This window comes from Mustelus asterias, chromosome 16 (assembly GCF_964213995.1).
Source record: "Mustelus asterias chromosome 16, sMusAst1.hap1.1, whole genome shotgun sequence".
Lineage (NCBI taxonomy): Eukaryota > Metazoa > Chordata > Chondrichthyes > Carcharhiniformes > Triakidae > Mustelus > Mustelus asterias.
In genome coordinates, this window is record NC_135816.1 from 38,969,997 (window position 1) to 39,114,175 (window position 144,179).

At 42.3% G+C, this 144,179-nt stretch overlaps 3 protein-coding genes across 4 annotated transcripts; 1 reads left to right on the forward strand and 2 right to left on the reverse strand.

Moving 5' to 3' along the window:
* Positions 1-23,170: 23,170 nt before the first annotated feature.
* LOC144505114 (CCR4-NOT transcription complex subunit 6) lies at positions 23,171-98,380 on the forward strand. 2 transcript variants are annotated; one of them, XM_078230976.1, is made up of 13 exons: positions 23,184-23,295; positions 35,230-35,435; positions 39,767-39,888; positions 43,306-43,492; positions 51,531-51,616; positions 66,306-66,410; positions 66,496-66,564; positions 75,140-75,297; positions 75,601-75,755; positions 81,776-81,930; positions 86,216-86,449; positions 95,702-95,904; positions 97,368-98,380. In XM_078230976.1, the coding sequence occupies exons 3-13, from the start codon at positions 39,777-39,779 to the stop codon at positions 97,578-97,580; spliced, it is 1,677 nt and encodes a 558-aa protein (XP_078087102.1). In that variant the 5' UTR covers positions 23,184-23,295; positions 35,230-35,435; positions 39,767-39,776; the 3' UTR covers positions 97,581-98,380. The 2 variants fall into 2 exon arrangements, with proteins under 2 accessions (XP_078087101.1, XP_078087102.1); XM_078230975.1 differs by lacking the exon at positions 35,230-35,435 and having other exon boundaries at positions 23,171-23,295.
* Positions 98,381-106,598: 8,218 nt separating this feature from the next.
* On the reverse strand, positions 106,599-108,408 carry LOC144505481 (permeability factor 2-like). Its single transcript, XM_078231599.1, has 4 exons — positions 108,279-108,408; positions 107,970-108,099; positions 107,802-107,882; positions 106,599-107,279 (listed from the first exon to the last, which is right to left on the reverse strand). Exons 1-4 carry the CDS (start codon positions 108,340-108,342, stop codon positions 107,252-107,254), a joined length of 303 nt encoding a protein of 100 aa, XP_078087725.1. The 5' UTR covers positions 108,343-108,408; the 3' UTR covers positions 106,599-107,251.
* A 12,561-nt stretch (positions 108,409-120,969) lies between these two features.
* LOC144505482 (interleukin-8-like) lies at positions 120,970-123,473 on the reverse strand. The gene is made up of 4 exons (XM_078231600.1): positions 123,356-123,473; positions 123,078-123,207; positions 122,860-122,940; positions 120,970-121,635 (listed from the first exon to the last, which is right to left on the reverse strand). The coding sequence occupies exons 1-4, from the start codon at positions 123,417-123,419 to the stop codon at positions 121,620-121,622; spliced, it is 291 nt and encodes a 96-aa protein (XP_078087726.1). The 5' UTR covers positions 123,420-123,473; the 3' UTR covers positions 120,970-121,619.
* Positions 123,474-144,179: the final 20,706 nt, after the last annotated feature.

The window sequence follows — 144,179 nt, forward strand, 5'->3', positions numbered from 1 at the left end:
ACCCCATAGGACACCAGGGTAGCAGGACTGAGCTCCAGAACCTCCAGCATCACTTGGCTCTGCCAGAGCTGGAGGCCCAGATGCATCTGCGATCCCTCAGCCCTGGCCCTCTGAGACTGGGCCAGCTCTGGAATCCCGCCACTACATCATTCTGTGAGCGATCCAATCTCTGGAGCCCCTCAGCATTAGTCCTCCGAGACTGGGCTAAGTTGTCGAGGCCCATAGCCATGGCCTGCTGTGTCTCCAGAATCCCAGCGAGAGTCCCAGCCATGGCCAGCATCATCCAACATGCCCCAGACACCCACGGCGATGGACCGATGCACCTCCAGGATGCCAGTGACATTCTCGGTCGTGGCCTGCTGTGTCTCTGCCATGACCCACTGTGTCTCCAGGATGGCCTGGATCCTGTCATCCATGAGTCCAAATTCCTGTGCCAGACTTTCCACTGCGGATGCCACCCTTGCAGCGATGGCCTGGTTAACATGCTGTGCCGGAACTCTGTTTGACTCCTCTAAACAGCATGGTTGCTGACAGCCCATCTGCAACTCCCCGGGTTTGCTGATGCATCTCCACCAGCTTTGGATGAACGAACCCTGAAGCCCGGCATCTGGCTTAGGGCTATCTGAATCCTCGCCTCCGGCAGACTTACGTGTGCTTGAGCCCTGGGATGTGCCTGCCTCCACCCGATGTGCATCAGCGGCTGTGATGTGCTCACCTGTAACTGACCCAGAAGCCTCAGCACTAACATGACCCACCGTGGCGATAGTCTCTTCAGGGCCTCCCTTCGAGATGTCCATGGGAGTTGGTTCAGGTGCAGCAGGAAGGGCCTCGTGCATGAGGGTTCAGCACTGTGACAAAGAACACACCTTAGGGGAAGGGAGGAAAAACAGCCCGCACAGCATGGCACTTACTTCAAAGAAGACTCATGAATAGGGTTCAGCTGATGCTCCCTTGCATGCCAGACGCTTACCTAGCTGTCGGTTGCCATTCTAGGTGTATCCCTCTGCCAGCACCAGAGCATAATGCTCACAGACGGTTAACAGCCGTAGCTTTGGAACACTTCCAGCAGTCTTTTCCCTCTCATGGCGGCTGTGCGCATTTTTCTCCTATGGGGTCAGAAGGGGGTTTGAAAGTATGATGCATGGAAGGACATGGGGTGCAATGTGTTGGGGAGTTCATGTTGGCCATTTTGGGTAGTTCATGTTTTGGGGAAATGGATCCCCACGGGGGGCTGCCGATTGGGGGGCAGTTGGTGGCTGCCCTCGAGGTGTCTGGGGTTGATTTGACATTGTAAGCACAGCACATGTGCAGGTTTCAGAATGGGATGCCAACTCACCCTTGTTGCCCGAAGAAGGTCGTACATTTTCTTGCAGTACTGTTCTCCAGACCGAGATATCAAATTCCTGGCATTCAGAGCAGATGCCACTGCCATCCATAATGCGCTTGCTGTGCGACCTCTTGGGTGACAGCCCTGGGCGGGATACAGTAGCTGCTGCCTCTCTTCCACTGTGACTAGCAGGGGGGCCTGCTCACTTTCAGCAAATCTGGGACCACATTTCTTTGGGGCCATGTGTGTCCTTAATTGTAGCTCTGGCTTGTTTTGGGAGTCATGATGTGGAGATGGCTGCGTTGGACTGGGGTAAACACAGTAAGTCTAACAACACCAGGTTAAAGTCCAACAGGTTTATTTGGTAGCAAAAGCCACTAGCTTTCGGAACTGGCTGTTCCTTCGTCAGGTGGGTGGGAGTTCTGATCACAAACAGGGCACAAGACACAAACTCAATTTACATGAATAATGATTGGAATGTGAATCTTTACAGGTAATCAAGTCTTAAAGGTACAGACAATGTGAGTGGAGAGAGCATTAAGCACAGGTTAAAGAGATGCGTATTGGCTCCAGACAGGAAAGTTAGTGAGACTTTGCACATCCAGGCAAGTTGTGGGGGTTACAGATAGTGTGACATGAACCCAATATCCCGCTTGAGGCCGTCCTCAAGTGTGCAGAACCTGGCTATCAGTCTCTGCTCAGCGACTCTGCGCTGTGTCGTGAAGGCCACCTTGGAGAACGCTTACCCGGAGATCAGAGGCTGAATGCCCGTGACCGCTGAAGTGCTCCCCCACAGGAAGAGAACAGTCTTGCCTGGTGATTGTCGAGCGGTGTTCATTCATCCGTTGTCATAGCGTCTGCATGGTTTCCCCAATGTACCGTGCCTCGGGACATCCTTTCCTGCAGCGTAACAGGTAGACAACGTTGACCGAGTTGCAAGAGTATGTACCGTGTACCTGGTGGATGGTGTTCTCGCGTGAGATGATCCGGCACGTCTTGCAGAGGTTGCTGTGGCAGGGTTGTGTGGTGTCGTGGTCACTGTTCTCCTGAAGGCTGGGTAGTTTGCTGCGGACAATGGTCTGTTTGAGGGTGTGCGGTTGTTTGAAGGCAAGAAGTGGGGGTGTGGGGATGGCCTTGGCGAGATGTTCGTCTTCATCAATGACATGTTGAAGGCTCTGGAGGAGATGTCGTAGCTTCTCCGCTCCGGGAAAGTACTGGACAACGAAGGGTACTCTGTCCACCGTGTCCCGTGTTTGTCTTCTGAGGAGGTCGGTGCGGTTTTTCGCTGTGGCGCGTCGGAACTGTCGATCGGTGAGTCGAGCGCCATATCCTGTTCTTAGGAGGGCATATTTCAGCGTCTGGAGGTGTCTGTTGCGATCCTCCTCATCCGAGCAGATCATGTGTATACGGAGGGCTTGTCCGTAGGGGATGGCTTCTTTAACATGTTTAGGGTGGAAGCTGAAGAAGTGGAGCATCGTGAGGTTATCCGTGGGCTTGCGGTACAGTGAGGTGCGGGTAACTGTCTGTAGTGTTCCTCGTTGTTCAGTTGTTGGTACATTTCTTTGCAGTAATCCGTTCTGTTACAGTTACCCGCAGATCCGACCAAAGAACACACCCGTCAACTCAACAGTCTGATCAAGACTTTTGATCCGAACCTTCAGAACACCCTCCGTGCTCTCATCCCACGTACTCCCCGCGTTGGAGATCTCTACTGCCTCCCGAAGATACATAAGGCAAACACACCCGGCCATCCCATCGTATCGGGCAATGGACCCTGTGCGAGAACCTCTCCGGCTATGTCAAGGGCATCCTGAAACCCATTGTACAAAGAACCCCCAGCTTTTGTCGCAACACTACGGACTTCCTACAGAAACTCAGCACACATGGAGCAGTTGAACCAGGAGCACTCCTCGTCACAATGGATGTCTCGACACTCTACACCAGCATCCCCCACAATGATGGCATTGCTGCAACTGCCTCAGTACTCAACGCCGACAACTACCAGTTTCCAGATGCAATTTTACAACTCATCCGCTTCATCCTGGACCAAAATGTCTTCACAGCCAGTTCTTCATCCAGACACACGGAACAGCCATGGGGACCAAATGTGTACCTCAATATGCCAACATCTTCATGCACAGGTTCGAACAAGACTTCTTCACCGCACAGGACCTTCAACCGATGCTATACACTAGATACATCGATGACATTTTCTTTCTTTGGACTCATGGTGAACAATCACCGAAACAACTATATGATGACATCAACAAGTTCCATCCTACCATCAGAGTCACCATGGACTATTCTCCGGAATCGGTTGCATTCTTGGACACATGCATCTCCATTAAGGACCGTCACCTCAGCACCTCACTATACTGCAAGCCCACGGATAACCTCACGATGCTCCACTTCTCCAGCTTCCACCCTAATTACGTTAAAGAAGCCATCCCCTACGGACAAGCCCTCCATATACACAGGATCTGCTCAGATGAGGAGGATCGCAACAGACACCTCCAGACGCTGAAATATGCCCTCCTGAGAACAGGATATAGCGCTTGACTCAACGATTGACAGTTCCGACGCGTCACAGCGAAAAACCGCACCAACCTCCTCAGAAGACAAACACGGGACACGGTGGACAGAGTACCCTTCGTCATCCAGTACTTCCCCGGAGCGGAGAAGCTACGCCATCTCCTCCGGAGCCTTCAACATGTCATTGATGAAGACGAACATCTCGCCAAGGCCATCCCCACACCCTCACTTCTTGCCTTCAAACAACTGCACAACCTCAAACAGACCATTGTCCGCAGCAAACTACCCAGCCTTCAGGAGAACAGTGACCACGACACCACACAACCCTGCCACAGCAACCTCTGCAAGACGTGCCAGATCATCGACACGGATGCCATCATCTCACGCGAGAACACCATCCACCAGGTACACAGTACATACGCTTGCAACTCGGCCAACGTTGTCTACCTGTTACGCTGCAGGAAAGGATGTCCCGAGGCACGGTACATTGGGGAAACCATGCAGACGCTACGACAACAGATGAATGAACACCGCTCGACAATCACCAGGCAAGACTGTTCTCTTCCTGTTGGGGAGCACTTCAGCGGTCACGGGCATTCAGCCTCTGATCTCCGGGTAAGCGTTCTCCAAGGCGACCTTCATGACACACGACAGCACAGAGTCGCTGAGCAGAGACTGATAGCCAGGTTCTGCACACGAGGACGGCCTCAAGCGGGATATTGGGTTCATGTCACACTATCTGTAACCCCCACAACTTGCCTGGATGTGCAAAATCGCACTAGCGGTCCTGTCTGGAGACAATACACATCTCTTTAACCTGTGCTTAATGCTCCCTCCACTCACATTGTCTGTACCTTTAAGACTTGATTACCTGTAAAAACTCACATTCCAATCATTATTCATGTAAATTGAGTTTGTGTCTTTGTGCCCTGTTTGTGATCGGAACTCCCATCCACCTGACGAAGGAACAGCCTGTTCCGAAAGCTAGTGGCTTTTGCTACCAAATAAACTTGTTTTGGGAGTCCAGGTGCAGTTAGTTTGGGCCAGTCAGTTAAATTTCATGGTGTAAAACGCACAGGCAGTCTCGTTTCAATCGAAGGTGAGCCATCTCCAAAGACACTGATTGGGTTAACTCAACAGAGTACTCTGTCTGGTGGGTTGGGGGTTTGCAATGTTTAAGGTTCTCACTCGACAAGGTCGTGTGTCCAGGGGGTGCAATGCTCAAGGCTCTCACTCAACAGGGGGTGTGTACGGCAGCACAGCGGTGTGTATGTGAAGGGGGTGGGGATGGATGGGAAGGGCAGGAGGCCAGCGATGTCCGGGCCAGCAGGGGATGGGGAGACCAGCGATGTCCGGGTCAGTGGGGGATGGGGAGGCCAGCGATGTCCGTGTCAGTGGGGGATGGTCCCTACATCACATAAGCTGCAATGGTTCAGGAAATCAGCTCACCACTACATTCAAGGGCAATTAGGGATTGGCAATAAATGCCAAGTTCCCTGTTTTTGTTTCTATTGTTAATGTAACAATTACGACACCTCAAAAGTATGTAGCAAAAATTGCTTCCATTTGCAAATCTTGGTTTAAATTGAAGTGAGAGCAGGAAAATTGCAACCGATTTTGTTTTGTTTATATCCAATTCAATCAAAGTCCAATTCAAAGTTGGCCAGACAATGACATCCACATCCCATAAATGAATAAAAAACTTTAATGAAGGTCCTAGGTGCGTTTCCTTCTACATCTTTGAAATAATAAATTTGCTTATTGGGGGAGTGTGGCGGGAAGACAGTGTAAGCACTGCCTTATGAATAATATTGCAAAGGGTGAATAAAATAACCAATTTTTAGTTTTCCCTCCCAGGCTTCTAATTTTCTCTAGATGTGAACCCACAGAGCCATCTGCTGGTACACTTCAAATTTGAAATTGTGCACAGTTGGATGTCAAATCACAAGACTGCTTCTGCAAATCTTTCATCATTAATGAATGAAGAACAACAATCATTTTTCTAATGGATTTACTGAATGCATAATACCCATTTGAAGTCCCTTTGATTCTTTAATATTATTCATCTCCGAGAAAGGTGGAAAATAATTAGAAAATTGAGCTGAAAAATATGCACTCCACAATGAAAGCAAATTGTTGCTGATCCTGGAACACCCAAATTGCTCTCCCTCTTCCCCCGCACCCCACCATCCCTCAAGGGAAAATTACTTAGACTAACAATGGAGTATTTCATACATGCTGCAAGTCAGCCAACATTAGTGCACTAATGCTCAGTCATCAAATTGACTGTGTGTAAACTTCCATGTAACAAAATGGAGTATAAAAGTTAGTGAAGAAAGTTAGTCCTGTTCAGATGTGCAATTTTTCTGGTAAGAAACAAATGATCACCAGAATGCAGAACAATCTGTAACTTCATGGCGCAGCATATCCCTCACTCTACCATTACCATCAAACCAGGGGAGAAACTCTGGGTTTTGTGAGGAGTATGGGGGAGCATGCCAGGCATTCCTAAAAATGAGGTTCCAACCTGATGAAGCTACATTGCAGGACATGCATGCCAAACAGCAAAAGCAATATTCAATCGACAGAGCAAAGTGATTTTATATCGCTTCTCGGCCTTTTGGCTGGGATCGGGTGTGGTGTGGGTTGGATGCTGTGCTTGGTCAAGGTCATTGGGTTGCATTTGAGCTTCATGTTCATATGAAGCAATTTTTGGGGGCGGCGTCTCGGCCTTTTGGCTGGGATGCAGGTGGGATCGAGCCTTGGAGGAGGAAGCCTCCCCCTCCTCCAATCAGCTTGGCTCATGTAGATCAGGCCCAAGACAGGTGTGAAGGCCCTGTCTTGTCAGCTTGGATCGGAAATGTCTCAACTTGTTGAGACTCTGAATTGGACTTGATTTGATTGAATTGGAAAAGTATTTTTAAAAAGTGATTTTATACCAATGGTTAAAGCACTGCAGAACTGCCACATCCAGCCATGAAGAATGATGGACAGTTAAACAACTAACTGAGGAGGAGGCTGAAACATTTGGAACAATCTTCAGCCAGAATTGGATTATCATGGCCTCCTCCAGATATCCCTAGCATCACAGTTGTCAGTCTTCAGCAAATTTGACTTACTTCATGATCGCTTCTTGGCCTTTTGGCTAAGATCAAGTGTAATTTTGTTGTCCTGCACTTGGTTGAAGTCATAAGGTTACACTGAGGCTTCTTTTGAAGCAATTTTTAAAAGCGGCATTGAGGCCTTTTGGCTAAGATGCAAATGAGATCAAGCCTTGGAGGAGGTGTAATGTCTGCTCCAATCAGCTTGGATCATTTAGATCAAGCCCAAGTCAGGAAGCGGCCAGCCTGTCTTGTCAGCTTGGATCTGGAATGTCTCACTTGCTGAGACTTTGAATTGGACTTTGATTGGATTGAATTGGATATAAACAAACAAAAAAATCAGTTGCAATTTTACTGCTCTCACTTCAATTTAAACCAAGATTTGCAAATGGAAGCAATTTTTGCTACATACTTTTGAGGTGTCGTAATTGTTACATTAAGAATAGAAATGTAAAAACAGAAAACTTGGAGTTATTTGGTGCCATTTATAATCTTAGGGGAGGTGTTGTGGCATTGTGAGAAGAATCCTACCTCTGGGCAAGAAGATTTGGGTTCAAGTCCCACCCCAGGATTTGATTTTGATTTGATTTATTATTGTCACATGTATTACCATACAGTGAAAAGTATTGTTTCTTGCGTGCTATACAGACCAGGCATACCATTCATAGCGAAGGAAACGAGAGAGTGCAGAATGTAGTGTTACAGTCATAGCTAGGGTGTAGAGAAAGATCAACTTAATGCAAGGTAAGATGGCCAAGCAAGGTGCATTCCTAAAACAGTCAGCAGGTTGAGTACCAACCTGCGAAATCTTTTCAACGCGTGCCAATGGCAAACAGTACGAGTTGACGGGAGAAAATCCTGGTCAGCCATGCATGATGTGGAGTGGCACTCCTCAAGCTACAAGTCTCTAGCGACAGGCTAGTGACCTGTTCCAGGAAAAACGAGCTATGGAAAACTCTGCCTTATGCACCACTTGGTGCGGAAAGAGAAACAATAATAACCACCACCATCTCAGGACACTGCATAAAACCAATTCAGAGCACAGTAAAAGTCACATGAATATCAATAATATTGAATCAAAGCAAATACAACCATTTAGTATCAGCACATAACAGAAGTAATTATAATAGATGTAGTTTCTCCACATAATGAAGGACATGAAGTAGATATGTCCAATTTGTGGTCCTATGGCTACATGTAGCCGAAACAACTCATTTTTATTTAAATATATATTTCTTATATGTTGGTTGGTCTGATTTGAAAGTGGTGATATTTTGAAAGAGATTGTTTTTCATGTATGTACATCAAAGTTGGACATATGCCTGGTCAGAGCACTAAAATCTTTTATCTGCACATTGCGATTTAGGCTAATTAATGGAAATATAGATTTAAACCATCTACATAGCAACTGATTTTTTATATTAAGTACCAACATGACTTGTAATGATAAAAGCTTGGAAAGCCATGCTGTGTACAAACCTAAGCAATGGGTGACATGCATGGCCTTTTTTTCGTTCTTCAAGGACATGTACTTACAGAAATCTGTCAAATTTTTGTTCCAGCACTTATTGAAACAGAAAGGTGCCCTAAAATGGAGTTGGACAAAGGGATCTTCCTGATGATCAATCCATTGAAAAATGGTGACAGCTTTGAAGGTGATAATTTGATGTTCACCATTCTAATTATTGTCATGAATCTCAGAACAACTGCTTGAAAAAAAACTGTAAATTACTGCTAATTTATCACATCAAAATATGTGAAAGTCTAAAATAATTTATTTTTGCAACTTCAAAATGTATTGCAACATAAGAAAAATGGAGGACTTGTAAATATTATCTGGTTCATTCAGCCTGTTCCACACAATTATGAAACCCTGTGCATTGCAATATGTACACTCTCCACCCCACCTAGACCCATATAATCTCCTGAGAAAGGAAAAAAAGATAAAACCCCAGTCAACTTAGTGGGTAAACAATCAGGGAAATTCCTTTTTGACCCAGTGAGGTGACTGAAACTAGGCCAGGAAATCTCACTGACCCTGAATTTCTTATCTTTGTAAGAGGTGATCAAAAATGAGTCTAGCTCTTGCTTAATCATTTCAATAAGAGAATGTACCAAATAATAAGCAGACAATGGCGACTTTATGAATAGAATTAAGAAATAGAAAAGCATTTAAAACTAATGGGAGTTATGTATAAGCTGCCCAGTGGCAGTTGGGAGTGAGTAAATTGTATAAATATTTAGACAAGCATGTGGTAAAGATCAACTGATTTTTGTGGATATTTTAATTTGCATATAGATCACAGATGCCAGCCTTCAACCAATTCGACACTTGATGAAGAAACAGCTGATTTCACTGGTTACATCAAGTTTTATGGGCCCCAACAACATTCTGACTATGGCGCTGAAGACTTGTACTCCAGAAATCAGCTGTGCCCTCAGAAAAGCTCTTCTAATACAGCTTCCATACTGGCTGCTACCTGACTATGTGGAAAACTGCCCAGGTGCATCTGATCCATAAAGAGCAGGACAATCCGAATTTTGCCAATTCCTGTCCCATGTCGGGGAGGTGATGGCCTCGTGGTATTATCGCTAGACCATTAATCCAGAAACTCAGTAATGTTCTGGGGACCCGGGTTCGAATCCCACCATGACAGGTGGTGGAATTTGAATTCAATTTTAAAAATCTGGAATTAAGAATCTACTGATGACCATTAAACCATTGTCAATTGTCAAACAAAATTCATCTGGTTCACTCATGCCCTTTAGGGAAGGAAATCTTCCATCCTTACTTGGTCTGGCCTACATGTGACTCCAGATGCAGAGCAATATGGTTGACTCTCAACTGCCCTCGGGCAACTAGGAATCAGAAATAAATGCTGGCCAGCAAGCTAATGCCACGCCCCATGAATGAATAAAAAAGAAATAAGCTGCTGACAAACACCTGCAAAATGCTGAGAGTGTTATCAAATGGCGCTCATTCACCAATCAAACTTCCCCATCAATGCTTAGACACTCAGCTCCAGACCTCATTGCAGCCTTTGGCCAAACACAAAGAGGTGAATTCTGAGGTGAGGAAAGAAGTCTTTGACATCAGGCGGTATTTGACCAAGTGTCAAGAAGTCCCAATAAAATAGAGGTCAATAGAAACTCTTTACTAACTGGAGTTATACCTAGCATTAAGGGAAATAGATTGTTGGAGGTCAATCATCTCAGGCCCAGAACATTGCTGCATGAGTTTGGCAGGGCAGTGTTCTAGGTCCAACCATCTTCACCTGTGTCAATGAACTTTCCAACATCATCATGTCAAAAGTGGGGATATTGACTAATGATTGCAGTCTTCAGCTCCACTCAGAACTCTTCATTTCATGAAGCAGTCCATGCCGTCAAAGAGCAAATCTAGACAATATTCTGGCTGGGCTGATAAGAGGCAAATAACATCTGTGGCACACAAGTGCCAGGAAATAACTATCTTCAACAAGAAATAGATTAAACACCTCTCTTTGGCAGTCAATGGTATTACCAATTCTGAATCACTCCAACATGCTGAACTAATCACTGACCTGAAATTTTAACTGAAATGAAACCAAACAGATCATCCAACATCGACCTAGGCACTGGAGAATACAATGACAAAGTCAGCCATGTTGATCTTGCAAAGTCCTCCTTACTAACATTGGGGGACAGCTAACTTCAACTGGTCCCACAGACCAGTTAAGCAACAGTCTGAAATAGTGATACTCAAGGAATCATACATCATCCCAGACATCACCATTACCGGGTCTGACCTGTTCCAAATGCAGGACAATTTAATCAGAGGTGGAGGCACAGAGGTTTACAGAGGGGACTAGAGTTGCCCTAGAAGTCCTCAGCAATGGCTCCGGACTCCATGAAGTCTCATGGCATCAAGTCAAACATGGGCAAGGAAACCTACTACTGATTCACATGTATCGTTCCCACCCTAACCCTGCTCTCCCTCAGCTGGTGAATCAAAACTCCTTGATGTTGAACATCACCTGGAGGAAGCATTGAGGGTGGCAGAACGTAAAATGTACTCTGGATGGGGGAACTTCAATGTGCTCGGGAGCACCACTGCTGACTGAGTTGGTCAAGTCCTAAAGGACATAGCTGCCAGGCTGGGTCTGCAGCAGGTGGTGAGGGAACAACAAGAGGGAAAAACATACTTGATCTCATCATCACCAATCTGCCTGCTGCAGATGCATCTGTCCATGGTTGTATCAATAGGAGTGACCAGTCCTTGTGGAGGTGAAGTCCCATCTTCACATTGAGGATACCATCAGTTATGTTTTGTGGCACGAGCACCATACTAAATGGGATAGATTTGAATAGATCTAGAGGTTTAAACTAAATAATGGGGGAGGTGGGTTCAATTACATGGAACAATTATGAAAAATGTTAAAGGGAAGGAGGACTCAGGAGAGGTTATTAAAGTCTCCAGAACAAAAATAGGACAGAGTTTGGAAAGGTTTAGAAATCTAACTTACTACAGCAGTTAAGGGGACGACTATGAGAAGGGGGGGTGGTCAATGCAGGACTGAGGGTGTTGTAAATATGATGTGGAGATGCCGGCGTTGGACTGGGGTAAACACAGTAAGAAGTTTAACAACACCAGGTTAAAGTCCAACAGGTTTATTTGGTAGCAAAAGCCACACAAGCTTTCGAGGCTCTGAGCCCCTTCTTCAGGTGAGTGGGAATTCTGTTCACAAACAGAACTTATAAAGACACAGACTCAATTTACATGAATAATGGTTGGAATGCGAATACTTACAACTTAGTTGTAAGTATTCGCATTCCAACCATTATTCATGTAAATTGAGTCTGTGTCTTTATAAGTTCTGTTTGTGAACAGAATTCCCACTCACCTGAAGAAGGGGCTTAGAGCCTCGAAAGCTTGTGCGGCTTTTGCTACCAAATAAACCTGTTGGACTTTAACCTGGTGTTGTTAAACTTCTTACGTTGTAAATATGCGCAGTATACAAAATAAGGTAAATGAGCTTATAACGCAGATTGAAATTGGTGGGTACAACGTTGCAGGTATCACAGAGACGTGGCTGCAAGGGGATCAGGGCTGGGAGCTAAATATCCAAGGATACGCATTCTATCAAAAAGACAGGCAGGTGTGGGGGGGGGAAGGGGGGGGGGGAGAGAGAGAGAGAGAGAGAAGGGGGGGCGACGGTTGCATTGCTTGCAAGAAATGAAATTAAATCGATAGCAAGAAGCGATATAGGGTCAGAAAATGTAGAACCTGTGTGGTTAGAATTGAGGAACTGCAAAGATAAAAAGACCCTAATGGGAGTTATATTTAGGCTGCCCAGTGGCAGTTGGGAGGTAGTAAATTATATAAATATTCAGACAAGCATGAAGTAAAGATCAACTGATTTTTGTGGGATGTCTTAACTTACATATAGATCACAGATGCCAGCTTTCAATCAACTGGATTCACTACACGTGATGAAGAAACAGGTGATTTCATTAGTTACAGTAAGCCTCCGAACAGTAGCCAGGATGTGGGGCACAAAATATATTAGGAGATAGAAAAGGCATGTAAGAAAGGCAATGTTACAGTTTTCATGGGGGATTTCAATGTGCAGATGCACTGGAAAAGTCAGGTTGGTAGTGGATCCCAAGAAAAGTAATTTGTAGAATGTCTACGAGATGGTTTTTTGGAGCAGCTTGTGGTGGAGCCCACTAAGAAACAAGCAATTCTGGATTTGATGATGTGTAATGAGGCAGATTTGATCCTCATTTCAAAAGGCAGAGCTTAAAGTGAAGGAATCCTTAGGAGGCAACGACCCATAATATTATAGAATTCACCCTGCAGTTAGAGAGGAAGAAGCTGGAATCAGATGTAACAGTATTATAGTTGAGTAAAGATAACTACAGAGGCATGAGGGAGGAGCTGGCCAGAGTTGATTGGAAGATGAGCCTAGCAGGAAAGATGGTGGAGCAACAATGGCAGAAATTACTGGGAATAATTCAGGAGACACAGCAGAATTTCATCCCAAGGAAGAAGAAACATACGAAAGGAAGGATAAGGCAGCCAGAGGCAGGATAAAAGCAAACAAACAAGCATACAATGTGCAAAGATTAGTGGGAAGCCAGGGGATTGGGAAGCCTTTAAAAACCAACAATGAAAAAAGCAATAAGGGGAGAGAAGATGAAACATGAGGGTAAGCTAGCTAGTAATAAAAGAAGATTGCAAGAGTTTTTTTAAAGCTATATAAAGGGTAAGAGAGAGGCAAGAGTGGACATTGAACTGCTGGAAAATGACACTGGAGAAGTCGTAATGGGGAACAAAGAAATGGCGGAGGAACTGAATAGGTACTTTGCGTCAGTCTTCATGGTGAAGGACAGCAGTAATATACCAAAAATTCAAGAGAGTCAGGGGCAGAGGTCAGTGTGGTGGTAAAGGTGCTAGGGAAGCGGAAAGATCTGAAGGTGGATAAATCACCTGGACCAAATGGACTACATCCCAGAGTTCTGAAGGAGATAGCTGAAGAGATTGTGGAGGCATTGGTGATCTTTCAGGAATGATTGGAGTCAGGGAGGGTCTCAGAGAACTGGAAAATCACTAATGTAACACCCCTGCTTAAAAAGGGAGAGAGGCAAAAGCTGGGAAATTATAGGCCAATTAGCCTGACCTAGGCCATTGGTAAGATGGCCAAGGTTAGGATGAGAAGTTATATTAAGGATGAGATTTTGGAGTATTGAAAGTGCATGGTAAAGTAGGGTGAAGTCAGCATAATTTCATCAAGGGGAGGCCATGCCCGACAAATCTTTTGGAATCTTTGAGAAGGATAGACAAAGGAGAGTCAGTGAATTTTATCTGCTTATATTTCTAGGCCTTTGACAAGGTGTTGCTCAGGAGACTGCTGAATAAGATAAGAGTCCATGGTGTTAGAGGCAAGGTACCAGCATGGATAGAAGATTGGCTGACTGGCAGAAGCCAAAGAGTGGGCTCCTTTTAGAGGGTTCCTTTTCACGATGGCAGCCAGTGACCAGTGGAGGACTATTGTAGTTCCGCAGGGGTCAATGTTGGACTACAACTTTTCACTTCATACATCAATGATGTAGGTGAAGGAATATAGGGCATTGTGGCTAAGTTTGCAGATGATACAAAAAATAGGTGGAGGGACAGGTAGTGTTGAGGAGGCGGGGAGGCTGCAGAAGGACTTGGACAGGTTAGGAGAGGAGGCAAAGAAGTGGCAGATGGAATACAACGTGGGAAAGTGTGAGGTTATGCACTTTGCTAAGAAGAACAGAGACATAGACCATTTCCTAAATGGGGAGAGAATTCAGAAATTGGAAGCGCAAAGGGACTTGGGAATCCTAGTTCGGGATTCTCTTAAGGCTAACTTGCAAGTTGAGTTGGTAGTTAGGAAGGCAAATGCAATGTTAGCATTCATTTCGAGAGGACTAGAATACAAAAGCAGGGATGTACTGCTGAGGCTTTATAAGATTCTGGTCAGCCCACATTTGGAATATTGCGAGCAGTTTTGGGCTCGTATCTATGGAAGGATGTGTTGGCCTTGGACAGAGTTCAGAGAAGGTTCACGAGAATGAAAGGCTTGACATATGAGGAGCATTTGAAGAATGTGGGTCTGTACGCGATGGAGTTTAAAAGAATGAGGGGGGATTTCATTCAAACTTACAGAATACTGAAAGGCCTGGATAGAGTGGACATGGGGAAGATGTTTCCATTAGTAGGAGAGACTAGGATCCAAAGACGCAGCCTCGGAGTAAAGAGACAACTCTTTAGAACCGAGATGAGGAGGAATTTCATCAGCCAGATGAATCTGTGGAATTCATTGCCACAGAAAGCTGTGCAGGCCAGGTGATTGTGTGTTTTTAAGACAAGAGATAGATAGGTTCTTGATTGGTAAGGGGATTATGGGGAAAAGGTGGGAATATTAGGTTGAGAAATAAATCAGCATGATCGAATGGTGGAGCAGATTTGATGGGCCGAATGGCCTAATTCTGCTCCTATATCTATGGTCTAACTCAAGACTGAGCAACCATGAGGCACTGAGAGCCTAGAATGGTGCTCAACAACAACCCATAACCTCATGGCCGGGCACATTCCTCATTTTACAGTTACCATCAAGCCAGTGGGTCCACCCTGGTTCAATGAAGAATGCAGGAGGGCATGCCAGGAACACCAGGCATAACTAAAAATTAGTTGTCAACCTGGTCAAACTACAACACTGGACTACCCGTGTTTCAAACAGCATAAGCAACAAGAGAGAGAGTTAATCAATTCCACAAACAACAGATCAGATGTAAGCTCTGCAGCCTTGCCACACCCAGCTGTGAATGGTGGTGGAGAATTAAACAACTCACTGGAGAAGGCGGCTCCACAAGTATACCCATTTTCAGTTATAGGGGAGCCCAGCACATCAGTGCAAAAGATATAACATTCGCAATAATCGTCAACCAGAAGTGCCGCGTGGTAACTCAGTCTCCTCTCGCGGTCCCAGCATCACAGATGCCATCTTTAGCCATTTGATTCATTCCACATGGCATCAAGGAATAGCTCAAGGCATTGAATACTGCAAAGACTATGAGTCCTGACAACATTCTGGAAACAGTCTTGAAGACTTGTGTTCCAAAACTTGCCGCGCCCCTAGCCAAGCTGTTCCAATACAGCTACAATAATAGCACATACCTGGCGATGTGGGAAATTGCTTAGGTACACTAGAAACAGGACAAATCCAACTCAGCCAATTACCAACCCAACAGTCTGCTCTCGTTCATCAGTGAAGTGATGGAAGGGGTCATCAATAGCTGCACTTGCTAAGCAATAGCTTGCTCGTTGGTGCTCAGTTTGGGTTCCACCAGGATCACTCAGCTCCTGACCTCATTACAGCCTTGGCTCAAGGACAAAACAGCTGAACTCCAGAGGTGAAGTGAGGGTGACTGCCCTTGACATCAAGGCCACATTTGACCAATTATGGCATCAAGGAACCCCAGCAAAACTGGAGTCAAAGAGAATGGGGGAAAACCCACTGTTGGTTGGAGTCATACCTAGCACAAAGAAGGATGGCTGTGAATGTTGGAGGTCAATCATCTCAGCTCCAAAACATCACTGCAGGCGCTCCTCAAGATAGTGTCCTCAGCCCAACCATCTAAGCTGCTTCATCAATGACCTTCCTTCCATCATAAGGTCAGAACTGGGGATGTTCACTGATGATTGCATAATGTTCAGCACCATTCACAATTCCCCAGATACTAAAGCAGTCCATGTCCAAATGCAGCAAGACCTGGAAAATACCCAGGCTTGAGCTGACAAGTGGCACATAACATTTGTGACACACAAGTGCCATGCAATGACCACCTCCAACAAGAGAGAACCTAATTATTGGCCCTTGACATTCAATGGCATTACTATTGCTGAACCCCCGCTATCAAGTGGAACTGGACGAACCATATAAATACTGTGGCTGCAAGAGTAGGTCAGAGGCTAGGAATCCTGCGGCAAGTAATTCATCACCCAACTCCCCAAAGCCGTAATGGAATACTCTCCACTTGCATGGATAAGTGCAGCTCCAAAAAACCTAAGAAGCTTGACATCATTCAAGACAAAGCAGTACGCTCGATTGGCATCTCATCCACAAACATACACTCCCTCCATCCCCAAATTATAACAGCATCGTTGCGTATCATCTACAAGGTGCACTATAGAAACTCGCCAAGGCTCCTTAGGCAGCATCTTCCAGAAGAACAAGGGCTGTGGACATATAGGAACCCACCACCTGAAAGATCCCTCTTAGCCACTCACAATCCTGACTTGGAAATATGTCACATTTCTTCAGGTGCTGGGTCAAAATTCTGGAACACTGTCCTAACAGCACTGTTGATCTACCTACACCAAATAGACTGCAGCGAATCAAGAACATAGCTCACCACCACTTGCTCAAGGGCAATTAGGGATCGGCAAAAAATGCTTACCTAGCCAGGAATGCTCAAATTCCTTGAATGAATTTTTAAAAATCAGTTGAAATTGAATCATGAACCAAAAAATGTGATATTAGGAGAGGTAGCCAAAAACCTGGATAAAAAGTGGGTATTACAAAAAGTCCTGATGGAGAGGTTTCAGTAGGGAATTCCAGTTCATGGGGCCTAAATGACTGAAGAAAGGGCCACTTATTGTGAAGCAAAGGAAAAGAGGAAGAAGTTAACTCATATTGAGTCAGAAGAATGGAGTGTTCTGGGGCACACAGGATTGGAGGAGGTTACAGGGATAGGGAGGCGTAAGTCAATTAATGGATAGAAATACAACAAAATAATTGGATTTAATAGCACCCTTAAAATAGTGAAATGTCACAAGGTGCTTCACAGGACTATTACAAAACAAAACACTGAGCCACACAAGGAGATATTACGGCAGATGATCAAAAACTTCAACAAGGCAGGATTTGAGGAGCATCTTAGAAAAGATGAAGGGAGACAGTGTTTTCGGGAGGGAATTCCAGAACTTAGGGTCCTGGCCACCAATGTGAAACGAGTGATTTGTTCAACGGGTCTGAACAGAGATCTCAGAGGGCTACAGTATTGGAAGAGATTACAAAGATAGGAAATGGTGAAGCAGTGGTGGGATTTGAAAACAACAATGAGAATTTTAAAATTGAGGTATTGCTTAACCAAGATCTTATGCAGGTAAAAAGCACAGGGGCGATGGGTCAATGGAACTTTTGCAAGTTAGGATCCCTAAAGCAGAGTTTTGATGTACTGAAGTTCAGAGGATGTGTGGGCAGCCAGAAGAACACTTGAATCGTTGATTTTGAAAGTGGCAGGAATGGTTAAGAAACTGAGCACCAAATGGACAGGCAATATTACTGAAATAATTGGTGTGATGGAGTTATGGGTCAGAAGCTCAGCTTTGGTGAGAGAATAAGATGAGTTTACAAATGTTTGGTTCAACTTGAAGCCTTGGGTAGGGACAGGATGGAATTAAAGCAAGAGTTTGGAATCTTGCGGCCTAGCCTCTGCTCTTCTGTCACCAAGCCTTATAACCCTGATTCAATGACTGTTGAAGGGTAGACACCAGGTAGACCTGAAAGTGATGCAAAAACCTGGTGAAACGGGATATGTGCATTTCAACATTGGAAACTAAAACTATAATGGGCCTACCTTATATTAAACTGATTTTTCTCTACACCTTAGCTATGACTGTAACATCCATTCTGCACCATCTCCTTTCCTTCTCTACGAATGGTATGCTTTGTCTGTATAGTGTGTAGGAAACAATACTTTTCACTGTATACTAATACATGTGATAATAATAAATCAAATCAAAAATATAGGCAGAGCTAAGTGATCCAACAACCAAAGTAGAGATTGGACAGAAGGGCAATTAAATGAGAAAGACAATGGAGGAAAGAAGTGGGTGATAAATAAGGAGGTTATTAAAAGGGAGATGAGAGCCAGAGTAGAGGGTACTGCTTCAATTAAGAGGACTCAAAGGAATTGGGGCATGGGGCTGAAAGAGGATCTCAGAGCATCATACCACTATCTGAATAGTCTAGGCCAGGGGTATGACTGTGATGTAAAGTAGGGCCAAGTGGCCTGAGTGTGCATGAGTGACTTGGAGTAAGGTACAAGTCAGAAATATGGAAATAATATTGCAGCACAAGGTTGTGGACAAGAAAGGCCTAATTTGCAAACACAAAAAACGTTTTGCTGGAAAATGACCACAATTATTGACTTTGATAGGGAGTTTTGCTCAAAACAGATTATAGTAGTTAAAATTCAGTAAAGTCATTGATCTCGAACATTCTGATTCTCTCTCCAAAGATATTGGCTGACCTGTTGAGTATTTCCAGCATTTCTCTTAAAGTGATGGGGATAATAAAGATGGTTGGGGTGGCAATAGCAAAGGGCAAATGATACAGATAAGAGACCAGTGAGTATCTCAATTAGAAACTTGAGGAACATAGACATAACATAGAACATAGAACAGTACAGCACAGAACAGGCCCTTCGGCCCACGATGTTGTGCCGAGCTTTATCTGAAACCAAGATCAAGCTATCCCACTCCCTATCATCCTGGTGTGCTCCATGTGCCTATCCAATAACCGCTTAAATGTTCCTAAAGTGTCTGACTCCACTATCACTGCAGGCAGTCCATTCCACACCCCAACCACTCTCTGCGTAAAGAACCTACCTCTTATATCCGTCCTGTATCTCCCACCACGAACCCTATAGTTATGCCCCTTTGTAATAGCTCCATCCACCCGAGGAAATAGTCTTTGAACGTTCACTCTATCTATCCCCTTCATCATTTTATACACCTCTATTAAGTCTCCCCTCAGCCTCCTCCGCTCCAGAGAGAACAGCCCTAGCTCCCTCAACCTTTCCTCATCAGACCTACCCTCCAAACCAGGCAGCATCCTGGTAAATCTCCTCTGCACTCTTTCCAGCGCTTCCACATCCTTCTTATAGTGAGGTGACCAGAACTGCACACAATATTCCAAATGTGGTCTCACCAAGGTCCTGTACAGTTGCAGCATAACCCCACGGCTCTTAAACTCAAACCCCGTTAATAAAAGCTAACACACTATAGGCCTTCTTCACAGCTCTATCCACTTGACTGGCAACCTTTAGAGATCTGTGGATATGGACCCCAAGATCTCGCTGTTCCTCCACAGTCTTCAGAACCCTACCTTTGACCCTGTAATCCACATTTAAATTAGTCCTACCAAAATGAATCACCTCACATTTATCAGGGTTAAACTCCATTTGCCATTTTTCAGCCCAGCTTTGCATCCTATCTATGTCTCTTTGCAGCCTACAACAGCCCTCCACCTCATCCACTACTCCACCAATCTTGGTGTCATCAGCAAATTTACTGATCCACCCTTCAGCCCCCTCCTCTAAGTCATTAATAAAAATCACAAAGAGCAGAGGATCAAGCACTGATCCCTGTGGCACTCCGCTAGCAACCTGCCTCGTCAGAAAATTTTCCATCCACCACCACCCTCTGTCTTCGATCAGACAGCCAGTTACCTATCCAATCGGCCAACTTTCCCTCTATCCCACACCTCCTCACTTTCATCATAAGCCGACCATAGGGGACCTTATCAAACGCCTTACTAAAATCCATGTATATGACATCAACTGCCCTACCTTCATCAACACACTTAGTTACCTCCTCAAAAAATTCAATCAAATTTGTGAGGCACGACTTGCCCTTCACGAATCCGTGCTGACTATCCCGGATTAATCCGCATCTTTCTAAATGGTCGTAAATCCCATCCTTTTCCATCAATTTACCAACCACCGAAGTAAGACTAACCGGTCTATAATTACCAGGGTCATTTCTATTCCCTTTCTTAAACAGAGGAACAACATTTGCCATTCTCCAGTCCTCTGGCACCATCCCCGTGGACAGCGAGGACCCAAAGATCAAAGCCAAAGGCTCTGCAATCTCATCCCTTGCCTCCCAAAGAATCCTAGGATATATTTCATCAGGCCCAGGGGACTTATCGACCTTCAGTTTATTCAAAACTGCCAGGACATCCTCCCTCCGAACATCTATTTCCTCCAGCCTGTTAGCCTGTAACACCTTATCTTCTCAAAAACATGGCCCCTCTCCTTGGTGAACACTGAAGAAAAGTATTCATTCATCACCTCGCCTATCTCTACTGACTCCATACACAAGTTCCCACTACTGTCCTTGACCGACCCTAACCTCACCCTGGTCATCCTTTTATTCCTCAGATAAGAGTAAAAAGCCTTGGGGTTTTCCTTGATCCGACCCTCCAAGGACTTCTCATGTCCCCTCCTCGCTCTCCTAAGCCCCTTTTTCAGCTAATTCCTTGCTAACTTGTAACCCTCAATCGAGCCATCTGAACCTTGTTTCCTCATCCCTACATAAGCTTCCCTCTTCCTTTTCACAAGACATTCCACCTCTTTCGTGAACCATGGTTCCCTCACTCGACCATTTCCTCCCTGCCTGACAGGGACATACCTATCAAGGACACCCAGTATTTGTTCCTTGAAAAAGTTCCACTTTTCATTAGTGCCTTTCCCTGACAGTTTCTGTTCCCAACTTATGCCCCCTAATTCTTGCCTAATCGCATCATAACTACCTCTCCCCCAATTGTAAACCTTGCCCTGCCGTACGGCCCTATCCCTCTCCATTGCAATAACAAAAGACACCGAATTATGGTCACTATCTCCAAAGTGCTCTCTCACAACCAAATCTAACACTTGGCCCGGTTCATTTCCCAGTACCAAATCCAATGTGGCCTCACCTCTTGTCGGCCTATCCACATATTGTGTCAGGAAACCCTCCTGCACACACTGCACAAAAACTGCCCCATCCGAACTATTTGACCTACAAAGGTTCCAATCAATATTTGGAAAGTTAAAGTCCCCCATGACAACTACCCTGTGACCTCCACACATATCCATAATCTGCTTAGCAATTTCTTCCTTCACATCTCTATTACTATTTGGGGGCCTATAGTAAACTCCTAACGTGACCGCTCCTTACCTATTTCTAACCTCAGCCCACAGTGTGCAGATCCCCCTCGAAGTGCCTTTCCGCAGCCGTTAAACTATCCTTGATTAACAATGCCACTCCTCCACCTCTTTTACCAGCTTCCCTACACTTACTGAAACATCTATACCCCGGAACGTCCAACAACCATTCCTGTCCTTGTTCTACCCACGTCTCCGTAATGGCCACAACATCGTAGTCCCAAGTACCAATCCACACCCCAAGTTCATCTACCTTGTTCCGGATGCTCCTTGCATCGAAGTAGACACACTTCAACCCACCTTCCTGTCTACCGATACCCACCCTTGACCCTGATACCTTCCCCAATACCTCACCACCCTCAACAGAGGCAGCAAATACTCTAAGGGGGCAAATGCCCTACCATGGGTTGACAGGAAAGATCTGAAATGAGGTGGCACGTAATAGAAAGAAAACTATGGCAGCTATTCTGCAAGAGTTGGAGTTTATTGGAAGCAAAGAAAGCAGCGTAAGAAGGCAAAAGAGGTAGCGGCTAGGAAAATGAGTGATGTTTTGCCAAAGTTCAGGTGTTGGAAGAATATTTAAAGGTTATATCATTGTGAATGGCATTCCACACCAAGCTAGAGTTGGGATTCTGGGTGCGACCAGGTCCTGACTGGAGTACGTTATGGGATTGAAAAAGTAAAGTTTATTTATTAGTCACAAGTAGGCTTACATTAATCCCCTTGTCGCCACAGTCTGGTGGCTGTTCGGGTACACCGAGGGAGAATTTAGCATGGCTAATGCACCTAACCAGCACATCTTTTGGAGAGAGGGGAAACCGGAGCAGCCAGAGGAAACCCACACAGACACGTGGAGAATGTGCAGACACCGCGCAGACTGTGACCCAAGCCAGGAATCGAACCCGGGTCCCTGAGGCAGCAGTGCTAGCCACTGTGCCACCCAATTAACTTCAATAAATTTCAAGTTTAAAAAAAATCAGATATAGTGAATAAATATTTCTTTTTTAAAAAAAAGCTCCAATAAAGTTTTGAGAAAGAAAACATAATATTTTAACCCTCATCTTCCAGTAAACTTCTATTCCACAATAGGATCTGTACACGTACTGAACTAGTACTTGGACATCGAGCTTCCAAATATTTCCTTTGACATTAGACGGCACTTTTGACGAAACAAAACAAAAGTTTTCAAGGGACATCAAAGTAACGGCAGCTTGCGCCCAATATGATTAAATCAGTTGGGGTACAATTATATCCACCCCTCACCAAAAAGAAAAGACACCGCTTTAAATATAAACACAAAATTCGATAGTTTCTAACCCAGTACCGGTTTGTAAGATTTTTTTATAAAAAAAACGTTTGCATAACCTTCCAAATCTATGCCGTCGGATATAAACATCTCCTGGGGAAATAAATATGTGTGAATGCGGGGAGGCAAAACAAAAAAAATAATAAAAACAGGGTGTCGTCCACCTCCTGAGTGTAAAGGGTAGGTGAGCGGCCGCAGCCGTTAGTCCCTCGAGAGGCTCGCGCCGCTCTCGAGATGCCGCGCGAAGGGGGGGGGGGGGGGGGGGTGGGTGGAAAGACCACCCCCCTCCCCGGGCGCGAGCCACTGCTGCCGCCAGCCTCCAGTTTCTTCTGGGTTGTTCTTCACGTGAGGCCGAATGGTACGGTCCGCGCCGCAGCCAATCAGCGAGCCGCAAAGGAGGGGAAAACTCTCCGGGAAATAATGGAAAGTGGGCGCCATGATGATTGTTTGCTGTTAGAACCGGGCTCGCTGGCTTCACAGGCGGAGGGAAGAAAGATCTAGAACTTTTTGTTATGTGTTCGCAGGTAGGGAAAATATGCCTTTTCTTACTTCCAACCCCTCCCCCCTCTTCCCCCCCCATGGTGTGAGGTCCTCCCCGCTGATACCCCCCCCTTCCCAACCTCACGCCCCCCCCCTTTGCTCGGGCCCCCCAAAATAAAATAAAAGGTATAACGTGTAAACATTGCCAAGCTTCTGAACCGAGCCGAGGTGTTTGAATTTAGAACTTTCGGCTCAAAGTTTTTTTTTTATTTTTTTTTCAAAAAAAAACGACTCTGCTCTTCTCTCGACCCCGGTCCGTTTTATTGGGAGCCGCGTATTTCCCGTCAAAAAGTCACTGGGTCGGACGGAAAACTCAAGTCGCGCTTTCTTTTATGTAGTCAACGCGCGGCCTACACGTTGTTGGTAGTAAAGGGGGAGGGGGGGGGGGGAAGGGTGAGAAGCTTTTTATTTGAACGATGGGGGGCGACCAAGCTTGGTGGCGGAAGTCTGGCCGTCTGTTATGATTGACGGGGCGGGCCCGCCACTCAAACACAAGCTGTTCGCCAATGTGCGGGCCCGGCGGGGTTTTCCCAGGCAATGGCTGCAGTGGTGGGGCGGGACATCCGCGATGAAGGTAGGTTGATCCAGAACGTAGTTCTTTGCGTCCCAGTTTGATCATGGTAAATACTAGTAATAGGTGATATATATATGGGGGGTGGGGGGGACTCAATCAGTCTGCGAATTACAACAGGGGGGTGTATTTACTTTCTTGTGTGCGGAGAACATAGTATTTTACCAGTTCAGTTGGTAAGCGGACGCAGGCACAGCATCTGGAAAACGAAAGGCAATTCGAACTGCTAGAAAAGTAATAGTTTCACGTTTGTAATTCTCCACTATCTCAACAGCCACATTTGCAGCCTTCTAATTTCTTTTTTTGTACGACCTGACTAACCGGTTAAGTTTTCAAAACTACCCCTTCAGTCTGTAGACGTGAACTTCGAATGAAATGACCCATTAAAGTAGATAACGTGGACAAAACATCCCATGCTGTGATATTACATTTTTAATGGTAATTCAAAATATACCGATGGCGATTTTTAAAAAAAAGGCCCACCGACCAGTATTTACCACGTGTAGCTACTACGATTGACTGTCCTTTGAGCCACCCTGTAGAGTATGAAAAACAGGTGAAAATACAATTTCAGCATTTAAGGGTTGTAGTGTACAGGAAGTGTTTTCCCTGATGAAATATAAAGCGCAGGGACTTCTCTTCGTTTTGTATGTTTATTCTGTGATTCAACTTTATTGACTAAGCATTTGGGTGAAATGATTTTCAACTTTGTATAGTTGGGTTCATAAAACACTACTAAGTTACAGTTGGAATCATAAGATTTAACAGCACAGCAGGTTCTGCAGCCCAATGTTCATGTGCCAGGTCTCATTCTCAATTCTTTGTCCTTTTCCTGTAATCTTGGGCGTTTCTTCCAATGTTTTCTACTACCTTCTTTGAGGTTAATGATTAGGAATTTTGCTTCCATCAATATTTCGGGTCAAGTTCTTCAGATCCTTAATTGAAAAAGTCTTTCTTTTGTTTGTCCTTTGTTAAATTTATCAGGATCTCTCACCAATTTTAATGTCTAATTCAGCTCTCCTGTTCAACTGTATGAGCAGCTGAAAATATAAAATGAAAACAATGCTGAAAGCACTTGGATCAGACAATATCTGTGAAGGGAATAGACTAGTTAGCTTTGACTGTATATGTTGATAAAGGTTGCACATCCAAAAAGTTAATTCCTCGTATGTTGTTTGACTTGGCTTCCAGTATATTCTATTTTCTTTTTCCAGGACATGTGGCTGTTACCAGCAAGGCCAGCATTTGCCTATCCCTTATTGCCCTTGTAAAGGTTGTGTTGAGCCACTTTCTTGAACTACTGTTGTAGTCTTATCTGGTGCAGGCACATTAATAGTGCTGCTGGGAAGGGATTTCCAGGATTTTGATCCTGTGACAGTAAAGAAATGGTGATCTAGTTTCAAGTTGGGATGTTGTGTGGCTTGGAGGGGAACTTGCAGGTGGTGGTGTTCCCATGCATTTGTTTTCCTCGTCCTTCGCAATAGCAGATGTCATGGGTTTGGAAGGTGCTGTTGAAGGAGTCTTGGTGAGCTGCAGAAGTGTATGTTTTTTATGATACACATTGCTCACTGCATTGATTGTGGGGAAAGTGAAAGTTTAAAGTGGTGGTTAGGTTGCTGACCAAGCAGGCTGTTGTGTTCCAGGTGACATAGTGTCTTGAGTGTTGCTCGAGTTGCATTAATCCATGCAACTGAAGAGTATTCCATCACATTCCTAACGTGTGTTTTATCGATCATGATTAGGCCCAGAATTTCCACGCTCTGACCTGCTCTTGTAGTTACAGTATTTATATGGCTGGTCCAATTCCGTTTCTGGTCATTGGTAACCCGTGGAAATTCTGGGCCTAATCATGATCTATAAAACACACGTTAGGAATGTGATGGAATACTCTTCAGTTGCATGGATTAATGCAACTCGAGCAACACTCAAGACACTATGTCACCTGGAACACATCAGCCTGCTTGGTCAGCAACCTAACCATCACTTTAAACTTTCACTTTCCCCACAATCAATGCAGTGAGCAATGTGTATCATAAAAAACATACACTTCTGCAGCTCACCAAGACTCCTTCAACAGCACCTTCCAAACCCATGACATCTGCTATTGCGAAGGACGAGTTGGTAGGGATGCAGGGATAGTAATGGTGTTGAATGTCGAGGATGGATAGTCGAAATTATGTCTTGTTGGAAATGATGTTACTTGCCACTTATCAGGCCAAGCCTGAATGTTAATCATAGAGGTCCACAACACAGAAAAGGCGCTTCAGCCTATTGCATCTGCACCAGTCAAAAGCAACCACTAATTCTTATCCCATTTTCCAGCACTTGGCCCATAGCCTTGTATGCCTTGGCATTAGAAGCGCACATCTAAATATTTAAATGTTGGGAGGGGCTCTGCCTCCACCACCCTTTCAGGCAGCGACTTCCAGACTCCCATGACCCTTTGGGTGAAAAAGATACTCCTCACAAGCTCTCTAAACTTTCTGCCCCTTGCCTTAAATCTACCCTCCCCGGTCATTGACCCTCCACCAAGGGGACAAGTTTCTTCTTGTCTGTCTATGCCCCTCATAATTTTATACTTCTCAATCATGTTTCCCTCAGTCTCCCCCTGCTCCAAGGAAAACAACTCTAGTTTGTTTATCCAATCTCTCTTTGTAACTAAAACTCTCCAGCCCTGGCAACGTCCTGGTAAATCTCCTCTGAATCCTCTCCAGTGCTATTACATCCCTCCTATAATATGAATGCTAGAATTGCATATAATACTCTAGATGTGGCCTAACCAATGTTTCATATAGTTCCAGCATAACCTCCCTGATCTGAAACTCTGTCTACTATATGTGTTTTTAACCAATTTATCCACCTGTCCTGCTACCTTAAGGGACCGGTGTACATGCATAACAAGGACCCTCCGATCTTTGGTGCTTCCAGGGCCCTGCCATTCATTATGTATTTCCTTGTCTTGTTTGTCCTCCCCAAGTGCATCACCTCATACTTATGGCTGATTGAATTCCGTTTGCCATTGATCAGCCCATCTGATGAGCCTGTTTATATCCTCTTGCAATCTAAGGCTATCCTCATTATTTACCACCCCACCAGCTTTCATTTAATCTATTGATCAACCAGTCTTGGCATTAGCTGTATCAGCATCTGTGGAGTTGGAAATGGAAGCTAACATTGTGCAATCATCAATGAACACCCCCAGTTTGATCTTATGTTGGAAGGAAGGTCATTGATGAAGCAGCTGAAGATGGTTGGGCCTAGGATATTATCCTGAGGCACTCCTGCAGCAATGCCCGGGGACTGAGGTAATTGACCTTCAGCAGCCACGATCATTTTCCTTTTATGGCTTGGTATGACTCCATTTGTTTTCCATTGACTTCACTTTTGCCAGGGCTCCTTAATGCCACTTTTTCCTTGATGTCAGTTTTTATTGCTCTGTCTGTACTTTCTCTATTCGTATTTCATAGCTGAAACCATTGATCCTGGTACCTTATACTCTTCCACAACCTGCCATAGCCCAGTGTTCAAACTTCAACATGATGTTTAGACTGTGATCTTTTCCAAATAATATATTTAGTGACAGACTAAATCTTGAGACTTTGGGTGGGATTCTCCAGCCGATCACGCCAGCAGGATATTCCTGCACCGCTGCAGTGAACAAAGATCTGGCAATGCTGGCAAGGCCTGAACAGCTGGCGAATTCCAGCCTTTGTTTCTGTTCTTTCCATGTAATGAGATAGGTTGGGATAAAAGAGACCATTTGGCCCATTAGACCTTCCTTCCATTATTTGTGTAACTTCTAGAATTAAGTAACATTTCCTCGTATAACAAGCCATCCAGTACTTCCATTCAGGGTCTTGATGCTATCTGCCAAACTCCCATAGGCACTAAACCAACCTCTGTCTGTAACAACCAACTCACTTAGTTGAAGGTTTTAAGCTGGTAAAAGCTAAAAATATGCAAATATTATTTGCACCTCACTCAATTCTATATTTTGGGGAGTGCTTCATGACAGAACTTAAAGATGGATACAGATAATTAGGACCGTGTAACTCACGCAGGCCATTAATTTCTAGCTCCCAGCAATTTGGTAGCTTGCAACAATAATCAGTATAATTTATTGTTATGGTTTTAAAAATGAAGCAAATTTCTTTTTAAACAGGCATATTTTAAGCATAATGTAAAGTTTCTGTATGAGAAATCTTTTTGAATGTTGCTTGTAAACCTTATTGTGATTGCATATGGATGCTGCTGTAGCAAATTAAGATAATTCATTGTGACTCTTGAGTGGATGCTTGAGGAAAGAAATGCATGTAGTATGTTACGTTCTCCATTGAAACTGATAACCAGGTATTCAAACTCACAGTTGTTAGCTGAAAGAATGGCATGGCAAGATTTCACCTTCTAAAACCTTTTCTTTAACAAATGGCAATATACTTTTTCTTGTAAGCAGCTTAAACTGTAGCTACAGGAAAGTGACACTGCCCTTGTATGTTTATCACCCATGACAATCTCCATGAATTAGTGTTTTTAGGAAATAGTCTACAGTTATTCCTAGCTTCCATTATCTCCATTTTGCTGAGTAGTAACTTCGTGACCATCTCCAGGTGTTTTTCTCAGCTCTCTTAGAGATTCATAAATTCTTCACCACCAGTAAAATTCCAAAGATTCTCCTTCTCACTGGCCATGCCAGAGTGAATCTGTCAGAATCCTGAGATGACTGAAGGATCTCTGTCCCTAATTTGGCTGTGGTAGCTTGCAAAGTCAAGCAGCCCTTTCTGTCTGCTGTCTGATATTTACTGATTTGTAGAAGCGGATCTCAAAAACAACTTTGCCCTCTTCCCCATTGCAACTTGAGACACATTCGCTTTTCTTCTAAGATACAAGGTTAGCTATTCTTCATCTCAACTCCCTTTCATCTTAGAAGTACAATCCCAATACCTTTCTGGGATTTTGGGAACCATAGATTATAAAGGGATAGGATTTATAGTTATTTGGAGAGTAATGAATTGATAGGTGATAGTCAGCATGGTTTTGTGGCAGGTAGGTCGTGCCTTACTAACCTTATTGAGTTTTTTGAGAAAGTGACCAAGGAGGTGGATGGGGGCAAGGCAGTGGACGTGGTATATATGGATTTTAGTAAGGCGTTTGATAAGGTTCACCATGGTAGGCTTCTGCAGAAAATGCAGATGTATGGGATTGGGGGTGATCTAGGAAATTGGATCAGGAATTGGCTAGCGGATAGGAAACAGAGGGTGGTGGTTGATAGTAAATATTCATCATGGAGTGCGGTTACAAGTGGTGTACCTCAGGGATCTGTTTTGGGGCCACTGCTGTTTGTAATATTTATTAATGATCTGGATGAGGGTATAGTTGGGTGGATTAGCAAATTTGCTGATGACACCAAAGTCGGTGGTGTGGTAGACAGTGAGGAAGGGTGTCGTAGTCTGCAGGAAGACTTAGACAGGTTGCAAAGTTGGGCCGAGAGGTGGCGGATGGAGTTTAATGCGGAGAAGTGTGAGGTAATTCACTTTGGTAGGAATAACAGATGTGTTGAGTATAGGGCTAACGGGAGGACTTTGAATAGTGTGGAGGAGCAGAGGGATCTAGGTGTATGTGTGCATAGATCCCTGAAAGTTGGGAATCAAGTAGATAAGGTTGTTAAGAAGGCATATGGTGTCTTGGCGTTTATTGGTAGGGGGATTGAATTTAGGAGTCGTAGCGTTATGTTGCAACTGTACACAACTCTGGTGCGGCCGCACTTGGAGTACTGTGTGCAGTTCTGGTCCCCACATTACAGGAAGGATGTGGAGGCTTTGGAGAGGGTGCAGAGGAGGTTTACCAGGATGTTGCCTGGTATGGAGGGGAGATCCTATGAGGAGAGGCTGAGGGATTTGGGATTGTTTTCGCTGGAAAGGCGGCGGCTAAGAGGGGATCTTATTGAAACATATAAGATGATTAGAGGTTTAGATAGGGTGGATAGTGATAGCCTTTTTCCTCTGATGGAGAAATCCAGCACGAGGGGGCATGGCTTTAAATTGAGGGGGGGTAGTTATAGAACCGATGTCAGGGGTAGGTTCTTTACCCAGAGGGTGGTGAGGGATTGGAATGCCCTGCCAGCATCAGTAGTAAATGCGCCTAGTTTGGGGGCGTTTAAGAGATCCGTGGATAGGTTCATGGACGAAAAGAAATTGGTTTAGGTTGGAGGGTCACAGTTTTTTTTTTAACTGGTCGGTGCAACATCGTGGGCCGAAGGGCCTGTTCTGCGCTGTAATGTTCTATGTTCTATAGATTTCCTTCAGTGCAGAAGGAGATAATTCAGCCCATTGAGTCTGCACTGACTCCGAAAGAGCGTCTCTCCCAGGCCCTTCACTCATCCTTATCCCCGTTATCCCATTTACCATGCCTAATCCACCTAACCTACACATCGTTGGATACCAAAGAGGAATTTAGCATGGCTAATTCACCTAATCTGCACATTTTTGGATTGTGGGAGGAAGCCAGAGGAAACTCCCGCAGACACAGGGAGAACATGTAAACTCCACACAGACAATAATCAAGGCCGGAGTTGAATCCCTAACGAAGTGAGGAAGCAGTGCCAGCCACTGTGCTGCCCATTCTCATGGTCTACTCATTGTAAATTCAGAGACTATTGTCTCAACCATAATTACTTCGTATCTTTTCAGTAAAACAATCTAATCCTTCCTTTGATCTCTAATCAAACCACCCAGGCCTTACTGACAGGCAGACACTCTTCATTTACCACTTCAATTTCTATGCCAGCTGAGGTTATTCATGAAGGCCTGCCTTCTTAATCTTGCCCCTCACCTGAGGTATGGTGATCCTCAGGTTAAATCACCACCAGTCAGTTCTTCCCCTCAAAGGGGAGAGCAGCCTATGGTCATCTTGGATAATGATGACTTTACCCTAAATTTGAAACAACAGCCCTAAAATATAATAACCTAATAACTAACCAATTACTTAATTCTAAGTACAATATCTGGTCAAATCTGTTAACAGTAAATCTTTTCAACCGTGGCTTGATTGTCAGTGCAAAAAAAAATACTGCTCTTCCACCTCACTTGCCTTGCAACCCTTCCGATGTCCATCCCTCTCCTGACTAGACTCGCCATTGCCTATTTCTCCCTCTCCAAATAGTGTGCAAGAGCATGTTTCTTTAAATGAAACCATACTCTTTGTTCAGGTAAAAGAAAGTTCTAACTTGGTGCTTTGTGATTTGATCTTGGGTAATGTTGGGACATTTATTTATTAGCACACTGCTTTCTATAAACCAAAATCATGGACAGAGAATTCTTAGTTCTGTGTTATCATTTGTGCTGATTTTAAAAGTGTGGTAAAAGACGTAGTGCTTTTCCATGGATCAGAAGTCCATGGAACTGAAATATATATAAAACTTTGATTGCAGGTAGATTGTTTTTAAATCTTTAAAGTTTCACGGGTACATTGATATCTTATTTATCAAATAGAAACCAACAGCCTTTTATTTTTAGTTGTAGATTCCATTTAGATTTCTGTTGGTATTCTATGAAGTCTGGATCTAAAGATTGCTTTATCGTATGATATTTATAAAATATTCATTGTTATTTCAAATGATTTATGCTGTTTGCTTAGCTTCTGTTGGTTTGAAGTTCTAGAATAACAAAACAACTTGCATTTATGAAGTGCCCTGAACAATAACGTCCAAAGTGTTTCACAGGAGCATTATCAGACAATTTTACATTGGATCATATTAAGAGATATTAGGTTAAATGATTTTGGTATGACGATTAACAGAGATACGACAGTGATTGTGCAATTTGAATATGTCCAACTCTCAATATTGCTGAGAACCTTTGAAGCTTATAATTTAAAGACTCCAGGCCTGTTAGTCAAAATGTTATTTTAATTTGCAACAAAACAAGCTGTGATTTATTTCGCCTCAGAAATGAAAATTTATTTACATTGTTTGAATCACAGAATTACCGAAGATAATTTTGTCATTTATGTTGTTGAGTTGTGGATTTGTTCTTTGAGCAAAAGGTCCTAAATCTTACTCTTACAATGTCAGCATAGTTGTGGCTTGGAGGCTTTGATTTGGTTCACTCTGGTAGGTGCATTATTAAGATTGAAGTTTTGCTGTTTAATGTTTTGACAGTTGCATTTTATGGAAGGATTAGAACTAAATTACCAAAAGCAAAATTGTTCCTCTCTTCAGATGACAGGTGCAGCAATCCCAGTATTACAACCAGCTTAGAGAGCTATGGTTAGGTTTACCTTGAACATTAATCTGTTCACTTATATCTAGACTGCTCCACCAAATAACTTGCAAGTCAGCATTTCAAACTTTGCAGTTTATCATTCAATTGTTAAAATTGCAAGGTGTATTTTCTTTAGTTAATTTTAACTTGAATGTATTTGCAATTATATATTTAGTTCTGCTTTTGTTCTATCCCTTCCCCTTCAAGAGCAACCTTTTTCAAACATTGCCATTGTGTGGATTTGCACTCGAGCCACATTTGTGCCTTTTTAATTTTATCTTAAATTGCTCTATTTTCTCTGGTTGTTGGCTCTTCCTGTGACTTCCTTTTTCGACTTGCAGTTTCTCGCTTCTCTCGTTATATTTCCCATTCTATTTCTTCACACTGAGCACTTCCATCAGCTCCAATGTACTATTTTTCTGATGATTGAAATGTGCAGTACATAACTCGCCCTTACTGCACACAACTTTCATGCTTTTGTATCCTGATTCTCTCCATGGTCTTCGAAGTAGCGGAAATCATTTTTTTGTTTCTTTCAAGATATGGTCTCTTCATCACTAAGAGTAATTGTTGACAGATAAAACTATTAAAAGGGCAACAGCATTTTGGGTTTTATAAATTGAGTATCAAGAACAAGAATAACAAAAATACCAAATAAGAAAGTCACAGTGCTGGAGCACAGATTTAGGCATTACATTATAAAAAGGGAGGCATTAAAACCATCATGAAGCATACCTTCTGATTCACAAGGATGGTAGCGGGACTAAGAAACTGTATTTTTGAGGATGAATGAAATTATCATTTCCACAAGAACAGTAATGACTGTGAGGAGACTTGTTGAGGACAGGGGTAAGGTAAAATGTTTTGATACCGAGAGTTGCGACAGGATGGAATTCTTTCCCAAAGGCTGTTAAGGCAGAGGGAATTGTGTCTTTTAGGAGAAATCTTACATATTTGAAGTAGGTGATCCGGGTTATGAGGGATGGTAATTTTGGATTGCTTCGGTAAAGAAGCAGCACAATAACGGTGAACCAAATGATTGCTTCCTAGGCTGTAAAGTTCTGTGTCCTGTGGTTATTACTAAGCTTGACTTCTCATCCTGTGAAGCACAGTGTGATGTTTGCAGCATTAACGGACTTGTAGAAGCCCAGTTGTTGAAATTGAAGTTCGTTGCATTGTCTCTTTTCCTAACTTGCTGGAACTACATGGAAATGTGGAAAATTGCCAGGTATATCCTATGTACACAAAGCAGGACAAATCCATCTGGCCAATTACTGCCCCACCAGTCTACCTTTGAACATCAGTAAAGTGATAAAAAGGGTCATCAACAGCACTATCTAGTGGCACTTGCTTCACAATAATCTGCACTCAGTTTGTGTTCCATCAGGGTCACTCAGCTCCTGATCTCATTACAGCTTTGGTTCAGACATGGACAAAAGAGCTGAATTCCAGAGGTGAGGTGAGAGTGACTGCTCTTGACATCAAGGTAGCATTTGACTGAATGTGGCATCAATGAGCCTTTGCAAAATTGGAGTCAGTGAGAATCAGGGGAAACCCACTGCTAATTGGAATCATACCTGGCACAAAGGAAGATGGTTGTTATTGTTGGAAGTCAATCAGCTCAGTTCCAGGACATCACTGCCACTGCAGGAGTTCCTCAGGGTAGTAATCTAGGTACAGCCACCTTATGTTGTTTCTTCGGTTACCTCAAAAGTGGGGATGTTTACTGATCCATTTGTGACTCCTCAGATACTGAAGCAGTCCATGTCCAAATGAAAAAGGTCCTGGACAATATCCAGGCTTAACTGATGTGGAAAGTATTGTATATGCCAGGCAATGACCGTCTTCAACAAGAGCGAATCTTAACTAAGACCCCATGATATTCAATGGCATTACTATTGCTTAATCCCTTACTATCAACATCCTGGGGTTACCATTGACCAGAAACAGAACTGGACTAGCCATATAAATACTGTGATTAGAAGTGCAGGTCCGAGGCTAGGAATCCTGCAGCAAGTAACTCACCACACCACCTAACTCCCCAAAGCCTGTCCGTCATCTACAAGGCACAAGTCAGGAGTGTGATGGAATACTCTCCCATTTGCCTGGATTAGGACAGCTCCATCAACTCTCAGGAAGCTTGACATCATCCAGAACAAAGCAACCCTCTTGATTGGCAGCTCTTCCACAAGCATTCACTCTGTCTGCCACCAAAGAATAGTGGCAGCAGTGTATATCATTTACAGGATGCACTGCAGGAAATCACCAATGCTCCTTCAGCAGCATCTTTCAACCCACGACTGCTGCCATCTCGAAGGACAAGGACAGCAGACATGGGAACATAAACACCTGGAAGTTCCCTTCCAAGTCACTCACCATCCTGACTTGGAAATATTTTGGCGTTCCTTCACTGTCACTGGGTCAAAATCCTCAAACTCCTTTCCTAACAGCACTGTGAGTGTACCTACACCTCGGGGACTGCAGCAGTTCAAGAAGGCAACCCACTGCCACCTTCTCGAGGGCAATGAAGGATGGGCAATGAAGGATGGGCAATAAACTCTGACCTAGTCAACAGTGCCCTTATTCCATAAATGAATTTTTAATAGCCTTTAAATGTGAATCTCTTCTATAGACATTTTCAATTTAAGAAGTCTGAGTTAGTTGAAATATGTGTGTTAAAAAATGAATATTTCTAAATTATTTAACCTGATCCTATTGTGCTGGGTTTATTCACTAAAAGTCCCACAAGGAACTATGGAAAAATAAAAAATGTCATACTGAAATCAAAGAGCTGGAAATAGTCAGTAGGTGTTGTAGTATCTGTAGAGAGAGAAATAGAGTTAATGTTTTGAGTTGAATATGACTTTGCTTCAGAAATAAAAAGTGTCCAAGTGAAAGAAAACTGAAACTGCAGAACTTCTATTTTTGATCCAATGAACTATACATGATACTTCATTGCAGGTTGTAATGCACAATGCCGATCTTAAATTGCTGGAATTTTCCTGTACTGTACTTCCTTGAACTAATTTGCTCAAAATTGATATTCTCTTTTACTTTCTTCCCTTTCACCCTCACCCCAACAAATCAAGGAGAGCAAGAGTGTGAATGAAGGGTCTAGACAAATTGAAGTTCATCTACTATCCTTCAGCTGATTCATTTAATGTTGGTAAATGTAATGTGTGAAGACTGTTAATGAGATTTGGGCTTTGCCCATCATTACTGATATGCAAATCCTGGAATCATCCTTGCCACTCTTCTGGACAGCCTGATACATCAGTGCTCTCTTGAAAGTCAGGTGCGTAAGATGTTCTAAATATGACTATCAGTAAATTACATGGGGTTAAAATTATTTGTGTTGACTTCTATAATATGTCTGCTACTTGAGTACTCTTGTTCGTTACCTTTGAGAAGTTTCTTTCATCCGTTGGATGTCACATCTTTACCAGTGAAGATCTTTTCTTTTCATATTTTGAGATTTATCGCTACCTTGGAGTTTTCAGTATTCTATAAGTAGGAAATTGAGCAATACCTTGGTACCTGCAGACCTATGTTGGCTTCTAATGCAGCAACACTACAGTTTTAAAATTCCCATTCTCGGGATCAAATCCTTTCATGCCCTCTCTACCTGTAACCTTCTCCAATCCTTCAACCCTGAGAACTTGACGCACCTCAACTCTGACCTTTTGTGCATCCCCACTTTCTTTTGCCTCACCATAGGCTCTAAGCTCTGGAATCCCCACCCTAAACTTCTCACCTTTCCTCATTTTAAGATGCTCCTTTCTACCTCTTTGACTAAGCTTTTGGTCACCTGAATTTTGACGCCATTGGCTCAGTTTAAACTTTTGTCTGATTATAATCCTTGGGACATTTTACAAATTTAAAGTTGTTACATAAATGTTTGTACTCAGGAAAATTAGCTTTGAGTATGAAGGTGAAGTGAAAGTGGCCACATTCCATGTATACACATTTCTTCTGTGTGTATTAAATGATAGAGATTTATTTTGCTACTTTAATTTATGCTAGTGATCTAAAACCTTATTGTTTCAAGTGATTCCTGCATATGCTATAATTTACATTTCCCAATTGCTAACTTTACTTATTTATGTAGTGTTGGGGTTGAAGAAATATTTTCTGACTCACTTTAATATTTGTGGAGCTTGCACAGGTAACATTCCTGCCTTTGCTCAAAAGAATAGTGGAAGAAAGGAGTTTAAGGTAATTGCCAAAAACTGGTACCTTTTATAATATACCCCACCTTCCTTTGGGAAAAAGATACAAAAGTCTGAGATCGCGTACCAACCGACTCAAAAACAGCTTCTTCTCTGCTGCCATCAGATTTTTGAATGGACCTCCTTCGCATTAAGTTGATCTTTCTCTACACCCTAGCTACGACTGTAACACTACATTCTGCACCCTCTCCTTTCCTTCCCTATGTATGGTATGCTTTGTATAGCATGCAAGAAACAATACTTTTCACTGTATACTAATACATGTGACAACAATAAATCTCACAGCGTCTGCCAATTATTTCAAATTACTTTGGGAAGCAGGCCATTTGCACAACTTCTGGTCAGATTGTGATGTGATCAAAACTGATCTCTACAAAATTATCACCAAGTCTTTGTTAAAAATTGGTTCATAAAAGTTTTCCGATTTTTTTCGATACGTAATTCCAATTTGTTACTTGTATTCTTAGTAATAGGATAATTTTTATGGCACTAAATGACTTGCAAGTCTAAGGAACAAACCACGCATCTTTAGTTTATGCTTTCGTGATTCCCCACTTGTAAGAATTGAACTTTTGATCAACTGGTGGTCATGGAAAATTCTAAAATCTCAACTGTTATACATTTATGCTGATGGTGGTACTGAGGATCTGAAAGACTGAAGTATCATGGGGAGATATAGATTACTAGAAGTTAGTAACCTACATGAACTTTGAACATTTTTGATTTTGTCCAGTTTGAAGTATGCTGTTCATAAATTTCTGTATGAATGAGATCTGAAGACTCGAAAGGTCCTTCAGCATCCAGGCAGTGAAATGGTGATGCTATTTGTTTTTTAGTTCTCAAATTTTAACCAAATGTCACTGGAATAGAGGGTGCTTATGAATTATTCTGTGCAACTGGATATGTTGGGTATTCATTAAGGGTAAAGAAACTGTAGTTCCTGTATCCTGTTGCTACTTTTTAATAATAGCTGGTGATGATAAAACCAGGACTGTCGGCTTAAAGACTTTTAAGTCAGAGTCTTTAAGAAGGTTCGGACTTTGGATTAGGCATCACTGGATTAGTTGACCTGAAAAGATTGTGGTGTTCTTAAACCACTCTGCAACAGTTTGATAGGTTGAGTGGCTTGCAGTTAAATAAATTTAGGGAACAAGTTAGATTTTTAGGACACTCCAGCAGCATTATGGTCATTTTTACTGGTATTGGCTGTTTATTTTTCTCCAGAATTTTATAAAGTCTCATTTTAATTTCTGTATTCTCAGAATTGCTAGTCCAGTTGCCTAACCATTACAGTACTATTAACCAAATAATTGCCGTATGCCAGGAAACATGCAAAAATTGTGAATAAAATCATGTACATAGTTTCTAAATTTGTATGTCTTAAGTCCATAGTTCGATGTAATTTGCTTCTGTTGATAAACAAAGAAAATAGGTGGAGTAGGCTATTTGGCCCTTTGAGCCTATCCCACCATTCAATATGATCATGACTGATCATGCACTTTCAGTATTCCACTCCCGCTTTCTCTCCTTACCCTGTGATCCCTTTAACTGCAAGGCCCATGTCCAGCTCCCTCTTGAATATATCTAACGAACCGGCCCCAACAACTTTGTGGTGGAAAATTCTTCAGCGACTATTCCACCATGACACCAGGTCACATTGCACTTCCCGTTTTCCTAAACGCCACCATTCAGATAATAATCTTCTTTCCTGTTTTTGCCACCAAAGTGGATAACCTCGTATTTATCCAAATTACATTGTATTTGCCCACTCAGTCAGCCTGTCCAAGTCACCTTGCAGCCTCTTAGTAGGTTGTACTTCTGATAAAATGCATGCATGCATGCACAATGTTTCATTAGCTAAGCTGACCTCATAATTTCAGTATCCTCTACAGGCTATCTTGCCTTCACTTTCTCAGTTCCCTTAAATGTGATCAGGAACATGCCATTGCAACATAACTATATTAGAAATACCATTTAAAATACCTGTAATATTGTAAATGTGGTACATGCCATTTTGCTGCCAGATGTTACATTTGATCTTTAAAAAAATATGTGCCATCTCTAGTACTGGTAGATAAATGTTGGTAACTCATTGTGATAATTGAAGATAATATTCATTGCATTCAACTTTTACCATAATATCTTGCCTACGGAAGGAACACCAAATAAATTGAAATAGAACAAAATACGAACTGATCCTGATTGGTGTCATGTGTCAAGCAGCTCTAAAATCAGTTTGCCTATGATTGAGGCCATATGAGCAGTCCTGCGTAAATTATTCGTTCACTCTATATAATTCTAAGAAACTAGTTAAATGTAGGCTGAATTGACCTCCAGTGAATGTGCTGGACTGGCAACTACTGCATTATGTTATTGGACACACATTTTATTTTTTGGGGGGGGGGGGGGGGGAATTTTGAAACCTCAAAAGGTATGCATTTGAATTTTGTGGAGTAGATGCAAAAGTGCTGGAGAATGCAATGTTAAAGGAACAATCATTGGAATTGATAGCAAAATTAAGTTGTAATTCAGCTGCATTCCTCAGGAAGCTTTCTTGGAACCCTAATGAGGGCTATTTTGTGTTGAGCATGCGAAGTGGCTGGATGAAACCAATTATAAAGAGACCACTATACAAGTAAATGGTTGAGTTCAAATTAAATCTATAGTGCAAATTCTTTTTAGAGTTGAATTCATCTGCAGTGTACTGTGATTCACTGCCATAATTGAAGAATTCACAAAAGTAAAGCTACAATTCTATTGCGTAACATTCCTGTAGAAGCTATGTAATGATGCTTTAGAGTGGGGGGAGAAAAATAGTTACAATAGATGAAGGGACAGAATCCATGCTGGAGTCTGTGAACTCAAAGATGAGGAGGATTAGAGAGCTGTCGAAAACTAGATGAATGCTGGAATAGGAACAGAGAAATTTGGGGATGAGATAAAAAATTCAATTTGATGAGGGACTAGGAGCTAATGTACATCATGGAGGAGGTTGGTATGTCTGTTCAGGGTGGTGCAGTGAAGGGATGTAAGTAAGCTTGACTGTACAAGACCTAATGTGAGCATGTATATATTTTGCATTACTTGGAGTTTGGTGGAAGATATCCAAGTAGGAATTAAATAAGTTGTTTTGAGATTGCAAAAGCATGGATCAAGGTTTCAACCGTGTCATGGCTGAAGTTAAAATAGCCAGTTCTGGTAAGAAGGATGTGTGGTTTGAAACTGAGCTCTGAGTCAAACAGACAAGGTTTTGAATAGTCTGGTTCAGCCTCTGAGTGCATGGGGTAAAGATTAGGATGGTTGACAAGAGTGTTATTTGTGGTGTAATATTAAATTTGATTTTACTTGCTGTCTAGAAATGTACGCACACTGTATTTAATTTATGTTGCCATTTCAGTGTAACCGGAATGCCCAAGGAAAAATATGATCCACCTGATCCACGGAGAATGTATACAATTATGTCTTCAGAAGAAGCAGCAAATGGGAAGAAATCATACTGGGCAGAATTGGAGATCAGTGGTAAGTATTGTACATGGAACCAGGCTAATTAGAATGTAGCCCTGTTTAATTAAGAATCTGTCATTTCACCTATATATTTTTAAATTAAAAATAACGCATCAAACTTTGGAGAACATTAAGTATATTTACTCACTCGAAATATATTGCAATTATCATATGATTTCACAAGGACATTTTATTTGAGCTGACCATGAAGGTTATAAGTTTTAAGCAATGCAACATACTTTCCCAATTTTAGTCATTGAAGCCAGTACAGCATAGCTAGATAGAGTAATGCTCTTTCTGCTGTGTTTGAACATAACTTTATGTTCTGGTCACCTGTTTATTTCCCTACCCTGGTATGATTTTTGCTCTTGTTAAGTATCAGTAATGCTAAAGGCCACTACTATTAATTTGTGCTTTCACACAGAAGACACTTTGCAGAACATAGTAGAAGTTCCTCCTGTCATCTAATGTGTGCTGTTTGTTACCATAAATAGTGAAATTACAGGTACAGAGTAAGGCCCTTGAATCATATAAAATTTGAGTAACTGTAAAGCAGTGGTCTTATTTATTCTTCTTTAACCACATTGTGTTGTGGGCCCAGACTGCAGGAATCTAATATGCAAATCATTTGGATACTTTCATCAGATCATTCTGTACTAGATTTGAATGTCATCTGCAAAGGCCACCAAGAGGGGTTGAGAGGTCAAATGCCACCATGGCAGTTTGTGAAATTGAACCCATAAATCTCGTCATTTGTGGGATACTATTAAAATAAAGCATTTCAAGCTACCAGACCATTACTAACATACTGCAGAGAAGGGAATCCTCTAACCCTTACCTGGTCTGTTGTACACTATTTTCGTTCAACCCTGCATGTTTTCTCCACCATATACAAAGGTGTACAAGTCAGAAGTTTGGGCCTTGTTTGCGTCTCAACACAGATATCATAAGCTTCATTAACACTATTCAAAAAAGAGCACCTTGAAAGAAATGGCACAAACATGATGGGCCAAACGGCCTCCTTTGCTCTCCCATTCTTGTGGGGCCATGCTGTGTGCAGTTTGGCTGCTGGTTCCTACATTGCAACCAGTACAATCCTTTAGAAATACTTCATTGACTATTAAATGCTTTGGAATGACCTGAAGTTGTGAAAGGCACTATATAAATTCAGATCGTTGTCTTGGTAGAATACCTGTCTTGATTTGTACAGTTATAATGTTCAAAGCTGAAAAGAGCCTGGAGAGAATAGTTTGCTTGTCTGGTGCCTCTGTCACTACATTCTGTATGTGGAGATGCCGGCGTTGGACTGGGGTAAACACAGTAAGAAGTTGTTAAACTTCTTACTACATTCTGTATCCACACCTTGCATTGCTGGCACCCTCTGGTTGCAGTATCTAAAGTTTACAGGATGCACTCAGGATAGTTTGAGTGTGATCCTTTTCTAATATTTGCATAGTTTCAGACTGAGAACAACAGTGTAATAGTGCCTTTCTCTGTCTTCACCTAGCTGCTGCTGAAAACATTATCCAAACTTGACTTCCAATTTTCTCCTGAACAGTTACCCATCTTACAAACTTCACAAACATCAACTCATTCAGAGCTCTGCTGTCTGTATCCTAACTCTCAGCAAATTACTGTGTTTGCTGACCTACTCTGGGATCCCAATCTGGTAGCGCGTCAAGTTTAATTTTTATCCATGTATTCAAGTTGTCTACGGCCTTTCCTCTCCCTATCTCTGAAATCTCCAGCTCTACCACCACATATCTTTGCATTCCACTAATTCTGGCATATATCCATCCCTAATTTCCATTACTCCATCTTTGATGACTGTGCTTTCAACTGCCTTGATTTCAAGCTTGGCATTTGCTTCCTAAGCCTCTCTTCCTTTCTCTTTTTCTCTTCATAACCCCATAAAACCTATTTTTAAAATTATGTTTTTGTAAACCAATCTTGATGTTTAATGTGACTTGCTGACGCTCCTGTGAAGCACTTCGGGACTTTAAAAAAATAATGGGATGTGCGCATGGCTGGCCAGGCCAATCTTTATTGTCATACTTAATTGCCCCTACAAAGGAGGTGATGGTGAGTCAGCATGTTGCCCTGTTGCAGCCTTTGTGATGTGGGTGCACCCACATGCTGTTAGGAAGTACCAGGAATTTAACTCTGTGTTCCTTCACTGTCGCTTAGTTCAGCAATGGTAGTGCCATTGCATATCAAAGGGCAATGTTGGGTTCTGTCTTTTTGGTTGTGGTCATTGCCTGCCTTTTGTATGGGGTAAATGTTACTTAGCACCCCAAACTTAAATGTTGCATGCAGACTCAAATTACCTCAGTATCTGAGGAGTTGAGAATGTACTGAACATGTGCAATTGTCAGCAAACATTCCCACTTCTGACTTTATAATGCAAAGAAAGTCATTGGCCATTATTCTGGGAAAGTCCTGAAACAATGTCCTGGGGGATCTGATGATGGGGCTGCACAAAGCAGAGAGCATTCCACTGATTCCTGATTTCAATTTTGCTATGGTCACAGTTGGTCAAATACTACCTTGTGGTCAAGCGCAGTCACTTTCAACTCGCTTTTGAAATTCAGCTCTTTTGTCCATATTTTGGGCAAAGGCTGTAATGATGTCTGGAATTGAGTGCCTCTGGTGGAACCCAAACTGAGATTTGGTGAACAGGTTATCGCTGAGGAAGTGCAGCTTGACAGTACTGTCAATGACATTTTCCACATTTTCCGTAACTTCGCAGATGGCTTGGGAGGTTTACATGCCCATTTTAAGACACCTATTTAATTGCAAGGTGTTGTTGAAGCTATAATGTTTCTGACTGTTCCACCTGCTGTAGTTTTACCAAATGTTAGCTCAGACAAATACATGTAGGACTGCCTGAAGTTACTTCACAGATGAACTTTTTGGTTTCAAGTTGTCAAGTCATTTTGCAGCACAGAAGCTGACCATTTGGCCCATCGATTCTGTCAGCACGCCATGAAGCAGTCCAGTCAGTCCTGTTTTCTCCTTCTATCCTTGAAAGTTTATTCCTTCAAGTGTCTAACCAGTTTCCTTTTGCAATCATCGATTTATCTCTGCTTAACCACCCTCGAGGACAGCAAGTTTCCAGTCATTGTTACTCACTGCGTTTTTAAAAAAAAGTTATTCCTCTCAATGCATTTGCACTACTTCCCCAAAGCTTTAAATCTGTGATGCCTAGTCTATGATTTGTGTTATGAATATTTTGTCTTTATTTAAATTGTATGGAAGATGAACTTCTGTACTTGAGTACTAATGCATACATTAGGAACATATCAGATGGCAGCAGAGTTATGAACGTTAGTGTATATGTATATTACTCAACTCTCAGCCTGTTTATCTAAGGGGAATTGAAACAAAATAGAGGGGAACCATAACTTTTTTGTTCATTTATCTATCATGCAGGGAGAGTTAGAAGTTTGAGTTCATCATTGTGGTCACTAACACACTTGACTGCATTGCATCTTGGTGACAACTCTCTTTCACGTATTCCACCTGACATTGCCAAACTGCATAATCTGGTATATTTGGACCTATCGTGCAACAAGATACGGAGTTTACCGTCAGAGCTTGGAAACATGGTATCACTCAGGTAAATTTTTCAAATGAAAAAAATTATATTGTGATTTATTATATTTCAAAGATTTAATGCTTATAAGCTCTTTGTAATATAAGCACACCATGGAAATAAATTCTTTCCAACAAAAATTTGAATTCTTTTACTGTGCTGTATTTTTAATTTCAGCACTCCCATTAATTTATTTTGAGGTTAACAGCAGTGAGCACAGCTGACGAGATGATTTGTTTTGATAAATTACTAATGAGTTGAAGATTATTTTGGGCACTTGAGCTGCTTGATGTTAGATCTTTGAAAATTACAGCCACTCCTGTAATGCAGCAGATTAATCTTTACTGTTCTGTCATCTGATTGGCTGAAAACATGCCTTTTCAGTTAATAGGAGACTGTTTTAACGATGTAGGTTTCAGTCTCCATATGGCTAGTGGAAATGGCACAGTGGTATTGTTGCTGGACCAGTAATCTAGAGACCTAGTGTAATTTTGTGGGCACACGGGTCTGAATTTAAATTAAAGAAAATATCTGGAATTAAAGGTCATGACCATGAAACCATTGTCGATTTGTCGTAGAAAACCATCTGATTCACTAATGTCCTTTAGGGACGGAAACCTTCCGTCCTTACCTGGTCTGGCCTATGTGTGATTCCAGAACCATCTGAAAAGGCCTTGCAAGTCATTTGGATCCAACCACAATAAAGAAAACAAAAAGTAATGAAACTGGATGGACCATCCAGCATCGACCTATGTACTGGAAACGTTAACGGCAAACAGAACCTTGCTGACCCTTTAAAGTCCTCCTTTTAAGAATGGGGGTTTGTGCGAAAGTTGAGAGAACTGTCTCATGGACTAGCCAAGCAACAGCCTGACATGCTCACGGAATCATACCTTGCAGATAATGTCCCAGGCACCACCATCACCATTCCAGGATATGTCTTGTATCACTAGCGGAACAGACCCAACAGTGTGGCGTCACAGTGGTATGCAGTCAAGAGCTGGTTTCCCTGGGAGTCTTCAACATAAGCTCTGGTCCCCATGAAGGCTTATGGCACCAGTTCAAACCCGGGCAAGGAAAACTCGAGCTGATTACCACGTATTGTTCCACTTCAGCTAATGAATCAGTACCCCATGTTGAACACCACTTGGAGGAAGCACCAAACGTGGCAAAAGTACAGAATGTACTTTGGGTGGGAGGCTTCAATGTCCATCACTAAGTGGCTTGGAAGTACCACCACGGTGCGAGCGGACCGGATCTGAAAGGACTGAGACTGTGACTGCAGCAGGTGGTGAGGGAACCAACAAGAGGAAAGAACATACTTGACCTCATCCGCCCTAACCTACCTGCCACAGATGACAGTATCACTAGGAGTGACCACCACGCAGACCTCATGGAGACACAAGTCCTGTCTTCACGTTGAGGATATCCTCCATTGGGGTGTGTGACACTACCACCGTGCTATATGGGATAAACTATGAACCCTAAAATCGAGTTGCCAACCTGGTGAAGCTACAACACAGGACAACGTGTGTGCCAAACAGCATAAGCAGCAATTCGTAGACACAGCGAAGCAATTCAGCAACCGATAGATCAGATCTCAGCTCTGTAGTCCTGCCACAGCCAGTCATGAATGGTGGGACAATTCAACAACTCATTGGAATTGGAGGTTCCACACACACCCCCATCTTCAGTCAGAGAGCCGAGCACATCAGCGCAAAAGAGAAGGCTGAAGTATTCGCAACCATCTTCAGGCAGAAGTGCCAAGTGGATGATTAATCTCTCCCTCCTCCAAGGTCCCCAGGATTAAAGCTGTCAATTTTCAGTCAAGTTGATTTACTCCACGTGATATCAAGAAATGCTGAAGGCACTGGGTCCTGCATAGACTATAGGCCCTGACAATGTTCTGACAACAGTACTGAAGAATTGTGTTCCAGAACCTTGTGTTACAGAACTTACCATGCCCCTAGCCAAGCTGTTCCAAAAAAGCTACAATAATGGCATCTACCCAGCGATGTGGAAGATTGCTCAGGTACAGGAAAAACAGGACAAATCCAACCTGGCCAACTACCGTCCCATGAATCTACTCTCGATCATCAGTCAAGTGATGGAAGGGGTCATCAACAGTGCTATCAAGTGCACTTGCTCAGCAATAACCTGCTCACTGAAGCTCAGTTTGGGTTCCATCAGGGTCACTCGGAGCTGACCTCATGACAACCTTGGTTCAAACATGGACATTCAAACATTCCAGAGACGGGGTGAGATTTGACAGAGTGTGGCATCAAGAGCCCTCGCAAAAGTTGAATCAGTGGGAATTTGGGAGGGAAACTCTCTGCTAGTTGGTGTGATACCTGACACAAAGGAAGATGGTTGTAATGGTTGGAGGTAAATCATCTCGGATGCAGGACATCATTGCTGGAATTCCTCAGGGTAGTGTCCTAAGCCCAACCACCTTAAGCTGCTTCATCAATGACTTTCCTTCAGAAGTGGGGATGTTCACTGCTGACTGCACAGTGTTCAGCATCATTCGAATTCCTTGCAAACTGAAGCAGTCATTGTCCAAATGAAGCAAGACCTGGACATTATCCAGGATTGGGCTGACAGTTGGTAAGTAACAATTGCGCCATGCATGTGTAAGATGATTACCATCTCGAACAAGAGAGAATCAAACCATTACTCCTTGACATTCAATGGCATTACTATCACTGAATCCCCCACTTTCAACATTCTGGGGTTACCATTGACCAGAAACTGAACTGGACAAGCCATACAATTACTGTGGCTACAAGGGCAGGTCAGAGACTAGGAGCCTCTTGACACCCCAAGCCTGTCTGCATGTACAAGGCACAAGTCAGGAGTGTGATGGAATGCTCTCCACTTACCTGGATGAGTGCAATGCCAACAACATGACACCATCCAAGACAAAGCAACCCATTTGATTGTTACCCTTTCCACAAACATTCACTCTCTCCACCAACGATGAACATTGGCAGCAGTGTGTACCATCTACAAGATGCATTGCAGGAATTCACCAAAGCTCCTTAGGCAACACCTTCCAAATCCATGTGCTGACATCTAGAAGGACAAGGGCAGCAGATACCTGGAAACACTACCTGGAGGTTCCCTCCCAAGTCTCTCGTCATTCTGACTTGGAAATATATCACCGTTGCTTCACTGTCGCTGGGTCAAAGTCCTGGAAATCCTTTTCTAACACTACTCTGGGTGTACCTGCACCTCGGGGATTGCAGCGGTTCAAGAAACCAGCTTACCAGTACCTTCTCAAGGGCAACTTAGGGATGGGCAATAACTGCTGGCCTAGTCGGCTTATCCCATGGATAAGTGCTATCATTTTAAAAAGTAAGAATTTTTTTTTAAATGAGGAAATCAGGAATTCTGACAAAGTTAAAATTTTCCAAACTTTTATTGTTCCATTTTTATTTTCTGTTTTGACCATATTCATAAAAGTGAATGAAAATCTTATACAAAATATGAAAATACTTTGAATAAAGGGACAGAAAGAGTGAACAATCTTTGCTCAAAGCCTTGTAGTTTAGTGAAACAGGCTGCATGCAACCCATGTTCCCTTTTAAGTGCGCAAGCATGACCGCACAGCAATCTTAAAGGAACCGCAAAGTGCAACCAATAGGTTGTGCAAAACAAATTAAAATTAGAGGGAATGTTGCTGATGATGCATCTTTTTTACCCTAGATTGGAGGGAAGTAAATAGTGGTGTCCTGCTGTGGTCAGTCGTAGATAAATTGGTGAAATGGGAAAAATGGCAGATGAAATTTAACATCAATAAGAATGAAGTGATACATTTAGATAGAAAAATGAGATGATATAAGCAAACTGGTGCAATTTTATTTTGGAATGGAGGATTAGATAAACTTGAAAGTGTGTTCACACAAATCTTTGAGATGGCAGGATAGTTTAAAACTATTGTTTTTATTTTAAAACACCTGGTATCCTTGATTCTTACTAAAGATGAGTGCAAATGCAATGAAGTTATGCAAAACCTTTAAAACACTCAGGCCCCAGCTGGCATATTATCATTAGTTCTGGACACCAAGCTTTAGGATAGATGTTGAAACATTAAGAGTTGACACATAAGGTTTATTAGTGAATAGTACCAGGGTTGAAGAACTTGAGAAGAGAGCAGAGAACCTAGGGTTCATCTCCTTGGAGTAGAGATGGGGAAGGGGATGTTTATTGAGGTATTCAAAATCATGAGGGATATTGATAAGAGTAAATGAAGAGAAACGGTGATAAAAGGGTCAGTAACCAAAGGACACCGGGTTAAGGTGATTGGCAAAACAACCAGAGGCGACACGGCAAATGGGCGTGATCTAAAATGCAGTGCCTGAAAGGGTGATGGACGCAAACAGGAAGTTTCATGAGGGGAATTGGATGAATACTTGGAAGGGAAAAAAGAGGGAAAGAGCAGGGTGTGGGACTAATTGTACAGGTCTTTCAAACAGAATGGCCTCCTGTGTATTGTGCTTCTATGATTTCTACATAATGCAGCATTTTTTTTATTAGGATTTCAGTTGGTTTTTAAAAATGATTTCCCAGGTTCAGATAACTGATAAGTCCCTAGTTTAGTTTAATCTGAGATTGTGTAATAAGACCATCAATTAGAGGGTGGAAGATAATGCAAGATTTGATAAAGATACTCCTGAGACGGAGCTCATGGTTCCTGAAGCAGCTGGCAGTCGAAAAGTTAATGACATTCATGTCAAGAATTGTGCAAATGCACTGTTGAGCAACTTCAGTTAAGACTCAGGTATATGTAAATTTGTTCTAGTTGAATAACTAATGCATTTTGGTAACTGTTTCTGTAAATCGTAGTTTTGTTCTGTAAGCTCTGCACTTTTAAAACCTATGGTTTGATGTATGGAATTGGCAAGCTGGAATGAATTGCAAGAAATTGAGGAATGGGAGACAGAATACTCTTACCACTGAGTCAAGATTGCGAGCTCAAGTCACAAAAAAACAAGGCTGATACTCAATTATAGTACTGAAGGAATGCTGATCTCTTGGAAAGATGTGAAAGATCGCATGGCTTGATTTTGAAGATGAACAGGGAAGTTATTGCCACGTCCTGGTCAATATTTATCCCTCAACATCACAAAAACAGATTATCTGCTCAACATCACATTGCTACGTATTTGCAGGAACTTGTGTGCAAATTAGTTGCCACATTACCTATGTTACCATGGCTACTTAACTGTAAATCACTTTGGGATGTACAGAGGTTGTGAAAGACACAGTATAAATGCAAGTCTTACTTATCATATCAATTTTAGGATGTTTAGTGCCTTTTGCCCCTAATACGAAGGGGATTTATGTGGTATTTGGCCACAGTTCTCCTAATGAAGATATTGAAATGCCTAAAATTGCATTTTAATTGTTTAATGGTCAAGTGAACTACCTGCTGTGGCTTTGATAACTTTAGTTCTAGAATTGTATGGTTCTTGTGTCGTATGTGAGCTGAAATATCTTTTAATAACTTCAAATATTCCCATAGCAGTCTGCAGTGTTCAGACTTGTATATTTCCTGCAACTTACTGTACATTTTAGACTAGATTCAAACATTTTTCCATTTGTTGTTTCTTTGGTGGGAAAACTGATGTTTTAAGTGAAACTGATTGGTTGAAGCATCCATTTGTTGAGTTGAATATTATATTAAATTTCAAATCACAAATGCTACTGTTTCGCTGTTGGGTAGTATCTCTATCTGTAAGAATTTATGACACAGTTGTCATTTAAAGTTTAACTTCTAGCTATTTTAGCACTCATAACCACTTCTGTATTTTTGGAAGTGACAAAACAATGCATTTCATAACACCTACATAGTTATGGCACTTAATTGTTATGTCACTGAGCAAATAAACTCCTGTCATTTTTATACTGGTTTGTAGTTTAGAATTGAGCTTTATCTGAGCTTACACTGATCACATTTGAGTTATGTTTTAAAGGATTTCCAAAAACATCTTTCAAGATGCAAGCTCTTGGTTACTCCTTGCACTTTCATTAGTCTTCCAATTCATGGGGGCGGGGGTGGCGATTCTCCCAAAGAATCCGAAGTGTCAAATTTGCGTGAAAACTAGAGTAAATTGCGCTGGTTTTTTTCAGTGGGAGTTGAGAAGAATCTCCCACACTTTGTACGCTGCAGAGTGCACTAGCGTAAATCCCATTTAAAAAGCAGGGGGTCGGGCCTATTCCCGCTGGAGAGGCCGGCAGTATAGCGCTGAGCAGGCGACTGCATATGCGCCGATCTGTCAACACTGAATTCAGTGCATGCGCAGTGGCTCCTGTCTACTGGCCGGCCCGATCGCTGGCCCCCCTGATGGCCAGCCCTGATCGCTGGGCTTCCTCCTTCCCCCATCGATCCTGACTACAGTGTGGCAGCTGGAGCGCCCCCCCCCCCCCCCCCCCCCCCCCCATTACCGTCAGGTGTGGGGCAGTGTCAAGGTGCCCCCTGGGCATTGGCAGTGCAAGGGGCCCAGGCTGGCACTGCGAAGGTATCAATGTCTAGGGGGCCCTGATTGCCCACCCTTCACTCCAGCGGGGTTGGGCCGCCAGTAAGTGGGGAGTTATAGTAATTCCCACTGGAGTAAAATACTCCTGGCTGGTGGGTGGGTTGGGGGGGGGGGGGCGCGGGGGGAAGGTGGTGTGGGTCGATGCGGGTCTGGAGATTTCAGTCCTGGGCCCACTAATTGTATTCAAACTGCATTTAAATTACGCACTGCATATATAAGCCCAGCGTGGATCGTGGTAAACTGGCCGCGCTTCATTCTCCTGGCCCGCTGTGCTAAAAAATCAGCTCAGTGGGATGGGGGAATCGACGCCATGATGTTTATATTAAAGGGGGGAATGTATTATAAAATAGGAAAGCACAAATATGCCATCTGCAACGTTTCTAATAGTCTTTGCATAATAGAGGACAGTTACCATCTGTGCACAATACAGTTGACATCTACCTTTATTTGTCAGTGTTTTTTTACATTTGATAGTTGCTTTTAACTTGATTTCACAGTATTACCATCTCTGTGTATAGGTATTTTTAGGGTAGGAAACCGACTTGTTAAAGCAGGATTCTAAATTGTTACAATTTACTTCTCATTTATTCATCTTCGCTTTTCAGGCTTGTTTGTCTTGTCTGTGGGTTGATTTCAGGTAGTAATAGGTTAACTAATTTTGGTGAACAGGTGGTGTGGTTAGATAGTCTCTGGCCATGTTTTCCTATGAAGACAGCCCATTGTGTATGCTGAGACAGCAGGCTAAATCTTGCTGGTGTGAAGCACATATGCCATTGGAATTTTTTCTGCTGTAACAACCCATAGTACAAGCTGAAAGCAGTGTAGAGAGATAAACAGCCAGCAGTTATTTCCTTAACTAATGAAACTTAAGGATTGAGAGAATCAGAGAAAGAGAATGAATTAGCCAAATCAGGTGCAGAAGCAAGGAATGAATGATTGATTGGATTAAGAGAAGAAACAAAGAAAAAGTAATTTAAGTATATGCGGGAATGAGATAAGACAATTTAAATTGTTGCCTTTCTGGACCATGAGTTTGATGGGAAATGCACTAACAATTGCCACAATCTAACGGGTACTCGGCTGCATAATAATTACCAGCCTTAAACTTTCTTCAGTGAGTTTCACAGATAATTATAGTGCAAATCTAGCAATCTCTTAAAAATAACAGGCTCAAGATGAGCTGTTATTTTTGTAAAGCACAAAGACCAGTGCAAATTGACCAATTCTGAAGCCATTCTTTTACATTTTGTGTGCTTGCTGGCCAATTTCTGCAGTTGTAACTGCATATGTCCACTAACCCTTTGTGTTAGGCAAATATGTAATGTTTTGTTCTGTCCAAATCTCCACACTGATAGCATCACAAGTTCTTTTCCTTAACTTCCATCACGAAGGGCGAGGGAAGAAGCAGATTTCTTAACATGATTCAGACTTTCTTATGTATATGTAGACCCAATAATGTTGTTGTAACCGTTGAGGTTTACAGGGTACACATTTTTTTGATTTCCTATTGTTTCTTTCAGGGAACTGCTTTTGAATAATAACCTTTTACGGGTTCTACCATTTGAACTTGGAAAGTTGTTTCAATTACAGACCCTGGGTTTGAAAGGTAAGAGGAATCATATGGTGCAATGCTGTACTGAATCATTTTACTTTTAGTAAATAGTAAATTCCATAAGGTAATTTTATTAAATATAGAAAGTATTTTCTTTCCAGATTTTTCATTTCTCCTTCCACTTCAGGCATTATTGATCCCTGGTGCAGCAAGCTTCCATAGTTGCCATTTGACTTCTTGCATTTCAATCAAATTATCATTTTGAATGAGTGAGCAGGTGGCAAGTGTTGGAAGGCTGTGTCGTACTCGCCCTATGATACAAGCAACTGTATTGAAGCAGCATAGTGAGCAGCACAGCTCTGTATATAATTTGCAATTTGTTGACACTTTGCTACATGGATTCAAAATATGGTGCATGCTAATGCGAAGGTTTTAAAAAATTATTCATTCAGCAGATATAGATGTGGCAAGGATAAACTTTTTTGCCCATCCCTATTTCCCTTGGTAGTGAACCAGTCTATATGTTGTAGGTACAGCCACAGTGCTGTTAGGGACAGAATTCCTGACCGTGACAGTGAAGGAATGACTTGTTTCCAAGTCAGGATTGTGCGGGATTTTGAGCAGAACTTGCAGCTGGTAGTGTTATCATGCATCTGCCCTTGTCCTTCTGGGTGCTGAGGTCCTGGATTTGTAATGTGTTGCCAAAGGAGGCTTGCTTTGTTGCTGCAGTGTATTTTGTAGATGGTATACGTTGTCATCACTGTGCACTGGTGGATAAGGGAGTAAATGTTTAAGGTAGATAGTGGTGAAGGGAGTTTGTTGATGGGGTGCCATTCAAATGAGCTGCTTTGTCCTGTATAGTGCAAGTTTCTTGAGTACTGTTGGCGCTGCACTCATCCAGGCAAGTGGAGAGTATTCCACCACACTTCAGACATGCTTTCTAGACGATGGGCATGCTTGGGGAGTCAGGCATTAGTTCAAAATTCCAAACTTCTGACCTGCACTTGTGACCACAGTACTTGTGTGGCTGGTCAGTGGTATTCCCCCCACCCAGAATATTGATGGTGGGGAATTCAGTAATGGGATAATGCCATTAGGCATCATGGGGGGATGGTTAAAGATTCTCTCTTGCTGGAGATGGTCATTGCCTGGCATTTAACCATTGTTACTTGCCACTAGTCAGCTCAAGCCTGAATATTGTCCAGGATTTGCTGCATTTGGAGAGGGACTGGTTCAGTATCTGAGGAGTTGCAAATGTTACTGAAAACTGAGCAGTCATCAAAGAACATCCCCATTTCTGATGTACTGATGGAGAGAAGGTTGTTTGATTGGCTGAGGATATTACCCTGTGGAACCCTTGCAGTGATGTCCTGAGACTGTGATAATCGGCCTCCAACAACTGCAAACATCTTCCTTTTGTGTTAGGTATGACTCCAACCAGTGGAGAGTTTTCCCCTGGATTCTCATTCACTTTGATTTTGCTATAGCTTCTTGATGCTACACCCGATCAGATGCTGCCATGAGTTCAAGGGCAGTCATTCTTGCCTCGCTTCCGGAATTCGGCTCTTCTGTCCATTTTTGGACCAAGACTACAATGAAGTCTGGAGGCAAGTACCTCTGACAGAATCTAAACTGGGCATTTTTGAACAAGTTGTTGTGGAGCAAGTGTTGCTTGTTAGTGCTGTCAATAAGACCACCTATCCTCCTTGCTGATAATTGAGAGCAGGCTGATGGGGCAATAATTGGCTGAATTACGTTTTTCTCTTTATACATATGACATGGGCAATTTGCCCCATTATTGGGTAAATGTTAGTGTTGGAGCTATCATGGAGCAGTTTAGCATGGAACATGGCTAGTTCTGGAGCACAAGGCTGGAGTACTATGGCTGGGAAGTTGTTGGTGCCCATATCCTTCAATGTATTCAGTGCCTTTCTGTATTGGCCTTGCTTGCAGCTACTCCAGCAGGTGATCTGCTGCCATGCTATGTCACACTTGTCTGCCTTGCACCATCCTCACTCACCCACTGTGGCTTATCTGCAACTACTCAGTGACATCTGTCATCTAACTGCACCTACATTGACCTCTTGTTTTATCCTCCACTTTGACCTCCAGAAAATATCTCCAGATTTTCAGTCCTGATGCGATTGCCAAACTACTGTCATTTTATTTTCTGGGTGTCACTGGTGTTCTTTTTGCCCTTCTAATTTCGAGCACCTCTATTTGTCTTCTGGTCTGTGATGGAATTTTAAGCATACCTTATAACATCAGCATTTCAAAGGCCTCTTTTTTGTCTACAAATTTTTATTTATTGCCCAGGTTGCTGTGGCTTACAGGAAAATGGATAGAGTGCGACATCTTCAAGTTTTTTTCCTTGTTTCAAGTTTGAATTTTCTTGATAACACCTTCACAAAATTACTTCTGGCTATCTCTATTCTCGCCCTGACTTCAGCATCACATCCACGATCTTCTGTTATCATTTTGTCCTAAGGAGACAGACTTGTCTATTTATTCCAGTGCGGCACCAGCCACTTCAAACTTCACTCTAGTTCTTTTTAATGTATTCCTTCTGACTCCCATTAATTTGTCTTTTCGATGTTTATACTCATAGCTTCAGTCATTTCTTAATGTTGTGTGGAGTGAATTAAATTTGCTGAAGGCAGGACTTTGACCCAGTGACAGTGAAGGAAATTGGAGGGAAACTTACATGTGGTGGTGTTTGCATGCATTTGCTGCCCTTGTCCTCGGAGGTGGTAAGGATTGTGGGTTTGGAAGTGCTTCAAAGGAGCCTTGGTGAGTTGCTGTGTATCATGTAGAAGGAATGCACAGCTGCCACTGTGTGCCGGTGGTGGGGGGAAGGTGCTGCCAACCGCGATGTTGATAGTGGGGTATTTGGCGATGATAATGCCACTGAATATCAAAGAGAACAGGTTAAATTCTCTCTCCTTGGAGATGGTCATCGCCTTGAACTTGCATGGCGCCAATGTTACTTATCAGCCAAACCCTGAATGTTGTCCAGATTTTGGTGCTTATGGGCAAGGTCTGCTTCAGTATCGGAGGAGTCAAGAATGCTTCTGAACATCAACCAGCAAACATCCCCACTTCTGACCTTATGATGGGGGGAGGTCATTGATTAGGTAGCTGAAGGAGGACTTTGAGGAACTCCTGCTTTATGTCCCAGGACAGAGATGATTGACCTCCAAGAACCGCAACAATCTTCCTTTGTGCTAGGTATGACTCCAACCAGTGAAGAGTTTTCCCTCTGTTTTGCTAGGAATTTTTGATGCTACACTGTCAAATGATCCTCGCCTGAGGTGTGATGATCCTCAGGTTAAATCACCACCATTCGGCTTCTCCCCAAAGGGGAGAGCAGTCTATGGACATCTTGGACAATGGCAACTTTATCTTTATTATGGAGTAAGTACCATGTTGATAGCACTGTCGAGGACACCTTCCATCTTTGCTCATGACCAAGAGTAGACTGATCGATAGAAATTGGCCATATTGGATTTGTCTTGCTTTATGTGTTCAGGACATATCTGGGCAATTTTCCATGTTGGTAGGTAGCTGCCAGTGTTGTAGCTGTACTGGAACAGCATTGTTAAGGGTGCAGCTAGTTCTAGAGCACAAGTCTTCAGTAGTACTACGTGAATGTTGTCAGGTTCCATAACCTTTGCAGTATCCAGTGTCTTTAGCTGTTTCTTGACACCATGTGGAGTGAATCAAATTGGCTGAAGTCTAATCTGTGGTGATGGGGATGTCAGAAGGAGGTCAAGATGGAATATTCACTTGACACCTCTGGCTGAAAATGGTTGCAAAACTTCAGCCTGAACGTTTGCACTGATGTGCTGGGTTCCCCTATGATTTGAGGACAAGGATATTTGTGGAACTTGCTTCTTTTTCATTGTTTCTTTGTCTACCACCACTCATGATTGGACAATTTCGTAGCTCTGTCTATCATATGCTGTTTGACATGCAAATAGTCTTGTGTTGTAGCTTCACCAGGTTGACCGTTCATTTTTAGGTATGTCTGGTGCTCCTCCTGTACTCTTCATTAAAGCAGGGTTGATCTGCTGTTGGCTTGATGGTGTTGGTAGAATGGAGGATATACTGGCCATACAATTCTGCTGATGCTGCTGATGTCTGTGTTTCATTGCCCAGTTTTGAGTTGCTGGATCTATTCAAAATCTATCCCATTTAGCACGGTGTTAGTGCCACCCAGCACAATGGAGGCTATCCTCAGTGTGAAGGTAGGACTTTGTCTCCACAAGGTGGTCACTCCACCCTATACCTTCATGGACAGATGCATCTGCAACATATAATTGGTGAGGCTGAGGTCAAAATAAATTTTCCCTGTTGTTGGTTCCCTTGTCACCTGGCGCAGACCCTGTCTAACAGTTATGTTCTTTTAGGACTCAGCTAGCTCGAGCCACTCCTGGTGACAGACATTGAAGTCTCTCATCTAAAGTACATTATGTACCCTTGCCATCCTCAGTGCTTCTTCTAAGTGCTCAACATGGAAGAGGACTGATTCATCTGCTGAGGGGATGCAGTAAGTGGCTTAATCAAAAAGAAAAAGGAGGCATATGTAAGCTTAAGGAAACTGAAGACAGCCCTCGCAAAATATAAAGAAAACAGGAAAGTTAGTACTTAAGAAGTTAGGAGGGCTAAAAGGGGCCATGAAATGACCTTGGCTAACAGGATTAAGGAAAACCCCAAGGCATTTTATACGTATATAAGGAGCAAGAGGGTAGCTAGGGAAAGGGTAGGTCCACTCAAGGACAACGGAGGGAATTTATGCATGGAGCCGGAAAAAGTGGATGAGGTCCTTAACGAATACTTTACGCCAATATTCACAAAGGAGAAGGACATAGTGGGTGGTGAGTCTAGAAAGGGGTATGTTGATATTCCAGGGCATATTGATATTTAAAAAAATGTGGCGTTGGGTGTTGTGTAAAGCATTAAGGTAGTCCAGTCCCCAAGAACTGATGGGATCTATTCCAGAGTGCTGAGGAAGGTGAGGGAGAAAATTGCTAGGGCCTTGTACAAAATCTTTGTATCCTCTTTAGTCACAAGGGGAGGTCCCAGAGAACTGGCGAATAGCCGGTGTTGTTTCTTTGTTTAAGAAGGGCAACCGAGGATAATCCGGGAAGTTACAGGTTGGTGAGCCTCACATCAGTGGTAGGGAAATTATTGGAGAAAATTCTTAGCGACAGGATTTATTCACATTTAGAAAAATATGGACTTATTAGTGATAGGCAGCATGGCTTTGTGCGGGGGAGGTCATGTGTCACAAACTTGATTGAGTTTTTTTGAAGAAGTGACAAAGATGATTGAGGGCAGGGCAGTTGGTGTTGCCTACATGGACTTTAGCAAGGCCTTTGACAAGGTCCCTTGTGGCATGCTGATACAGAAGATGAAGATACATGGAACCTATGGTGAACTGGTAGGATGGATACAGAGCTGGCTAGGTCATGGAAGACCGAGTAGTGGTGGAAAGGTCTGTTTTTCTGACTGGAGATCTGTGACCAGTGGTGTTTCGCAGGGATAAATGCTGGGACCCTTGTCGTTTATAATATATGTATAAATATAAATGATTTGGAGGATAATGTAGGTGGTTTGATTCGTAGGTTTGCGGGCAACACACAGATTGGGGGAGCTGCAGATAGTAAAAAGGATTGCCAGAGAATTCAGCAGGACTTAGGCTGGAGACTTGGGCAGAGAAATGGCACTTGGAAGTTAATGCGGGCAAATGCGAGGTGATACATTTTGGGATGCAGGAGGGATGTATACAGTCAATGGCAGAAACCTTGGAAGCATTAACATACAGAGGGATCTAGGCATCCAGGTCCACAGTTGCCTGAAAGTGGCAACACAAGTGGATAAGGTGGTACAGAAGATATATGGCATGCTTGCCTTCGTTAGTCAGGGCATGGCAATTTTTATATTCTAAGTCATGTTGCAGCTGTGTAGAACTTTAGTTGGGCCACATTTGGAATATTGTGTACAGTTCTAGTCACCACACTGCCAGAAGGATGTGGAGGCTTTGGAGGGGGTACAGAAAAGGTTTATCAGGATGTTGCCTGGTTTGGAGGGTATTAGTTCTGAGGAGAGATTGGAAAATAAACTTGGTTTATTTTCACTTGAATGTTGTGGGCTGAAGGGCAACCTGATGGAAGTTTACTAAATTATGAGAGGCATGGATAGTCAAAGAACAAAGAACAATACAGCACAGGAACAGGCCCTTCGGCCCTCCAAGCCTGCGCCGCTCCCTGGTCCAAACTAGACCATTCTTTTGTATCCCTCCATTCCCACTCCATTCATGTGGCTATCTAGATAAGTCTTAAACGTTCCCAGTGTGTCCGCCTCCACCACCTTGCCCGGCAGCGCATTCCAGGCCCCCACCAACCAACGTTCTATACAACTGCAACATCAGACCCCAACTTTTATACTCTATGCCCCGTCCTATAAAGGCAAGCATGCCATATGCCTTATTCACTACCTTCTCCACCTGTGACGTCACCTTCAAGGATCTGTGGACTTGCACACCCAGGTCCCTCTGCGTATCTACACCCTTTATGGTTCTGCCATTTATCGTATAGCTCCCCCCACGTTAGTTCTACCAAAATGCATCACTTCGCATTTATCAGGATTGAACTCCATCTGCCATTTCTTTGCCCAAATTTCCAGCCTATCTATATCCTTCTGTAGCCTCTGACAATGTTCCTCACTATCTGCAAGTTCAGCCATTTTCGTGTCGTCCGCAAACTTAATGATCACCCCAGTTACACCTTCCAGATCGTTTATATAAATCACAAACAGCAGAGGTCCCAATACAGAGCCCTGCGGGACACCATTAGTCACAGGCATCCAGCCGGAAAAAGACCCTTCCACTACCACCCTCTGTCTTCTGTGACCAAGCCAGTTCTCCACCCATCTAGCCACCTCCCCCTTTATCCCATGAGATCCAACCTTTTTCACCAGCCTACCATGAGGGACTTTGTCAAACGCTTTACTAAAGTCCATATAGACGACATCCACGGCCCTTCCCTTGTCAACCATTCTGGTTACTTCTTCAAAAAACTCCACCAGGTTAGTGAGGCATGACCTCCCTCTCACAAAACCATGCTGACTATCGTTAATGAGTTTATTCCTTTCTAAATGCGCATACATCCTATCTCTAAGAATCTTCTCCAACAACTTCCCCACCACGGACGTCAAGCTCACCGGCCTATAATTACCCGGGTTATCCTTCCTACCCTTCTTAAATAACGGGACCACATTAGCTATCCTCCAATCCTCTGGGACCTCACCTGTGTCCAGTGACGAGACAAAGATTTGCGTCTGAGGCCCAGCGGTTTCATCTCCCGTCTCCCTGAGCAGCCTTGGATAGATTCCATCAGGCCCTGGGGATTTGTCAGTCTTTATATTTCCTAAAAAACCTAACACTTCCTCCCTTGTAATGGAGATTTTCTCTAACGGGTCAACACTCCCCTCCGAGACACTCCCAGTCAACACATCCCTCTCCTTTGTGAATACCAACGCAAAGTATTCATTTAGGATCTCCCCAACTTCTTTGGGCTCTAAGCATAATTCCCCACTTTTGTCCCTGAGAGGTCCGATTCTTTTCCCTGACAACCCTTTTGTTCCTAACGTATGAATAAAATGCCTTGGGATTCTCCTTAATCCTGCCTGCCAAGGACATTTCGTGACCCCTTTTTGCCCTTCTAATTCCTCGTTTGAGTTCTTTCCTACTTTCTTTGTATTCCTCCAGAGCTCCCTCCGTTTTTAGCTGCCTGGACCTAATGTACGCCTCTCTTTTCTTTTTGACCAATCCCTCAATTTCCCTGGTTATCCACGGTTCTCGAATCCTACCCTTCCTATCCTTTTTTACAGGCACATGCCTATCCTGCAGCCCTAACAACTGTTCCTTAAAAGACTCCCACATGCCAGATGTGGATTTACCCTCAAACAGCCTCTCCCAATCAACAGCTGCCAATTTCTGCCTAATCCCACTAAAGTTAACCTTCCCCCAATCCAGCACCTTACCCTTGGGACACCACTCATCCTTTTCCATCACTATCCTAAAGCTAATAGAATTGTGGTCGGAGTCTTTTTCCCAGGGTACATAGGTTTAAGGTAAATAGTAAAGAAGGTAAAAGTTTGAAGGAGATTTGAGAGGCAAGTTTTTTTACACAGAGGGTGGTAAGTGCCTGGAATGCGCTGCCAGGGGAGATGGTAGAAGTAGATACAATAGCAACATTTAAGAGGCATCTTGACAAATACATGAATAAGCAGGGAATAGAGGGAAATGCACTGTGCAGAGGCAAAAGGTCTCGAGTTTAGAAAGGCTTGGTGGGCCAAAGGGCCTGTTCCTGTGCTGTACTGTTCTTTGTTCATTCTACAGATGTCAGATGAAAAATAACTCCTTCCTGTTCTTTGTTCAGGAAGTTTTGTTTCAAAGTTTTTGTTTGACCTGATGCCATGAGGCATCATGGAGTCGAGTCAAATATTGAGAACTCCCAGGGCAGCTCCCTCCTAACAAAATACTACTGTCTATTACCAGTGGGAGAGGGCATACTGGAGAAGAGGGTGGTGGTGTCTGGAACAGTGCCTGTAAGGTATGGATATGTCAAGCTGTTACTTAGCTGGTCTGTGGTTCAGCCCTCACAATTCTGGTACAAGCCTCCAGATGGTAGTAAGGAGGACTTGGCACATGCAGCCCTGTCTACTCTGCATTGTCATTTCCAGTGCTTTGATCAATGCCAAGTGGTTCATTCAGTTTCATTCCTTTTTTGACTTTTTTGTAGCTGGCTTGTACAACTTGAATAGCTTGTTAGGCTGTTTTGGAGGGCATTTAAGAATTAACCATATTGCTGTGCGTCTGGAGTCACATGTAGGCTAGGTAAAGATGCTAGATTTCCTTCCCTCAAGGACATTAGTGAACCAGATGGGTTTTTACAAAAATCAACAATGGTTTCATGATCACCATTACTGATATTAACTTTTAATGCCAGATTTGTCAATTGAATTTAAATTCCACCCGCTGCCATAGGCCCAGAGCATTAGCTTGGGCTTCTGAATTGTGAGTCCAGTGACATTACCACCTCATCACCACCACCCCTTAATGATTTGGTGAGTATGACTATGGCTGTTGCTCGACTAGTCAGTGGAACAGCTCTCCAAATTTAAGCACAAGGCCCTAGATGTTGGCAAGGAAAACTGAGCAGGGTTTGCCATTGTCCTTTCTGGTGCCTGAGTTGACGCCAAATGATTTGTCTGGTTTTATGTTTCTTTGACTTTTCTGTAGCAGTTTGATACACAATAGTGGCTTGCTAGGTCATTTCAGAGAGCATTTGAAAGTCAGCCACATTGCTCTGGGTCTGGAGTCATGTGTAATCTAGACCAGGTAAAAACAGCAGATTTATTTCCCTGAAGGATATTAGTAAAATAGGTTCTTGTGTTAAAGATTGGAAAATGTAATTACCATGATTCAGTACAGTATGACAGAACCGAATTAAATTGTTTTGCTAAATTTCATAAAGTAAAATGTATCAAATTTATGTTCCAGTTTTGTTACAAAATTTGTCATTAGCGGGGTGATCTCTCTTCAGATTGGTCTTCACTGCCGACAGGACGAGCCAGTTGAAATACTAAAAATGATGTCACACGACATAAATGCCTTAATCCTGCTCATGTTGTCAAGGGATGATCTTAAAAAGAAAAATTTTAATTCAGTCTGAAGTTACAATACTCAGCAATGTAAGGGAGCTGAACTAAAAATTCCAAGGGCAGGCTGGCTTAATGGCTGTAGCTCATATTAGACAAACGATGTCTTCATAATAAAAAAACTCATCACATCAGTGCCCAAGTCCTTCATCTTGTGATGAGCCTCATACATGGAATGCATTCCATTACGTTACATATGTGTTCTTGGATTGTTGAGCAGTACTGACCAGTAATTTTAATAGCTAATTTGGACTGTTATGTAAAATGCCGGTACGCAACTCCAGGTATAAATACAAAGTTAGCTCAGCTGAGTTTTTTATAGTACGTTACCAAAACCAGTATTTTCTGCACAGTACTTCTCAGCACTGATTTGGGACTTAGCGTTTGAACCAACTCAAGGTGCAGGGTTTGGCAACTAGGTTTCTTAAAGCAGCTAAATTGGCTCAGATGCTCATCATACGCATTTTAAATATTTGTCTATATTAGAAGCTGAGTAGTTCTTGTATGCTAGCTAGTGCAAGTCACTGACATTTTAAATAGCTGAGTAATGCTTTACTCAATACTGGATTTGGGCTAACAGCTGCCCCAGAGGGGACCATCATACAACCAACTAATTATATTATACAGTTTCCACATACAGGGTTTTCTCTACATATGCATGCACTTTTTAGCCTAGTATAGGGGACAGAATCAATAGGTAATATTCTACTGCAAATTATTTTCAAGTGTGCAATTAGAGCAGAATAGTTAATTATTTTGTCTCTGGGATTATGATGAATATTTTTCTAAACTAAGAATAGTTTTTGACCAAACAAGAACCAAAGCTGAATGAAGACTAGGCTTAGTATGTCAAGTCCATGTAGGGAACACTCTCAAGGTTGTGCATTTGATGTGCTCATCAAGCCAAATTCTGCCATCAGTTTATCGTGTGAATAGTAATATTGGGATCCTTCAAGCAGTGGACCAGTTGTTCTCGACATTTTTGCTTCTTAGGGCCCCCACCCACGTATCCCCCTAACACAACACAAGTAATTTTTCTATGTAACAGCCATTTCAGCACTGCTTCCACTCACCATGTTATCGCTGTTGCTATCACAGCACTGCAGAGCATACTGGTCCTTGTGTCCATCCTACTCCCTCCTTCCCTAGCCGTAAGCTCCAATCACTTGACCTCCATAACCAACCCGGACATACAAACTCCTCTCCCCGAACGACCCCGAGGAACACCACACAGACCCGAAACAATTCCCCAAACTCACAGAAAAGCCTCCCACCCTATAAAAAGAAACCCTCCAACCCCCTACCACCTGTCAAGGAAACCCCAGGTATTCTTTTCTCCCCCACCTAGCCTTCTCCTCTTTCCCCCCTCCCCGCGCAACCCACCTACTACCTCCCAGTAAAGACCCCCCCAATTCCAGAGACGTGGTCAGCAACATGCACTCACAACCTCCCAAAACAAAAAAAAGGGAAACCCCTTTCCACAGGACCACTCTCCAACACACGCACACACCACCTTGACATCCAGCCCATTTTCCAGGAACACAAAAGTCCCCAACCTATCAATCCCCTTCCCCCTAACAAACATCACCTCAACGAACACCCCTCCCCAACTATCCATGCACCCACTACCCTCTTCTCCTAGGGGCACCCACCAAACCCCCTACCATTTCGCCTACATGTACATCAAAAACCTCCCCACGTACCTGACGTAGCCTCAGTACATCACCCTGTACCCCCTACAACTAAACCAAGTCAGAATCCACCGGATCAAATGTCCGGACACTTCAACATTGGCCCCCTGAAGAAATCACATAGAGGAAATGGGGACAGGAGCTGGGCAGAAACTCACAGGGAAGAGGCCAACTACACCACCACCATCTAACCATCTAGAGTCATGGAACCATTGAGACATGCATTGGAGGCAAGACCCTTCGGCCCACCGAATCTGCTCTTACGACAACTACCACTAAAGATGGGTTAACCCCATTTTCCTACACGGGTTCCAGAACAGGGAATATTAAGAGATCTCAAAGACCCACCCAAATATAACTTGAAAAGTGGTCAGACTTTAGGCCTCATTTAACTTCCCAAGCAGTGCAACCCAGATGGCCACCATTCTCTCAATGAAAAAGGGCTTTTCTCAAATCCCTTCTGAATCTACTGACCTTTACCCTAAAATTATGCCCTCCTGGGACGGACCCCCAATCCAAGGGAAACAACTACACCCTACCTACCCTAAAATCGGGACCCCCACCATCTTGTACACCTCCATCATATCCCTAAGGGAAACCCAAAAGAGAAGTACTCCCTCATCACCCTCACAATACCTGGTGCTCTCTCACACACAGATAACCCCCCCTGGTCCCCAAAGGGCATGAACGCCTCCCTTGTTAACCACTACTGCTCTAGGCATTTACAGGATATTTTGGGATTTTGCCCAATACAGTACGCAATCCCTCCCTCCCTCAGGCACCCTCTTAACCTCCAAGTTTCTCCTTCTCTCTTTTCCCCCCGGCACCCCACATACCCCAAGAACAAAAGAGCCCCCCCCATTTCCTTTTTTCCCCCACCACACAAATACACCCCCGTTCACCACTCTGCACAAAAAAAGACTAATGTGAATAAAAATGGAAAATCTCCAGGGGACAAGAAGACAACAAGCCACAATATAAGGGCAAGGCATCACCAGGGGCAACGAGAGTTGGATGTGAGCCAAATGAAAAGTGGCAGAGAACAGAGAGAGAAAACTGAATAGTATAGTACAGGAACAGGCCCTTCGTCCCTTGAAGCCCGTGCCGATCAAGATGCCCTAACTAAACTAAAAAAAACTTCTGCGCTTGCTCAGTCCAATCCCTCTCTTCCCTCCCTATTCATGTAGCCATCCAGATGCCTCTTAAATGCTGCTAATGTGCCTGCTTCCACTACCACTGGCAGCGCATTCTCGGTACCCATGACACTCTGCATGATAAACCTCCTCAGCACATCTCCCTTAAACTTTCCCCCTCTCACCTTGAACCTGTGCCCCCTTGTAATTGACACTTCCACTCTTGGAAAAAGCCTCTGTCTATGCCTCTCATGATTTGTAGATCTCTATCAGGTCTCCCCTCAGTTTCCATCTTTCCAGTGAAAACAATTCTAGTTTATTCAACCTCCTCATAACCAACACCTTCGAGACCAGGCAACATCCTGGTGAACCTTCTTTGCTTCCACGTCCTTGTGGTAGTGTGGTGACCAGAACTGCACACAATACTCCAAATGTGGCCTAACCAAGGTTTCATATAGCTGCAACATGATTTCCCAACTCTTGTTGTACTCGATGCCCTAGCTGATGAAGACAAGCCTGCCATATGGTTTCTTAATCACCTTGGTCACCTGTGGGAACTGTGGACCTGCATGCCCAGATCCCTCCGTATGTTAATGCTCCTAAGATTCTGCCATTTAGAATATAATTCGCACCTAAATTTGATCTTCTAAAATGCATCACCTCGCATTTGTCTGGATTAAACTCCAAGTGCCATTTCTGTGCCCAAGTCTCCGATCTATCTATATCCTGTTGTATCCTCTGACAATCCCCGACACTATCAGCAACTCCACCAATCTTTGTGTCATCTGCAAACTTACTAATCAGACCACCCATGTTTTTCTCCAGATCATTTATATATACTACAAACAACTGCGGTCCCAGCACTGATCCCTGCGGAACACCACTAGCTACAGATCTCATTCTGAAAAACACCCTTCCCTCGCTACTCTGTCTTCTATAACCAAGCCAGTTCTGTATATACCTAGCCAGCCCACCCCGAATCCCATGTGAATTTAGTTTTTGTACCAGTCTGCCATGTGGGACCTTGTCATGCCTTACTGAAGTCCATATAAACTACATCTGCCGCCCTTCCCTCATCAATTATCTTCGTCACCTCTTCAAAAAACTCAATCAAGTTGGCCAGACATGACCTTCCCCATACAAAACCATGCTGTTTGTCACTAACTAGTCCATTATGGAAAAACCCATCTGGTTCACTAATGACCTTCAGGGAAGGAAACCCGCCGTCATTACCTCGTCTGGCCTACATGTGACTCCAGACCCACAATAGTGAGGTTGACTCTCAATTGCCCTCCAAGGGCAACCAAGGATGGGCAATAAATGCTGACCAGCCAGCGACACACATGTCCCACAAATGAATTTTTTAAAAAATTCCACTGCGGCAGATGGTGAACATAGGAACATAAGAATTAGGAGCCGAAATAGGCTAATTCAGCCCTTCGATCCTGCTCTGCCATTCAATCAGATCATGGCTGATCTCTCCCTGGTCTCAAATTCACCTCCCTACCTGTTCCCCCTACCCCTTTAACCTGTTTTATTTTTTAATCAGGAATATATCTATCACCTTCTTGAAACCATGTAATGATTCAGACTTGACTGCATTATGGGGCAGCGAGTTCCTTTTGAATTCAATAGAAATCTGGAAATAAAAGTCTAACGATGATCGTGAAACCATTGTCGATTGTCATTAAAAACCCATCTGGTTCACTCATGTCCTTTAGGGAAAGAAATCTTCTGTCCTTAACTGGTCTGGCCTACATGTGGTTCCAGACCCACAGCAATATGGTTGACTCTTAAATGCCCTCAGGGATGAGCAATACATGCTGGTCCAGCCAGCGACTTGTACATCCCATGAACAAATAAAGAAAAAGCAGTCAATCCACTGATGCAAGAATTCCTTACTGGAAGTAAAAAATGTTTGTGGATGTTTCATTTGCCCAAATGGCTTCAGTTTATGGATGCAATTTCCTAGATGAAGCCAGGTGTAGTTGCCTGAGATCAAGTTAAGAGCTGCAAGGGAGAGCATTTCTGTTTAATTGTCATCAGTGCCGTCTACACTTTGATTAAGGGAAGAGCGAATACAAGTAAGTATTAAAGCTCTGTGTTTGTTTTATTGGAAGAGAGTGACGTTGCTGTTTATATTGCATTGATTTGTGGACCAGTTTGTCTCATAAATTTCCATATGATTCATAGGAAATCCTTTGGCACAAGAAATCCTTAGTCTCCATCAAGAACCAGATGGAACTCGTAGGCTACTGAATTATCTGCTTGATAATTTGGCAGGCACTTCAAAAAGAAGTAAGTATATCAAACCATGTTATATTTTTATTTAATTTTTAGATACATATTTTGTCAAATTAACGTACAATTTGATCTTCAATAGTTCAGCCAGAACAGCCTCCACCAAGATCATGGATTGTCTTACAAGAACCAGAACGGACACATCCTTCAGGTGAAATTAATTTTATTTTCTTGAAACATCATGTTGAACATTGAATTGCTCGTTATTTTTAATCCAATAAAATTCAAGTTTTTAGATATTAACAATATGATCCATAAATACAAATTCAGTGAAGATTACCTTGATTAGTAGGTGAATTCTTTGTAATGTGTCGTAAAAATTAATGCAGTGCAGGTAATTGGGGACTTTTGAGTGGCACAGTGTTTAGCACTGCTGCCTCACCGGGACCTGGGTTCCGGCTTCGGGTTACTGTCTGTGTGGAGGTTGTGTCTGCGTGGGTTTCCTCTGGATGTTCTGGTTTCCTCCCACACTCTAAAAATGTGCAGGTTCGGTTGATTGGTCATGTTAAATTGCCCCTGTCAGGGAGATTAGCAGGGTGGCTGCATGAGGTTACGGGGATAAGGAATGGGTGGAATTGTTGCTGGTGCCAGCTCGATGGGCTGAATGGCCTCCTGCATTGTAGGGATTCTATGATTCTATGAATTATCTGATATATAGAGTGGGGAAAGTCTAAAGGGCAAATAGAAAGAGGGACTCCAAGTATACAGGAAAAGTTTTTAAAAAACTTTTTCAATCCAATGAGGAAAGAGATATTCTGGGAAATGAGGTGAGCTATATGGAGTATGTTTCAATGGGAAAGCACTTGAGAAACCGTGGTCACAATATCATTATGTTTATTTAAGTTAAGAGTTGTTATGGCAAAGGATAAAGATCAATCCAATCTGAAAACTGGAAGACGACTAATTTCAGGGGGATGGAAAGGGATCTGGCTCTGATACATTAGAATCAAAAATTGGCAGGTAAAAAAAGTAAATGAGCAATAGTAGGCCTCCAAGTGGGGAGAGAGTTTAGATACAGAAATAAACATGTTCTTTTGAGGGTTAAAGGAAGTGCATCCAAAGCTACAGCTTTCCGCTAACTACAGAAATTAAATTGAAACTGGAAAATGTCAAGTTTCTAATACACTAAGTCACATTCGCCCATCACCCCTGTCCTTGCTGACACATATTAATGCTATTTAAAGAATGCCTTGATTTTAAAATTCTCACCCTTGTTTTCAAATTCCTCCATGGGCTTGCACCTCCCTACCGTTGTAAACTCCCCCCAGCTCTCTAACCCTTCAAGATATCAGCATTCTCCAATTCTGGTCTTTCGCACCTCCCCAGTTTTAACGTCTGCACTGCTGGCAATCGTCCCTTCAGCTGTTGAGGCACTAAGCTCTCCTTCCCTAAACCTCTCTACCTCCCTAAAACCTTGCCCTAATCTCCTCGCATGGCTCTTAACTAATTTTGTTTAATGCAGCTCCTGTAAAGTGTCTTGACATTTTAATACATTAAATATGCTATATAAATGCAAGTTCTTTTACAATAAAGAATCCAGCAGTGGATTTAAAAATGCAGCAGTGCTTGTAAATGAAAAAGAATGGAATGCATCATAGGTTTCTATTTGAAGTAAGTACAAAAATAGCAGAGGCTCTGTCCGCAATCTTTAAAACACCATTGGATATATGAATGGTGCTGAAGAACTGGAGAGTTGCAAATGTTGTATTCTGTTCAATAAAGGGGAGAGAGATGAACCAGGAATCGACAGACCAGTCAGTCTAGCATTGGTGCTGGGTAACTTTTAGGGACCATAATTCTGGGACACAATTCATTTTTACTTGGAAGAATTGGTTGACAAACGAGACCGAAAAAGAATTTGTTAACGGTTAATCCTATTTGGCACATTTGATTGCGATCTATGCAATACGGACAGAAGAGCTGATGTTGTGTATGTGTACTTTCCAAATAAAATTCTGACAGTGTCACAAAATAGACATGTTGCCACAATTGAAACCCACAGGATTTAAGGGCAGTCCTTTTGTGAATGCAGAATTGGCTGAGGAAAAAAAGAGTAACGATGAATCATTTTCTTATTCCATATCTATGATTACATAGGATATATGGCACAGAAACAGAGCATTCAGCTCAACCAGTCCATGCCAGCATTCAAGCTCCAATTGAGCCTCGTTGCATTTTATTCTCATCTAAATCTACCATTTTAGCCATCTATTCCCTTGTCACTCATATGCTTTTCTAGTTTCCCTGTAATTTTATCTATAATATTTGTATCAACCAGTCCTTGTGGTATAGAGTTCCACCTGCCTTACCATTCTTTGGTGTATGAATTCCCTGTTGGATTTCTTGGTGTCTTCTGAATTTCCTGTTGGATTTCTTGGGTATCAGACAGGAGGGAAGTGTACACAGCATTCCTTCGGGGCCAGATATGAGTGAACTGTTCTTATTGTAATGATTTATGATCTGGGCTTGGAATTAGGAGGCATAATTTTATGCAGCCAAGAAATGTAATAAACGGTGAGGTTTATAGCAGACCTTAGAAAGAAATGGGCAAACACATGGCAGGTGAAACTTAATGCAAAGAAATCTGAAATGATGCATTTTGGAAGGGAGAATAAGGAGAGGCAGTGGAAGCTGTTATGGATGAGAGAGGATATAATTTGTTTTGAAATATTGGTTGCTTGCAGTTCTAATTATGTTACTGTATATAAATTATTGTTTTTATACAAGTGCATATGCAAAATATAAACATAATATATATTTATATATGCACACACTATCTCTGCATTTTAAAACCTGTCATCTTATTCGAGTCTTCAATTCTTCCATAAGGCAGATTGAATTCTGAGATTTATTCTGCTGAAATCCCAGAAATAATAATGCCGTTCTGAGCAAATTATCATGCATAATGACACTTTTTATTGTAGAATCCCTAAAACTACAAATAGTATTCAAAATATGACTGTTTTATTTGCATCAAATTAGAATCGCTCGTTCCCTCAAAAGCTTTTCCCAAGAGCCTCAGAAACAATTTTGCATTGACTGCTTCCTTGAAGTGAAGAATTGTTATACCTCTATTTATTTCCTTTTCCATCTTTGCTACTTGATTTTAAAAAAGTATTGTTTCATGGTAACTGCAATCTCTACTGCATCCTTGTAGTGCTTTAGGACCATAACAACATTATTTATTGGGCAACACGTGAGTCTGTGGCAAGCATTGTAATCCCAAACAGCCACATCTGCAGTAAGTGCATTAAAGGGACTTCCTTAGATTTTGAGCTGGATTCTGGGGTGCAGGCAATTCGGGACAACAGTGAGTTGAGGGAGGGTGGAAGTGCTATCTAGCCACTTTCTTTCAGGAAAGAGTCATGTCTTAGTTTATGAAGTGGTACAGAGCCTTGGTTAGTATTCATTCACAGAAGAATGTGAATATGAGTGAGGCAGGTTAGAGGACCATAGGTGTGGAGCTGGAGGAGCTGTAAGTTTTACTCTTATCCAATAGATATGAGGTTCTGGCAGCCTGTGGGATGAGGGTGCAGCCTGCAGGGTGGATAGATAAACTGACTATGGCACTATTGTAGAAAAGATAACAAGTGGGGGAGTGAAGAGGAATGTGGTAGTACTAAGAGACAGAATAGGTGTGGAATTAAGACTGTTCTCTGCAACTGTGACTGGTAGTTTGGAAGGTTGTGATATAAGACTTGTTACAATTTGTTGGGGGTGAGGGAATAAAAATAACAAAAGTTTAGGTTTTAATATTATTGCTGCAATTGGATGCCACCCAATCAGTGCACTCCTCATGCAGTATAAATTGTTATTTCTTTTGCATTTGATATTTTTCTGCATTGTGCCAATGAGTGCAAGATGAAAAGTTTCGACAATGTCTTTCTCCAGCAATACCCAAGTTCTGTACTACCAAATGACTAGATAGGAAAATAATCTTTATGTTGCGAGTGAGAGAATAAAAATTACAATGGTTGAGGTTTTAATATGATTGTGTAGTGAGGTTTAAGAATTAATAATTAATAAGAAAATACTAGAAAAATTGTTACAGATTCCTTTGTTACAGAAAACCATCTTCCTCTCTTTGTACAGCTTGCAGAAACTGTGCAAACCAACCTTATCAGCAATAACAAGTTTTGGAGTCAGGCAAAAAAAAAGTTAAGAGATAGAGGGTAGGCATACCAAGATAAATTAGGAGTCTCTGCAATGGGGACAAGGTTAAATGTGACGAATACAAGATGTGCCTGTTTTGGTAAAACCTACATGTATTGTTGAATGAAAATTTAAACAATGTCTGAATACATGCAAAGCATGATATAAATATATGGGGCTTTCATGTAAACATCAGAGTCTACTCCAGAGACCCTTCTCTGAAGTAATGCTCTCCCTGCATATGCTTGAAATAAAGCAATCATAGCCTGTTCTAAGTCTCGTAGGAAATCTGTGATAACATTTGAGTTCTTGATGCAACAAACAGGTGGACAAAGGAGAACCAGTAACGTAGTATATTTGAATTTCCAAATAGCATTCATTATGTTATCATATAAAATATTACCATACAAGATAAGAACTCATGGTGCTGTGGATAATATATCAGCATGGTTAGAGGATTGGCTAACTAACAGGATGTGGAGATGCCGGCGTTGGACTGGGGTAAGCACAGTAAGAAGTCTCACAACACCAGGTTAAAGTCCAACATGTTTATTTGGTAGCAAATACCATAAGCTTTCGGAGCACAGCTCCTTCGTCAGATGGGGTGGATATCTGTTCTCCAACAGTGCACAGACACAGAAATCAAGTTACAGAATACTAATTAGAATGCAAATCTCTACAGCCAGCCAGGTCTTAAAGGTACAGATAATGTGGGTGGAGGGAGCATTCAACACAGGTTAAAGAGATGTGTATTGTCTCCAGACAGAACAGCTAGTGAGATTCTGCAAGCCCAGGAGGCAAGCTGTGGGGGTTACTGATAATGTGACATAAATCCAACATCCCGGTTTAGGCCGTCCTCATGTGTGCGGAACTTGGCTATCAGTTTCTGCTCGGCGACTCTGCGCTGTCGTGTGTCATGAAGGCCGCCTTGGAGAACGCTTACCTGAAGATCCAAGGCTGAATGCCCGTGACTGCTGAAGTGCTCCCCCACAAGAAGAGAACAGTTTTGCCTGGTGATTGTCGAGCGGTGTTCATTCATCCGTTGTCGTAGCGTCTGCATGGTTTCCCCAATGTACCATGCCTCGGGACATCCTTTCCTGCAGCGTATCAGGTAGACAATGTTGGCCGAGTTGCAAGAGTAGGTACCGTGTACCTGGTAGATGGTGTTCTCACGTGAGATGATGGCATCCGTGTCGATGATCCGGCATGTCTTGCAGAGGTTGCTGTGGCGGGATTGTGTGGTGTCGTGGTCACTGTTCTCCTGAAGGCTGGGTAGTTTGCTGCGGACAATGGTCTGTTTAAGGTTGTGCGGTTGTTTGAAGGCAAGAAGTGGGGGTGTGGGGATGGCCTTGGCGAGATGTTCGTCTTCATCAATGACATGTTGAAGGCTCCGGAGGAGATGCCGTAGCTTCTCCGCTCCGGGGAAGTACTGGACGATGATCGTCTACTGGACTCTCATATCCTGTTCTTATGAGGGCATCTTTCAGCGTCTGGAGGTGTCTGTTGCGATCCTCCTCATCCGAGCAGATCCTGTGTATTCGGAGGGCTTGTCCGTAGGGGATGGCTTCTTTTACGTGTTTAGGGTGGAAGCTGGAGAAGTGGAGCATCATGAGGTTATCCGTGGGCTTGCAGTACAGTGAGGTGCTGAGGTGACCGTCCTTAATGGAGATGCGTGTGTCCAAGAATGCAACCGATTCCGGAGAGTAGTCCATGGATAATCTATCTACGGGACTCATCGATCAACTACCTAACTAACAGGAAGCAGAGTCAAGATAACTGGATCATTTTCCGGTTGATCCCACAGGGTTCAATTCTGGAGCCTCAACTATTTACAATGTCTTGGCTGAAGGACCAAGTTTTCTGCAGCCAAGGTTGCTCAGCATGCCCAGTGGATGTAGTATGTTTTGATTTTTTTCAAAAGGCGAGCAATAGAAGTGCCACACAATGTTTTTGCATGCAATAAGGTAGAAAAGCAAGCAGAAAGGGGGAACACCGTCTGCAATGTGATATAGATAGATTAAGTGAATGGGCAAAAACTTGGAAGATGGGAATATGATGTTGGAAAATGAGAGATCCTCCACTTGGGCAGGAGGAATAGTAAAGCAGAATACTTAAATGGAGAGAGATTGCAGAATGCTGCGGTACAGAGAGATCTTGGTGTTCTTGTACATAAATTACAAAATGGAGGTGCAACAACTAATTAGGAAGTCAAATTGCATATTGGCCCTTATTGCAAGGGGATGGACTATAGAAGTAGGGACATTTTGCTCCATGTGACTAACTAGAATGCTTAAGGATAGTACTAAATGAATTGAATTGCCAAGAAGAGTAAAATGCCTGCGGATTGGAGAGTTTGATACCTGCAAAGGATGACCCAAAATTGATAGAGTAAATAGAATATGAGAGTAAAGTATCCAAAATTATAAAAGCAAATTGTAAGAAGTCTTACAAATACTTAATGGAGAGTAAGTAGAAGACAACAAACACATACCAGAAATACTGGGGATTGATGCAGCTAATGAAAGGGTAGAACTTAAAGTAATTTAATAGTAAAGAAATTAATAGGACCGAACAATGACAAATCCCTGGGACCTGATTGCCTTACCAATAGAATTCTTAATAAAAGTGGTTTTTGCAGAGATGGTGGATGCAATGGTTTTGATCTTCCAAAATTCCCTAGCTTCTGGAAGGTAGCAAATGTAGCATTGTTATTCATAAAAGGTAGAAGAGAGAAAATGGGGACCTACAGGCCTGACGTCAATTATCAGGATAATGGTGAAGTTTATTGTTAAGGAAGTGGTAACAGTAGACTTACAAAATCATAATATGATTAGGCAGAGTCAACAGGATTTTACGGAAGAAAAGTGCACTTACTAAGTCCATTAGAGTTTTTTTAGGAGTATAACTAACAGGGTAGATAAAGGAGGAGCAGTGGACAGGTATATTTTGATTTTTAAAGGTAAGCAGTGAAAATGCTGTACAAAATATTGTTGCACATGCTAAGGGATCATGGTGTTAGGGGTAATATGTTTGCATGGTTGGAGAATTGGTTAACTGTTGGAATAAACTAATGGTTTTCAGGTTGGCAGACTGTTACTAATGGATTGCTGGGGCCTCAGCCATTTATTTTATATCGATGACTTAGATGAAGGGAACGTAATATATCATAGTTTTCTGATTATGCCAAGTTAGATGGAATAGTAAACTGTGAATACAATGCAAAGGAATGTACATAGGTTAAGTGAATGAGCATGAAGGTGGTGGTAGATGGAGTATAATGTGTAATGGATATGAGTGTATTCACTTCGATTGGGAGAATGGGGGCCAAATAATTTTTTTTAAGTATTGAGAAACTATTAAGTGTTGGTGTTCCAAGAAATCTGGTTGTCCTTGCACAAGAAATATGAAATGTTAACATGCAGAGGAAACATAAGCAATTAGGAAGTCAAGTGGTTTGGAGAACCAGAACAAAGGAAATTTTACTGCAACTGTATAGAGCTTTGGTGAAACTACATCTCTACAGTTTTAGTCTCTGTACCTAAGGAAGAACATACTTGCCTTTAGAGGAATGCAATTAAGATTCATGAGAGATTCCTGCAGTGAAAATGTCCTGAGAGGAGTGATTGAGTAGAATAGCTATACTGTGACATTTATAAGAATGCAAGGGGTGATCCCATTGAAACACAAGATTCTAAGAGATCTTGATATGGTAAATATTGGGGATGGAATATTCCAGTTCCACCCACCATGGGAATCGTAGTGGGCGGGACACGGACCATGCAAAGGTCCGTTGACCTCGGGTGGGATTTTCCGGCTTTGGGGTGAGTCCGGCCTGGGAGTCTGTTTCCCCTGGCCGTCAAGTCTTAAGCTGGGGGGCATTTTCTTAGGATATAGGGACAGCCATTTCAGAAGATTTGAGATGAAAAGTTTCTTCACTCGGAGGGTTGTGAATATTTGACGTTCTCGATCCCAGAGGACTTTGGTGATCAGTCATTGTGTTATGTTCAAGGCTGAAATCGGTGGATTCCTCAGCATTGAGGAATATGGGGGTTATGCAGGAAAGTGGAGATGAGATTGAGGATTAGTCATGATCTTAATGGTGGAGTGAGCTCAAAGAACCATATAACTCATTCATACTCCTATTTCTTTATGTTCCTATGCTCTTATTGGAGATAAATATGGTGAAGCAAACCCATCGTCCTGAAACTGATTTAAGAAAATCTAGAATAGGTGAGGTAGAAAACTTTGCACAATCTTTCTCTGCAAAATGGATTGGGAGTGTTGCATAGCAGGAAAGGTTTTATTTCTCCATCTGGAGTTCAGTTAGTATTGTGATGAAAGTTAAAAAAGATTTTTCATTGCTTATGTTTTCACTTGGAATGTGAGCAGTTAAGTGTTGGTGATAGGTCTTGGTTCCAGATTAATATGAGAGATGATGAGCAGCATCTGGTGTCTTCCAAGTGCTAATAACTTTGTGCATGCACTCCTAGTATTGGCATAAATGTTGAGTATTTATTAATTACCAAGCTGTCTTTGGATTTGTTGAATCATTTTTAAAAAATACTGTTTTGCAGCATTGTTCTCAGTCATGTGCTACAACGTACTATGTGACAAATATGCCACACGACAGCTGTATGGTTACTGTCCATCATGGGCATTGAATTGGGAATATAGGAAAAAATCTATTATGCAAGAAATCTTGAACTGCAATGCGGACATCATAAGTCTTCAGGTGAGTCTTGTCACTCGAGGTTATTTTGCTTAAGGAGTTCTTTGCAAATATTTTTGAGAATTCATAGCACATAAATAGCCAAAGTGATACAATGCTTACTAAACCTCTTTTTAAAAATGTACTGGTGATGTTCCCATTGATGATGTTGTGTCAAATTTGTCAATATACTGGAACTGACCAATGGAAGCATGCTTACAATTGTACCGTATTCGAGGAGGTTACTGTCCTATATTTGGACACCGTTGTAGTAGGATTACTAACAATTCTAGTCACTTTAATGCCAATTGAATTTTTTTTGTGCAGGAAGTTGAAACTGAACAGTACTTCACTTTTTTCCTGGTTGAACTTAAAGAACATGGATATGATGGTTTCTTCAGCCCCAAATCCAGAGCCAGGACGATGTCCGAATCTGATCGGAAGCATGTAGATGGCTGTGCAATATTCTACAAGACTGAAAAGTAAGTTTTTAATTAAATGGGCAATGCCTTTATTTAATAGCCTAGTTTCAATGAACTGTTTAAAGAGGAGCATTTTGGGAGATGGATTGAAATAGTCATAAGTTAATGCACAATAGTCATTCGTTTTAATGCACTCCAACTACAGCTAGCAACCCTAATCTTGCTTTTCTATATCTGTTTCATTTTTAAAAATTCTAATGCACATTTTGTATTGCCGTCTTTTAAATGCATGCATGAAACCAAGTTTTATGTTGCGATAATCATCTGTTGAAATATTTCTAGCTTTCTCTTTCAACATTCTAGTTGTAATTCTGAGTTTATTCCCCTTTGTTATGATCTACCATCCAGTTAAAATCATTCACTTGTTTCACTGCTTTACTGCTATACACAAAACCTTTCATCACTCTGAAAAATGAGATTCTACCTTCCAATTTTTTCTATATCAATGGGTAACCTTAGTATCTGATTTATATAACTGCAATCTCTCTCACTTTTATTCTCTTGAACCATTATTCTACCTTTTTTGTGGTTGCAGTGCACAGGGGTTTCTTCAAAGTTGCACTTATTCTTCAGTGCAGTTCAACCAATCTGATGAAATGATTGCAAACTTTTAAGCATAATCAAATCAAATGCAAATAGAGTTTCTGTGATCTTTTGTACTTGTTTAAAAACACTGTTATAATGCAGCCTAAAGCCCAAACTGATCAGATCATTAGATATATTTAATTTTGGCTTCTGCTAATTGCACTTGCAGACCTTCAAGGAGATCCTTAAGCTTTTCTGGCCATAATTGCACTGCAATTATGCTTTGCAATACTTAATTTATTAAGAAACTGAATACCGTATGCCAATATAACTAGTTTATTTCATTCAGTGTGGGCTTTGCTGGCTAGGCCAGCTTTATTGCTCATCCCTAATTATCCTTGAAGGTGGTGGTGAGCGACCACCTTGTATCTCTGAATTTTGTATGGTCTAACTACACCCACAGTATTGTTGGAGAGGGAGTTTTAGGATTTTGACCCAGCAACAATGAAGCAATGGTGACATATTTCCAAGCCAGGATGGTAAATGGCTTGGGAGGGGATCTTCGAGATGGTGGTCTTCCAATGTTTCTGCTAGCCTTGTCCTCCTAGATGTAGTAGTCATGGATTTGGAAGGTGCTGTCGAAGGAACTTTGGTGAGGTCCGACAGTGCATCTTCTAGATGGTACTCGCTGCACTACTGTGTATCAGTGGTGGAGGGAGTGAATGATTGTGGATGGGGAGTCAATCAAACGGTCTGCTTTGTCCTGGATGTTGTCAAGCTTCTGTCGTGCTGTTGGAGCTGCACCCATCCAAGTAAGTGGAGAGTGTTCCCTTCCACTCTTAACTTGTGCAATGTAGGTTGTGGACAGATTTTGCAAAATCAAGCGATGAGTTATTTGCTGCAGAATTCCTCGCCTCTCTTGTAGCCACAGTGTTTATTTGGCTAGTCCAGTTCAGTTTCCGGTCAATGGTAACCCCCAGGATGTTGCTCTAGTTTCCTCCCATATTCCAAAGATCTGTGGGTTAGGTTGATTGGCCATGCTTAAAAAATTGTCCCTTAGTGTCAGGGGGACTAGCAGAGTAAATACATGGGGATACAGGGGTAATACGTGGGATTGTTGCTGGTGCAGGCTCAATGGGTTGAATGGCTTCCTCCTATACTGTAGGGATTCTATGATCAGGAACATTCTTTCTGAATATACCCTGTCTACTCCTGTTAGAATTTTCTAAGTTTCTGAGATCCACCTTCACTCTCGTAAACTCCAATGAATATAATCCTAAACGACTTAGACTGCCATATGAAAAGAGACTAAGTCGCTTAGCATTATATCCATTGATGAAAGTTGTGATTTAATAAGTACCACACTAAAAGAAATGAGTTACATTAAAGCTAGCAGCATCAACTGAAGTGTATGCTCTTGTATAATGAAGCTGCTAAAATAACTTATTTGGCAACCTGCCATGACAGACCAGCCAGCAGTAAAAGCCAATTTCAAATGAGACAATTTCCCTTCTCCCCAGCTTACTTTAATAAAGTTTATTTATTAGTGTCGCAAGTAGGCTTACATTAACACTGCAATGAAGTTACTGCGAAAATCCCCTAGTCGCCACACTCCAGCACCTGTTCAGGTACACAGAGGGAGAATTTAGCGTGGCCAATGCACCTAACCAGCACGTCTTTTGGACTGTGGGAAGAAACTGGAGCACCCGAAGGAAACCCCTGCAGACACGGGGAGAATGTGCAGACTCCGCACAGGCAGTAACTATGCCGGGAATCGAACCAGGTCCTTGGCGTTGTGAGGCAGCAGTGCTAACCATTGTGGCACCATGCCGCCCCTTATCCTTAGTAATGTAAAGTTCTCAATTCTGGAAATATATTTGTTACACCCTAGCTTTGTCACTGTATTAAACGTTACATTTGAATGCAATTTCTGCCATACTAAAGAAACAAAGGCTGTCGTGCGCAATTTTGAGAACTCAGAAATGTAAAATATTGGATCTCCAATGCCTTCAGACTCTGAATTGACCTTTCATAGAAATCATAGAAACCCTACAGTGCAGAAGGAGGCCATTCGGCCCATCGAGTCTGCACCGACCACAGTCCCACCCAGGCCCTACCCCCATATATTTTACCCACTAATCCCTCTAACCTATGTATCTCAGGACTCTAAGGGGCAATTTTTAACCTGGCCAATCAACCTAACCCGCACATCTTTGGACTTTCTGTGGTTGTGAAACAAAAGTGCAGCTCATATTTATGTTGCACCTTTAATGTATAAAGCATCCCAAGGTCCTTCACAAGAATGTTATAAAGCAAAATTTGACTGAGGCACACAAAGTTATTAAGGCAAAGAGGAATTTACGGAAGGATTGCCAGAGTTTGGGCCCAAGTAGGTTGAGCAATTAAAATCAGGAATGCTCAAGAGACCAGAATTAGATGAGCACAAGTATTTCGGAGGGCTGTGGGCTGAAGAAGATTCCAGAAGAAAGGCGAGGCCATAGGGGAAATGGGCAACGCGGATGCAAATTTTAAATTGGCTACTGATCAGGCAATGCCTCAATGCAGGCCAGTAAACAAATGATGATATTGGGGAGCAGGACTTGATGTGAAGAAGCACACGTGCAACAAGAGTTTTGGATGACCTCCGTTTGGGGAGGGTAGAGTGTGGGAAGCTGACCAGGAGTGTGTTGGAATAGTGTATTCTTGAGGTGCCAAAGGCACACCTGAAGGTTTCAGCAGTAACCACACTGGCAGAGGTAAAGTCAGACGATGCTACAAATGTAGGAAAGGCACTGTTCATGATGGTGCCAATTTGGATAAATGTGAGGTTATTCATTTTGGAAGCAAAAACAAGGTGGCAGATTACTACCTGAACGGCTGTAAATTGGGAGAGGGGAGTGTGCAGCGGGATCTGGGTGTCCTTGTGCACCAGTCACTGAAGATGAGCGTGCAGGTGCAGCAGGCGGTCAAGAAGGCAAATGGCATGTTGGCCTTCATGGCAAGAGGTTTCGAATACAGGAGCAGGGATGGGTTGTCGCAATTATACAAGGCCTTGGTGAGGCCACACCTAGAATATTGTGTGCAGTTTTGGTTTCCTTTTCTGAGGAAGGATGTTCTTGCTCTCGAGGGAGTGCAGGAAGGTTTACCAGGCTGATTCCGGGGAAGGCGGGACTTGTGTATGAGGAGAGATTGGCCAGGTTAGGATTATTTTCACTGGAGTTCAGACAAATGAGGGGGGATCTCATTGAGACTTATAAAATTCTAACAGGGCTAGACAGGGTAGATGCAGGGAGGATATCCCCGAGGGTGGGGGAGTCCAGAACTTGAGGTGACAAAGGCACATCTAATAATCTGAGGATTCGGTAGACCATTTAGGACGGAGGTGAGGAGACATTTCTTCACTGAGTGGTGAGCCTGTGGAATTCATTACCACAGGAAGTAGTTGATGTGAAAACATCGAATATATTCAAGAGGCAGCTGGATATAGCACTTGGGGCGAACGGGATCAAAGTTTAAGGGGAGAAAGCAGAATTAAGCTATTGAGTTGGATGATCAGCCATGATCGTGATGAATGACGGAGTAGGCTCGAAGGGCCAAATGGCCTCCTGCTCCTATCTTGTATGTTTCTATATGCAGTAAGAAACCTCACATCACCAGTTAAAGTCCAACAGGTTTATTTGGTAGCAAAAGCCACTAGCTTTCGGAGGGCTCGTTGCTCCTTCATCAGGTGCTCCTTCGTCCAAAGACACTCACCTGACGAAGGAGCAGCGAGTGCTCCGAAAGCTAGTGGCTTTTGCTACCAAATGTTTACTTTAAATGTTGGACTTTAACCTGGTGTTGTGAGACTTCTTACTGTGTTTACCCCAGTCCAACGCCGGCATCTCCACATCATGTTTCTATATGGCCAGAGCATGTTGCAAGGTTGCAAACAGTCTGGTTCAGAAATAGGACTTTTGCCATGGAGAGGAATAGAGTCAGTAGCTATGGGATGGAGTTTGTAGTTGAGATCAGTGTCGATGACTTTGGTCTTCCCGATATTTAGTTGCAGTCAAATTTTGCTTATCCAGTATTTGATATTGGAAAAGACATTCTGATCATTTTGTACCAAAACTAAGGATCTAACTTAAAATCTTCAGCCTAACTCCTAAAAAACCATAAGAAATAGGAACAGGAATCAGACGTTTGGCCCCTCAAGTCTGTTCCGCCATTCAATAGGATAATGGCTGATCCAACATTGTTCTCATCCTCTTTTCAGTCCTTGCACCATAACTCATGATTCCCATACTAATCAGAAATCTTTCTATCTCAGCCTTAAATAGACACAAGGGTTCTGCCCCCACAGCTCTCTGTGGCAAGGAGTTCCAAAGACACTCAACCCTCTGAGAGAAGAAATTCCTCCTCATAACCTTAAATTAGTGCTCCTTTACTCTGAGACTGTGCCCTCTGGCCCTAGACACTTTCATAAGGGGAGGTTATTTAACAAAAATTAGACTATATTAGCTTAATGGGACAATGCCACACTTAATCAGCAGAACACCATGTTTTATTTGCCATAGTTCCAATCAGAACATCATACTATGTCAACGTGACGCATTTGCTTAATAGGTTTCTTAAGTATGTCTCCTGCTGCTTAACAGTGATGTGCTCTTTTTAAAAAATGTTTCATCGTACACATTTGAATTAAGCATTTGAATTTTTTTTTGTTAAAACTGACAATTTTGTACTACATTTCTGAATCTTTATTAGCATGTCATACACATTCTGGTGTATTATTTTGCTGCTTATTTCCTTACACGGTCACTTGGCTTGCTGCTTCTGCCAACAGACAAATTCCAGTTTTAAGTCCGGGTAATAAAGTGGTGCATTTTTGATTAAAATACGTAGGACAAAGGACTGGCAAGGCTATAAACCTGCACCTGTGCGCAATTGCTATTTTCCAATTTTATGATAATAGCCATGCAGGGTTTATAGCCAGGATCTTGTAGTTGTTTGGATGAGTCATCTAAAAACAGCATGTGTAAAACTGGCTGCAGTTTAGTGCACAAAAATGTAATGCAACATATTTTTGTATATAGTGGCACTAGCTGCAGAGCAGGAGTATTAAGCAGCAGCTGTAGATCAGCATCTTGCGATAGACACATTGGACTTCAGATGTACATGAATTAGTGTTGTTGGTTAAATGCTGACAGGATAATTGTTGTAAACCAAGAAATGGTTAACTTTGACTCAATCTATATAAAAATTGTTTGATATCTAGAAATGCACAACAAGTCTATTAGCATGTGAAGGGGAACATTTCGGGTAAAGGTAAATGTCTGTAGAGGCTGTCTGACCACTGGATCTTTGTAGCATTTTGGTTTTTTTTATTTTCCAGACATCTAGTAATTACCATATTTTTCTGATTTATACTTGATAGAAGTCTCACTGAATTGAGGAATTCTAACAATGTTGGTGGAAACTTTTTGCAGTTACTGCTCATAATGTTTCTGTTATAGATTTTGTCTGATTCAGAACCATACTGTTGAATTCAACCAGTTGGCCATGGCAAACTCAGATGGCTCAGAAGCTATGTTAAACAGAGTTATGACGAAAGACAACATTGGAGTTGCTGTACTCTTGGAGTTGCAAAAGGACTCTTTTGAACTATCCCGTAAGTGTATCTCTGTCAAGCTTGAATGCGGCATAATGCTATTAATTATTATTATGAAATATTGCTGAGTTCTTCCTAATTTCTTCATGTATAAATTAAATCCTCTTCCTCCATGGAAGTGTAGAAAGAGAGTAGTATAAGGCTACTACCCCATTTTAACAAGTTGGTGCTTTTAAGCTGTTGAGTTATTTGCCTCCCCTCTCACTGTCTTTTTTGTTGTATTATAAACCTCCAGTCTTGGCTCAGTTATTTTTTCACCAAAGATATCTGGTATTTCCTGTTGCCTACAGCAACTGAGGTGCTTGATTTTTATTTTGTCCATATTTTGACAGTTAAATAAATTGGGGCTAGGTTTTTAAAATTTTATTTGGCCATTGTATTGAAGATAATTGAATTCAATAATATTTATTTATATAGCACCTTTACAGTGAATCATTTTGAATCAAAGTGGTTCATTTTGGCAGGAAGAATGAGAAGAGGCATAATGAACGGAATCATTCAATTTTAAAGGAGGTGCAGGACAGAAAGACCTGGGGTGTAAGTACACATCTTCGAAAGTGGCAGGAAAAGTTGAGAAGGCTCTTAAGGTGTACCCGATTCTTTGTTTTATAAAGGGAGGCAAGGAAAAAATGCTAAATCTCTTATAAACCATTTGTTAGGATCCAAATGGAGTATTGTCGTCAATTCTAGGTGCCATATTTTAGGAAGACTGTCAAGACATGAGAGGGGACAGAAAGATTTACTATAATAGTATGAGAGATTTAGTTAAGTGGAGATATTAGAGAAACTGGGGTTGTTCTCCTTGGAGCAGGAAAGGTTAAGGGAAGATTTGGCAATGGTGCTCTAAACCATGGAGGGTTTTGATGACAATAAATAAGGAGAAACTGTTTTGTGTGGCTGAAACGTCAGTGACCAGAGGGCAGAGATTTACAGCAGCAGATGGACGTTGAAGGGGAAATAAATTATGCATGAGTTATGTGCTGCCTGAAGTGGTGGTGGTTGGCAATTCAATAATATTTCAAAAGGGAATCAGTGATTTTCACAGTAACTTCATTGTGGCGTTAATGTAAGCCTACTTGTTGCAAATAAAAAAAAAATTGAAGGGAAAATTTGGGGTAATGAGGAAGGAGTGGGACTAATTATACAGCTCTTTCAAAAACACAAAGTGGTCATGTCATGTATCATTCTGTGAATGTATGGAAAATGTCCCAAGGCATTTTAAGAGGCATGATCAAAAAATATGGCATCAAGAGGAAAAAGATATTATAAATCAAGCTTGGCAAACGGGTAAGTTTTGAAGAATCACAAGGTTTGGCAGCACTGATTACAAGGACTAACTTTGGGGTTTTATCTCTAAATGTCATTGTGTGTGATGCCAAGTGGGACGATACTGTGCTATTAAGAAATGTGCTTTTATCATGTTTCTCTGCACAAGTTTTTTTCAAGCAGGCCTTGCCTTTTTTTGGCACCGGGATGTCTGTACCAGTATCTTTTTTGGTGCTGTAGCAGGATAATTGAAGCAATATTTATTTTTAATTTGGGCTAATGCGGTGTCCTGGAGTTTTATTCTTCCTTTTTGAATTGTTGGGGGAAGAATGGTTGACAGGTCAGGTGGTACCTTGGGACATTTTCAGGGAAAATTCAAGGGTTAGTTTCAGTTTGTTAGAAGCTGTTTGGACTGCAGACTGGAAGCAGTCTTTCTTGCCCCCTCTCTCTCTCTCTCTCGAGTGAAAATTTTGCTGTTGGTGGTTTGCTAGCTGGAAGTTAGTGGCTCTATCTACCTCGAGGTGTGCTGGAAGCTCCAGGACTGGGAAATCAGAGTTTCAATTCTCCATCCAAAGGACTGATTGACAGCAGGTGTTGCAAAGCTGCAAAATCCAGCATCATGTGAGCATTCTTGCTTTCTGTGCTAAACTTCGAACAGGGTGTATGTTTGTAGGGATGTTTGGTTGGAACAGTATACTTAGCTATTAAGGTTTATACAACATGATAGTTGTGTTCTTGTAATTTGGTAAAAGTTATTTTTCTTATTATAGTTCACCTGTATTCTTAAATAAACTTTGTTTGATAAAAGCTCCCTAGTGGGTCACTTGAATCATATATGCTCACCTGTGCCAAATTCAAAGTGCAAGACTTATGGTCTGGGTTGACTTCATAAAACGCCTTGGAGTTATTGACCTGGATTATAACACAGGACAACCATTGGCCTAAACAGCCTCTAGTTTTGTCCATTCTGCCTCTAAAAGTATAATTAATCCAAGTGTATGGAGTGTGATTGATATTATGCTGGCAATTCCAACATACCGAAGCATTGAATTAATACATTAAATGAAGAGCTGCTCATTTTGTAGGTGCAAACTTAAGAATATGAGGTACCAGCGTGAGTAAGAACAATTAGATAGAACCATAGAAATTATACAGCATCGAAGTGGGCCATTTGCTCGTCTTATCCATGCCGATCCAAAAACACTATGATATGAGGCCATAAGTGTTACGTTCAAGAAGAAAAAATCAAGTCCTCTCCTAATGTGCATATTTGGCAATGGAAATGCAGATTCTGCTAGGGAAGTTAGGTCAGGGAAAATGTGGTTGATGTTCACGAAGTTGCATGCTTTCTACTTTGGGCACTGCGGCTGCAGGCACCAGGGTTCTACCCAAGTTGACCCCTGCATCTTCATATGATTCCACAGCATTGACAGAGGTTCAGCTAATACGAGATTATTGGGAATATGGCCAAATAAGCGCCATTTTTGAGCTCCTGGCCTTTGGAAGTGCCTGTCTCTTAATACTATATTACTTGTGCTGTGCTGAAGAATTAAACATCCCTGTATTAACAAGTGTTGAAGCGTAGAATCTATTTTGAAACAAGTTCAAGTGTAAAACAATTAATCTCAATAGGAAAGCTATAGAGTTTCATTTTAAATGAATATAAAATGTTAAAGATTTTTTGAGTGGGAATAAAACTTCTATGATGTTGCATACAGAGAATCAAGATCAAGTGTAGTCTTCCGGTGAAGCAGGGTTAAGCATCATTTTAGCTTTGGTACACAAATGTCTTTTAGTCTCATTAAAGCCTCATTCAGGGTGACACAGTGGTTAGCACTGCTGCCTCACAGCGCCAGAGACCCAGATTCCATTCTGGTCTTGGGTAACTGTGTCGACTTAGCACATTCTCCTTGTGTCTGCGTGGATTTCTTCTGGGTGCTCCAGTTTCCTCCCACAGTCTAAAGATGTGCAGGTTAGGTGCATTAGGCGTCATGTTAAATTGTCCCTGGTGTCCCAGGATGTGTAGGTTAGATGGATTAACCATGGTAAATGTATGGGGTTGCAGGGATAGGGCTGAGAGAGGGCCTAGGTAAGAAATTCTGTCAGAGTCGGTGCAAACTTGGTGGGCCAAATGGCCTCCCCTGCACCTTGGAGATTCTATTTTTATATATTTTAGCCCATGAAATTGATGTATTGTACCGTGGGCGGCACGGTAGCACAGTGGTTAGCACTGCTGCTTCACAGCTCCAAGGACCTGGGTTCGATTCCCGGCTTGGGTCACTGTCTGTGTGGAGTTTGCACATTCTCCTCGTGTCTGCATGGGTTTCCTCCCGGGTGGTCCGGTTTCCTCCCACAGTCCAAAGATGTGCAGGTTAGGTTGATTGGCCATGCTAAAAAAAAATTGCCCATAGTGTCCTGGGATGCGTAGGTTAGAGGGATTAGTGGGTAAAATATCTAGGGATATGGGGGTAGGGCCTGGGTGGGATTGTGGTCGGTGCAGACCCGATGGGCAGAATGGCCTCTTTGTGCTGTAGGGTTTCTGAGATTTCTAAGATATATTACAAATAAAATAAATAGCCATTTGAGATGTATACAGAACAGTCAGTTGGAGAGTAGGGGTTTCTCTGGCCTTCCTAAGAAACTGGATGTACCTACAACATTTGGACTGCAACAGTTCAAGAAGGCAGCTCACCACCACGTTCTGAAGAGGAATGAGGGATGGCCCTAGCCAGTGACATCCACATCCTGTGAAATAATTTTTTAACAAGTGCAGACCAAGCACACTGGGGGAGATGAAACTAAGGCATGTTCAACTTACATGGCCAGATACCTTTATAAATGCAGACATAAGGTAAAGGTAGGCAAAAATATGACAGAAGTACTGTTTTTCGAGCATAACTTTATTATCAATATGTATACTTAAATAAAGTTGAATGCCATCAGCTTACTGGTTTTACTTGAAAAAGATTTTACTTGAATAGTAAAAATATTCTGACATTTTGACATTTTTCAATCTTAGCTGGCAAGTCATTTCATGGCGTGGAAAAGCAGCTCATTCTTATTGCAAATGCACATATGCATTGGGATCCTGAGTATTCTGATGTGAAATTGATTCAAACCATGATGTTCCTGTCTGAAGTGAAGAACATAATTGAAAAGGCTTCTCGTACACTTAGACCTGGTGCGGTCACAGGAGACCTTAATGTCATTCCTCTTGTACTGTGTGCAGATCTCAATTCATTGCCAGATTCAGGTAAGGATTGCTAATCTGCCTTGAGTTATATTATGATGACTGCTAGTACTTTTGTGCATCAGATAAATTGGGTCATTTCTCCCCAGAATTTTAAGAGCGTTGTCCCGACATACATCTTGTGAATTATGAAAGAAAGTTTTGCACTTAGAATTTTAGAGTTAATGTGAGTCCATAATGATGAGCTGCATGTGTGGCTTCAAATGTGTCACCTCCAAAATGTCATTTACTCAAAGTATAAAAGTAAAAAGAATTGTGACTGCCGAACTATTGCCCATCTCGGCCACCTCCAAGTTAAACTGTTTGGTTCTGCATTCCTCCAGGAATTATACCCTCCAAGGTCTTGCTTCCTCCACCCACACTTCTCCAGTCTATGTTCATGCTTTTGTCACACTCTTCCAAAGCTGTTTAACTAAGTATCCTCCACCTTTCATTGTCATTAAGAAAAGCCTTTTACCACCTCCCCATTCTCACCCCCATGTTCTCAAACTCTCTTCCTAAATCCACTACATTTCTCCCAACCACCAAAACATCTTCCTCCTCGTTTTACAGCCTGCTCTGCTCCACTAATCTACCACCTTCCACCCCTTGAGATTAATCCAAAATTGAGGCACTTTGGGATATTTTGTTATGTTAAGGGTTCTATATGAATACAAATTGTTGATGAATCAAGCAGCCACTGTGGTGGGATTTTGCAGCCACGCTCGCCCCAAAAATGAAAGATTCCGCCCTTGGTCAGCGGACCTTTGCATGGTCTACTCGCTACAATTCTCGTGGCAGGCGGGATGAGAAAATTCCTTCATGTTTATCACTGAGTCATCTGATTGTCAAATTGGAAGCATCAAAAAAAAGGAACAAGTGATGAGCAGAAAATCATGCTATCATATTCCTCAGTTTTTTAATATTCAATATCCAGTAACTACTGAAAAACAACCAAATTGCTTATAAACACTTCACAATTTTCCATCCTCACTCTTCTTTATATTTGGCATTGTTAATGGTTAAGAAATACAGACCAAGAAAAATATCACTAAACAAACTTCTAAATTTGGTTAACTAATGTTCCCTGAAAGAAGTTTCCCCTAATTAGACTGTGCTTCAGTCCGGAATCTGACCTCAAATTGGAAATTTTACCTATGCCTGTGTCCCAATTGTATGAAATATGTATCTTGAGCATTGCCATGATCTAATAAGTTGTCTTTTTCATGGCTACAGAATCAGTTAGTTGTAAATTTACTTCCTAGTTGCGATGGTGCTCTTTGAGTATTTTATGAGTAGGATGTTGGTAAATGTGAGATCATCCATTTTGGTAGGAATAACAGCAAAATGGACTATTATTTAAATGGTAAAAAATTGCAGCATGCTGCTGTACAGAGGACCTGGGTGTCCTTGTGCAGGAATCTCAAGGAGTTGGTTTGCAGGTGCAGCAGGTAATTAAGGCGGCAAATGGAATTTTGTCCTTCATTGCCAGTGGGATGGAGTTTAAAGGTTATGTTGCAGCTGTATAAGGTGCTGGTGAGGCCACACCTGGAGTACTGTACAGTTTTGGTTTCCTTACTTGAGAAAGGATATACTGGCACTGGAGTGGGTGCAGAGGAGATTCACTAGGTTGATTCCGGAGTTGAGAGGGTTGGCTTATGAGGAGAGACTGAGTAGACTGGGGCTATACTCATTGGAATTCAGAAGAATGAGGGGAGATCTTATAGAAACATATAAGATTATGAAGGGAATAGATAAGATAGAAGCAGGGAAGTTGTTTCCACTGGCGGGTGAAACTAGAACTAGGGGGCATAGACTCAAAATAAGGGGAAGCAGATTTAGGACTGAGTTGAGGAGGAACTTCTTCACACAAAGGGTTGTGAATCTGTGGAATTCCCTGCCCAGTGAAGCAGTTGAGGCTACCTCATTGAATGTTTTTCAGGCAAGGATAGATAAATTTTTGAACAGTAAAGGAATTAAGGGTTATGGTGAGCGGGCGGGTAAGTGGAGCTGAGTCCACAAAAAGATCAGCCATGATCTTATTGAATGGCGGAGCAGGCTCGAGGGGCCAGATGGCCTACTCCTGCTCCTAGTTCTTATGTTCTTATTAGAATGATGATGCATTACCCAGAGTAAGCTATCACACCTGAGAAGCTAATTTACAACTAACTAATGTCAAAGCAATCTAAAATATATTAGAAATAAATGTACTCCTTATTTCAACAGTAACATCATTGTCAAATTGATGGGCTGAATCAAGCACTAAAATAATAGATCATACTTCAGTTTATTGCATTGTTGCTTTTGTTACTATGTGGCTCTTTATTGCTCAGTTTAATTTCTCTCCAGCTCCTGTGAAGAGCTTTACAATTAACATTGACCTTTTCAAAATGTGTAAGAGGAATTAGCTATTTATCATTCGAGCAGAAGTTTCTGGCCACTGAGGTGTCTTTCTTTATCCCTAAATGTGACTTCACTGTTGTTCATATCATTTCTACAATGCGTCCACTTCCCATGGAACTCCCTGGCTTAGTGGTCGCTTAGAACTCGGTTAATTCTGCATTTACATTAGAAGTAAATAATTGGTGACAAATAGTTGCTGGTACACCCAATTAGACTTGCCCATTGTTATGTTGGTGGAATCTTTCCAAGCATTCTGTGCTATTAGCTATTATCAAGCCCAAATACTTAAGACATATGTTAGTTATTTTGGCTGAACCTTGTTTTCCAACTAAAACTGTTGGTTGTAAGTATGACTCTTGAACGATGCAGCGCTTCATCACCAAACCAATGTTCATTTTCTTTAGTATATGCCTTACCCTTGTGGAACTGAGGACAAGCATAATGTCCGCATCATATTGTTTATACATAGCTTCCACTATCCACCTATTTTTAGCTCTTGAATAATTTTTAAAAATGATATTCAAATCAAGCTTTTGCAGAAATAAAAATCTTCAAATGTCTATCCTTTTGCCACTATCTTTTGGTAGCATGTATTCTCTGTTTAATGTCTATGGTGTTACTGGAGTAGCAAATGAAAACTTTGTTATCGCTAGGCAGTTTTTGACACTTAGCAAATGACTCATCACTCCTCACAGTAAATCAGTGAATGCATTATCTTGTGAAGTAAGCTATTGCGTAAGGACAGAAACCTTTTACCATCTAAAATGCGATAGATTATTCTGCTAAAGAGCAAATATGCCTTTTAAGGTTGCAAGAGGTTCCAGACTTTCGGGTTCCTGTTATTAGAATGTGCTTTACTTTTTATGATGTCTCAAGAAAGGAGACAAATCCGACTACAGAAATTAGAGGGATTTCCCTACTCTCTGTCACGGGAAAAGTCATTGCAAGAATCCTTCTCCACCACCACCTCCCACTGGCTGAAGAGCTCCTCCCTGAGTCTCATTGTGACTTCCATCAAGAGTCACAATGGATATGTGGTAGCAAATCCAGGAAAAGTGCAGGGAGCAGCATGAACTTCTGTATATGTCCTCTTTCGGTCTTACAAAGGCCTCCGACCCTGTCAACCGTGAGGGATTGTGGAACATCCTCCTCAAATTCGGCTGCCTGCAGAAATTTGTCACCGTTCTCCGCCCGCTCGACGATGACGTGCAAGCCTTGATTCTCACCAATGGAACCATCACAGATCCAATATATGTGCAAACTGGGGTCAAGCAGGGGTGCATCTTCGCACCAACGCTCTTCTCCATCTCCCTCGCAGCAACACTCCACCCCATCAAACTGAAGCTCTTGCTGGAGTGGAGCTAAATTACCAGATAAGCAGGAAACTGTCCAACCTCTGATACCTCCAGGTCAGAACCAAGATCACCCCCACTTCTGTCATCAAGCTGCAGTACACAGACAACGCCTGTGTGTGCGCGCACTGAGAAGCTGCACTGCAACCCATCGTCAGTGCATTCATCGATGCATAGGAGAGAATGAGCCTCAGACTAAACATCCTGAAAACAAAGGTTCTCTACCAGCCCTCTCCTGTCACACAAAACTACCCACCAACTGTCAAGATCCAGCATGAGACCCTGGACAGTGTGGATCATTTCCTGTACTTTGGGAGCCTCCTCTCGGTGCAAGCAATCATCGACAATAAAATCCAGCATTGACTCCACTGTGTCAGTGCAGTCTTCATATGCCTGAGGAACAGAATATTTGAAGACCAAGACCTCCCATCCAGCGCAAAGCTCATGGTCTACAGAGCAGCTGTGGTCCCCACCCTATTTTATACATCAGAAACATGGACAATGTACAGCAGACATCTCCAATCCCTGGAGAGAGATCCCCAATGTTGCCTTGCAAAATCCTGCAAATCCACCAAAGAATAGGCGTACCAACGTGAGCGCCCTTTCCCAGGCTGATTATCCCCACCATCAAGGCACTGTTCGCACTTGGCTCGCTCTGATGGGCGGGCTACTATGTCCACATTGCCCGACACAAGACTCCTGAAACAAATGCTCTACTCCAAGCTCTGCAATGACAAGCAATCACTAGGAAGACAGAGGAAATGATATAAGGACATTCTGAAAACCTCCCTTAATAAATGCAGCATCCCTATCGACACGGGGGAATTGCTTGCCTCAGAACACACAAACTGGAGAAGGATTCGCGAAGGTGCCAGTCACCTCAAGCGTCACGTGTGGTACATGTGGAGGCCAACCAAAAACGGTGGAAAGACAGTGCAGAATGCAGAGCGTCCCATCCACCTACCTCATCAAACACCACTGCCAAACCGGTGTCGGTCTGTGGTTCCAGGATTGGACTATTCACCCACCACAGAACCCACCTCTCCGGAGTGGAAGCAAGTCATCCTTGACCCTGAGGGGCTGTCAAAGAATACTTTTTTTTATGTGATGTTTAACAGACAAGAAATGTCTGCCAGGCATGCATTTTTATAAAGAAACTAACTGATTTCACACTGCCTTGCTCAAAGTTACAGATTCTAAAAGTGTTATGCCAATTGATATCGTTATGGGCACTGCTTTATCAGCATTTGGAGTAGCCCTGATGATGCTTTGTTCTGATGAGACGGAAGTGGGGTTTCAGGGCTACTAGTGTGCTAAGGGAGGTTTTTTGTGTTTGGAGTTCTTTGGAGAGAGAGGTCCTGTTGGGATTGACCTTTGAATAGGAATCATGGGGCAAAGGTCATGGAATTTTAGGCATTGACAGTAATGTCAGGAAGAATTGAAGGGGGGGGCCCCATGTGTTAAATTTTGGGGCTTTTTAAACTTTCTATTTAAGTTTGTTTACTTCTGCGTTTCAAACGACTGTGCATCTTATATTCATTACTTGTAACTCACGGAAAGCCTATTGTTAAATGGGTTTAACTCTTAGTTCCATTTCTTCACTAAACCCTAGCTGCATTTTCAAAAAATACTTTAATCTGTCAAATAATTTATTGACTAGCAAATGAAAAACGTTAAAGAATGGTCAAACCATCAATTGGGACTGAAAAGGTAATCATTGTAGGAATCTGAGAAAATGCGAGTAATGGAAATAGCAATCTGAAATGACTGATCAGAAAGAGAGTAAACTAAACATAGGCCCTGTTACACGAAGCATCGAGAGGGAACACATTCCGGCTGACTCCAGCAGCCACAATGCCAAATCACACTCAAACAAGAAATTACCACGTACCCACCCTTCACTCAGGAGAAAGTCCCACCTGTGAGGCACTGTAGGGAGCTGCCTGGTACCAAGTCTCAGGACCTGGAGGATGGGTGAGGTGGGAAGGGGCGGTGTCCAGGGGTCGCTGAGTCTTCAGCAGCGGTTTCCCCCCAGTCAATTGGGCTTCTTCCTACCTGAAATCAAACTTTATTTTTGCATTCTTCCCCATCCACCTGAGCTGTCATCTGCCTATCAGCTTAAAAATTGGGGCAAGGGCTGGCCTTCGTCTTTTGTAACTGATTTTTTTAATGTCCCAAATAAGGACCCAGGGTTTGCTGCCAATGCGATATAATGTTAAAGGCGCACAATATTATTATTTAATTCTTTAGTTTGAGGGTGGTACAGTGGTTGGCACTGCTGCCTCACAGTGCCAGGGACCTGGTTTGATTCCTGGTTTGGGTCACTGTCTGTGCGGAGTTTACACGGTCTCCCTGTGTCTGCGTGGGTTTTCTCCGGGTGCTCCGGTTTCCTCCCTCGGTCCAAAGATGTGTAGGTTAGGTTGACTGGCCATGCTAAATGGATCCTAGTTTCGGGGGGATTAGCAGGGTAAATATATGGGGTGGGATTGTTGTCAGTGCAGGCTCGATGGGCTGAATGACCTCTTCCTGTACTGTAGGGATTCTAATGATTCTTTTGTGGTGAGAAGGAGATGAGCAGTTGCAGCTTGTTTTGGGTGATTAGCCCACTAATCCTTCTGTTGTGTGTCAGGAAATTGCTATTTTTTTTGCTGTATAAACAAGTTAAATTTGCTGCAAAAGTTAGGGATTCCATTTAGTGTCATAGGAACCTTGTTAATGGGACAATTTATATTTCCGTTTTAAAAGTCGTGAGCAATTTAAAGAACCAGCACACAATCTGGATGCTAGTTAAGCTGATTTGTTTAACTGATTAAACTGTTAAATTGATTTTTGAGTTCTGGCTGAGAGTAAATTAATTAATTTCAGTTTGTCAGGATTTAGTTGACGCCCCACCCTGTCGGCAAGCAACCAACAATTATTATGCAGATCCTACATGTACTGCCTGAATTAAAATCTGTTTAAATCAAACTTTCGGCAGGAGACTCTTTTATACGTTGTTTTTGCCTGTGCAACATGGCACAACATATTTTCCTGTATGTAATAAACTTTGTTCTAATAACCAGATGTCCAAGCTGCCACATGAACATTTTACTAACCATTCATATCCTTACACTTCATTGGTTAAGGATAAGCTATCGATTTTGTTGTTCCCCAAGGTCACACTATAGGTCTTGCCTCACCATTATCAATTTGTAGTTCCAGTAATTTGTAACACCAAATTAATTGGAATTGAAGAACGAGGGGAGAAATCCCAACTCTTGCCACTTGCAGTGTGATGCCCTGTTCAAGCAAACTTTGGGTCAATTGCTTCTGTATCTGATTCTTACCATTGGGTGACAAGTGAACTGCATTATGTTGCTATTTGCTTTGCACCACCGGATGGTGCTACATGTAAAGAAACCTGCATCATTGCTTTGTTTCTGTATAGTTAAATATAGAGCTTGAGTGAGCCTGGGGAGAAGATACCTGGGTTTTCTAGGCTTTGCAGAGCTATCTTGAGTTCTAGCCACAAAATTGCTTAGTTTAGGCCTCCAATTGTCTGATATTTTGTCATTGTTTTCTTATTCCATTAAAGATTTTTTTTATTTGTTCATTGGTCCATTACTAATTATTGTCTAAGTCTAGTCTGTTAAGTGATGTCTAAAAGGCCTTCCACGTATGTTTGTAAAATGATGTGGAACAAATGTTATGAGATCGCTAGACTTTTGTTAGAACATAAGAACATATCTAGACTTTTGTTAGAAGAAGGTGTAAAGGAATATGGGACAATAGTGAACAAGAAGTTGAGTCTATTGTTTGGCCTTTTGAGCCATCTCCACCATCCAACAAGATCAGGGCTGATAATTTACCTCTGCCTTTCCGCATTCGACTTGAGGGGTCAAATGGCTTATTCTTGTCACTACATTCCTACCTGCCCTTTGCACAGTCATTCACCAGCTGAGTACAGGTGCCTACCGACCCAAAGGACTTTTCTCCTTGATCTGTGCAGTGTTAGCTGCGAGGTCATGTAGCAGCAGGTCAATTACATTTGGCATTGTTCTATTAGGGAAAATCAAAAAGTATTCCTGGATCTTCTCTGATCCTGTCCCCTTCTCAAAATAAAAATTTGGATAAATATCCAATGATCCTGGTTGGAAAATAATCTGGACAGCCAGTTGAGAACAGGATTGAATGTCGTCTGTGTCAAGTTGTCAGTAGTCTGCCATTTACCATCTCGGTTCCCTGGATGATTTTCCCTAAGGAACCACAAACCTTTATGTTCAGGAGCTGAGGTAGGGAGAGAAATTTGAACATACTGGAGGAACAAACAAATTGGCATTTGACATTAAAGCAGACTATTTTGTTTTCTGAATGGCGGCACGGTAGCACAGTGGTTAGCACTGCTGCTTCACAGCTCCAGGGTCCCGGGTTCGATTCCCGGCTCGGGTCACTGTCTGTGTGGAGTTTGCACATTCTCCTCGTGTCTGCGTGGGTTTCCTCCGGGTGCTCCGGTTTCCTCCCACAGTCCAAAGATGTGCGGGTTAGGTTGATTGGCCAGGTTTAAAAATTGCCCCTTAGAGTCCTGGGATGCGTAGGTTAGAGGGATTAGCGGGTGAATATGTGGGGATAGGGCCTGGGTGGGATTGTGGTCGGTGCAGACTCGATGGGCCGAATGGCCTCCTTCTGCACTGTAGGGTTTCTATGATTCTATGAATAGTTAACAGTTTTCAAGAATAGCGAGATGCCATGTCACCATTGCCATTATTATTTTATGTATTTCTACTTGAAAATTTCATAAGGCAGGTAGCTGAAACAATTGGAGTGCTTTCACAAAGCATTTGCTTTGCTCTTAAATTGATGTCAATATTTTAGGTTTTCTTAATCTCACCCTCCCAGGTTTTATACTAGTTGAGATAATTCTGTGGTATGTGGAGGTTTATTTAATTAGGAAGAATATTCTATTTGGCAAACAGATGTGAGCCATGACAATGGAGCTTCATCTGCCTTCAATGCAGATTGAAAATGAAGACCTCCACTGTCCATGCTCCCCCTGCTGTGCTTATATGATTTTGTGAATGTTTTCCACATTTCATATCCATGACTTAAACCAGACCTGGCTGTCAATACTCTTTGGCTTCCTGTATACGTTTTTTGATGTAAATGCCAGCTTGCCTGTTATTCCTAATTGAGGCTATCTATCTAATTTAAAGAATAAAAATATAGCTCAGAATAATATTTTGTACATGGTTGGTTATGGAGCAAAGTGCAATACCTCCCTGCACATGCTTGTTCACCTACTTGCTCCGTGGTGCCTCCTGCTCACCCTCTTCCTCCCCTCAACCCCACAAAGCACTTTAGAATGATTTAAAAACTGAAAATGCTGGGAAAGCTCAACAGATCTGGTGGCATCTTTGGAAAGAAAAAAGGAGTTAATGGTTCAAGTCCATTTGATTTCTTCAGCTGATTTCTAGATTAAAATTGTCATCGAAACAGAATTATTTTATTTTAACACTAAAGATCTGTTTATTTTCCTGATCTTCAGGTGTTGTAGAATACTTGGCCACTGGAGGAGTTGATACAAACCACAAGGATTTTAAAGAGTTGAGATATAGTGACTGTCTAATGAAATTCAGTAATATTGGAAAAAATGGAACGCCAAGTGCAAGGATCACTCATGGCTTTAAGCTGAAGAGTGCCTATGAGAATGGCCTGATGCCTTATACAAATTATACCTTTGACTTCAAAGTAAGTACCTCATTCAGTTGATGTTTAACCATTTAGAAGGGGAAATTGTTATACTTATAAGTTGCACATTATTAAAATTTGATTATTGGTTAACTTTGACATTCGGGGATCAGTGGTATTTTTTGAGTTTAGTGAATTTTTCAATATAATTCAAGCTGTCAGGTTATACATGTTTAGTGACATCGCTTGATTTAATCCTGCTTTATTTTCCCCCTTGTGCATTTGTCCTACTCCCTTCAGTTTAAATATTGTGTAGATTCTCGTTTCTAGGTTTTGAAGGCCTGGACCTTTGCTTATCGTCCACTCTTTTCCCCCTAAATAAAAACTTCAGGTTGAAAATATTCAGTATAATGGAAAGATGAACAGGAAAAGGCTGTAACCGGGATCATAATTCAAATGAGGGATGTAATTATGAAATTCCGCCATGAATAAATCTGTTTTGTTAGATTATGTACCTGTTGCTGACGTGGACAATCTACGGACTAAAACTTGTCTGTAATAAATACCTTCAATGTTGGAAGAGTAAACAAATCGCACCACAGGAAATGTCTGCAAGCATAACATAAGGATTTCCAGATTCTGTGTTATTAAAGCGTGTTAAGAATTCCTGTATGTGGAAGCAGATTACAAAAACAATGGGGTTTTGTGAGCAGATGCTCCTTGGGTGCTGTCCTCTGCCACCCAATCACCTGGCCTGCCCAATTTTATAGCAGAGCACGAATTCACATTTGGTCAAAGATAGCCAGGGAGGAGCAGCATGGGTTTGGGGAAACCATATTCAACTAATCCATCCATATTCACGGCTACCATCCTTCAAACTGAGATTAGACATTGGGGCGGCACAGTGGTTAGCACTGCTGCCTCACAGTGCCAGGGACCTGGGTTCGATTTCCAGCTTGGGTCACTGTCTGTGTGGAGTTTGCACGTTCTCCCCATGTCTGTGTGCGTTTCCTCTGGGTGCTCTGGTTTCCTCCCACATTCTGAAAGACGTGCTGGTTAGGTGCATTGATCCGAACAGGTGCTGTAGTGTGGCGACTAGGGGAATTTCACAGTAACTTCATTGCAGTGTTAATGTAAGCCTTATTTGTGACTAATAAATAAACTTTAAGGGAGACTTTGTTGATTTTTATGACATGGAGATACTATTCTCTTGATGGTTTTGGTTTAAAGGCAACTGATTAAAAATGTTACCTAATAGTTTACGTGGATTATTTGGATCAATGAATAATTCTCAGGCTGATCAGAGATTGCATTTGGCCACAGAAGTGCAAAACCTTTGCATTTTTTTTGCTCACATCCTGAAATAATTTGTCAAATGGTATAATGTGATGCATGTAGAGTTGTTTCCATATGTGGTATCAATAACCTTTTGTACAAACCTATAGTTTAATACCAGAAATCTAAGAAAAACTGATGTTGATTGTGACTACTGAAAGTTGATTATATTTTTCACTTGACTGCAGGGTATTATTGACTACATCTTCTACTCAAAGCCTCACATTAACATACTGGGTGTTCTTGGACCTTTGGATCCTAATTGGCTAATTGAAAATAGCATCAGTGGCTGTCCGCATCCACATGTCCCATCTGACCATTTCTCACTTTTTGCACAACTGGAGCTTTTACTGCCCTTTGTGTCACCTGTAAATGGTATCCATCTGCCAGGCAGAAGGTAGTTGTGTGTGTACTCTTTGGAGGGAAACCTCTTAAACAATCTTGTAAAATTGTAAAATCAAAGTACTGAGGAGTGAAGTATGGCCAGTAGGATTGTTGTCTAAATTATGTTCTTAATCAATTTTTAAATTTGTTTCTTGGATAGCTTGTTAAAGTAATAAACAATAGTAGTCCGGTGCTATTTACAGATAATGAAATTCTGAGCCCTGTTTCCTACTTTGTATACAGTAGACAAATGCCGAAAATGGGTTTCTTTACCAAGCTTCTACTGCTTTTTGCTGCTTCATTTTTGGTGTAAAATGAAGCAAAATCTCCAGTCTCTATGGTTATACAGTTGATTCCTATTAAATTGGGTGGGGGATGAAGGAGGCAATTTGCAGCAATGTTTTATTAAAGTAGGAATGTTCACAGAACAGAAACTCACACTTTAAAATGCAACTGTGCACTTTGAAATCAAACTAAGTGAATGAAACATTTTACATTGTCCCCTTTTATCGGAACTTTTTGTAAAACGATGGAAAGTTTAATAAATAGCTACATATGGCATAAGAGTGCAACCGGATTGGCAATGGGGAAAGAGAATTGTAATCTGAAGATATTTAATTGCTTAAAGACATGTTCAAAGGTGAAAGTAAAGACTAAATCTTTGACAAAAAAATCTTTTCCATCTGCTCCCCTAAACTTAATTTTTATTCATATTTAAATTATCAGGTGGTAGTCTCATCCTGGTCAGGGCAACAATATTTTTTTTCCCCATGTCTAGACGTGGAAATATGGATACTTTCCCCTCCCACTCCTTTTTTTTAAAAAAAACCCTCTGCCTCAATGTCTAGTAGCTCACAAGTGTGCTTTTTTCTCAGTAGAAACTTGGGAATGCTTCAAACCAAAGTTAAACAAGAAGAAACTAAAATGTTTCAGTAACGTCCTTGTAAACATCACAAAAGCTAACTGCTCTGTGAGGTCTTAACCCTAGAGTGCTTCATTACATGTTAATTCAAAGTAAATATACAGGCGTAAAAGGAGTGTGAGTTTGGTTTTCAAATTGCCTACTTGACAAAACAGTAAACTTATCTTACTGAAGTGGAATCAACTGTGTATTGTTGCACAAAATTCTGTCTAGCACTACCTTTTCAGGCCAGTAGTAGCCATTGAGGACCTTTCTTTCCATACTTCACTCCCACAATTTTGAGAAGTGTTTGTATAAATTTGAATTTGAATTTAGCCTTTAATGATTGTATATGAACCATAGAAGACCTGATTTAGGGCGTTTTGTACTAAAAAGATTTAAAACAGATTTGGAAAAATGATTGTATTGTAAACTAAGGCTAAATTTTTATCTGTTTCATGCTTTAAAAAACCATTTGTAAAGAAAAAAGAAGTTGCAACAGGTTTCCTCTGCTAATATTTGCACTGTTCTGGGTTTGTAACTCGTGTACTACTTTTACAGTTGAGGACATTGTTGATTTAAATTCAAGTATTTCACTCCTCAGGATTTGGTATCAGCATTCGAACCTTATAATCTCTGAATTTACCCAAGTTCCTCTGATTTAATTTTTTTACATGACGTGCCTCATCAACTTTTTTATTTTTTGAGGGGTTTTTTGGAACCAGCACTGCCTGTGCACGCGGAGAAATCCTGAGCATCTTCTTTTGAGATTTTTTTAAAAAATAAAAACTGTTAAGATTTGTGAGATTTTATGAAGACACTTTTGTATAAGCTCTGTGGCATTTTTTTTCTTGTGGAGCAATGAACACCACATTGTTGATCAGGTTGGGTACAGTAGGGTACAGAGTATAACTTTAGCCCATTGTACCCTAGCACTGCTTCTGTCCCTTTGCACAGTGCTACTTTTCACCAAGGAAAGCTGCATCATGTGAGACCATACACCATCAATGTTGTGTGCTTTGATCTTGTAGGGAAGTAGCATTCCTTGGTAGGAATTTTAATGTTCTGAAGCAGTGTAAACTAGAACTGAGCTATATTTTGCATGCAGGTCTTCCAGACAAAGTTTCAAATCCATTATTTTTTTAAATAGTCATGGTTTTGTGTTTTTCAGCTGGACCAGAGCTATATCTCTACTCTCTGTTCATTGTGCCATTGGTAGCATATTCTTAAAGCCAAGTGTGCAAGCTTTAGTAGGTTAGCTTTTGCTGTGCTTTTTGTTTAAGGTGCTAGGGGGAAGAAGGGGAACCTTTGGAATTAGCTTGTACTATATTATGCATTGAATGAGCCAGAGGTATAGTTTGATCTAGCTTTTTAGTTTCGACTGCAGGCAGAGAGACAAAAGAACACAACATGACACTAAAAAAAATTGGACCAGTCTTCATTCCGGTTTACAGTTAATGTGGAATGCAGCTAAGTGGATTGTGACAAATTTTAACTGTTTTAAAACATTTAATTAAAAAGACAAAGCACTTAAATAAAGGTGGTGCAGACAAAACCAGGATGGAATGAACAATTTGGGAAAACTCGCTAAGTTAAAAATGTAGTAATTACCCATAATAGATTAATGATGAACCCTTGTCTGGGACCTGCAGTCGTCTTTGTTTGTACAATTAGCAAACATGTCCAATTTATAATCAGTAAACTAATTACTGGTAGTATTGTTTGTAGTAGATTTAATGAGTAGCTTTTTGTAAAGTGTGAATAAAAGGTGTTTACTCATGTTTTCCTTGCTTTACCATTTTATTAATGTACATCATGAAACCCCAAACTGAAGTAAATTAGGCAAAGTGGCCAATCAGTATTGATTTCCATGTTTCAGCTTCATGGTCACTTAGAATGGATATATACAGTTCACAGTTCAAAGGGGCTGTTAATTCACAGACCAAATCCAAATGCTATTGTATATTTCATTTCTGTGACTGTTTAAAGTGTGGCGTCTTATTTAAATGCTGTACTGAAATTAAATTTTATCTCTTTGGTAGGGTATTTGTGGGAATTTTTATATGCAGTATTTTTTTTGCATAGTCCTACAAATGTAGAGATGTTTGGATTTACAGAATGCAAAAAAAAACTCCAATCGGTGCATTTTATGTAAGTTTAAGACCCCCTTTTTACATCTATTCAGGAAAGTAACAGACCAGGTTACTTTTTGTGTACAGTCAAATTTACTCCCATGTCCAAATTAAGTGTATTCCAGTGAGTCCTTGATGGTAACTTGTAGGCTACATAAATCTGAACCTTCTCCACGTTTTCTTTAGTGATGATCACTACTCAGGATAGAAGGACATCTTTAGTTCTGTGCTAAACCTATTTCTACAGATTTCACTATATAATGCACTGCAGCAACTCTTGTTTACCATTTTTCATGGGTGCACTGATCAAACCAGCAATTACATCTGCACTAAGTAATTTTAAAAATTACAGCTACCTAGGCAGCTCTAAAGTCAAAATTAAGATGAAGTGGTAAACGAGGGCTTTTTAAATGTTATGTGAACTTTTTGGCTTGAATAGCAGTTGATAGCACGATGTTTTCCATAAACAGGGTCTGCTTGTTCCTGTGCACAGGTGTATTTTTCCTACTCACAGCTTGGACAATAAATTGTATATCTATTTCAAAGTTTGTTTGCTGTATTTATTCACACTGGTAATGCACAGCGCAAACCCGATAATGTCTAGATTCACAATTTGAATTTGTATCGACATTTCAAGATATTTTGTGGAGGCATTGGGAATGACGGCTGAAACAGGAGAACAGGTTAGGAGGTATCATGGAAAGCTTGAATGAAAAACAAATTTTGAGAAAATGTTAAAGGGTTAGGGTGAATTGAAAGTGCAAAAGCATCTGTGGGCAGACTTCCCAATGTGGCTGAAACATGATTTCCTCACTTAATGTCCATTAGGTCCTTTGAAATCACTACGACAAATAATTCATAGCTTTCATAAAAATCAGTGTTAAAGCCAAATTGGGCATTTCTCACCCAGATAAACCAATATACAAGTTGAAATACTATGCTGTACATGACAGTATTGTGGATTCCCAAGTGAAATAACTTGAAGTATCGTAGGTTTTTTTAATGGAAGAAATGCTACATATATCTAAAATGCCAGATATTTTTCAGTTTACAGGATATTTTTGTCAAGTGAAGAAATGGTAGCAAATATGGTATCTATGCACTTCCACAGAGATGTCATTTCTTCTGTCCCATTTTGAAGATGGATAAACCCCCAGGGCCCGATGATCTACATCCCAGAGTACTTAAGGAAGTGGCTCTAGGAATAGTGGATGCATTGGTGGTCATCTTCCAGGATTCTATAGACTCTGGAATAGCCCCTGCAAATTGGGGGATAGCTAATGTCACTCCAATATACAAAAAAAGGAGGTGGAGAGAAAACTGGGAAATAAAGACCAGTAAGCCTAACATTGGTAGTGGGGAAAATTCTCAAATCCATTATTAAGGACTTTATAGTAGAGCATTTAAAAAGCAGTGGCAGGATCAGACAGAGTTAGCGTGGATTTATGAAGCGGAAATCATGCTTGACAAATCTGTTGGAATTCTTTGAAGATGTAACTAATAGAGTTGACAAGGGGGAACCAGTTGATGTGGTATATTTGGACTTTCAGAAAGTGTTTGACAAAGTCCCCCATAAGAGATTATCGTGCAAGATTAAAGCGCATGGAATTCGGGAAAGTATTGAGATGGTTTAGAAAACTGGTTGGCAGAGAGGAAACAAAAAGTAGGAATTAATGTGTCCTTTTCAAATTGGTAGGCAGTAACTAGTTGGGTGCCACAGGGATCGGTGCTGGGACCCCAGCTATTCACACTATAAATGATTTGATGAGGAAACAAAATGTAATATCTCAAAGTTTGCAAATGATACCAAGTTGGGTGGGAGAGTGAACTGTGACGTGGATGCAGAGATCCTTCAGCTTGATCTGGGCAGGTTGGGTAAGTGGGCAAATCAATGGCAAATGCAGTATAATTTGGATAAATGTGAGGTTATTCACTTGGAAGCAAAAGCAAGAAGGTAGATTACTAACTGGCTGTAAATTGGGAGAGGGGAGTGTGCAGCGGGACCTGGGTGTCTTTGTGCACCAGTCGCTGAAGGTAAGCATGCAAGTGCAGCAGGCGGTAAAGAAGGCAAATGGTACGTGGTCTTCATTGCGAGAGATTTCGAGTACAGGAGCAGGGATGTGTTGCAATTATACAGGGCCTTGGTGAGGCCACACCTAGAATATTGTGTGCAGTTTTGGTCTCCTTTTCTGAGGAAGGACGTTCTTGCTCTCGAAGGAGTGCAGTGGAGGTTTACTAGGCTGATTCCAGAGATGGTGTGACTGATGTGTGAGGAGAGATTGACTAGGTTAGGATTGTTTTCGCTGGAGTTCAGACGATGGGAGGATCTCATAATGTATAAAATTCTAACAGGACTAAACAGGGTAGATGCAGGATGTTCCCAATGGTGGGGGTGTCCAGAACCAGGAGCCACAGTCTGAGGATACAAGGTAGACCATTTAGGATGGAAATGAGACATTCCTTCACCCAAAGAGTGGTGAGCCTGTGGAATTCATTACCACGGGAAGTAGTTGATGCCAAAACATTGAATGTATTCAAGAGGCGGCTAGATATAGTAGTTGGGGTGAGCGGGATCAAAGGTTACGGGGAGATAGCAGGATTAGGCTATTGAGTTGGGCGATCAGCCACGATCGTGATGAATGGTGGAGCAGGCTCGAAGGGCTGAATGGCCTCCTATTTTCTATGTTTACAGAAGGAAGTTATAGTCACCCCAGGCCAAGCGGCGGCACGGTAGCACAGTGGTTAGCACTGCTGCTTCACAGCTCCAGGGTCCCAGGTTCGATTCCCGGCTCGGGTCACTGTCTGTGTGGAGTTTGCACATTCTCCTCGTGTCTGCGTGGGTTTCCTCCGGGTGCTCCGGTTTCCTCCCACAGTCCAAAGATGTGCGGGTTAGGTTGATTGGCCAGGTTAAAAAAAATTGCCCCTTAGAGTCCTGGGATGCGTAGGTTAGAGGGATTAGCGGGTAAAATATGTGGGGGTAGGGCCTGGGTGGGACTGTGGTCGGTGCAGACTCGATGGGCCGAATGGCCTCCTTCTGCACTGTAGGGTTTCTATGATTCTAAGCGTCTCAAAGTATAGGGCAGGATTTTCCGGTCATGCCCACCCCGAGACCAGAAATTCCCACCCGAGGTCAACGGACTTTTAAACAAGTTGTAGTTAGCACTACTGTCTCACAGTGCCAGGGACCCAGGTTCGATTCCTGGCTTGGGTCACTGTTTGTGTGGAGTCTGCACGTTCTCTCTCTGCATGGGTTTCCTCCCTCGGTTTGAAAGACATGCTGGTTAGGTGCATTGGCCATGCTAAATTCTCCCTCAGTGTACCCGAATAGGCGCCGGAGTGTGGCGACTAGGGGATTTTCACAGTTATTTCATTGCAGTGTTAATGTAAGCCTACTTGTGGTTAATTAATAAAAGTCTGTCACATCCGCAATGCTTTCCACAGTGGATGGGATTGGAAAATTTATCCAACTGTCCTAACAATGGCTAGTAAGTACTTCATGAAATGAAATGGCATTCTTCCAAAATACTCCAGTTAAAACACCAATTTTTTTTCTTAGAGTAAATTTTTGTGTGCGATACTCTCTTCTGTGGAATGAGGATTGTTCTTTATCCTCTTCTCCTTCTCAACATTCACTCATTCCCATCTTTTGTAGAGAACTCTGAAGTCAGAATGATGTTATAATAAATGTCATCACTTTAAAGGCATATGGACTCCACGTAGAGTGTGGATTTACTTTGCCTCTATTGTTTTGGTAAAGAGGAATGATTAGAAGGCAAAAATCAGAGAAACAACATTCAGGAACCACTGGAAGTAAGATAGCATGGAGTAAGATTGGTATTTGTAGACCAGGAAAGAGATTTTATCTTTGATTTACTTTGGGGCATAAAGTCAGTAATGGACCAGAGAGATTTTGTGTGGGCTAAACACAAGTGACAAAATTTTAGCCAAGCTGGAGTTTATGAATAAAGGAGAATGTCATACCAGAGGAGACACCTAGAACAGTTCAGACTGTAAGTGACAAATGTGCACAAAAGAAGTACTTCAACAGCAGACAGGCTACAGTAGAAGCAGAGGCAAGTAATATTGCAGTGGTGGAAGTAAACTTTCTTGGTTACAGATGGAATGTAGAGATTAAAACTTGGCTCAAATTCAAATATTGTAGTACATTAAAGTTACGCTTGTCATTTAATCTGGGAAAATACCTAGAGAAGATTCAAGTTAGGTTCTTGCAAGATTTCATAGTAGAAAGTCTGACAGCACAGGCAGCTAAAGAAAAAGGTAGAGGTGATACATGATTATAAAGAACAGTTGGATTGAGCTTTTTTAAAAGGAGGGGTCAAAGTAGGTTTGAAGGAGAGGGTTGGTATTTACAAACAAAAAGTCATTCGTGTGTCTCTGAGAGAGCAAAGGGCCTTGGAGATGCAAGATGAGGGAGAAAATTTTAATGACATAAATTTGAGTGCAGAAGATAGGAAAGTTTAACATAGAACCACGAAACAGTGAAGACAGCTCCATAGAAGACACTAGGGGGGTGGGGTTCGATCTTACAAAAAAAAATTTAAGTTCAGAATGAGCGTAAAAACAGGAGTTTCAGATCCACTTTTTTCAGCTCGGCCACCGGTTGAATCTTATGCACTCTGTGGATTTCTGACTCTAGAGGGAATGGGTGGGGACTAAATTGCCCAACAGTCAGCTGATAGCAGCAAGGAGGTGCCATTATGCATGTGAATGTTTTTGTGCTGCCTCTTGTTATAGCCAGCCTCCATGGCCCAGCATCCCACTCCCCCATGCTACCATGGAGCTCAGAGGTCAAAAATCACCCCACCCCCCCCCACCAATCGCTACTACAGAGTGCACAGTGGATTCCCCCGCCCCCCCTCCCCAACCAAACAGATCACCCCTGGTCTAACCCTGACCCATGGTACTGGTGCCCAGTGGGCACTGCCAGGCTGGCACTGCCCAAGAGGCCCCAACTTCCCAGGTGCGCCACAATGGCCTCCAGTTCCACTGGTCAGGCCTTCACATCATTCCTGTTGACAGGAGGCCATACATAATCCTCGCGAGGGACAACCTTCTCCGGCAAGGCCACCTAGACGAGTGATCCCGGACGATTGCTATCTTTCAGGTTTCTGCCATGTTTTGCTTTTGTGATAATGTTACATTAGGACCATTTTGCATTAAAGACAAACTGACCATAATGTAGTTGGTTCCCACAGTATTGCATATAAGGAACCAAGATCAACTGTAAGCATTGGTAGAGGCTTGACTGGAATCTGGGGGTAATTGGAGCAGGATTACACAAGATATATGCCACTAAAACGGGCCGTTCAGCCCCACCAGTCCCTGCTGCTGCTTAGGTTCCACTCGAGCCTCCTCGCATCTTTCTTGTTCTAAATCTGTAATCATAATTCATTATTCCCTTCTCCTTTTTGTGCTTGTCTAGCGTTCCCCTTAAATGCATTTGCTTCAATCACACTGTGGTAGTGAGTTCCACATTCTCGCCACTTTGGGTGAAGTCTCCTGAATTTCCTATTGGATTTCTTGGTGATCATCTTATATTTACAGATTCTAGTTATGCTCTTTCCCACAAGAGGGAGCATTCTCTGTGTATCCACCCTATCAAAATATTTCGTAGTTTTAAATACCTCTATTAGGTAACCTTAATTAACCAGAAATTAAAGCCATTTGTATTTCTACTTTTAGTTACCCATTTGAGAGCATTCCCAACACCACCCCTGACACTTAATGCTACATATACCGGTAGTGATGATGATTTATCTGGCAAAGATCACCCATGCTTCATTGAAGGGGATCTCATCGGCATTCACGTCCTCCAGTAACTAGGTGCTGCAAAACACGAGTCCTTGTCTTTCAACAGTCCGGCTCTTAATTTTCTTATTTAGTATTTTTTTTGTTTTAACTATACACCACAATTTATTCTATATGGTTTAACACTTCAAAAAGATTATAAATTAAAATACATTTTTTGATGTGTTTTTTTTAATAGGTGAACATGTTAAGTAATAGTACATTCAGGACATAAGAATATGATCATTATTGTGCTCATTATTCAATTCAAACTTTGATTTCAGAATAAACTCATTAATTTAATACGTACAAGCAATGCAGTCATTGATTTTTAAAAACAAATTTCAGTGATATAGCAATTTCAAAAGTTATAACAAGTACATTTTTACTTTCCATTCATATGATTTGACTTGATATAATTCAATAAATGATAAGCTGACAATACAAAATGATATATCTCAGGAACATTCGCAGAGAAATCCTTTTATGATAAACACATAAGTAATAGAATTTTGACATTGAATTGATACTATCTTGTTATAACAAACAATACCATCAGTTATTAACTAAAATAACCTATTTTATCAGAAAATATTAGCAAAATTATTATTTTTTAATTAAACTTAAAGGCTCAAATAATCTAGAAGAACATATGCTTGGATAAAGTCTTAATATTTGTGAGGTCTACGATCCTGAGACCATAATTGTAAATTTTATTTAATTAGCTTAAAAACTGGAAATCATCTTAAATCATCATCACCTTTGTAATTCTTTACAAAAGAGAAAATAATGGTTCATCTCACTTTCTTCAACCTCTTCTGTGTTCAGCATTGTTCACTTTGTGAAGTCAGTTCTCTTTGGTAGTTTTCTTTATGCTGCAAAGATAATTATTTTTATTGTAATTACGAGCAGTGGTGAGAGGTTACAGTGTTAATGAAAATGTTAAATTTCGAAAACACATTTTGCTTATTTATTTTAAATTTAATCTTTGAACCCAAGGGCATTTTTTAAACAACTTATCATCACCAGTTGATTTGAAAAATTGTGTAGAAGTGTCACTGGACATGTTGCTGATTCCTCTGCGAGTATGTTTTAGGATATCTGTACTCATTTTAATTTGTGCTGTACGAGTAAACAATTATGCTCCCCACTGCCCAATTATAAAGTGTAGTTTTTGTAGTTAGCACATGTATACATGATCTAACTTTTATTAAACTCTGTTCATCTAGTCAAGTCAGAAACAAGATCAACATTTATAGCCTTTCCTAGAAATTATTATGCTACTGCCCACAAACTGGGGGGAAAGTGAACAAATCAGTGCTAGCATAGTTATATTTCATAAAGTTCCACAAGAATCTTAGAAAATGTAAAATGAGTAAGTATTGTATTTACTGTACCTCTCCATAAAGTTAATAATATTCTTTCCAATTTCGGACTCCGGATTCAAGCAGGTTCGTCTGCCACTTTGCAAGGTGACACTGTAAAGTGAGAGGGAAGGATAATTAATTAAAGTTTTTATTCATCTTGAATATGCTTAATGATGAAATAAGTAAATGATGGCTTACATGATTTCCACGTTTTCACAAAAATTCTGTTTCAACAAGATTTTAACGTTGCTCATTTTCATTGAAGGGTGTAACGCGTTTACTGTCTTGATGCATTTGCAACGACTCTGGGTTGGCATGCGAGGTTGAGCTGCAAAAGCAAATAAAAAAAGATGCTAAATATCTACTGCCGAGTCCGAATTGTAAACCAAATTCATTCACCTCATGTAACAGTTTCTTCTATCTGAAGTTAGAATCTAGTTTCATATTTATCATAACTGTATTCAAAACATTTTAAAAGCAGAATACATAAAATCCACAGCATCTTACCCTCTGCAAATACCAGACATAAAACAATGACTGGCAACACATTGAGTAACACTTTGCTGATCATTTTTTTGTCAAATCCCTCCTACTTCCTCTTCAACTTGTTTTTGGTAGTTTTGAAACCCAGTAGATGAACCTCATTTATATAGGTTGTGTGGTTATATTTGCCAAGATAATTGGATACATCAAATGCCTACGTAATTGGAAATTTGCAGTGGGGGAAATGTAATTTTTGCAATGGAAATTCTATCATCTAATTAAAATTACCTCCATGACTGGGAAAGTGTATAGTTTAAAATGAATGTTGATGATGTGATTATTAAATGTATTGATATTTAAAGGAACCAATTAAATAAGTTAACATTATGCGGTTAGTTAGGAGTTCTGTTCAATATTGTAATGTACAAGTTCCAATCCAACAAAAACTGAACGATGAAATGGCACTCAGGTGATTTTATAAAACTGCACAAGCATAGCTTTAAGTTCATTATTAGATTATAGAATTCGACATTCTAATACTTTTTATTCATGAAACCTCTTTTTCAAGCAGTATCATTGACTGGGTGATGCATTCCAAAATGCTTTCATCTGGATATATACTGGGCGGCACGGTAGCACAGTGGTTAGCACTGCTGCTTCACAGCTCCAGGGACCTGGGTTCGATTCCCGGCTTGGGTCACTGTCTGTGTGGAGTTTGCACATTCTCTTCGTGTCTGCGTGGGTTTCCTCCGGGTGCTCCGGTTTCCTCCCACAGTCCAAAGATGTGCGGGTTAGGTTGATTGGTCATGCTAAAATTGCCCTTAGTGTCCTGGGATGCGTAGGTTAGAGGGATTAATGGGTAAATATGTAGGGATATGGGGATAGGGCCTGGGTGGGATTGTGGTCGGTGCAGACTCGATGGGCCGAATGGCCTCTCTCTGTGCTGTAGGGTTTCTAAGATTTCTAAGATTCTAAGTGTTTAAGCTTATTTAAATTTTATGAACTTTATGAAGTAAATTATTTTGTTGAAGATTTAACTCTAGCTGTTATTCTATTTGCAATGTCAGGAAATAGGCTTGTTGTCAACCAGAGAGAGCTTATATCAACTATTTCACAGGGTGGTATTGGGTTGTGGTGTCGGGGGTCTTGCCTGCCAGCTGGAGAGCCAGTGAGGAAACCACCGTGCTTTTTGGGAAGACCTGCCGAACCACATGTCAACCAGGCAATGGTGATGCCAGTAGCAGCTCTTCCCCTGGAATCAAGACTCTGGGAGCGGAATTCCCACGTATCGAGAAGTGCTAGTCAACCAAAGGCTGGTGGCTCTTATGCTCAGCAGTACTATTGGAGAGGCCATGGATGCTTCCAGATGGACTCATCTGGGTGTCCCAGGATCACAGAACACTGAGTGTGGATAAGTAATGTGGGGATCTGGATTTTTGCGGGGTGGGGGTACTGAGGAGAGGAGCAAGGGGATTCAGTAGTAAGGGCAAGAGGTTGACTTTCAGTGCCCATCCCCACCCTCACAATATCCAGTCCCTCAATCAGGCACTGATTGCCTTTGATTGAGGGACCACCACCCCACTCCCCCAACCCCAGATAACAAATGGCCTGCACAGTTTCATCTGTCATGCACACTTCATGGTAACAAGTCATTAATTAGCCACTTAAGGGCCTCAAATGGTGATAAAGTAGGAAGGTCGACCATGGACCTCAAACCTCCCCCCACCACCACCACCACCCCCCCCCCCCCCCCCCCCATCCCCCTCCATCCCCCCAAACATCAAAAGAGCGCCTGGTAGAAGCAGAAAGGCAACAAAGTTCAGGTTCGCCACCATCCAGACAAAGTCTAGCTGGTGGCGAACTCCAAGCTCGCCACCAGCAACAGCAGAACATTCTGACCATAGATTTTGGAATTCAACAGTCTAACAAAATCTGATAAGTACTAATTTTGACATCTATAAATTATAAGTACTTCTAAAATAACTTTCAAAAACAAAATTTAAAAATACAAGCTTTTTAGCTAAAATTCAACTAATTTAACACAAAATACATATTCTGAATTTATAATTTGCTGTGTTTAATGATTATTTGTGGCTTGGTTAAAATTATGGTTTTGATTTTTAGTGATTGTGCAATTACATTTATTTCTTTGAAAAAGAGATGTTCAGAAATACTGATGGTGTTTGATTTAGCCCTCACAGCCAGAGGGCAATAAAGACCTGCTGCAACAGAAACAAACCAGGCAGTCCAACAGCAAGTTAAAAAAGTTCAAAACATTTCTAAGGTTTACACAAACAACATTTAACGTGTTTTTCAGTTAGATTATTTATAATGATACATGCAATTAACATTTTAAAATGTTGGCATTTCTGTCTTTGCCTATTTGTTAAAGATGGATCAAAATGGTATCAGTAAATGTAAATGTCTCTTTATGAAAATTAGAAGGCTAAAAATATAAGCCTCTTGGTATCCAATATACCCTACAAATATGCACCTGTTCTCTCACTCCAGTGACCGTGCTTCCATTTATCTAGTTTTCCTTAATTCCACTGAGTGTCTTTGAGTTTTATTTAGTGCAATTTACAAATATTGTATATAAAACATTCACTGGTAATTTGTATTTTCTTATAGATGAATTAACATTTAGGGTGATTTTTAAAATTATTTCAAGGGACGTGAGGGTCATTAGCTAGGCTAGTATTTATATTACCCATCCCTAATTGTCCTCGAGAAGGTGGTGCTGAGCTGCTGCAGTCCAGGTGATGTAGGTACACCCACAGTGCTGTTTGGGAGGGAGGTCCAGGATTTTGACCTACCTGTTTATCACCTCTGTTTGAAAAATGCATGTTTCTCTCATCAAAAATTCCAATCACTCAGAAATCAGCAATTCCTGAAAATGTACGTTCATTAACAGGTTCAAAAAATAGGCATGAAAGACCTACACTAATAACCTTCTAATGCTTTTCAGTAAACCAACTGTAAGTGTGCAATGTTAGTGATAAGTAGATTGACACCAAAATTAAAACACAGATGAAAATCAATTTATTACAGAAAGTCTAAAACACAAATAACGTTGTTCTCTTTTGGAAATGATTGCCAAGTTGTTCAGAAAGAAGAATGTGAAAGAGTGAATCATCGGTATTTGAAAGAAAGTATCTAGCACATTATTTCAGGTATTCGATTATCTGTATAACACCATCAGCGTGTCCAACACGTTGAAGCATGTTACTAGTGTACTTAATGTCAATACAGTACGTAAATGAATGTAATCATTACTCATATCTGCCACCTGCTTTTTCAGATAGCAAAGTGAAATCTTTCATACTTGAACCAAATTTGAAGATAAGAGCCGGAATCTTACCACCGTTCACTTGGTGGGATTTTCCCATCTCGCAGCAGTGAACGGAGATTTGGTTGGCCGCTAAATTCTCCGACCACGTTGCAGCAAGAGCGTGGCATGAACAGCAGATAAGATCTCGCCTTAGGTCTCAGAACATTATGAAGCTTTGAAACCATACTCTCCCGTAGGTGTGTGCCCATCTCGAGAGTTGGGATCCTCACTCTCCTTTGCAGAATGAAGAAAGTCATTCACCCTTTTGTGGCACTATAGTCAGGTTCTATGGATGTCACCTCCATCCAGGTATGCTTGGTCCAGTGGAGTTGTCTCCTATTCCCATCCCTCGGAAGGAAAACCTCCCACTGTCCGGCCCGAGCCCAGAGAGGGCATGCAGGTGTTGTCATTGGAGTATGGGGCCTCTCGTGACCATGCCTTCACCATTGCCTTTCCTCAATCTGTGCTGATGGGCAGAGAGCTGGATAAACGGTTAGCAGTCACGGTGAAGACTCAAGAAGTCTGGGCTGGTAAGGATAGTGGTCACCCCTCAGTCTACAGCAGATTTTTAATCACTGTCCCTTGCACTGCACTTTGACCTCCTGTTGCAGTCCCTCTGCCCTGGTATACACTGCCCTACAAACCACCCAGCTGCTCCCTGGTAAGTGCCACCTGCATCGCTACTCGACAACCTTCCCTCCTCCATTTATTTGCCAGCCTTCCCACCGCTAGCCTGTCAACCAGGACATTTTCATGACATGGGCACCACATTCTGGGTAGGCATAGACGTACCACGCACTCCTGATTCCACAACTGCAACCCCTCAGCTTGATAAGAAATTCTCACCATTTTGTGAGATTTTGATCATACTTTTCAGGAGGAAGTATAGAGTGCGTTACAGATCCCTGGTATCATAGAATCTTTGCAATGCAGAAGGAGGCCATTCCGCCCATCGAGTGCACCAACGCTCAAAGAACATCTTACCCAGGCCCACCCCCCCCCTCCCCCCCCCCCCCTCCCCCCCCCCCCCCTCCCCAAATCCCTGAATCCCACATGTTTACCACAGCTAATCCACCCATCCTACACATCTTTTGGACGCTAAGGGGCAATTTAACATGACCAATCAACCTAACCGGCACATCTATGGACTTGGAGACATTGAAGACATTGTGCTGGTGGTGAATGATGTGGAGGAAAGATGGAATCGGAGACCTTATGTCCCTCATGACAATAGTGCATCTGTTTCCACAAAAGGTTAGTAGAGCACAGGCACATACTGAGGAAGAATTTGGTTCTTTGGAGATGTAAACGGTAAAGTCACCATAGTCCCAGATGACCATAGGCAGCTCTCCCTTTTTGACAAGGATTTAACCTGAGGATCACCAACCTCAGGCAAGGGACAAGTTTGAGGAGGTAGGGCATTGGCGGCACGGTAGCACAGTGGTTAGCACTGCTGCTTCACACCTCCAGGGTCCCGGGTTCAATTCCCGGCTCGGGTCACTGTCTGTGTGGAGTTTGCACATTCTCCTCGTGTCTGCGTGGGTTTCCTCCGGGTGCTCCGGTTTCCTCCCACAGTCCAAAGATGTGCGGGTTAGGTTGATTGGCCAGGTTAAAAATTGCCCCTTAGAGTCCTGAGATGCGTAGGTTAGAGGGATTAGCGGGTAAATATGTGGGGGTAGGGCCTGGGTGGGATTGTGGTCGGTGCAGACTCGATGGGCCGAATGGCCTCCTTCTGCACTGTAGGGATTCTATGATTCTATGATTCATTCATGAATAACCTCAGCTGGTGCATATATGTGTATACTGATATATAGGCAAAAACCATGGCAGGTGAAGTTCATTGTGATTTGAGGAAGACAAATGCTGTTTTTGTTATGGTGAAAGACTTAAAAGCTGTGGAGGAGCAAGGGAATTTAGAGAAGCTGTTTCCTCTGGCAGAGAATTCTGAACACGGAGTATGGTCTTAAAGTTAGAACTGGGCCATTCAGAACTGACATGAGGAAGCATAGTCTTTCTCAGAAAGAAAAGTGGAGATGTGGAATTCTCTTCCCTGAAGAGACAGATTTTTGTTATTGCTGAAAAGAGAGGGATGTTGCAGTTTTTCATCTTGTATTCATCAGGGCAAATGCAAGAATTCCAAGTTTCAAACAATCACAACTATTTATACAACAGGAGAAAAGTCTGCTGATTAGTGAAGGTTGCCTGCCTTCACTAGTCAATATACATGTTGGAATTCCTATAGCTCCATGTGCTATACGATTGACCTTATCAGCAATCTAGTAAATAAGGCTCGAGCCATTTCCTCCCATGCAAGCTTAATGCAGAAATAGAGCACATTAAAGCTATCCTATGGGACAATGGCTATCCTGATCAGATCATTGTTTGCTGTGTATCGCGTTTGCAAATGGGCCAAAGATTGCCACTCTCAGATGTAAAAATTGGTTGGTGTATCTGGAATTAACCTGGAAAGTTGAAGTATGACAAAAATCTGAACACAAAGTTAAGGAAGCTGTTTCATGCTGCTACCATGCAGCGGCTATGCGAGTGATACTTTCCACTATCAGAATGCTGTCATCAACCCAAAATGATGTTTGGTCTACCACACATTTGAGAAATGCCATGTATGAATTTCAGTGGTAGCGCGATACCAGGTATGTAGGCTGTTATGTCCCAACAAATGGCTGATCAATCAAATAGCATCTTCCTTTGGTTTTTCACAATGGGCAAAGTACAGATTGTACTTAACCGCTTGCAAAACCCCAAACAAAATGCCTACTGTTTGATGTGATTCCACAACTGGCAGCACTTTCTGAAAAATCCTGAGCACATTAATGCCTACACTAACAACCAATTTAAGATAATCAGCTGAGCTTGTAATGTGGCTCATACATTCATGCTCAGCAACCCATTCTCCCCAAACAGAAAGAATAATAGGCGATGGCCTACTGGTATTATCGCTAGATATTAATCCAGAAACTCAGCTAATGTTCTGGGGATTCAAGTTTGAATCTCGCTGTGGCAGATGGTGGAATTTGAATTCAATAACAAAGAATATCTGGAATTAAGAATCTACTGAAGACTGTGAAACCATTGCCGATTGTCAGGAAAACCCAGCTGGTTCACTACTGTCCTTTAGGGAAGGGGAAATATGCCATCCTTACCCAGTCTGGCTTACATGTGACTGCAGAGCCACACAACGATGTGGTTGACTCTCAACTGCCCTCCAAGGACAACTAGGGATGGGCAATAAATGCTGGCCAGCAATTTGGAAAAAAAACTTTGTGCCTTTTTTGAATTATCTCGGACCTTTCTCCATGGCAACATCTCAGCCAATCAGACTGATTGTGGGAGAAAAACGGTTTGAGTCGACCCATGACCTGGTAACAGACGGATCGATTACATTATACATTGAGACTAAGTTAAGGAAGCTGTTTCATGCTGCTACCATGCAGCGGCTATGCGAGTGATACTTTCCACTATCAGAATGCTGCCATCAGCCCAAAATGATGTTTGGTCTACCACACATTTGAGAAATGCCATGTATGAATTTCAGTGGTAGTGTGATACCAGGTATGTAGGCTGTTATGTCCCAACAAATGGCTGATCAATCAAATAGCATCTTCCTTTGGTTTTTCACAATGGGCAAAGTACAGATTGTACTTGACCGCTTGCACTAATCATTATCTTTTTATCCTGTCGTATAAATTGTTGTGATGATTTGAAATTTGGCATTCTTTTGTTTGTCCTGATGAGCGCAAGATGAAAAGCTTCAGCAACATGTCTCTTTTCAACAATATTCAAGTTCTGTACTAGCAAACAACTGTTTTAGTTAAGCCTGTCAATGAATCTAAAGTAAAGGTTGTTAAATGGAATTGAGGTATAGATCAGCCATGATCTAAACAATGGGTGGAATATGTCTGAAGGACTGAATTATCTGCTTTGTTCCATCACTGTGAATTGCACTGAATAGTTGTTAACCTGTGGAACCAATTTTCCATTCTGTTCCTTCAAAGAATTGTCACATTTGATTGCCTTTGTATTGAAACACCACACACAATTCCAAGAAACTTTTCTGTGTAATTCATTATCTTCAAGACAGAAACACATAACATGTGGATATTTATTCTTCACATTTAAGTATTCCACTGGGTAAATGGTGAATACAGAAAAGCAGTAAACTTTTGTGAAGTGCCCTGTGGCTGCCTGGAGGGATCCTGTGGCATACAAGTTGAGACCAACATTAACCTTGAATATCACTATTAATACAGATCAAAGGATTAATTAACATTGAATCAGATGGTATACCTCAGTCACTGTTTTGGGACAGCCTCATTCTCATCATACAGTGCAGAAAGCAGCCATTCGACCCTTTGAGCCTGTACCAACTCTATGTTCCCCCTGGGTGCTCCCGTTTCCTCCCACATTCCAAAGATGCGCAGGTTAGGTTGATTGGCCATGCTGAATTGCCCCTTAGCATAAGGAGGATTAGCAGGGTAAATATGTGGGGTTCTGGGGGTAGGGCCTAGGTGGGACTGTGGTCGGTGCAGACTCGATGGGCCCCAATGGTTTCCTTCTGCACTGTAGGGATTCTATGAAAAGAGCATCCCACCCAGGCCCTCCTGTGAGGCAGCAGTGCCAACAACTGCGCCATTATACGTCCCCTTTATCCGTCCTGCTTGTAACATTGTCAAAGAACTCCCAAAAATTTGTGAAACATTATTTCCCTTTCACAAAATCATGTTGACTTTGCCTGATTGCGATTTTCTAAACACCTTAATACTACCCTGTTCAATTAAAAACAAAATACTGTGGATGTTGGAAATCTGAAATAAAAATAGAAAATGATGGATAAACTCAGCAGATCTGGCAGCATCTCTGGGGAGAAACAGAGTTAATGAGTGGGATTTTATGGCCTTGCTTGATCTGAGGCCGGAAAATACCACCCAACATCAACGGACATTTCCATTGGCCGCCCCTTGCCCACTCCAATTCAGTGGCGGGCAGGGTGGTGGAATTCCGGTGAATGTTTCAGATCTAAATGACCCTTTTGCAGATAATGGATTCTATCATTTTTCCAATGATTGATGTTGGGCTAGCTGGCCGATAGTTTCCTGCTTTCTGTTTCCCACCTTTCTTGAATAGATTTATTACATTTTCGGTTTTGCAAATTGCTGGGACGTTTCAAGAATCCAGGGAATTTTGGAAGGTTACAACCAATGGAATTTCGCCCTGTTGGCGCAGAGAGAAGAGATCCTGTTTAAAGCCAGGAGGAGTGTGGGACTTTAAAATAAGAATATATTTTAGCTGAGAGTGCGGTATAATTTATAATGTAATTTTTTTGTTTGTGTAAAGAAGTTAATGGGAAATGCTGCTACTGTCTTTTGGTCTATTAGTAATGAATAATGTTTAGTCGATGTTAATTTTAGTTAGTTTGCTACAGTAAAAGTGTTGAAACATGAAACCTTATTGTGATTCTTGGTGTTGGTCCCCTGGGAGGTTCATCTCTTTTAAAGGTTATCAGTCTCTGGGGATCATAACAACGTGGTCATTAATTAATCCTGTTTCATTACCAGGTCTAACATAGCTTGTTCCCTGTTTAGTACCAGAATGTATTGTTCTTTCTCAACTGTCCATGCATGCATTGATTCTCTAGACTACTTTTGCCAATTTGTTTTGTCCAATTTATACAAATTTTAAAATCTCCCACAATTATTGAGGTACTATTATTGAGGGCAGGGGCGGGGGGGCGCTATAAATTACTCCCACCAGTGCACCAGTGACTTATTCCTTTGCTATTTCTTGTCTCCACCCAAACTGATTCAACATGTTGATCCCCTGAACCAAGATCATTTTTCACTAATGCACTGATGATCTTATCCTTCAACAGAGCTACACCACCTATTTTTCTATTCTTCCTATATTTCTGAAATGTCAAGTAGCCTAGAATAGTTAGGTCACTTTGCAACCATGGGTGGGATTTAATTGGCCTCTTGTAGCAGGAACCATGGCAGCCAGGCCCATTTATTTGCAGGAGAGGCCCTACAACAGTCTCCGGGTTGTGGCAATCCCCTGATTAAGTCAGAGGATGGCTGGTGGTGACAGGCAGTCAATTATGTTCACTAATGAGCCAATTGACACCTATTATCCCTGAACCCACAGCAATTCAGTGGTGGCTCAGGGATTAAATGGAGCCTCATGGCTTTTCTGCACCTCCTGTGGCTTCCTTAATCAGGGGAGGCGATGAAGCTGGTAGCATCATGGGGACATGTGCTGGATTGGCCCCCCAACAACACCCCACCACCAGGGAACTGGACAGACTGCCCAAGGAGGTTGGTAAGTAATGATCAGTCCTATCAAGCATCATTTTACCATATCTTTGGCATTTTGCTCTCTGCAGATCGACCCCCCAGCTTTTTTCTTATTCATTCATGGGACACGGGCATCGCTGGCTGGCCAGCATTTATTGCCCATCCCTAGTTGTCCTTGAGAAGGTGGTGGTGAGCTGCTTTCTTGAATCGCTGCAGTCCATGTGCTGTGGGTTGACCCACAATGCCATAAGGGAGGGAATTCCAGGATTTCGACCCAACGACTGCAAAGAACTGGTGATATATTTCCAAGTCAGGACGGTGAGTGGCCTGGACGGGGGGGGCGGGGCAGGGGGGAACTTGCGGGTGGTGGCGTTCCCATGTATCTGCTGCCCTTGTCCTTCTAGGTGGAAGTGGTTGTGGGTTTGCAAGGTGCTGTCTAAGGATCTTTGGTGAATTGTTGAAGTACATATTGTAGATCATATGTAAGGAGACTGGAAATGAAGGTTACCTCTCAGTGGCAGCCTGAAGGTGGCAAAGGTTTTTCAAAGCATTAAGAAGTCCACAGGTAAGGAAGCCAAGCCTCTGTGGTCTCAACGATATCACCAGAGGGGCTCCCCCTCCAGCACTCAGTGCCATATCATTTCAAAGGATTTCTTCTTTCCTACATGCTGAGGGTAGCAGCTCTCCAGCCTCAGCAGTGGTCACCTCTTCTGGTGATCTTGCTGAGTTGTGGGCCCTCTGCCCTAGCAACCTCCATGTAATTGTTTGTCACCTGTAAAATTCAGACGGGGTGAGTGGAACCCTCCAGCTACCTGAGTGTGCCTGGCATTTCCTTTCAGTGCCAGGCTGTCTGCCCGATCGGCAAAATTCTGCTGTGTTTCAGGTCAGTGACTTTTCAGCAGAGCGAGAAAAAGTTAGAGGGGAGGAGAGGGGAGGCAAGAACTAAAAGCAAGACCCGTTTTTGGGCAGAAGGCGGGACCGAAGTATAAAAGGCATGACGGTGGAAGGCAAACCATTTAAAGGAGCCCTTCGGTTAAAACTGGCCAGACATTCAGCCTTACCACAAGACCATCACTGACTCCCACAATTACCACCCCTCTACAGAACTCGTCTCCAGGCTAAAATCCAAGCCCACCTTTTAAACTGGGGCGGCACGGTAGCACAGTGGTTAGCACTGCTGCCTCACAGTGCCAGGGACCCGGGTTCAATTCCCGGCTTGCATCACTGTCTATGTGAAGTCTGCATGTTCTCCTCGTGTCTGCATGGGTTTCCTCCAGGTGCTCCAGTTTCCTCCCACAGCCCAAAAGACATGCTGGTTAGGTGCATTGGCCATGCTAAATTCTCCCCCAGTGTACCCGAGTAGGTGCTGGAGTGTGGCGACTAGGGGATTTTCACAGCAACCTCATTGCAGTGTTGACATAAGCCTACTTGTGACACTAATAAATAAAGTTTAAAAGTAAAGTAAAAAAAGTGAATCGCGCCTTCAGATAATACTTTTTGTTAAACACGTAGGTTGTTGGGATAACATTTCTGGAGAAATCAAACTTCTAGGTGCAGCATTAAAAATTGACATTGGATCACACAGAATACAAGAACAGCTAAGCAATTTTATTATTATAAATGGTCCCTTTAATACAATACAAACGTCACAATAATTCTGAAAGTTACATAACATATTTTCTTGCATGAATACCACCAAAACTGATACAGTGGAGTAACATTAAACTTGTGTTCATTATTCACTTGAGCCCACGATTTTTTTGACTCATGAGAGTGCAGTCACTGGGCCACAGAACTGATGTGACTCGCTCTTCTAATTTAGCGTGGTAACAATCAATTATTATAGCTGAATTCTCGTTGAAATTTTCCATCCCTTTTGGTTATTTTATTACCTGTCAAATTTTTTCTTCACTGTCAATTCACATGCAATCTTGGAGTGGATTTATTTGTTAAGAAAAAAAAAATCAGTGGTAAATCGACCAAAAACCGCTTTCGAAACAGCAGTTTATAAGATCCCTTTGCTATTGATTTTCTTGATGCTCCTGCTAATTCAAATTATGCCTGATTGTAAACCTTAAAGAAAAGGATGAGTAACGTCAATTTATTTAATCATAGAATCCCTACAGTGCAGAAAGAGACCATTCAGCCCATCAAGCCTGCACTGACACAATCCCACCCAGGCCCTATCCTTGAAACACCATGAATTTACCCTGCTAAGCCCCCTAAACTAAGGGGCAATTGAGCATGGCCAATCAACCTAACTGGCACATCTTTGGACTATGAGAGGAAGGAAACCAGAGCACCTGGAGGAAACCCATGCAGACATGAGGAGAATGTGCAAATTGCACACAGATAGTCACCCGAAGCCAGAATTGTCCCCGGCACTGTGAGGCAGCAGTGCTAACCATTGTGCCGCACCCTGCATTTGTCAAATTTCATGTCAAAATATTACAGTTATGTGTAAAACCAGAGGGCACAAACTCAGGCTAAAGGAACGATCCTTTAAAACAGAGATGAGGAGGAATGTCTTCAGCCAGAGAGTGGTGAATCTTTGGAACTGTTTGCCGCAGAAGGCTGTGGGGAGACCAGGTCATTGAGTGTCTTTAAGACAGATAGAGATAGGTTCTTGATTGATGAGCGGATCAAGTGTTATGGAGAAAAGGCAGGAAAATGGGGATGAGAAAACTATCAGCCATGATTGAATGGTGGAGCAGACTCGATGGGCCGAGTGGCCTAATTCTGCTCCCATAGGGCGGCACGGTAGCCAGTGGTTACCACTGCTGCTTCACAGCTCCAGGATCCCGGGTTCGATTCCCGGCTCGGGTCACTGTCTGTGTGGAGTTTGCACATTCTCCTCGTGTCTGCGTGGGTTTCCTCCGGGTGCTCCGGTTTCCTTCCACAGTCCAAAGATGTGCGGGTTAGGTTGATTGACCAGGTTAAAAATTGTCCCTTAGAGTCCTGGGATGTGTAAGTTAGAGGGATTAGCGGGTAAAATATGTGGGGGTAGGGCCTGGGTGGGATTGTGGTCGGTGCAGACTCGATGGGCCGAATGGCCTCCTTCTGCACTGTAGGGTTTCTATGTCTTATGGTCTAAAATACAAGAACACAACTAAGCAATTTTATTATCATAAATGGTCCCTTTAATACAATACAAACGTCACAATAATTCTGAAAGTTACATAACATATTTTCTTACATGAATACCATCAAAACGTTGGAGTCAATGGCTACTTTCATATTCTATGTACAGTGATATACAAAACTAGGAAAATTCAGAACGTGAAAGCTCTTGGATTCAAATCAGCAAAGAACATAGCCACAATCTTGTGGACTAACATGAGGCTTAAAATTGGACTAATTATTTTATTAATGATCTAAAATAGCTTATTTGTACCAAAATCAGTGTCAGCGTAATTATAAACAAAAAAGTGCAGTTGCTGAAAAATATATTTCAAACACTGAGGTTTTATAACAAGCTTAAGAGCAAACTAATTTGTGTTACACGCAGGTGCTTGAATGATGCTGAGATGTCAATAAGCAATGTTGCCCAATCTTTTTGCTACAGACAGATCAATTTATTAAATGTAAAAATAAGAATTCAAAGCATATAAGGAATCAAAGTTTTTTTCCAAATATTGAATAATGAATAAATGGTTTTCAGATTGTTGTGCAATTGGAACAATCAGTCAGCAACTTAAGAGTTTCCATTGTTCTCCATGTATTCGTTCATTGGTTCATTCTCCTGTGAAGAAATGTCGGATTAATTTATCGAAAAAATATACTTTCAATGATAGAATGTGATTAATTTTCAGCTATGTTTTCTAGTACAGTTTTATTAATTCAGTTGAAAATAGGTTTAAGACCAACAATAAACACTTTTACTAACACCAAACCTCCTCCGACAGCACCTCCCAAACGTGTGAACTCTACCGCCAAGGAGGACAAGGGGAGCTGAACGCCACCATCTGCAAATTTCCCCTCCAAGCCACACATCATCCTGGCTCCATTCCTTCACTGTCGCTGGGTCAAAATCTGGCCCTCCCTCCCGAAAAACATTGTGGGCGTACCTATACCACTTGAAATGCAGTGATTCAAAAAGGTGGCTCATCACCACACACTGGAGCGCAATTAGGGATGGGCAATAAGTGCTAATGTGGAGATGCCAGCGTTGGACTGGGGTAAACACAGTAAGAAGTTTAACAACACCAGGTTAAAACATTCGAGCCCATCGAGTCCAACTCGGCCCATTGAGACCAACCATTATTCATGTAAATTGAGTTTGTGGCTTTATGTGCCCTGTTTGTGAACAGAATTCCCACTCGCCTGAAGAAGGGGCTTAAGGCTCCGAAAGCTTGTGTGGCTTTTGCTACCAAATAAACCTGTTGCACTTTAACCTGGTGTTGTTAAACTTCTTACAATAAGTGCTAGCCATGCCAGCGATGCTCACATCCCAAGAATAAATTATAAAAGAAGGGTGTTCAGTCTTTCATTTATTAGTAACCCAATTAAAATAATAATTGAACCAATGAAACAAACTGTACTGAACCATTTACTAATTTCACTGATGTACACTAGTCCTTTTTTTTTGCAAAGTAAATACTTTTTTAATATAGAAAGTTTTTAAAAGGTGCCCACTAGTACATTTGACCAAAAAAAAGGATACAATTTAAAAAGCCTTCCAATCATCACAATATCCCAATTTCCTGGGGTTGTGGCTAATTTTGTAGATAAGGCATAATTAAGGTGAATTTCCACAATTAGCATTAAAAAAGACATGGAAAACATGAAATGTCAGCGATCTTGGGCTTAACATATTTAAAATCCCCAATCCTTTATGTTGGTTGGGATGATTCCACCTAGATTGCAATGATTTTAGTCATGTAAACAATCTACACTGCTGTGAACATTAAAGCTCTCCAGTTTCCAATATTACACATAAACATGTTTAAACTTCTTGCATACTTACTTTCTCATCAGAGCAATCATTTTCCTCCCAACTCTGGAGTCAGGGTTTAAGCACATCCTTCTGCGATCTTGCAAGTTGACACTTTGGAAAGATTAAACCACAATTAATTGAAAGTTATTCCATCTTAATATCTGTTTATTTATATATATATGTGTGTATATATATATATAGTATATAATATACTAATATATAAGTATGTAAGAAAGAGGGTAACTTACATGATCTCGATGTTTTGGCATAAACGCTGTTTGAAGAAAATTTTAACATTGCTGATTCTCATAGATGGTTGTAACTCTTCTGCTTGGTCAATGCATCTGCAACGTCTCTGACTAGGTAAGCGTGGTAGAGCTACAATAGGAAACAACAGGCTCTTAAACCCTTGACAATTTTTGTAAAACTCAATTGTGTTAAAAGGCATCAGCATTGTAATCCATAATATAGCATTGTTATTGTTAAATTCAGAATAAAAAGGACCCTATAATTGTAAAGAACTTACCGTCTGCAAATACCAGACACAGAGCAAAAACTGAAAAAACAGTGACTGAAACTTTGCTGACCATTTTTCTATCAAGTCACACTACTTCCCCTCTGGTATGAGATTATTCGTCTGTGCCGAAGCGAGAGGTGAGAGGTTATTTTATAGTGTCTATGGGGTTGTAATGACATCAACTGTTCCATACCCCTTTGTCATAGGAAACATTTTTTAAAAAACTTATAGCAGATACCACAAGGTTGGTGATTAGAAAATATTCCAAATCCCAATAGAGTTAAAGTTAATCCCTGCTATGAAAAATGAAGAGTAAAATGAAATACTTTGTCTTGCCAAAATCATAGAAATGCTAAACAAAATAGCATTGTGGCTATGAAATTGGCTTGGCAAGTCATTATACTTAAAAGCCAAACCAATGAAACTGATAACACAATGCTGAGCACTCATGATATTGCTGTACATGAAGTCTTGTGCTTCTTTAGTATCAGGAGCTGAGGTCCGAGATCTGCTTGGTGCTTGTTCTACTTCTGGTGCTTTCTAATGAGGTCCAACAAAATGTCTACTTGCACTGAGAGCCTGTGCACCTGTTATGTGCTACTAAGGCTCTGAGAAAAATGCAACTGAGGTAGGAGCTGCATAATATAGTCACAATGCAGCATCCTTATGAAATGTATGCCACAAGGGATGCAGTCAGCACATTGAAGCCTTTTTCTTAAACTGAACACGTACTTTGTTAATTTGTTACCACTAATTTCAAATTTGATTTACCATTTTGCTATTTCCTGACTATATCTTGCCTGTTTACATCTATTTATGCGATTAATTCATCTACTTTATTGCGAATGCTTCACGCATTAAAGCACAAAGCCTTCAGGCTTGTCTTTTTAACATTACTTGTCCAGTTCCCACTATTTTTTGCTGATGCCCTGTTTGATTCTAGCCCTTGATCTCTCTACCTATCACTTTTCTTATTCCCCTTTTCTGTATTTTTGTCTTGACCTTGATTACCCCTCCTCTGACTCTTTGCATAGTTTCCCATCCCCCTGTCATTTATAAGAACAAAGGCTATTCCTCTGGGTTCCTCTCTATTTGTCGGTTCAGGAGGAGAAAGCTTGCTTGAAGGTGTGTTTAAAAACTTAGTCAATTGGGGAAGAGTTATGCAATCATTTGGTTACATGTAAATGGCTGAAAAAACTGCATGCGGGCATTAGCTGCCAACAGGGCGGAAGCATGCTCGGGGCTATGTGTGTGAGGTTACCGCCTCCACAAACAGACAATGTCAGGAACCCAAAATGTTGCTGCTCTCTCCCATATTTAATGTAGGTGTTCAGAGCGAGCAGGAAATCTCCTTGAAGTTGATGGGTCTGACATTTATGGCTGGATTTTACAGAGCGCTGTCGTCCCTGGCCACTCAGTTAAAACACCAGTGGCGAACATGCCCACCACAGTGATAATGCCCCTCAACAATTTAACATTGGGAACAGAGTTAATTGCTTTAAGGGAAGATTTCCGCCCCTATCTCGGGAGGAAGTAGAGAGCTGTTGCTCAATCAGATGGTTGGCAGCTTTGTAATCCCAGCAACGTCAGGCAGCAGCCAAACCTGTTGAGGAGGAGCCTGGACTTAGGGTACTGTTGGGGCCAGGTTGGCAGACCCCAGATGGAGGGAGGGGTGGATCAGGGGCTCGGGTGTCATATTTGGAAGACTGGAGGATGGTGAAGGGAGAAATATGACCTTAGGATTGTCTGTGATGAGCACAGGGGACCCACAAAGGACATTTCTCCTCCCTTGCCTGACACCTGATGTTTTAACTGGGCAGTCAGGAATCATGGTGCTCTAACATCCAGCCCTCAATGTCAGACCCATCAACTTCAAGACGATTCATCTGCTTAGCATAGGCCTCCCCCATTTTAAAATTCATTTATGGAATGTGGACATTGCTGGTTAAACCAGTATTTATTGCCCATCCCTAGTTGCCCTTGAGGTGGTGATGGTGAGCTGCCTTCTTGAACCACTGCAGTCCCTGAGATGTAGGAACACCCACAGCGCAGTCGGGGAGCAAGTTCCAGGATTTTGACTCCGCAACAGTGAAGGAGCAGTGATATATTTCCAAGTCAGGATGGTGAGTGACTTGGAGGGGAACCTCCAGGTGGTGATGTTCCCAGGCTTTGTCCTTTGAGGTGATAGTGGTCATGGATTTGGAAGGTCCTGCCACAGGTAAAGTGTGGGTTGGGGTGAAGCCCTTAAGTGGCTATTAACCAGCACTCTCCCCATCCCCATGGAGGAACACAGGGCCTCAGGCACCCAAAGGGAAGAGAAAGAGGATGGGCAGGAGTGCACCCTGGGGCCTTTCACCCAAGAGACCGTGGGAGTGTCCAGTCCATCTGACGTACCCCCTCCCTATGAGCGAATGACCTCCAGCCCCACACATCGAGGAGGGTAGCACTGCAACACCCATGCTTCCTGAAAAACAGGCCTAGACACTCAACATCCTGGACCCCAGAGGACGCCCACCAAGGTCATCTCAGTCAAAAGGGCATGGAAGTCAGCAGGTTGCCTCAACCTCAGCTGTGGATCCTGGGGATACACCTAGACATAGTGGCAGGGTAAGGAAGAGTAAGAAAGTGAAGGCACTTAGTGGACCCGGGTGAATGTAGGCACTGGTGTAGATGGATCACCATTGTCATATAATTCTTGAATTAAAAATGCTGTGTTCACCCACAGAACCTCCACCCTATTATTTAATGGCACAAAGCTTTGTGAATCCCCACACTCACTCAGCACCTCAGCCCTATGGAGTGTGAATAGCAACACTATGTCGCTGCCACACTGGCAGTGCAATAACAATGTGCTTTTGCTGGCTCGGGCCTACCCCCACCATCCCCTCCCACCCCCGACCTCATTCCTCAACCACCCTCACCCATGAAATAATGAAGCCCCAACCGCTCACCTCTCTCATGTCCACCAGTGTTCTCCAGTGATTAGGAGTCCAAGGGCTGTCGAAGTGCTGAGAGCTTGTTCCCCTTGCGTGAGATGCATATGAACACCAGGACCCTAACCTCTGAGGTGCCTATAGTAGCTGAGGCTAGTTATCCACGTTTCTGAGCCCATGACAAGCCCATTCGTTGGCAGGATATATTCAGTTCCCTGTCAGGCAGAAGTCAGGCATGTTGCTAAGCATCACTCTGTCCTCATTGCGAGTCACCGTCATTCTCCTGCGGAGCCCGGCCAATGGCTTTAGCGTCCTGCCCACGAAATCAGGTAACGTCACGAGAACATACTGTTGGCACCACATTATAGGTTAGCTGTTACATTCCATGGTGGGAGAGGTCTTCACTCCTGAATCCTGTTCTTCCCTGAACTGAGAGACTATGACAGCCTCCCTAGTTCTTAGGCCCACTTGTCCATTATCCGGGCTTCTTCCTCCTCCTCCATGTGGTCACCCTCACCACCCTCCTTATCCAAGGAGATGTGGTCCCTCCCACCTCCTCCAGGTAGGTCTCCCCTCTGCGGCGCCAGTTTGCGCAGAGCACAGCAGACCGCTATGATGTGGGAGACCCTCTGGGGGCTGTAGAGGAGGGCATGCCCTGACTGGTCCACCACCAGAACTGCATCTTGAGCAGTTCAATCACCTGCTCGACCAGCACGCGCAATGAAGTGTGAGCCTCATTATAACGAGTCTCCGTTGGTGTTTGTGGCCTCCATACTGACGTCATCAGCCACCCCCTGAGGGGACACCCCCAGTCCTTGAGGACTCATCCCTCCAGCTGCTGCTCTCCCTCAAAGACAGGCGGGACCTGAAAGCACTCCAAGGTGTAGCTGCAATGGTGGCTTCCTGGGAAACGGGCACAATGCATAATGCACATTGTGGGGTCGCAAATGAATTGGATATTGAGGGAGAGGTATCCCTTGTGATTCATGAATGGGGTTGCATGTTGCCATGGAGACCACAGGGCCATGTGAGTACAGTCGATCACATCTTGCACCTGGGTCAAGCCTGTAAAGTGGGCGAAGCCCATGGCACTTAGACGAATGGCGCCTTGACTCTCCTGGTTCTGGTCCAAGTTTATCTACATGTGGGCCCTCACATAAAGGGCATCTGTAACTTCCCAGATGCACGTGTGTGTGGCTGACAGGGAGATGCCACACAGGTCACCCGTCCTACCCTGAAACAAACCACTTCCTTAAGAATTCAAAGTGATGGTAACTTTAAGGGCCACAGCAGTGGGTGTCCTCCCATTCTATGAGGCGCCAACTCTTGCAGGATTTGGCAAAGATGGTCCACCGTCCCCCGGGACAGACGCAATCGTCAACGGCACTAAAGCTTCGACATCTGCAGGTAGGATGACTGACATTGGAAGATCCCTGGTCAATACTGTCTCCTACAAGGCTCCAGCAGATGGACAGGAGCACAGCCCGGGACATTCCACCCAAGAGACCATGGAAGTGTCCGGTCCATCTGACACACCCCTTGCCTATGAGCGAAACACCTTCAGCCCCATACATCGAGGAGGGTAGCACTGCATAATGCACATTGTGGGGTCGCAAATGAATTGGATATTGAGGGAGAGGTATCCCATGCTTCCCAAAAAGCAGGCCTGGACCCTCAACATCCTGGACCCTGGAGGACACCCGCAAAGGTAATCTCAGTCAGTGTGGAGCTGCTCCCGGAACAAGCAAGGGCCCAACTTTTCCCTCCTCTGAGGGCGCTGGTCCTAGCCACATGCCACGGCACGTCAATGTCTCTGCTGCTGCTCTAAGGAGTAGAAAAGCCAACTCCACAGGCTCCATGATTCTCCAGAATCATATCACCCAAGCACTTCCCACTCAGTAAATGCCTCCCTGTCATCCCTCACACTCTCCCCTCTCAAATTATCCCCACATTGGTCCCTTACAACTCCACCAGGATGAAGCGCGTGGACCCTCCAGAGTCTCAGCAGCATCTAACCCCCACAGCGACTCCCCCCGCCACCCTCTAAAAGCTGGCATAATGTGAAATGGCAGTTTGGTGGATGCATGAGACCAGCATTTGCGTCCTGACAGGGTTCCCCCATTATGACATTGTATGGAGTGAATGATGATGGACATCACCATCACTCCTTTCACAGGGGGACACATTAGTGTAATCTGTGTCACGCTGAAACTTGGATCAGCTTTGCATTCCAATACTTGGGGCCCAGGGTTCCAAATGGTTAGGGGCTTGGCTCCAATCAGTGACACTGATATTTAGCTCTGGAGCTTTAGTTAGCAGGATTGGCTAGCCAAGGAAGGGCAAAGTTGTTGTTCTGACAACTGACCTCTTATGGCTGATGCGGCACAGATGATTCCTAATAAGATTGTAATTAGCTCATTCCGAGAGGGAACCCTTATTCTCCCGGGTCACAAGTACTGTAGAGTTGAACTGCCTTCCATCAGCCACAGCCATGCTCACCCAGGCTTATTCCTGACACTCACACTTCCCTGAGAAGTGGATTTGAACTTCCATGCAGATTTACCCCTTTGGTCTCACACTGTTGTCTGAGTGTGGGTTCAGAACATACTGCAGTCACCCTCCCCCAAGTGAGAGACTCTTCATGCCTCAGGAGACAGGGAAGCCCCCCCACCCCCCCGCCCCGCAGCTTGGTCTCTCTCAGAACTACACCGAGGGACCTTATAGTCATCCCTCATGCTGCCCCTCTGTAATAGCTTCCTCCCACCCACTATCAAGCTCCCACCAAGGAAGGGCACTCACTCACTGACAATTTGGACACAAGCCCAGCAAGAAGGACAGACGAAGCTTTGCCTGCATGCCAGCCAAGGGGAAGGTAAGGCCTGGTGGAACCCCTTCCCCAAATTCGTGACAGTGAACCCCACCCCTGCCCCCAAGATCAACTCATCTGTGTCCTCCACATCCGCTCTGGTGCCCCGTCAGCATTGAACACACTGAAGGGTGATGGCTGCATGAAATCTCACCTCCGATATCTCCCTTGAAGGTGAGGTTGTCTGGTTCACGTTTATGTAGACTTTTGTAAATGGCGTCAGCGTGATGTGATACGTGTTGCTGCTGAATATCCAGTGAGGGTGAAGGTTCTGGATAATGATATATTAATGTATTAAAATGAGGTTCCTGGCCTCCCGTGGCATGTTTCGGGTTACTCCACCGGTAAGGGGGCTTGAAAATCGGAAATCACGGTCTCGCCAGGGAGAATCCCATTTTCTGATTCTTTATGGGATTTTGCGTCTACACTGGTGATCCTGAGTTTGGCCTCAAAATCACCCCTGTAAGTTTTTCGGGCAACTCAGGCCTTTTTATGAGCTGGGAAAAGGACTTGAACCCTAAAGAACTGTGAAAGTGGCCACATTTAGCTGCAGGACTTGACCAAAAATTTCCCAGGGAGCTCAGCCAGCCTGTGTGTGTGTGTGTGTGTGTGTGTGTGAAGGGGCCCAGTCCTAAAATTGCAAGCAGCCAGAAACCAGACGGACTGCTCATTAGGTTATCAGCAGCACAAAAGGGAACTGACGACATCACCAGACTAGGCCGGCAGCAAGACAATACACCTGGTCTGGACTCAATGCAGGTGATAATGGCCTTGTCCCAGAGCGAGGAGAAGCCCATTTCCATAATGGGAAAACGATTAAACGATCTCCAATGGAACAATAAAGGACAGCAAGATACCTATTACCTGGGATGGGATCATCTGGTCTCTATGGACTGTAAGATCGCAGCTACAGATAACACTAGCAAGCCTTTGTCTGTGGAACTGCCGGTTGGAAGGGGGCGGAGTTGGCAGGAAAAAAATTCAAGTTTTACAATATAAAAAGGATGGTCAGGCCGGCCATCTCTCTCTCTCCTCTCTCTTCTCCTGTTCCTGCCTCTCGTTCGTCTCCAGCATGCAGCCCGAAGTCCACTGAGCAATTTAAACTAGGATTGTGAGTATCCCCTGGTAATTCGCGAAGTTCCCGAGATCATCATAGTTGATGAGGCTCTGGGGAAAGGGGGGGGCTTTTGCATGTACCTTTCATAGTTTAAGACACTGGTAAACTTGTGTAAAGTAAGCATTCTCGTTGTGCCCGTTTTAGTATTCCTTCCATAGCTATAGTCTTATAGAGCATAAGGCATTGTGTGTTGTTTTCCTGGTGTTTGGTGATCTTGACCTTGCTGTTTTAATAAATATATTATATCTTTGACTTCCATTGGAGTCCGTTTTGATCTTTTCAATTTCTCACCAACGATCTCTGACCAAGTCACAGTATTAAATATCCCTTACCATAATTCCGGAGTCTAGAACTGAGGGTACTCTGGGCACTTCGAAACCGCCCACTCAGGAAAGGCTGCCAGGTAAAGGTGGGCAGAGGCTTTCCTTTCTCCTCTCTCTTTCTCTCTCAGGGGCGCTACTCTAGCGGAGTAGGCGCAAGGTGGCTGTGAGTCCACCGGTAAGAGCGAGAGGATCACCCGGGCAGTGGTGGGGTTTGGACAATCGGTGTGCCAAGCCCAAAGTGATCCCGTTGGGTGGAGTTAAAAAGGGGATCCCGCTACACCCATGGCCCGGGATTGAACCTTTGGCGAACTGACTGCCCCTGCCGGAGATTGAGTAGCTGATAAAAAGAGGCCCCATTTCTGGCATTCCATGAAATAGAAGGGAATTTAGAATTGGCATTTTGCCATTTGCTTGTGACCAGCCCAAAGACACATGACAAATTTGAAAAAACTGAGGATTTCTAAGCAATTCCAGGAATGATTCCAATTAAGAAAATGGGCTTCGTGGCTCCCATTTAGATCATTCCTTCACGTATTCCAGCATCTTGCAGGTATACTTCTCCCTATCCAGAGAAAAGTTAGTGAAAATCGAATGGAATTTCTGTTGGGAAATTTCAATCAGAATCATGCCCCAAGATCCCCTCTTCCCTTACCCAAGATAAGTTCAAAGGCCATAAATTTGGGATCCAACACGTTGAATGAACTAATTAAAAAAAAACTCAAGTCAGTCTCTATTTTGTAACAGGCTCATCTCTACATGACTAATTAATACTGAATGAATTTTGCTTTGGAGGTAACATGATTACTAAGAAGCAAAATAATGACGACATATCAACTGGAGTTTCCCAGCAATAGAAACAATATCAATATGCACCAAGTCTGATCAACATCAGACAATTCCTTCTGCTATTGTAGCAAAAGACTGCAAAAAGCAAATGTTAGCATTATTTCTGTACTGTGGCCATGTTTCCGGGGGAACAAGGATCAGTGATGTCAGAAACGCTTGCCTCAAGCAGTCATCACTTCTTATTCCCACCCGCCCCTCCCTTTCAGCCATGCCAAAGACTACTAATGGGTTCAAATATGCCTTTTGACCTTTTTCAAATGCTTTCAAGAACTTAGCTCCTATTCTGACACATCCTACCTTGGGTTGACAAAAGAATATTGGCATTCATGCCATATAAATGCCAGATAAAACTATTTCCCATAAGAAAATGCCCAAGCACCCGCCCTGACCTTCAATTTGACCTTCATGGTCAAGGCCCATGCCAGCAATCTCTTTGAGTTCACCATTGTGGGATAATGGTGGCATAATAGTAATGTCACTGGAATCCTCAAGACCAAGGTTAATAACCTGGGGACATTGGCTCAAATTCCATCACAGCAACTGGTGGAATTTGAATTCAATTCATTAATTCAATTGATTAATAAAAAGCCTGGAATTGAAAGCTGGTCTCGATAATGACCCCATGGTACCAAAACACCCATTTTGAGTTCACTAATGTCCCTTTAGGAAAGGAACTCTGCTATCCTTAGTTGGTCTGGCCTACATGTCATTTCCGCTCCATAGCAATGTGGTTGACTCTGAAATGACCTAGCAAGCCACTCAAATCAAGGGCAGTTAGGGCTGGGCAATAAATGGTCCCCTTGCCAGTGATGCCAAGATTCCATGGAAGAATTAAAAAAAAAACTAACCAGGTATTTAATTGGACCAAACTAATTGGCATTGTGATTACAACAGTAGCACAGAGACTTGGCTACTCAATTGAGTTGTTCACATTCTGCCCCTCCCACCTCTGCTTCCCCCTCCTCCCCCCCCCCATCTTCCCTTCACCCTCTCCTCCCATCTCCACACCACCCTTCATGCACTGCCCCCACCAAAGCTTTCCATCGTTCAGAAGGCTCAAGTCTATGGGATTTTCACCACTCAACTGGATGGGCCCACCGACAAGAAACCATCAAGGACAGAGGAATCTGCCATTTGACTCAATTTCTACCTTCCCAAGAGAAACCAATGAAGATGAGTAAATGTCATCCTTGCCAGCAATGCCCACATCATGGGAATGACAAAAAAGAAATGCAGAAGTCTAGCTATGAGTTTTTTTTTTGATTATGAGTAGTTATGAATCTATTGAAATTAGTCAGTGTGCTTTTTAACCAGTGAGAAAAGTGTTAAACTTGCTGAAATGCGTGACATTTGTTTGGTGGGTTTATATACTTAATAATGATATAGTAAAATAAATGTTTGGTTCTAAATATGGTCACAATTAATTTGAATGTAGTACAAGATCATGAAGGAAAATTATATGAATTAGAATTTGATCTTCCGTGGAAATGCAGCCATTCAGATAACCATTTGTCTTTTCCATAACCAACGATAAATCCATATTATAAAAATGTTTTGCCATCCGCAGGATCAATTGGAATTAAGTTGGTATTCCGCATCAACCAATAATTATAACAATCTAAGATATAGACAAGTGGAAAATATTTCAGATAAATATATCAAGGTGCTGTGGTAATTTTTAACCAATGGAACAGATCATGCAATTGCAGTCTGAGCATTTCCTTTCTGGTTGCCATCTGCAAAAAGGTGTGAAAAGCGTCTCTGGTATCAGTTCCTGTGCTAATGACAGCTCAACGTTTGTTAAGAGCAACGTTGTGGTGAAAATTTTAAAAGTCTTTTCTGTTTTGAATTAAATGTATAAAATGAAGTTTTACACGAACACAAACTTATTTTGATCTCTGTGTGATTTTTTTTTGCTTTCACTTCATCTTCACTTTTATATTTTAAAATAAAATTGGAATCTATCCATTCTCTTTTAATATGTTACAATTCAGAGCCTTTTGCTCGCTGATTGACAGAAGACTGTTGCCGTGACAAGTATCATTGTTCATCTGTGACCTTACCAGCAAAACTGCATTATTTTTTGTTTGAATGGATATTCACAAATAACGTAGTTGGCTGTTTTGGAAGAAATGGGAGAAAACAATTCTGTGTACTAAACACCACAAAAATGTTTTCAGCTACCGCAAACGTCCTGATGAACAGGACTCCTATGAAGAAAGTTACACAAGCATTCCACTGCAGCAACCACAGCATAATTCAATGCCCTCCCAAAAAATCTCCGAAATTAACCACAATGATGTTTCTAAAATTTTAGTACATCTTTCAATAAGGTCTGTGTTTTCCCTAAAACCAGCAAAGCTAATGGCAACTTCAGTGCTACTGTTTAACAAATGCTGCAACTTTTCAAAATGTATTTACTCAAATGTTGCTACCCAAGCATGTGGTACAAAGGCGGATAAAACCATATAATTGTTGGCAGCAGGGCTAGGAGACTTTAGTATGTACCGGCCTGCTATGTTACCCGTCACAATTAATTAAATAAAACAAAGTTTGAAGAAGATAAGCGTGATGCTGCCAGGACTTGATGGTAAGAGTTATAAGGAGAGGCTGGATAGACTGGGACTTTTTTCCCTGGAGCGTAGGAGGCTTGGGGTGATCTTATAGAGGTCTATAAAATAATGAGACAGACAATGAAAGCTAGTGGCAAAGTGGCACAAGTTAGACAGCAACATTTTGATATTTGAGTTTAACCGCGCATCTGTCCTCGGCCCGAAGTTGCTTTGTGAATGAATAATAGCATGAAGTTTGCCTGTTATCTGCATCACTTTGGTCGGGCATGTGGTAATCATGCATCGCAATTGTCTGCCTCACTATCAAAATGCATTGAATGGTGTGATGTTACTGTATTTGTGTGAACTAAGCATGCCAGAGAAAGTTATGTCTTGCTCCTTCCTGCCTCAGTATTCTTTTAACAAAGTGGTAGATGTTATTTACTGCCAAATAATCCTTTTGGCACTGCATTGAAAATTAACTCTTACATTATTTCAAGTTTTAACTGTTAGATACGTTAAAAATGCAAATTGGGTTCAGCTACACAAGGGATTCACCACCGGCACTGTTTAAAGAGATCCATCCAACTTGCAGGTTAGTTCCTTATTATTATCTTCTGACTCGTGCAGAGTTTGTAAGAGTTCCAGGTTGTTGAAACAGCTCTAAAAAGTTGGTAAAGTCAGTAGGGAGAGGTGTTACATGTGGAAAAGGTGTTGTTTGTTCCTGGAAGGCCTCTGAATACCCAGCTGTTCTCAGTAATGGAGGCTACAGTTGCTATCCCCACTGGTCAGTGTGGTGCCAAGTTGGGCTTACATGGTATCAGGCAGGGATTTTGTGACCACAGTGTAAGTTTTCACCGCAGCATGTAGAAATTGAGTGGTTCTGTCTGTGCTGCAATAGTAGCTGAGCATTGACCATGAAATGCTGCACCATGGCTGGGTTTGCAAGTATTATCATGGGGTTGGCCACCACTTCCACACTGGAGAGGATGAGCTCCAGGCCCTGTGCTGAGTTGGAGCCAGATCCTCTGTGCTGCTTGACAACGGCAACAGACTGTTTGTCTGGAGCCTCCAGACAATGAACCAAATATTTTGGTGCCCCCAATGCAGCCATGCTTGCTGCCGTTGCCGCCTATTATTCGCCACCTGGTCTTGTGAGAGAGAGCAGCGTGAGTCAATGGGTGTGTTGCCATCTGCATGGGTGATATATCTGCCATATTTGAATAGCTGGCAGTCTGTGGAAGCTGTGAAATGTGAATAGGCAGCTTCCGCCAGTGCTGAGCAGCCGAAGGTGGGATGAAGCATATGAACATGAAGTTTGAGTAGTGTTTTATAAGATGAAGGGTGTGTGAATGGAACTGTGTGTGTGGCTAATGGTGCAGTTGGTAGTATTAGGCATGTATAGTTACATGCATTTACCTTGACTACTTGTGTGAAGTCATTAATTTTCTTGCAGCACTGCATTCAGGCCCTCAGTGCCAGACTTTGCCTAGACCACCTGTCCCTACTGAGTTCTGACCCCTTGTCTGGAGGCTCTCCCGAGCTCCTGAGGGAAAGGAACCTCTCTCTTCTGGACTACCTTATGCACCAGTGACTGGTATGGTACCTGAAAACCTAGGCGAACACTCTCCTTCCTCTTGTGCCAGTTTGGTTCCTTCCTGAAGTCTTCCAAATGTTAACCTGCTACAGTCAGATTGCACCTCACTTTTAAGAGGTGTAGGCTGGCTTTAAGTACTGCAGGCTATTTCTTTATTTATTCATTAGTGTCACAAGTAGGCTTACATTAACACTGCAATGAAGTTACTGTGAAAAGCCTCTCATCACCACACACCTACATTTAGCATGGCCAAAGCAGCTAGCCAGCACATCTTTCGGACTGTGGGAGGAAACCGGAGCACCCGGAGGAAACCCACGCAGACATGGGGAGGCTGTGCAAAGTCCACACAGACAGTGACCTGAGGCTGGGAATCGAATCTAGGTCCCTGGCGCTGTGAGTGCTAACCACTGTACCACCGTGCCGCTGGATTGCACGCCGCAATCATTGAAATGAGCAGATAGCATGAAGTTTGCCTGTTATCTGCATCACTTTGGTCGGGCATGTGGTAATCATGCATCACAACCCCTCCACCCCCCAATCTGATTGCCCACTAACTCTTGATGAACATTGATTGTATCAGTGTTCTGTCAAATTACTTTGAAAGAAGGAGTGGCCCATTCAAAAAAACAAGAGCATTGTTAGAACATTCTGAGCCCTTGCCTTTCCAGCTCAGGCCATTTGGTGGTGGGTACAGGGGTCGGAAAATCTGCTGGTGCTCTGATCCTTTGAGAAGAAATCAAGAACAAGCACAAGTTTTCTTATAAATATTTGCTACCTCCAGAATTTTTCAAATACAGATCATCCACATCTCCCACTATAGGAATATTTCACTTCACTTTAATAGCTGATTCTGACATCTGTTGTGCCTCATCTCAAAAAATGCAACTGACCCCAAGGGCATGGAAGTGTTTGAGTTGAGGAAACCCCTGTGCCCAGCATGACTGGTTTACAGGCAGAGGCACACATAAAGTCAGTAGTTAGTGAGAGAATCACGGGATAGCTCCAGGATCACAATGAAACTCTGGGCTGCCTCATAAACACCAGAACAACTTCCCTGAAACCTTATGAACAAAAATACTAAAGTCATTTCAGCTCCAGGAGCAACAAAACAATTCAGGGCCATAGTGATTTCAGGTATTCACTATGGATATCTGATTGCCAAATAAACTTTCTATATTATGTTAAAATTTTGATTTTAATGTTCTAAACTATTGTAAGACTGGAGGTTTACAGCATGGAAACAGGCCCTTCGGCCCAACTTGTTCATGCCACCCAGTTTTTACCACTAAGCTAGTCCCAATTGTCCACATTTGGCTCATATCCCTCTATACCCATCTTACCCATGTAACTGTCTAAATGCTTTTTAAAAGACAAAATTGTACCTGTTTCTACTACTGCCTCTGGCAGCTCGTTCCAGACACTCACCACCCTCTGTGTGAAAAAAATCCCCTCTGGACCCTTTGTATCTCTCCCCTCTCATCTTAAACCTATGCCCTCTAGTTTTAGGCTCCCCCAGCTTTGGGAAAAGATGTTGACTTTGGAAAGATGTTGACTGTTGGAAAAGATGATCTACCTTATTTATGCCCCTCATTATTCATCATTAGCCTCACCACTATTTTAACAGGATAATCTGGGCTATTATACCAATTCTAAAAATAAATTAACAATATATTCAAAAAAATAAATAAATAATTCTGATTTTTAGTGGCTTGGAAGTCCAACTAAATAAACCAAAAGTAACGGATATGGCTTTTTAAACTTTAAAATTTAGCCACTAGACAATTTTTACATAGTAAGAGGTTCAGATTCAGTATTAGGAACTGCTTTAATCTAACAGGTGGTTAGACCTCCTCTGAGATACCAACCAAACTTTGCTTTCTATTACTTTAAGACATTTCTCATTATCATTTCATCTTTTAACACTTTTCAGTTAACTCAAACCAACTTACACCACTATGGTATCTGTGCGTTCCCAGTGATGGTTTAGTCTGTGCTTTGTGAAATTATTGTATCTCTGTTCTGAGAAACACAACCAGAAAGTACCTAAGCTGCAAAATTTATAATGTAACATCAAAAAGTTGTAATAAGCCTTTGGATGCAGAAGTCCCTTCACCAAAATCCCTTTATTTACAATTCAGTACACCGAGTGCTATCAATCAGCAGTCTACCATCGGGAGTACCAGAGGAACTGACACTCCCGGTTAAATACAAGGAAAAGACTCCCTGATTGACTCCTTAATCAGGGAGTTCATATTCCAATCGGCAACCTCAATGGCCTGATTGAAGTCATTACACAAATGTATTTAATATAATTTGGTCAGTGATTTTACTAATTTATCTCAGTGTAGTCTCGTCTTTTCTTGAGGTGCATTTTTTGCAGTGCTTCATTTTGCATATATTGCATATATTTGCATATCATAGAATCATAGAAACCCTACAGTGCAGAAAGAGGCCATCTGGCCCATCGAGTCTGCACCGACCACAATCCCACCCAGGCCCTACCCCCATATCCCTACACATTTACCTGCTAATCCCTCTAACCTACGCATCTCAGGACACTAAGGGGCAATTTTTGCATGGCGAATCAACCTAACCCGCACATCTTTGGTATATTTGCATAATTTGATATATTTGCATAATGTTGATTCCGTGCACAGAAATCAGTGCAAGTGAGTGTGGGTACAAATAATAGACAAACTAATATTGGCCTTTAACTTAAGTGGGTTGGACTATAAAGAGGAGGAATTTATTTTTCAGTTGTATAGAGACTTGGTCAGATCTTATTGCACCTCAGGAACACATACTGTCCTTGGAAGGGGCACAGTACAGACTCATCAGAACAATAATGGAGCATAATGGGTTCAAACATGATCAAAGGTTGCAGAAAGTTGGAGTGAAAGCAGAAAATGCTGGAAAAACTCAGCGGGTTAGGCAGCATCTGTGGAGAGAGAAATAGTGGGGGGGGGGGATCTTGAGTCCGTGTTTGTGGGATTGCCGGCAGGGGCTCAAGATGATGTCAGACCTGCTGAGATTTTCCAGGATTTTCTATTTATGTTTCCGATTCCGGCATCCGCAATAATTTTTTTTTACCTCCGACATTAACTCTGTTCCTCTCTCTACGAATGCTGTTTGCCCTGATAATTATGTCCAACATTTTCTGTTTTGATTTTAGGCCCATTTTATGTCAGCAATCTGTTTTATGGGGGAGGAAGTATTGGAAACATGGACAATGTTACAAGGGACCAATTTTCACACAAGGTTCAAAGATGAAACAAAATTTGTACTGGTGGGAAGCACAAGTTTAAAACATGTCCTCACTGCAAAATGCACCACTCGGTAATTCAGCCGCAGTGTGCTCTGCACATGTTTCTATGATCTATGGTTTTGTGTCAGAGTGGAGCCTAGCACTAGCGGAAGAACCTGTAAGAATTGGGTTCCTCAAGGTGTGTTGGAGTTTTTAGTGTTGGTTGGAAAGTTTGATCATTTCTGCCTTATTACATCACTTCATTAGTGCATAATATTACTTCCTATTGCTCTGTACAACTTATGTTTTGCATTGCAGCCTTTTATTTAAATATCCATTTCCTACAACAGTAGCTTCCAGCTGCATGGGTGGCATAGTGGCACAGTGGTTAGCACTGCTGCCTCACAGCGCCAGGGTCCCAGGTTCAATTCTGGCCTCGGGTCACTGTATGTGTGGAGTTTGCGCATTCTCTGCATGGGTTTCCTCCAGGTACTCCGGTTTCCTCCCACAGTCCAAAGATGTGCAGGATAGGTTGATTGGCCATGAAATATTGACCTGAGTGTCTAGGGAACTAGCAGGGTAAATGCGTGGGGTTGGGGGAATAGGGCCTGGTGGGATTGTGATTGGTACAGATTCTATAGACCAAATGGCCTCCTTCTGTACTGTAGAGATTCTATGAATTTTCAGTCGGATGAATGGCTGGTCAGAATACACAGGCTGCTGTTCTAAACCAATGGGTCCCAAACTATTGTTGGGGGTAGGACTCCTTTTGAAATGGATTAATAGTCGCAGGCCTCCCCTCTGAATTATATTATATAATACTCAAAACATGCAAGTGCAGCACTTAAAGAGTGTTTTAATGACGTTTTTAAGAAAACAGGTACTTATTAACCAATATCAGAGAAAAGTGTGCCTGCTTCTCACTGCAGCATCTGTCTATCCATGTTGTGATGTTTGACAATGAGAGCCATTGGTCCTTCTATATAAAACCCAACTGTTCTTGTTTTTTTAATTCATAGGGAATGGGCATCGCTAGCGTTTAATGCCCATCCCTCGTTGCCCTTGAGAAGGTAGTGGTGAGCTGCCTTCTTGAATCGCTGCAGTCCACATGCTGTGGGTTGACCCACAATGCCATTAGGGAGGGAATTCCAGGATCTTGACCCAGCGACTGTGCAGGAATATTTCCAAGTCAGGATGGTGAGTGGCTTGGAGGGGAGCTTGCAGGTGGTGGCGTTCCCATGTATCTGCTGCCCTTGTCCTTCTAGGTGGAAGTGGTCACGGGTTTGGAAGATGCTAAGTATGGACCTTTGGTGAATTGCTGCAGGGCATCTTGTAGATAGTACACACTGCTGCTACTGAGCGCCGGTGGTGGAGGGAGTGAATGTTTGTGAATGCGGTACCAATCAAGCGGGCTGCTTTGTCCTGGATGGTGTCAAGCTTCTTGAGTGTTGTTAGAGCTGCACCCATCCAGGCAAGTCGATGGGTGCACTTCACATCACGTCACATTCCTGACTTGTGCCTTGTAGGTGGTGGACAGGCTTTGGGGAGTCAGGAGGTGAGCTACTCACTGCAGCATTCCTAACCTCTGACCTGCTCTTGTAGCCACTGTGTTTATGTGGCAAGTCCGGCTGAGTTTCTGGTCAATGGTTGTGCTAGAGTAAGTAAATAGAATTGCAGAATGTGGTCCCTCAAAACACCCATGTAAATCCCATGCATTTAAAAGCAGAATTTAATTTACTCAAATTGGCAAAGAGCACTGGCAGACTGGCTTAATATGGCCTGAGATTAGATTGACAGCTTTCTTCATCTCCTTGGGTGCCGAGGCATCAATGCGAGAGGTTACAGAACCCATTCACATTTGCCACATCATTCAATCCTGGGCTTCAACCAAAATGTCAGTGTCTTAAAGAGCAGCTGGCAGTGTTATGTGGCTACATGGTGGCCACCTGAGTTCCAAACCCTGACCACAGCATCCTGGGCTATCACCCACATCATCACCTCTAAGGACAAGCTTACTTTGCAAGAACTTTCATCTTCATTTCACAAACTCCTGGATGTTAACAAAGACTTTCCTATATCTGTGGACTCTGGTTTGAGAAGCAATTCTCTATGTTCATCTGCCAGTACCCTTGCATTACACATCTACAAAGAGAGGTAGCCAGCCCTAGCTTTGGAAGGTTATTCGGAAAGGTGGAGGTTGTCATTCACAGAGCAATCTGGGATGGTAGACCCAATGGACAGTTAAGATATGTGAGCATCTGGCCAGTTGTAATGTTGTAAGTCCTCTTGGAAGCAGCCCGATTACTGTGTGCTGGGATTTCAGTGACACTGCATGGAATAAGATATGTCAGAGTGTACCCTGACTGGCTGCACCAACCAAGATACCAATAACCATCAGCACCTTTCATCTGAGTCATTGAAGCACTAATTGCAAAACAACAGAGAAAGTGGAGGAAGATGATGAAGTCTTCCTCATGGATTATGAGGTTGGTGATAAAGGCAAGGTGAGGGATAGGGTGATGAAGCAGGAGAGAAATTCAAGGTTATGTTTGCTAAGGAGATCCTGCAACAGGATTCTGTCCTGTGTTCGTTTCCTAACAATCCTTCAGATCTGACCCGCTGGCTTTTCCTGAGCACATACCAGCTCAGAGCTGGAGGAATTTTGATCATGGTATTGGGTGTGTGGCATTAGGTGAGCTCCAGTGCCCTGAGGAAGGTGGCAGAGTGAGAAATCAGTGAAGAAGTGGCAATTACTTCCCACCTGGGGAAAAGGTTGCCAACATTTTCAGAGTCGTAGGACTCAGACCTTAAAAGAATGTTCAAGGAACACCACACCTAGAGGTATATTCTGAAATTAATCTTTGAGAATGTGAGACAACTATTAATCAGATAATTGTTTGCAGCAACAGCAGGGAAATTTTTACATTACTCCAGATATCTATGTAGTGTATTGCACATTATTGTAATCTGTGGAAGAACACAGCAGCAAGCCATCAATTAGAGTCTCCACCTCTGTGGGAGTACAAAACGCCATCCTGGTGTTAATTGGGAGTAAAATAGATAGTACCTTGCATTCTGACTTCAGGACCATGATACCTTTTAAAGACTGGCTGTATCAGATAGCTGCCGATAGATCAGCCAGTCTGCTATTCAGGGAGCCACCTTAAAATGGTGGCAATGGATAGAAACAATGTGCTATTACTGTCTTTAAGCACAGCAGCACATGCAAGACTTGTGGCCTTCCTCTCCCCTCCAGAACTCTGCATCAGTAGCTAATAGGCAGTGACACTAGGCTGGACAAGGACACGCTTAAGAGATGTATCAAGGAATAGTTTGCCAATTGTTATGAAAAAGAGTCATACTCATGCCATTAGGGAGGGTTTTATAAAACATGAATCATGAGCAGTCACACCTATAACAGCCTCAGGTTGCACTTAGTTTGAAGTACGAGAATAAGAGAGAGAAAAAGCTGTTTATTATCAAGGTGAAACAGAGTATCAGGAAAGAGTAAATTAGCTGGTGTTCACCTTGGTGTTCGCAGTAAGGAGAAATTATACTTTTGTGATGCTTTGTTATTCATAGCGATGGCAGGCCTTCAAGAAAGAATATGTTTATTTGACACTGATTTATCTAATCACTTTATGATTATTAGCATGTTGATGTGGGGGGAAAACAGATTTGATAAGTTATCATGTTCTAACATGAATACTGGATTAAAGATTGAGCCCTTTATTTGATGGTGAGGAGAAAGGGTTTAGACAGTGGTATCTAAACTAACTGCTAAACCAAAGAGAAGACTTGAATGATCATTGGTGTTCTGATTCCTCATGCAGAAACCTCCTGAGCTCAGGTCATTTTGATGTTCTCTTCCATGTTCTTCACCCTCCAAATGTTCTTGAGTCTCTCCCCCAGTTGTGCACAAGGCCAGGCCTTTCTGTCTGAAATAATATTTAGGGTGCAGCAGAATACAACTATGCAGGACACGTGGTCTGAAGCTTAACACTGAGCCCTTGTTAACCAGTGTAGACAGTGAAAACAATGGTTCGACCCCTCGGCACCTGTCTGTAACACTCACACTGATGTGCAGAGTTCTTTAAATGTTGTCACAGTCTGTACATTGAGGGAGTGCAATCCCTTCCTGTTGAGCAAAGTGAACACATTGTCTATACAGAGATATAGGATAAAGATAAAGATTGTCAATACACTCCAGGAAAGCAACAGCGACTCCATCAATTGTAGTCTAGAACTTGGGAAAATCAGCAACCCGCATGATAATATGGTCGATCTTAATGCTAATTTACTGTGATGCCAAGATAATGAATACCCCATCTCTCCTGTAAAATGTGCTGGTCACCTGATGAAATTTTGATCGTATTAAACCCCAGCTGATACTGCCTCCTTGAAATGAGCCTTTAGTATAAAAGTTGAGTATCATTGTCACCTTCATAGCACACAGAGAGCAACAAGATAACCATGGCTGCAGGACCTCACACAATTGATGGTGATATCTATAGTAGTTGCATATGAAACTAAACGCTTTGTAACAATTACATCCTGAGGTATTTTTTTTTGTTTTCTTTAACAGGAACATTCTGGAGGATTTGGAATTTAAACTCGTTCAAAACATAAATAAAAGGTGGGAGAGCTGCCCTATTGTTTTTTTAATGAAAGCTCCCTGCGAACACAAACCTTCTTACCAAAGCCTTGAATTGCCTGTATATTTTTGAGAAGTAACATCTGGTGGGCTGCACCCTTCTTATATGCAGCTTCACTCTCTTTGCTTCCATCTCTAGTTATCTCTCTTCCTTCCCTTTGATAATTCCATACAAAGGGAAAATGCTATTTGTGCTCTTGTGGAGTGCTCATGGCAGCAGGGAGGGGTTTAAAATCTGGTGCTCTCACATTGCTCGAAGCAGTCAGAAACAAATTCAGGTCGAGTACCTGGAAAAAAAAACATTCAAAAGAGTCATTTCTGGATCCGGTAGCTACTATTTAAACTCTACACAATCTTCAGGCTTAGAAACTCTTCACTTCTGCCAGGTTTGGTTTGATTTGATTTATTATTGTCACATGTATTAACATACAGTGAAAAGTATTGTTTCTTGCACGCTCTACAGACAAGACATACCGTTCATAGAGAAGGAAACGAGGGAGTACAGTCATAGCTAGGGTATAGAGAAAGGTCAACTCAATGCAAGGTAAGTCCATTCAAAAGTCTAACAGCAGCAGGGAAGAAACTGTTCTTGAGTCGGTTGGTACGTGACCTCAGACTTTTGTATCTTTTTCCCGAAGGAAGAAGGTGGAAGAGAGAATGTCCGGGGTGTGTAGGGTCCTTAATTATGCTGGCTGCTTTGC

What these genes read in the sequence shown, in the direction of transcription:
- LOC144505114 (XM_078230975.1), top strand. Translation starts at nt 39,777, where the DNA reads ATGCCCAAGGAAAAATATGATCCACCTGATCCACGGAGAATGTATACA. An exon ending in GGCAGAATTGGAGATCAGTG is followed by an intron (nt 39,889 to 43,305) that starts GTAAGTATTGTA and finishes TCTATCATGCAG; the next exon opens with GGAGAGTTAGAAGTTTGAGT. An exon ending in GGAAACATGGTATCACTCAG is followed by an intron (nt 43,493 to 51,530) that starts GTAAATTTTTCA and finishes TGTTTCTTTCAG; the next exon opens with GGAACTGCTTTTGAATAATA.
- LOC144505481 (XM_078231599.1), bottom strand. Translation starts at nt 108,342, where the DNA reads ATGATCAGCAAAGTGTTACTCAATGTGTTGCCAGTCATTGTTTTATGT. An exon ending in ATGTCTGGTATTTGCAGAGG is followed by an intron (nt 108,100 to 108,278) that starts GTAAGATGCTGT and finishes TTGCTTTTGCAG; the next exon opens with CTCAACCTCGCATGCCAACC. An exon ending in TGTGAAAACGTGGAAATCAT is followed by an intron (nt 107,883 to 107,969) that starts GTAAGCCATCAT and finishes CTCACTTTACAG; the next exon opens with TGTCACCTTGCAAAGTGGCA.
- LOC144505482 (XM_078231600.1), bottom strand. Translation starts at nt 123,419, where the DNA reads ATGGTCAGCAAAGTTTCAGTCACTGTTTTTTCAGTTTTTGCTCTGTGT. An exon ending in GTGTCTGGTATTTGCAGACG is followed by an intron (nt 123,208 to 123,355) that starts GTAAGTTCTTTA and finishes TTCCTATTGTAG; the next exon opens with CTCTACCACGCTTACCTAGT. An exon ending in TGCCAAAACATCGAGATCAT is followed by an intron (nt 122,941 to 123,077) that starts GTAAGTTACCCT and finishes ATCTTTCCAAAG; the next exon opens with TGTCAACTTGCAAGATCGCA.